General features: G+C 40.7%; 4 protein-coding genes across 6 annotated transcripts; 3 read left to right on the top strand and 1 right to left on the bottom strand.

Annotated features, from left to right (window-relative positions):
• The first annotated feature begins 13,333 nt into the window (after positions 1–13,333).
• Positions 13,334–24,013, top strand: ptgs1 (prostaglandin-endoperoxide synthase 1). The gene is made up of 11 exons (XM_069682518.1): positions 13,334–13,419; positions 13,510–13,590; positions 14,624–14,740; positions 15,965–16,105; positions 16,965–17,108; positions 17,185–17,369; positions 17,543–17,626; positions 18,837–19,083; positions 20,217–20,503; positions 21,660–21,807; positions 23,259–24,013. The coding sequence occupies exons 1-11, from the start codon at positions 13,413–13,415 to the stop codon at positions 23,606–23,608; spliced, it is 1,791 nt and encodes a 596-aa protein (XP_069538619.1). The 5' UTR covers positions 13,334–13,412; the 3' UTR covers positions 23,609–24,013.
• A 22,192-nt stretch (positions 24,014–46,205) lies between these two features.
• On the top strand, positions 46,206–52,133 carry pmpca (peptidase, mitochondrial processing subunit alpha). The gene is made up of 13 exons (XM_069683086.1): positions 46,206–46,252; positions 47,555–47,757; positions 47,854–47,933; positions 48,023–48,105; positions 48,210–48,304; positions 48,387–48,487; positions 48,884–49,147; positions 49,394–49,486; positions 49,599–49,717; positions 49,817–49,907; positions 50,027–50,089; positions 50,197–50,341; positions 50,719–52,133. Exons 1-13 carry the CDS (start codon positions 46,206–46,208, stop codon positions 50,886–50,888), a joined length of 1,554 nt encoding a protein of 517 aa, XP_069539187.1. The 3' UTR covers positions 50,889–52,133.
• Positions 52,134–52,786: 653 nt separating this feature from the next.
• inpp5e (inositol polyphosphate-5-phosphatase E) lies at positions 52,787–59,091 on the bottom strand. The gene is made up of 11 exons (XM_069682698.1): positions 59,074–59,091; positions 57,802–58,673; positions 57,038–57,161; positions 56,837–56,934; positions 56,629–56,753; positions 56,374–56,493; positions 55,933–56,040; positions 55,620–55,781; positions 55,381–55,496; positions 55,083–55,219; positions 52,787–53,926 (listed from the first exon to the last, which is right to left on the bottom strand). The coding sequence occupies exons 2-11, from the start codon at positions 58,602–58,604 to the stop codon at positions 53,794–53,796; spliced, it is 1,926 nt and encodes a 641-aa protein (XP_069538799.1). The 5' UTR covers positions 58,605–58,673; positions 59,074–59,091; the 3' UTR covers positions 52,787–53,793.
• LOC138610002 (gamma-crystallin M2-like) lies at positions 54,805–62,476 on the top strand. 3 transcript variants are annotated; one of them, XM_069682701.1, is made up of 3 exons: positions 54,805–54,822; positions 61,858–62,100; positions 62,198–62,476. In XM_069682701.1, exons 1-3 carry the CDS (start codon positions 54,805–54,807, stop codon positions 62,474–62,476), a joined length of 540 nt encoding a protein of 179 aa, XP_069538802.1. The 3 variants fall into 3 exon arrangements, with proteins under 3 accessions (XP_069538802.1, XP_069538801.1, XP_069538800.1); XM_069682700.1 differs by lacking the exon at positions 54,805–54,822 and adding an exon at positions 58,703–58,720; XM_069682699.1 differs by lacking the exon at positions 54,805–54,822 and adding an exon at positions 60,879–60,911.
• Positions 62,477–109,276: the final 46,800 nt, after the last annotated feature.

Genomic DNA, 109,276 nt, shown 5'->3' with positions numbered 1-109,276 from the left:
GCTGTGAGGCGACAGAGCTAACCACCGCACAGCCCTCTAATCATCCAAAACAAGCAAAGATCTTGACAATTAACGTCCACTAAAAGCTTACTTACTCACTTTTTGTGCTTTCGATCATCCCACATGTTTGTCACAACAAGATGTGTAATCAGAAATGTTCTTTAATTATCACGATCAAAGAGTTCAATCTGCTGATGAACATGATCAAAAGCTTCAGTGCAATCGAGTAAGTGGACTTTGAGTGGAGATTATTTCATCGAGTGCTGTGTCCAAGGTCACAGCACATATCTGATGATTTGCATATTCATTTGTTTAATTATCCTGAGTTTTACCAGTGATGCATGATGGGATACAGCATGTTTTTACAGAAAAAGACCTGTACATTGTACAACTGTGTGACTTTTTCACTTCTGTTTCCTGAACCTCACCCTCACATAATTTCCTCCTTGAAGATCTGGCAGCAGGAGAGGCACAACAACCTCCTGACAAAGGTAATATCTGAGGATGGATCACCTGTTGCATCCTGTTCAGCTCGGCAGAAGTGTGGGTGTCAAAACATACTACTCTGCTTGTGTGTGTGTGTGTGTGTGTGTGTGTGTGTGTGTGTGTGTGTGTGTGTGTGTGCGTGCTCTGTCCTGCAGCCCCGCCCTTCATTCAGCTGCTCTCCACACAAACAATGAGCGCCCAGCACACTGACACAATAAAAACAAAGTGTGCCACATGCTAAAGCTATTAGACTCATCCAATTGGCCCCAGTGGACAGTTTGACGGCTGATGTATGACGTGCAGAGAGGTTCACATGAGGCCGAAATCTTATTCAAGCAGCGTCAAGGTGGAGTCCTTTTGTCATAACTGAACAACAATGCTTGCATAACACACCGGCCTTTACGCAAGTGTAATATAAGCTGCTTCTGTGCCTAATTTCCTTTACATTCATTTGGAGTATCGTGTGATGTTGAGAAGCCAAAAGACAATCTGAGGGTTTTCTGAGCTCCGTATCGACAGAAGTGACGGCTACTTCTGATTGTCAGTGTTTTACTTTTATTTCTAAAGTACTTTTGACAGATTTAGGTCAGGATTGATGTCTTAGTAGAAATCTGCAAATCAAACAAGAAAAAAACAGGCAATTTTCAGCTAGCTTTGGCAGTATCATCACTACTTTACTGCAGCATTACTCATGAGGAGTTTAACAGCCACTAGCTGCTGTGGTGTCTCTGAATAATACAATAATTATCCTGTTATCTTGAAATATCAGACCTTGTTTGTTCATGTTTTAAGGCCATTAAAACCTTTTTATTTGTCCGAATCAGCTTCTAAATCTGAGCGACTTGGTCCTACATTGATTTTCTTTGATTTTCTCTCACTCTTACACCAGTTTTGTTTTTTTGTTGGTCTTTCACCGGTTTGATTACGGTGGACTCTGTGCAACTTCAGGACTAACCGACAGAATCCCTTAGGTCCCATAAACCCTTCCTACATATCTTGATGCTGCAGATAAGCTGAGATTTTTAGGGTTAAACTCTGAAAACATCATACCTAAAAACACAAAATTCCATTAAAACTTTAACTTCGGTAAATTCTGTTTGTACATTGACTCATTATAAGTCCTTGTTATGCTTGTGCCAGATATTTAGAACATTAAATATGATGCATTACAGTCAATCAAACATCTTTCTGACTTGGTCAAATCAACGTTAATCTTTCCAAAGCACTCACAGCTTCACACACAAAAAGCATATTTGTCACAAAAAAACAAGCTTGTGTCTTTGTTACACAGAGCTTCACTTTATAGTTGAATTTCGTATAATTTTATTAGCCACTATAAAATAATTAATTGTCTTGAGAAAACCAGAAAAAAATAGTTAACAATGACGAAGATGAAGAATGAAATGAAAACAAATGTAACAAACCACATCAAAGACACACATACATGCACACACACACACACACACACACACAGTGTGATTTTATCTGTTGTGTTGTGTTTGTCCCGGATCAGTTTAATCCATTTGTTTGTTACGTTGTTTAACCTCATTTAAAACCCTGAGCAGAAACAGAGACTGCAGATTAGCATCAGACTGATGCTTTATATTACATCCAAATGTATTCTTCTTCAACCATCTTTTCTTGAGACAATGTAAGGTTACATTGATTATGAACAACGACGTCTCCTGCCTTCAGTTGCTGGTTTTCTCCAATTCATGATTTTCTGTAGTTTTTCATGGGCGAGACAAATGTGAACAATTCGTACCTCTCTGTTTCAATGGTTCCATGTTAACCAGCACAAATCAGCGTCACAGGGATGACTGATGGTCGGCTTGGCATGTTGGCTGAAAGAAAATGTTTGTAGAAGGGTGGAGCGAGCCCTAAACTCAACACCAAGGTCTTATCTTGTTTCTGTAGAACTTCTGCTCCTGTAGAGCATGTGAATCATGTTAGGTGTTTGACTTGGATCTAAAGCCAGTCTGTGTGGGAACAGGGCTTGAGGATATTAATCTCCGCCGCTTACCTTATCTGTCGTTTACCTGCTTTGTAAACGTGCATTCCCAACCAGTCCTAACCAGGGTGACCCCAAGGTGTAGGCTACTTCTTTCAGGGAAATCCTGAATTTAAAAAAAGAATAGAAATTGTGCTTAAATGGAATTCTTGATTTTGTTGGAATTTGTGCGTCTTAACTGAAGTGAATACCCAGGAGCAACCAATCACGTTAGCGGTAACACATGAAAACCAGGGGTTGGCCATGAGAGTGCATGAACACGGGTTAGCAAATAAGAAAAGAAGTTTAAATGTTTTTCCAAAAGGAATAGATGGTTATAGTAGTGAATAAAACGTTGTTAGAGTTAGCAACATGCAAACAATTTATGTAGTCAAAAGATACAGATCAAAGTTTAAAAGCAGGGTAATAGAGAGCATATATGGATAAACACTTGAATTAGTTAGCTAAAAATACAAGATAAATAGTTGGAAAATTAGCTAAAGTAACAGATAAAAAGTTAAAATAATTATCTAAATGTAATTATTGGACAGTTGAAATAGTTAGAAGTTATAAAATAACTGCTGAAATAGTTAGCTAAACTAGATAAATAGTTGAAATAGTTAGCTAGAAGTAGGCTAACAAACAGCTTAAAGTAATGACTAAACTGTGTATACAGTTAGCTTAAATTCTGAATAAACAGTTGAAATACTCAGACAAAAGTATTAAAGTAACAGAAATACTTTCCTAAACTTAAGAAACCGTTGAACCAGTTAGCTAAAATCAACTGATAAAAGGTTCAAAGTTAGCTGAAAGTAACTAAAAACTATTAGTTGAAACCATAGACTGTATAAAAAGATGGACGACGTGACAGCTCCCTAAAAGTGAAGCCAAACCCTCTCTATCGCCCCCTGCTGACTGGCTGCAGTATAGCTCATAAAGCCCGCCTCCTCCATGTTAACAGGTGGGACATGAGTCAAACTATAAAATCAAAATACACGCCCGATAAATTTTTCTCAAACATGGTTTCTGTCATTATAGTTAGTTCTTATCATGCTGATTTACGTCCAAGTGTTCATTTTTCTGACAAGTTTATTTTTAATTAGTTATTTGATGCTGTCAAAATGATGATTGACAGCTCTGTTGACAAATTAGGCTCCTGCTGCCAATCAGTTCCGGGTGAGCAGAGCGGAGGACGATCCGCGAGTGGAAACGTAACTAAAACAATCACTGCAGTCATTGAGGTTTCCATACCTGTGAACGCTAACCTCAGACCAACACAGAGAAGCTGTTCTGCTGTTAAACACGCTGGTGTGCGGGACCCTTGCTGTTTTTTCGGTAAGTTAAGTGTGTGTTTGGGTTGGCGGAAGTGGCTACAGCCGCTTCACTCTGCGATCTCCACTGCGCAGACTCTGGCTCCATATGATGTCACCATCGCAAGATGGCAGCGCCTATCACAGGGCTATTTTGGCAAGTTCGTACAATGGAAGCAGATGGAGACGCGTTTTCCATCTATATATACAGTCATTGGTTGAAACAGGTAGCCAACAGCATGGTCTTCAGTTGTAATAGTTCAATGTATAATAAATAAACGCTCATTGAAAAATGTGAAAGATAATGTAATTAATAATAACTTGAAACAGCTTAATGTGATGGATAAATAGGTGAGACGTTTAGCTTCTGCCTCTGTAGTGGTGGAAATAGGCCATCAAACGCTGACAATTAAGTTGTATGACATTTTTTTTTTTTTTTTTTCTCGATGATTTTGAATGGAAATAATTAAGTGTAAAAATACTTATAGCTTTATATTTCATTATAAGTGCAAATCTGGAACATGATGGATGGTGCCGATAAAAGTAACGTACCAGCTTGGGGTCATCTGAGAGGGCTGTGGAGGGTATGTCGGCAGGGTTCACTTATGTATGCTTGAACCCTTCTTTGTGATGTGTGCAAGATTTTTCATAGGTATTAACCTCTGAGGCTGGGAAGAAGCACATGAATAATACAAGTAAACCTCAGGCAGGCTCCGTCCAGTGGATGGTGAATGCCCATGGGACGTTGTTGTTGAATCACTATAAGACTCACCATCCACCAGAGTCCAAGATTCAACAGGCTGCATGTACTCTGACATCAAACCCGTCTAGATTACGATCCTGCAGCCAAGCTTTCAACAAACAAAGGAAATGGCACATTACACCATCCCTTTCTCTGAAAAACTCTCCAGTTATTTAACAAATACGAGTTTATTTGAAGTACAGACAAGGAAAAATGAAGGGCTTTTTTCAGTGCTTGCACTCCATATGACAGCAATTTGGGGGTATTGTGTATTTTGGCCCGAGCATGTGGTCTATGATAGATGACAGGAGAGAAAATCACGCGCCGCTGGCTCAAGCACAGACATGCAAATTGCTTTCAGCTGATTGCAGTATTCTGCTTGATATTTATCAAGTGGATTACAGTATGCGTCTTTATTTACAGCCAGGAAGCAGCTGATCAATTCCACTGAAGGAGGGAAGAAAGAGGGCTGATGTTTTTCCTCTGCTGGGTGAAAGTAGAAACCCCTGAAGTGGCCAGTGAGCTGTGTGATATTAAGTGTATACTCAAATGCTTTTGTTTTACCGCACCAACAGAGACGCCACATCCAGAGTTACAGATATCTCTAGATTATCTTAAACCCACACTGATGTTGGTTTGAAATTGAATTTACCAAAAACCCATCTTACAGGAGCTTACAAGTGACTAAGCATTTAAACCTACAGCTGATTTTAGTCCACTAGAGGGCAGTGGAAGTCGTGTATCATCTAAGCTAACGGTTTCTTATTTAAGCAGCTACAGAGCGACATTATTATTCTTTGGAAGAAATTCTCTGTCCATGTAGTGAATGTTAGTTTGGCATTTACTCTCTATTAGCTTTTTTTAGGGTCTCCAACAACTTCTGATGGAAACATCTGGCTCTTTAGCTGCTAAATGCTTTACTAGCATGTAGGCTATTCATCACTTGTAGCTAACTGTAGCTAACTGGCTGTTTGTTGCTGAGTCGACAGTGTACAGTGTTTTTTTTTTTTTTTTTTTAGAATTTTTCCACCATCAGAGTGGTTTTTTTACCATTATTATTTTGTCGTTTTGCTTTATTTGATAGGACAGTGAAGGGTGATAGAAAATGTGGGGAGGAGAGAGTGGAGCATCAAATGGTCACAGACTGGGAGTCGAGACTGCGACTAGTGCCTCAAGGACCGTACCCTCTGTATATGGGGCGCCCTCTCTACCAACTGAGGTAAACCAGCACCCCCACTATTTAAGTGTTGAAACTAGATTAAAACCGTAAAGTTGTGGGCGGGACAGCAAAACAATGAGCTTAAAATTGCTACAGAGACTTTGTAAAGCTAAAGGGAACTACTGATTCAGGTGAGACTCTTCTGTAAGTTCATGGGAAACTAAATGTTTACCCCATATGCTAAAAAGGCAGGGCTTTTCCTACGGGTGGGTTCAAAATCCAAAAATTACTGCAACTTATTTGTTTTTTTTTTTTTTTAAACAAAGAAGTAAATTATACCACACCATAGTTACGTCAGCTTTAGGGCCATTTTTGATTTTTAACGTTTCTGAACTGTGCTGGAAGTACATTGAAGAACATTGTCCTTCCAAAAGTAATCCCTCACTTGGTCTTTTGATGAGGGTTGTATAAGCACTTCTCAGCCTGTTACAATGGTAAAATAATCTCTTCTATGTCTCCAGAGGAGCTTTATAACTCTGAGAAAATAACCGTATTGATACTATCAGAGTTATCTTAGCTTTGGCTTCAAATTTAAAAACCAGGAAGTCAGCATCACAGGTATGGAATTTGGGGCTAATAGTTGGGATATCTCAGCTTCTGCTGCTTTGATTTTGATCATTTGTTCTTCATCTTATTTTCCAACAACTTCATGGAAGTCCAATACTGAATTATTGAATTATCCACAACCAAGGTGCTGCATCTATACAAGCATTAGGACCTTTTATCTGTTGCTGAATCTGACCTCTCCATAGGCTAATAAGCGTAATAGGCTCCATAAGCGTATTTGACCCTCAGACTTAATAGACGAGAATTCTTTGATCAGCACATTTTTGTTCATTGACATCTACATTGGAGATGACAAACATACGTATCCTTGGAAAGGAAGTTAAGCTGGATGTTAGTTCTCCTCATAGGAATCAGTTGCAACAGAAAAAGATGTAAAAAGTTATATCGTTCAATCTGGTTCCTGTGAGCAAATTAAATCCCCAGCACTCTCTGTAACAAAGTATGAAAACAATACACACAAGGTTCAGTTTAATGAGCTGTACACATTGTTAGAGCTCCATGTGATCTCCTCTGATCAGGATCCAGCTCTGCGCTTCAGCTCCAGATATGTTTGAGGACTCAGATCGTACTAACGAGCTCCAGGAGGAAAATTACCTCCTTCCGACCACTTGCACTCACCTGCAGTGACCCGGAGCAATCAGAGGTGAGCGGGGCTCCTAATCATGGAAAACCCTTTAGGTCAGTGCACGCACACCCTGTTTTGGCCCACCCAACCTCCTCTGACACCACCTCCCCCGACAGGCCAGCTCTGAGTTCAAGTGTTTAAACTGTCACATCAAATAGAGTCAGCGTTGAGATTACTCGTGCAGGAAGCATTGAGTGTTTAGTTCGATGCCGACTGCAATATCCTGCCACTCTGTTGATCCCAGCAGCTCCGGGTGGAGAGCGGCGGAGGGGAGCTGTGTCAAGTAGAGGTGGATGATGTCGGGCACGCTCACAGTAGGGAAAGTGTGTTTTAAGCAAAAAAGTGCTGAAAAGGCTCTACAACCTGGAGCACAACCAGGACTCCCTCACTGTTTGTTTGGATAAGAGAAGCTCAGGAGTGTGCAGAGAGTGCAACGAGGTAAAAACACTAGTGGCACATTATGAATATATCAATTTTAAGACATGGATTGATAGTCAGCTGCCACTGCATCCAAGTGTTTGCATTTCATGCAACCTTAACTTTGTAAGGCCGGACCATATGCTCTTAAAGATGTGAAGTGTATTTAAAACCTACATTACAGTGAGGGGACTCTGTGTTTTTCTACGATGAACTGTGCCAGCCCTCTGACAGCTGATGAATGAGCCCGAATCTCGCTCCTCCTCCCACAGATCTCTGATCATTTGCAGCATGCAGTCTCGTGTAAAGGGCTGAGGACTGTAAGCCCGTCTCACAGTTCATTAAATGCACTCAGTGACTTATAATCTGCAGGAAAATTAAACTATTAACCCCAGCCAACTTCAAAATACACTTTAACTCATACAAAAAGAAAATTAGGTTAGTATTTTAAGAAAGGAAGATTTGTTCTAGTTTTGTATGATTATATGTTTTATATGTAAATTTGTAATCTACCAAGTAAATAGGAAAAAAGTACAATACATCAGTCATCAGTGTAAATGAAAACACAAGTATGTCCAACTTTTAATTGAAGCTGCAGTAATATTTCGTGCCACTTGGTGACATTCAACACATCAATAAGCAGAAAACACTCATATATGCTAATTGTTAGCATGTTAGCTAGCATGGCTTTTAACACATATAGTGCACACGGAGCAACACTATCATGATTTTGAGGGATTTGTCTGACCACCTGGTGAATGTAAGTATAGTACAGTATTTATTCTTCATACAACACTCTTTCGTCTCCAGCAACTCCTGCGAAAAATATCTTTAGGAAGTTTGGTTTAGTTTGTCGTCGATATGTCGGTTGGTCGGTCCATCACTTCAGAGTTAAACTATTGAATGGATTGTTCTGAAATAATATTACCATGCTAACAAGTTGTCTATATGGTAAATATGGAAGCATTATACCAAAATGTGTTAGTAGCATGTTAGCACTTTTATTTAGAGCGTATTAGCATGTAGCTCAAAGCACCGCTGTGCCTTAGCACAGGTTTTCTTACACTTTCTGGGTGTCCTAACTCTTCCAACAAAGTAAATAGTCCACCTTATTTATTGTCCGCCATTTTTTAAGTGTCCAGATGGTGTAGGTGAAAAAATGCATCCACTTTGATGAGCCACAAAAACTACCACAAAGGGGGAAAAAAATAGAGGCCATTGCATGTACATTACTTTTCACTTAAAATCCCACAATACAATGCTAAAATATTCTAGATAAGAAATTACATTTGTAAACTCAGCTGTCGAATGATGATGATTATGTTGACAATGATGAAGTAGTGAAGGAGGGAGGGTTTCGGATGCAGTGATGGCTGCTAAATATTTAAACACGCTTACTAGCTTAAGCTAACGTATACCTGGACAACAAAACAAGGAGCTAAGTGTTGCTAGAAAGATGGATACCGTCATGATGTTGTTCTGTGGGTTTGTCACTGTGTGAGACACCTTTCAAATGATTTCTAATCCATTGTTCATATACAAAGAATTGACCAGTCTAACTTTAAGTACAGTTGGGCTGCTTGAGTAAATGTAACTTTCCTATAAGCGGACCACCAGCTGACTCTAGAGGAGGTCAGTCCTCCTTTCCAACCAGCTGCTTCTTCTAACAGGTTTAACAAATGATAAGGACCCTCTGCTGTGTCAGAAACCCACCCATGATGCCCCTTTTCTGTACGCCTATCGCCGCTCCGTCAGTTGGATCAGCTTGTTCCACAACTGGACAGGAAGTGTGCTAATCTGAAACCCGATCCCGGGGAAGGAAGAAGTCAGGAACCAGCCTTCAGTGCTTTCACCAATCGTATTCATCACTGAGCCGGGCCCAGGCTCATTTAGAGCGGGAGCACGGCTTAACTAAACATCTTTTCCATAAAATAAATGCTTCCAGGTTACTCCCAGTCCAGGTTCCTCTCACAGGAGCATCTGATCTCAATTACTAGGAATGCTAAAGGAAGCAGCGAGCCTCGGCCTACAGCCCGCGCCAACAGCACCATGGCAGCCAGCGGCACGTCTACGAGCAGATAGGAGTCCTTTTCAGGCACTTGTAAGGCGGGAAATGATGATTTGATAATTAGTTCCTGATGCTCCTCATTCTCTTTCATATCAATCATGTGTAGGAAACAGAATGTGGTTCAAATACAGTTTGCTGTTTGAAGCTGCAGAGGGTGGAGGAGTGATGCATGGATGTATGGATGCCCACATCAACAAAACAACCTCCAAGACTAAACACAAAAAACTGCAAAGTACTGAAAAGAAAGGAAAAAACATCACTGACTGATAGTTATAAGCATGTTTCAAAATGAATTCAGAGTGAAAACATCACAATCGAGGACTGCTGCAGCAGTTTCGAAGAAGGATTGGTTTCAGAAGTGAGTTTTCTTTACTCTTGAAAACTCTTAGTGTGGGATAAGCAGAAGGAGGGGTGAAATCAGTGTGCTGCATTCAAGTGCTCCTCATTTAGGCAAACGTCTAAGGCCTGTTTCCTTTACTTTAGGGAGGAGACTGTAGTGGGAATTAACCTCAGCAAAAACATTTTAAAATCTGTTGTTTTATCATAGAATTATGCTAAATGTAATCTAAAACACAGAAAAGAAGAAGAATACCCCGGAGTGTTTGTCTTAAAAAACATTATTTTACAAAGACAGTACACACATGATCAACATCACAGTAATTGTCCCGGTGTTAACCAAAAGGAGAATTTCCAACTGTTGTCACAAAGCCGGGAGTTTTTCTGTTGTGTTACTTTATACGTTCAATCAATAACATTGATGATATTTTTCTTTCCAATCCACTCCAGGTATTTGATAAGCCTTATTTTCTAGTTACTTTTTAGGCACCAAAGTTGAATTTGGGTTGAAACGGTGAAATCAGGTCTGAACATCTAAGACCGTTTTCAACTGGCTAAAATATGGTTACAATATCAACGTGTTTTTTTTTATTTTACAATTTCACTTTTGAAATGTCTTTTCAACAGAAAATGTCACTGGTAAATTTCAAGTTTGACTGTAGTCTTGTTTTCCTAAATCGTCTTGTGAGTTGTTGATGGGACCTTATAGACGCTTTTACTTAAAATAACTGTTCAAATCTCAAAAAGAACAATTATCAAATATTTCCCCTTTTTTTTTTATTTACTAAAGTACAACTATAAATAACAGTTTCTGTATGTCATCTCATGACCACTCAGATTTATCCTGTGACACTTTTGAGGGGACCCCACACCTACAGTCATTATCAGTATTAAACCTTTATAGTATTAACGTAGACCACATTAAAATACAATTTGCAGAACAAGCACTTTTACTGATACTGTCTGCTCACGTTGATTATGATACATCTGAACTTTTACTTAAGTGGGTTTTTTTAACGTCTTGTGATGAAGTATTAATACATTGTGGTAGTTTTACTTTTAAGTTAAAACATTAGTATTTTTTCCACATCAGAGTGACACATGCACAAACACACTTTCAATAATTTAACTACATTTTCTATCAAAAATAAATCAAAATCTAAAACATGTGGAACAAGTGTTTCAAACAGACATGCTTAAGATGTATTAGAAGTATCTCTAAGAGGAAAACTGTAAGATTCAATTTACTCTTTGCAGCAAACACCGATAAGAAGAGCTGCAGTTCTGGAGATGTAATTTGGCCCTTGTCAGAGTCGCTCACATCCTTACGCTTACCCATTTTTCCTGCTTCCAACTCATCAACTTCGAGGACAAAATGTTCACTTGCTGCCTAACATACCACACCAACTGACAGGTGCCATTGTAACATTTTAATCAATGTTATTCACTTCACCTGTCAGTGGTCATAATGTTATGGCTGATCAGTGTATAAGACCGGCCGGATCATCTCTTTGTCCCAAAGCCTCGGGGCTGCACACAAACACACCCTTTAACACACACTGACCGAACTTGGCAGACGATACAGCGTGGACTCAAAGTGACAGCAGGCTGAGCTCATGCAGTGTGCTGAGGTGGTTTGTGAACCTCGACCACACGTACTGAATCCTCCCTGAAGATGACAGGATGTAGAAGAGAAGCCTTATCAATGCCGTCGTGTTTTTTTTGCTTCTAAGACGAATCAGCTGCTGATGAATTATCTGGATATGTTACTGCCTAGATTTTACTTATCTCCATGTGAACAGCTTTCGTCCTAAAATTGCTACAGGATGCAGGAAATTACAGCGAGAGTTACTTCAACACTCAAACATCTCACATAGGTTTGGCTCGGATGATGTCTCTGTGGGAAGGTATCAAAGATCACAATCTGGCAACTCAGCTACATTGTTTGCTTCATTTTATATAAGAAGAAAGCCCCTTTGTTAATTTACTCCACATATTCCAAAAAAAGCATAATTATCTGATACAATAGGATCTCCAAATTCCCATCAGTGTCTCAGGGTTCCTCCTATGATGGACTGCTGGCAGCTGCAGCATGTTCCCGAGCCTCAGTGGGAATAATCAAAAAACTACAGACGATTTGATACCAATTCCAGTGTTGGAAACGCAACTAATAGAGCCTCTAATGTGGGACCAGGTATCAGCCGCTACAGTACAGTACATTCTGTGCACCGCAGACGGTGGTTAACGCTGTTACCTCATGGTTAGAAGGTTCCTGGTTGAAATCCTGGTTCGCTTGTAGGGATCCTCTCTGTGTGGAGCTTGCATGTTCTCCCCATTCATACGTGCATTCTCTTCAGGCACTACGGCCTACAGTCCAAAGACGTGCTCGTTGGTGACTCTAAATTGCCCGTAGGTGTCAGTGTGACCATGAAAGATTGTCTGTCTCTGTGTGTCAACCCTGTGATTGACTGGCGATCAGTCCAGGGTGTACCCCGCCTCTCGCCCAATGACAGCTGGGATAGACTCCAGCCCCCTCGCCCCTGAACAGGATAAGTAGTATAGAAAAGGGATGGATGTAAGAAGTAGACGTATGTGATATGTATGTGTGAGACAAAAAACTCAATAGGAAAATGTTTACTGATGTAAAAGTCAACTTAGAAGCAGGCTCATTTTCCCGTCTGGTTTCATACATTCAGAACTATTTTAAACATATGAAGTCGCCCCCTGCTGGTCAATGGGGAGAATGCAGGCACTTCAACATTGGCTTCACTTCTTGTATACGGCCTGTATGTTTCTGAAGGGTTTGACCTCAGCCAGGCCACGTCCATTAGGGGGTTATTAGTATATCAGTATATGTGCATGTTTGTATACTACATACTAATATACTACATCGATATACGGTATCTCAGTCTGTGGGGCTTGGCTTGGGAACCGGTTGAAGTCCCGGTATGGACCAGGCGTGGAATTGGGGCTGTTAGCTGGAGAGGTGCCAGCTTCTTTCCTGGGCTCTGTTGAGGTGCCCTTGAGCGAGGCACCCAATCCCCCGCCACTTGGGGCGCATGTCCATATGCAGCCCCCTCACTCTGACATCTCTCCATTAGTGCATGTCCATAGAGTCCTGTTTGTGCATGTGTGTATTCGATTGAAAACATTGAATTACCTCTCGGGGATTAATAAAGTATCGCTTCTTCTTCTTCTTCTTCTTCTTTAATTATTAAACCAAAGACCTGATGTTATAGGAATTTGCCAGCAGGTGGAGATAGAGGACTTTGAATTCTCCTTCAGCATCACCCTGTCTGTGTTTCCTTTCACTGTTATCATTTGAGTGACACATAAAAAACAATCATGTTGTCACTCTTTTTCTCTGAATAAAAGGTACACACATTCATGCAAACATTATCCAAAGAACAAATTGCAAACTGATTGATTAATAATGATCAGATCATAATAATTTGGTTCTAAATGCAGCATGCTTTCTATAAAATCTGCTGAAGATCAAATGGAGGAAGTAGGAAACTGTGTTACCGCCCATTCACTACAGCTGCTGTCAGACCATATAAATAGGCCTAGTGGTTGCCAAAGCCTGTCTCTTGAATTACTTTCTGGAAACAAATAAACTACACTGACACAGATCAATCTTCATGTTGGAATCATGAAAGGTGAGTCCTGAAATGATTCATTAAAAAACTTCCTAATTGAGGTCGATGTTTTCACACAAGATGATATTTTTCTATTGATGATTTTTATAGAGTTCAGCATCCTCTCCATCTGGGTGTTCTTCAACCTGGTGCTGCTGCAGAGCTCATCATGTGCTGCTGACTCAAGCGTTGGTGAGCAGGTCTTTCTTCTTGTTTTTCATAATGTGATCATTGTAATAACAGTGTATTTGTTGTTGTCATCTGTTAGTCTCAGATGAATAAGAGAGCTCCTATAGACCAGCTTGACTCATATCACTGATTAAACTAATGATGGCTCTGTCAGGGGCATTTGGTCTACTTTGCTGAAGTACCGGTCACTTCTGTTAGGAGTAATTATGAATTATATTTTATAACCTGCTTTGTGACAGGTCCAGGGTGTTTCCTCTTCTCCCTTTTGCAGAGTGCATGCTGGGTTACGCTCTTTCCCTTGTTGCATGCATGGATAAATACACGTATATTTCAGATTAAGCCCCAATTGATAGGCCTTTGGTGCAGTGCAGTCTAAAGAGGGTGATGCAGATAATGCATTGGGACATAATATGAAAAGGTGGGAGTGTAATTTAGTATTTCTTACTTGTGGAATACATTTAAATAATGCTGAAGTAACTAAATCTAAATATTTATGACTTGGATAGACACGTCTTTAGTTATACATCTGTCTTTAGCTATACATCTACATCCCTTGTAGAAACCTGAATAGCATGAACACATAGGTACAATGTAATTGTTATTCCTGTAACATGGCCAAGCTTATCTGTCCTCTCATACACAGCTGGCAAGGAAGAAAAAGCTGCAGTGTTTTATTATCTCATTGGACTTCTGTAAGTGTGAAGAGGGACAGGAAGCTGTTTTCTAACTGCAGAGAGAGTGTGAGATATGGGGAGGTGGGTGGGGTGGGTGGGGTGGGTGTGAGGCAGCAACAACTCTCTTGTCAGAGTTGAGTCTGAATTAAAATAGTTTTCTATGTTCTATTAAAGAGACTGAACTCCCCTTTATTCATAGAGAGTAGTTTCACTGTTCAGAACATCCACAGTCTGACAAACAAATACACACAATTCATTTCAATTCAAGTCATTACTCTATTTTTAACATCAGCCATGTGGTACAGAAGGGGCTTCATTATAACTGTTCAAATAAGTCAACATGATCCTTTCCTCGTTTGCAGTGAACCCCTGCTGTTACTACCCCTGTCAGAACTCAGGAGTGTGCGTGAGATTTGGTACAGACCGATATGAATGTGACTGCACACGCACTGGCTTCAGTGGAGACAACTGCACCGCCCGTGAGTACAGAAAACTTTAGATTACAACATAAACCAAAATATGGATGTGGGTTCATTTCAAAGTCTCAGCCTAAGTGCCCTCTCATTCAATGTCTACTCAAGTTCCCCTGTTGGCTCAAGTGCTACTTTAACGTAGCACTATGCTAACCCCTATAATGTTGTCTCCAATAGGCTTCCTATTTATTCTACATCTGACCTTTACACTGCCGTAGCTGAACCTAAAAGTTTTAAAGCATGGACTTGATTTCAGCTTGTGGTAATAAAATTCAGGCACTTTCCACAAAAGAAAAAGAGGAAGTAAAAATGAAGATAAAATCATTGGCAGTTTCAGGAGCTTCAGCATCAAGCTATGGGCTATAAATTCAACTAGTTTGTAGCCAGGTTATGAAGACTTCCACTGGTGATGATTGTTTAACACATTAGAAATGGCCTTGCATTTATTGTTTTACTTATAAATTATGTAATATGGAGTTATAAGCTCTTAATGAATAAGTTGTGCTCCAGATGCCTTGCAGCTCTTTCCCAGAAGGTCAGAGGTCAAATAGTCCATTGGAGGCCAAACGATGGACTATAGATCTAAAAACATGAAGCAGGTTTCATATTGGTTAGGTTACTTTATTTGTACCCGTAGGTAGTTTTGGTTTACAGTGAGTGAGTCGGCCTCCTTCTTTACACACACACAATCAACAGCACAAGACAGACTTGGCGAACTTGCTACACAAAGTGATGACAGTGCACAAGACTCAATAAAATGTGCATAAATAGTGGATCAATAATGCAGAATTTTGCTGTATAACTTGTTGATCTTACTGATGGCTGCTGGGACAAAGCTATTTTTGTTCCTCTTAGTTTTACAGGCTGGTACCATACTGTATACTTTCGTCCAGACGATGGAGGCTAAACACTAGCCAAAGGGAAGTTTCACAACCGGAATACACAGTGTTATTTCCTATTGATGGCTTGTATGTGATCTGAAACTGTTTATTAATATAAGTAACAACTTACTAACCCCTTACGTAGAGTTAGAGGTGGCACAAATAATATCTATACTTGATGTTGGACAGTGGATTCTGGTGGATTCATGTTGGGCCTCGCTCTAAATCATATAAAAATAGTACAGAAATACTTTACTTTTTGTAGTGTCTTGAGATAACTTTGGTTATGATTTGGCGCTATATAAATAAAAATGTATTAAATGATTGATTGATTGATGTTTGTGTGTAGCGGAGTTCTGGACTAGAGTTCGTCTCCTGCTGAAGCCCAGTCCTTCAGTGGTTCACTTCATCCTCACTCACTTCCAGTGGTTCTGGGACCTCGTCAACAACTCTTTCTTGAGAGACACGATCATGAGATTAGTGCTGACAGGTAGGTGAAACAGTTAAAGTGTATGAATAAAAAAAACACCAAACAAGTCACTCTTTCAGCAGAATTACAGACCAAAGAAAATCAATCAACTTTTGTTCGGTTATTCTCTAAAATCTAAAAAGTTTGTTTAAGAGAAACTGAAGAAGTTTTTGTTTTTATCACTCTTGATTTATTTAGACATTTAAGACACATTGATGCAGAACCAGTTCTTAGAGTTTGCAAGACCAGATTTGAGACTGCTAAAGATAGTTTGAGTACATAAAAGGAAGGGAGTAATTGGACTTAAATGAGCATCAAGATTTCCTTTGCTAGATTGCATGCTTTCAAATTGGGCTGCTGTATATCTTGGGCTTGTGTGTTCTTACAAAATAGTTTCATCTTTCAAAAGAAGCAACAAATAAACCATTACATTAACAAAAAAGCTTAATGACTTCCTTAAACATTTAGGAACTGAAACAGTAGTAATTCTTAAGGACTAATTGCAGCTAAGGGTTACTAGTACACTACATCCGAAGGGTTAGCAAGTATGTACAGTTGCAGGACAGTGTATGTGGACTAACAAGTAAACTGAAGTGGCAATTTTAATTTTAATGAAGATTAATGTCACACGGTAAAAATATTTGATGAACTGATGTGTTTTTAATAGATTTAAAATTAAAGATGGATTAACTTTATTGACAAAAGAGAATAAAAATCGGCAAACGTAAAATACATCCATCTTTTCATCCATTACTTAAATTGCTTTTCCTGTTAAGGATCGCGGGGGTGAGGGGTGGAGCCCATCCTAGCTGTAATTGGGCGAGAGACGGGATGTAAAATATATTTAGTCATGTGTAGTAAACTGAACCTTCTCCCAAAGTCAGAAGCGACCTTATTCCAAGCCCTCCGACCTACAACACCAAATATGGATACCTCAACTGGGAGTCCTTCTACAACATCTCCTACTACACCCGCCTCCTCCCTCCTGTACCTGAGGACTGCCCCTTGCCCATGGGAACTAAAGGTGATACCCACATAAGCTGTACGTAGACTACCGTGAGGCTAAGGAAATGTTTCCTGACTTGTTTCTTTCTCTACAGGCAAACCCGTTCTTCCTGATATTAAAGTTTTGGCTGAGAAGTTTTTCAGGAGAAAGAAATTTAGGCCCGACCCTCAGGGAACCAATCTGATGTTTGCCTTCATGGCCCAACACTTCACCCACCAGTTCTTCAAGACAAACCATGAAGTACCGGGGCTTGGCTTCACCAAGGCTTTAGGACATGGGGTGAGCCATTGGATACAACTAGACTGATCATATTTAAAAAACATACCAATAAAAAACAATAAAACATGTCAAGAATGAAAGAAATGCATGTCTCTCTTTCCTTATTTGGTTTTTGTTATTGTGTTTGACTTTTAAATGTATCACTAAACTCAGGCTATGTGTTTTTCTTTTAGGTAGATGCGAGTAATATCTACGGAGATGACCTCATGCGACAGTTTCATCTCCGGCTTCACAAAGATGGAAAGCTTAAATACCAGGTAATAAAGAAATATGCTCTACTTGTTTTGTTGCCAAGAGTTAGACAAGAAGATCAATATCACTCACATCTCATGTCTTTACTTGTAGCAAGACTCATTAGCTGGTTAACTTAGCCTAGCATAAAGACTGCAAAAAGAGGGAAATCATTTGCCAGGCTCTTTCTGCTACTTAGGTACCACAAGCAGAAAACTCACAAATAAGCATTTTGTATCACACTTGTTCAAACTGAACAGAAAACAGTGCGATAAAAGATTATATTTTAGCGTGAGAGTTAATTAAGAATATTACTTGAAGAGGCTAAGCTAATGCTTGGCAAGAATAGTGGAATAAAGTGTAAGTACAACTACTTCTACTTTTCTTGTGTATTTTCATTCAATGCTATTTTACACTTACAGTCCCAAACATATCAATAACTGTGTACTTCCATGTAATGTATACCAGTAAATTTATCTGTAACTAGAGCTAGCAGGCAGCTAGCATAGTAGGCTAGCTTAAAAGTGTTTAGTTTAGGCTAAAAACTTTTTGTATGAGCAACAAATACGTGTTAATAGCAGCTTTAGAGGTTGTGATATCCTGTTTTTGTTGTTGTTGTTTTAATTTGAAAGAGACAGGTTAACTATTTCCCCTGTTTGCGGTCTCTATTATGTTTATATTGGCTGTAGCTAATTAAGCTAATTTTACTTACTTTTCCTACTTAGTAATAAGCTTTATTAATCTTTGAAATATAATTTATTTTGACAGGAAAATGTAATTAATATTGTTTTAAATGGAAACTAATACTGTTAGATGATGTGTTTTGTGTATCTGAAAACCTTAAATAACCCTCACTTACTTCCTGTGTCACACTAACTTCTGAGAAAGTCATAGTATACTTTTGCATATAGCAGAGATAGTGATTATGTGGCTAAAGAGAGACAAACCTCTCGCTAACTTCCGGCATTACTTCTAACTGTTATCTTGCATTTGACATGCTAGTGATCAGGGCTAGGGCAGGAAGTTCCTCAAACCATCTTTATCTCAAAGCCACAATGCTTGAGGATGTTACCTCTTAAAGAAGACGTGTCCGTTCTGTCTGCTACTTACAAGTCTGCAATGTCCGTCCTGTGCACAACAAAGCCAAATTAAGGTGGTTTTAAAACGGGTAAATTGCTTTTTAGATAGCTCACAATCAAACCTTGACAAGACTTTTCTGTTTTTGTTTGTTCACAGATAGTTAAAGGTGAGATGTACCCTCCTACAGTATCTGAGGTCCCTGTGCACATGGTGTATCCTGAAGGTTTCCCTCCAGAGCAGCGTCTGGTCATCGGTCAGGAGTTGTTTGGCATCCTGCCGGGCCTCACCATGTATGCCACCATATGGCTGAGGGAGCATAACAGAGTCTGTGACATCCTGAAGGCAGAGCATCCCACCTGGGACGATGAGCAGCTCTTCCAGACCACCAGACTTATCATCATTGGTGAGGGGCTGAGGGGCCAGCAAGTTTGAATTCCCTAGCTGTCAAATACCAATGCTTTGTCATGCCCTTTGGCGTCTAGATATGCACAAGGTACCCTTTACTATCTGACACAGACTGGGATTTCACCTCACTCCAATGTTAAACAAATTCACTTCAATATTAGATGCACAGAGCAACTACTCCACTTTCAGCAAGTGGGAAGTCAGATGAAGTGGTAAAATAAGCAATATCCACTCTAGGTTGTGTTCAGGGGCGAGTGACGGGAGACGAGGGTTGAGTCCTGTGGGATACCAGAGTCAATGTTGAGTATTTCAACCATGCACCATATTTCTTACCATGTGTTAGAAAGGAAGAACAACAGAGATGAAAGGTTAGCTAAAAACACCTAAGCATGTGTAAGAAGTGAAGAAAACAGATAATTAAGGTTGCCTAACATAAAGATCACAACATGTATTAGAAAGGAACTGAAGGGTACCTTATAAACAGACCCAACCATGTGATAAAAATTAGCAAAAGAGATGCTAAAGGGTAGCTTAAATCAGACTTAACTATGTTTTATGAAGGGAAAAACAGATGCTATGAAAGAAAACAGCTGCTAAAGCATACCTCAAAACCTAAAAGAAACAATACAGAAGCTAAATGGCACCTTAAAACAGATGTATCTGTGTGTAAGAAATAAAGAACAAAGTCTAAGGGGACCTTATACGGGCCTAAACATGTGTTACAAAGGGAGGAAATATAGATGCTAAAGGTTACCTTACAACAGATATAACCATGTGTTAGAAAAGGAAGAAAATAGACACTAAAGAGTACCTAAAAAGAAGTGTAACTGTGTTTTTAAGCAGGAAAAGAGTTACATTAAAACAGAAAAAAACATTTGTCATAAGGGAAGCATAAAGAAGCTAATGGTAGCTCAAAACAGAGCTAAACATGTTTTAAAGGAAGAAAACAGCTGCAAAGGGTACCTTGTATATCTGCATAAGACACCAAAGAGGGCATGACAAATGATCAGTGTTTGACGACCTGGGATGAGAACATGTTAGAGAAGCGTATATGTACACAGTTTAAGCCTCTGTAGAAATTGGACCAGATTTAGTACTGCTCTGAGTGTGCTCAACTTTTTTGTCCTTCAGGGGAGATCATCAACATCATAATTGAAGAGTACGTGCAGCAGCTGAGCGGTTACATGCTGAGTATGAAGTTCGATCCCACCCTGCTGTTCAACACACGTTTCCAGTACAGCAACCGCATCGCTCTGGAGTTCTGCCACCTCTACCACTGGCACCCGCTGATGCCTGACAGCTTCCTTATTGACGGAGAGGAAATCCCTTACTCACAGTTTATTTACAACACCTCCCTCCTCATGCACTACGGGGTGGAGAAACTGGTGGATGCTTTCTCTCGACAGCCTGCAGGACAGGTAGATTCCAAAATCTGCTGCTCCAATGTAGTACAAATGCAGCTCACACTTTTTATGCATAGTCCTTTAGATGTGCTCTTGAAAAGAAGGTGGAAGTAATGCATTTACTCAGGTACTGTATGTAACAACAATCATGAGGTACTTGTATTTTACTTGGGCTGCACAGTGGTGCAGTGCTGTTGCCTCACAGCTAGAAGGATCCTGGTTCAAATCCCGGTTTGGACAATGTAGGCCTTTCTTAGTGGAGTTCTCCCTGTGCATGCTTGGGAGAACCTTTGCGTACTCTAGAGAACGACACTGAGATCTCTGAGGTTAATGCTTTAAAGTAACATTATAAATGTAGCTCTGTTGAGTATCTATACATTGTTGAATCATCAAAATTATAATGACGTGCAGTCCTTAAAACACCCCAGTGGTATTTAGCAGATAGATGAATCATATATACCGGTATCTGCAAAACAGATAAGATTTTATTTTCTGACTCAGCAAGCTGACATTTAACGCAGTAAAGACACAAATGTTATTGACAGGAAATGCTGAGAAGGAAGTTGATTTTGTTCTTTGATTTCTGTCTGACATAGTAGTTTCTTTATTTAAAAACTTTATTTAAGGCCTTTAACCCTGTAGATGCAAATATTTAGCAGTAAAAGGCTGCTACAAACAAGTGTAATACTGTTCACATGCAAAGACTTTACAAACAAGCTTAACTTGTCCATACAGAAATGTTGTGACTTCACCCTAAACCTAGACAGACAGAGAGGCAAATTATACCCGGAAATACTTTTGCATGTCATTAATAATCTGCTTTCTGCTCTTTGGTATCTGATAGTTACAAAAAACTGAGAAAGGATATATCATACAGACCACAGAGATGTTGCAACGTTCGACTCAACACGTATTTATAGCCAGACAACCACCATGTGTTTTAAGTCCTCCACATTAAAGCAGTCTTCCCCTCACAATCACTTCCTCAAATCAAGTGACAGATAATATTCTCACAGCGTCATTTGCATGCACGGTGGTTTTTCTGTTTGCTCAGAATTAAGATGTTGATCTCTGACTGTTGTTGCAAGCCAAGCAACAGACAAGACTGTGAGAGTGTATTACTAAACAGTTATTTAACATGACATGAAAGTAGTCTTTGTGTGCGTTTCAGATCGGTGGAGGTCACAACTCTCATGAAGTCGTGCTCAAAGTGGCAGAAATGGTCATCAGGGAGTCGAGAGCCGCTCGTGTGCAGCCCTTCAATGAATACAGGAAGAAGTTTAACCTGAAGCCGTACACCTCTTTTTATGAATTTACTGGTGAGCCAAATTATATTGTAATCATAACTTCTGACACTTTCTTGCATGCCCCCTTTTTGAATCTCTTTTACATTCGGGTATACATTGTGTAATAGGCTTACAGCATTTGCACTAACAGGATTAACATTATAGCTGTTATTGTTTTGAGTCCTGCAACAGCCATTTGCTCTTTCCTCAGTGCAAATGAAGACTGAGGAGGAAAAGTACTGACGTTATTGCTCAATGTTAAGTAATTGTTTTACTTTTACTGCAGGAACTGGGTTTACTGGGTATAGCTAAAACAAACACTCTAAGACACAACTCTGGAAATATCTCATAAAATGACTTATTTTAGAATTTAGTAAACCCTGACATGTGTTTATATCTGATTTAAGCAGCATTAAAAGACTATTACTTCATAAAGTTTTTTTGTATTTAACCACTTCTCTCCTCAAAGCTAACCCCACTAAGGGGAACTAAAGTAAGAGTTCATTGTGGTCCAATTTAGCAACTATTTCACAATATTTCAAGGAAAAAAAGAAGCATAAATAAGTAACTGATTCTACAGTCAAGCTAGCAGCTCTACATGGTTGACTTTGACATTGAGATGTTTGGGCTAAATGCCAACATTGACAACTAACTGGGAGGTAGCCTATAATGTTTCCCATGTACACCATCTTTGCTAGCTTGATGGTGCGCTAACATTTGGTAATTAGCTCTTAAGACAGACAAGTTTTAAGTTTTGCAGGAACAGACAAAAACTTAAGATAACTTACCTCATAGTGGTATAAGAAGGGTTTCTTACTCTCTGCACCATTAATGACTTTACAACATTTAAAGGCATCGTGTTCAGTAGTTGTTGAGTTATTTCAGTAAAGTACTGTCTGATGTTTCCGGCTCTACGAGCTATGTGGTTAGCGTTATTAGAACTTATTACACGACTAAATTCTGAGCATTCTGAGGCCTGCTATTTCTCTATAGCAGACTGTTGCTATGAAGAGCAGACAGTTGCTAGGGATGCGGCTCTACTCACAAAATCTGGAGCTTTAAAATGTTTCCACTTAATGTGAGTAAAAACAGCTTGGTTAGCTCATATTGAGAGGGCTAGAGTTAACCTCCACATCTTACCGTGAGTTTAACTGACTATTTTCAAATGGAAAACGGGAGGATAATCTTTAATTTTTTTAATTTTTGAAATAATAAAATAATTTCCAAATCAATATTTTGTGTCAAATTATTGATTTCTTAAGTAAGTAGCCGTGTAATAAGCTGGAAAATATACAGAGAGCAGGATGTTAAAGCGGAGGAACCACCCTCACCCTGAAGGAGTTCCATTCTGCTATAACAACCTGCTCATTATACATGATCTCTTACGTAAAGGATATGATTAAGACTGATTTGATGTTTTCACTAACCCTTAACATAAAATAATAACAAAGGTTTCCTTTCTTTTCTTCTTGTTTTCCAAACAGGTGAAATAGAAATGGCCAGAGCTTTAGAGGAGCTCTACGGTGACATCGATGCTCTGGAGCTCTACATGGGTGTCCTGCTGGAGAAAACGCGTCCTAGCAGCATATTTGGTGAGAGTATGGTGGAGATGGGCGCTCCCTTCTCCCTGAAAGGCCTGATGGGAAACCCAATCTGCTCCCCCGTGTACTGGAAGCCCAGCACCTTTGGGGGAGAGACGGGCTTTGATATCGTCAAAACAGCTACTTTGAAGAAGCTGGTGTGTCTCAACACCAAGTGGTGTCCGTATGTGGACTTTCATGTTCCACGCAATGAGGAGGAGGCAAAACCAAGGAAACCGTCTACTGAGCTTTAATGAATATTAGAGTTAACAACTATTCAGCCTTTTACTACTATATGAGCTAGTTCAGTGGTTTAAATCCAGCCGGTTGTAAAACACATACATTACATTCAAGCAGGTCTACCTCCTCGTAATATAGCTGACAAATCATATAGTTTATAGGGATCTGATCTGATCTGATCAATTTACTAATTTGACAAGAACATTTCTGTGAATGGCTGAAATTTATTTTCATTTGCTAACTGGTATGTCTCAGTGTAACTCTGTTAATCTGCTTTCTTTTCAGAATGGAGGTATAACATGACTGTATGTTTTTGAATACCAGAAAATAAAAACGCTGTAAAAATGACTCATTAAAAGGAAAAAAGTGAATTCATTGTATTTTAATTTGCCGAAAAGCAGAAGTGAGAAACAGCTGCTAAAATATAAGGAAGGATGTCGGGAGTCTTTACGAACTCTACAAAAGAAAATGTTGCAATTTAAGAATGAAAGTAACAAATTATTGAGCAACATCAGAGAAATTCAGGGGTGAAGTGCTTTGTTTAAGGGCACCTCTGCATCAGGGAGGGGCCTGATTCTCTGTTGCAACAATGATTAGATCCCTCCGTGGCTTCCTTTGCAGTTAAATTAGTTTACAATGATGAGTCACATCGGACATTCCTTTGTTTGGATTTGAACCCTGGTTTTTGCAGGGGCGGGTTGTTTTTCTGTCTTGCGTTTTAAACAGTATAAATTCTTTTGGAAATATTGATGGGAACGTGAAAATCTGGTTTTGTATCACAACATGTGTAAACCTACACTACCGGTCAAAAGTTTTAGAACACCCCAATTTTTCCAGTTTTTTATTGAAAGTTATTCAGTTTAATGTCTCATTGCACTCTGAAATGAAAGCATAGTACAAATAAGCAATTGGAGTTAAAAAAGAAATCATGGAATCAATTTATATACCAAAATGTATTCTAAACTTTTGACTCATCAAAGTAGCCACCTTTGGCAGATATAACAGCTGAACACACTCGGGGAATTCTTTCTACAATAGAAATCAAATATTCTTCATCCCAAACCAGCTTGATGGGGTTTAAGTCTGGAGACTGTGCTGGCCACTCCATGTTTTCAAGCTTACCATCTTGTTCTTTTTTCCCGAGGTAGTTCTGGCGTAGCTTGGACTTATGTTTTGGGTCATTATCTTGCTGTAGGATGAACCCCTGACCAACTAGGCGCATACCAGAGGGTATTGCATGGCGCTGCAGAATGCTGTGGTAGCCATTTTGGTTCGGGGTGCCTCTCACTCTGTACAAGTCACCGACCATGGATCCAGCAAAACAGCCCCAGACCATCACACTTCATCCTCCATGTTTGACAGTTGATGTCACACACTGTGGAACCATCCTTTCGCCTACTCGATGGCGTACAAAGATCCTGCGTGATGAACCGAAGATTTAAAATTTTGATTCCTCAGTCCATAATACCTTCTTCCAGTCTTCAGTAGTCCAATGGTGGTGTTTCATGGCCCAGGCAAGCCTCTTTGTCTTATTCTGACGTCTTAGCAATGGCTTTCTTGCTGCAACTTGTCCTATCAAACCTGCATCTCGAAGTCTTCTCTTCACAGTTGAAACTGAGACTTGCTTACTACGACCACGATTAAGCTGTGCTTGTAGCTGTTGTCCTGTGAGCCGCCTATCACGCAAGCTGTTAACTCTCAGAAACTTGTCCTATGATTTAGTTGTGGCTTTGGGTCTGCCAGACCTCTTCCTGTCAGAGTTTCCCCCAGTTCTGAGTGCCTTTTGATGGTGAAGGAAACTGTACTCACTGACACCTTGACTTTTTTTGCAATTTCTCTGTAGGAAAGACCTACATTTTTAAGTGTTACGATGGTCTGTCTCTCTCCCATTGTTAATTGCCTTTTTCTTACCATTTTTGTAGCAACACACTACTTTCTGCAGTACAATACTGTTCAACTGATGCTCACGAGGGTATGGTACCACAGTGTGTTCCAACACTGCTTTTATGCAGACAGAGGGGGTTGTAAGTAATCAAGAAAAGTTGGAACACCTGTAGGAATTAGTAGCACCAGCTTTCAAGGCTTGATCAACCTCCATTGCTGCAGAACAGCTTTAAATTGTTAACCCATTCGTGTTGCCTTTATGTATAATTCTGAAATGTACTTTATTTTTCAGTTTTGGGTAAGCTTACCTTTTTTTTTTTTAACCTCTGGCAGTTCACCACTTACCTTTGTACCATTTCAAGATATTCATTGGACTTCAACGACTTGAATTGCAATACAAACTGGAAAAATTGTGGTGTTCTAAAACTTTTGAGCGGCAGTGTAATTATGCCACAAATAAGAATAGCCTATATAAAACAGTAATAACACTTTACATCGCTAACAAACATCAATGGGGGCAAGGGGAATATTACTAAAGATTGATTTGATCCTTGACATTTCTCCTAACCTGAGACCTTGTTTTTCCACCAGCACCACCATTAGGTTAATATTTTAGGGTTACGTTGCCATGGAAACTGTTCCAGACAGTCACGTTCCCATGAGGATGCTTCTCCTAAATTTAAATACAATTTTAACATGTCCAACATTTAGGTTTATGGAGAAATATGTACCAAAGTGTCATCAGCCTCAGTTGTGCCTTGTGTTTAGTACAATGTTACTCTCCAACATGTTAAATTCAGCATGTTAGCATTGCCATTGTGAGCACGCTAGCATGCTGGCTTTTGTAAATTGTTCATAGCAGAGCAGGGCCTGAGTACAGCTGCTAGCATGACTGCAAACTATGTGCAGTTTTTTCTACCCAGTTTCAGTTGAAAAAAAACAACCATTGTTCTAAATGTGTTGCATGTGTTTGAGTTTTCACACTTTGTGATTATCAGGATGCAGAGGGACATGTATCATGTTTTATGTGAGAAAAATGTTCACACAAACACTGTGGTTTTCTAAGTGTCTCGAAATGTTAGACTACAGATCATGTTACTTCCGTGTTTCGTGGTTAAATTTAGAGGTTAAAAGGTTTGATTTGCCCTGTTGTGTTCTCAGCATGGAGTGAGCGCCAAAACTGCTGTTTCATCATGCTGAAAACACAGTGCTGTACTGCTGATACAGCAAGAAACCAAAGGTAAAACCAGTCAGTAGAAACATCTGTGATTTTAGTTTCAATTCATTGTTGCAAAAAGAACACATTATATACTGATTTATTGACTACCATCCCTTTGTTTTTGAAAGGTAACATCTTAAATTCACATTTTGCGTTACACTCTGCTTACTTTATGGTAAACTTTCAAGTGCAGGAATAATTACAAAACAAATGTCTGAAACAGCAGTAAAGTACAGTTTTACTGACCTCTGTAGGTGAGATCGTTGCATGACTAGCAGTGTGCTTGCTGCATTTCTGCTCAAAGCAGTGATAAAGCAGTTCATTACTTGGGGTACTTTCAGCTGCTAGATGTAGCCTGTGTTTATGCCTTTTTTCAGGAATAACATTTTTTAAAAAGATGGCTGAAGTCCATTTTGATAAAGGATCTGGAGCTCTTGGGTTATGAGCACATGGTTATAGTTAAATAATTAATAAGACACAGTTTCTTAGTATTATAAAATAGTATTTTCAACATAAAGCATGACTCCATCTTCAGGCATGAAGACGTGCTTTATGTTGAAACTATGGTTCGCAGGTATTACATGCAAAATTACCACTTGAGTCTTCAGTTGTCTAAATGTTTATTTTTACAGCCCCTCGTACCCTCCTTTGGTTTAAAAAAAAAGGTGTTAACAGTCAGGTAGCATGAAATAAGACAATGAGCAGGTCACTGATGCACAAAAAATGCAATATTTTGTGACAGAAAAATATCCTTGGCTGTTTCACTAAACAAGTCAGTACTGTACAACACATTTAAGTCTTCATGTACTTGAACTAACTGATAAAACAATATGAATCAGGATGATTTCGTTACAAGTAAATTCAATTAATAAGTATAAATTAATACTAGACATATATTTTCTCTCTCCTATTTCAGCAGTAAAATAAAGAAATCTAAAAAGTGAAATAATATATTGAAAGCAAGACCAGCAGTTATGTACAGAAGTAGCTTGTACCCACGGGGAGTAGCTCAAAAAGTGCTGTGCTAAAGCTATGACAAACACATTTACAGAAACAGGTGGGGGCTATGGCAGACTCTCAGCCCCACTGACTCTTTTTAATGGAAAGGTTCAACATTTTGGCAAACATGCTGTTGTTAGGTACCTTGCTGAAACTAGGAGCTTATTAGCCTAGCTTAGCATAAAGACTGAATACATCTACGGCTAGCCCAGCTGTGTTAAAAGTTAAAACATATCCTTGTTAGCACTGCGCTAAAACTCTGTAATTATATTATGGCATTATAATTATTAAAATATTGAATCTTGTTTATTCAATCTGTACAAAACCAGAGTGTTTTTCACAGTGAAATCTCTTGATGAAACAGCCTGCTCAGATGCGCTAGGTGAGCAGATAAGCTGATAAGCTTTGCTTCAGAAAGTCCAACCCCCTCTGAAAGCACAAATCGTCACTGTTTCATTTCTGTTTGTGTACAGATTTAACAAATAAGATGTTTATTAAAACAAGTTTGTACGAACACTTTGAATGCTGACAAAGCCAGTTGTTTCCAGATGCTTCCAGTCTTTATGCTAAGCTCAGCTAATCACCTCCAGGCTTAGATTTCATACTAACAAAACAGCAAAAGCACATAAAAACATTTCTAATCCTGCTTCCCCTATAGTTTAGTCATTTTATACAAAATATATAAATTTAAAAATCATTTAAAAGTTTTTATTTTACTCTAGTGTGTATACATTTTTTTAAGCTTGTCGACTGCAGAAGTTTATATCAAGTATTTTCCCTTGTTCTCCTCCTTCTTCTCAAAGGTGGTTTGTGTTTTGACTAACAGTCCTCTACATCTCATCACTCTGTATTCACTAAACCATGCTTGAGTGGTCCAATCAAATGACAAACATTTGATTTAATAAAATAATAAATGTTGATTTGAGGCACATTATCAGTATCAGTATGGCTAAAGTTGTATATTTACAGTTTACATATTGTCTTAATCTGTTGCTACTTATGAAATCTGGCAGTCGACTGGTCATTCTCCTGACTGTTCGCTAAAGGGGGACCAAACAGAGGTGCAGCCACTGAAGTAGAATTAGAGACTGAACTGATATGAGTGCTAGTGCCTACTGCCATCGAAGCAGTGGCTGCTGGGTAAAAATGGACATCCACTGCAACCGTAGTGAGGCCCAAGGAGACGTGGTGAGAGAGGAGCAGGGGAGGGTTTCCATGTGAGATGCTGAGGCTGTGGTGGATCGGTGCTCCACATGTCTCAGAGCTTTGCAGGGTCAACGAGGAGCGCAGGCCCGCTTCAGGTCTGGACGGTGGAGAGGGGGAAGGTGATCTGGAGGGTAAAGATGATGGAGGAGGTAAGGCATCCTGACATGGGCTGTGGTTGTCTCCTCTGTTGCTGGTCCAGTCCTCAGCACACTGCAGCTGGATGCTGGGCTGGGACAAGCTGCAGCCCTTCTCCTCGTCCAGACAGGGATCAATCTGAAATAGAAAGAAAAGCAGTTGCCATTAGAAGACATGTTGCTGAGATGCGTTTTCTTTGATTCAGCATTACATTACGGCTCTCATAGTGGAAAATTATAACAAAAAAACAGTGGTATTTCAGTGTTATCAAACCTTTGTGTCGAGTATGGGCTCAGGATAAGTCTCTACAGTGACTGAGTGATTGTCCAGAGCCGGTTGCATGTCCTCCACAATATCCTCAAATGTGGGCTCCATCTGCACTGTGACCAGGCTGGGTCCTGGAGGTCGGGCTCGCGTGTCTGACGTGTTGGGGCTCTGCTCAATCACAGCCACACAGTCGTCGTCTTCAAAAGCTCTGTGCGAGGAACACAACGATCAATTACATCAATCTCAAGGTCCCTTCTCATTTATATTTTCTTCCTGAATGAAAGAGTATTAACCTGTTTTCGTATGTTCGTCCTGCAGCTCGACGTTCAGCGTGTCGTACGGGGACACCTAGATTCCTCTGAGCTGTCAAGGACATGTTAATTGGCTCTAAAGGAATAGTTTGACATTTTAGTAAATATGCTTTTTTTAAATTTTTATTTCTGTTGGAGAAAAGTTTGACACCACTCTCATATCTCTTAATGAAGAGCTGGTTAGCATAGCTTAGCACACAGACTAGACGCAAGGCAATTGGGAAACATGACAAACAACATTATGGTTACATAATAAGTGAGCTGTAGAGGTCTTGGTAGACAGATTTTGTTTTCTTTTAGAAAGAGCCAGGTTAGCTTTTTCCTCCCGTTTTCCACCATTGTGTCTTTGTGCTGAGCTAAGCTAAACAGCTGCTGGCTGTAGCCTTATAATTAAAGATAACTAAACCAATTTAGAAGTGATACAAGAGATTGACTATTTCTTTTCTCCAGGTTTTCTTCTTTCTTGTTAAAACCTGGCCCTACAACATTTCAGAGAGTCTGTAGAGTTAGCCTTTGCTATTTACTGGCTACTTGGAGCTGCTAGCCAAATCAGTAATGATGATTGGGCAAAAAAGGCCCGGTAAGCTAGCTACTTTCTAACTCCAGAAACCCAGATTTTCTATTTTCCTTCTTTTATTGTTATTAATCTATCTAGAGATGTCATACGTTTTTCACATATGCAGTAGTAACCACACAATTTGATATGCTAAATCACTGAGGTTCCACTTTACCCAACAGACATGAGAGTGGTATCAATTTTCTGATTCTCCGCAGTATAAAAGCATATTTCCCCAAATGTCAAACTATTCCTTGTAGTATAAGTCAGAATGTGAAATAGTTTTGCTGTCATTTGATGTGACTGAGGCTCTCTGACCTGCTCGGCTCGTCGGTGCCGGTTCGTTCTTCTGGACGACTGAATAGAAGGTAACGGTGATGAAGATGAAGGCCAAAGAGACCCCCACTCCCACCACGATGGGGATGTCATGCTTCTCCAGGACAGGCAGCCATGATGGAGACTGTTGTGTAACTCTGGAGTTTAAAACACAAACTAAAGTAAAACTTTGATGCTTTTCTGCAGAAACTCCACCCGTAAAATAGGCATCACCCCACCACCATGTTACCTATTTTACCCACCTTGGATCATTGCTGGTCATTGGTGATTGGGAGGTGTTCCTCTTCAGCCCTTCTGTGAGCTTTGTCTCATTCTCTGATTTAGCTGACCGTACTGGGTCACCTTGCTGGCTAGTATTTAGTTGAACCTGATCGGACATGTTGACCTGATGGACAACAGGAATCTCAGGGTCCAATGTTAAAGATTTGGAGGTCTGATCAGGAGGGTAAGTGATTGAGATCGAAGGCTGGGTTAGAAGAGTGTTCCTGGGTTGGATTGGAGAAGTTTCAGTCTGTGGTTGAGGAGCTTGTGAGTAGAGGAGTGGATGTTGCGTTGGAAATGATTGAGGTTTGGTTTGAGGAAGTGTTGATACGGTTGACGTTGATTTATTTAGTGTTGGGGAAGATGGACTATAAATTGGAGATTGTTGGGGCTTTGTGACTGGACTTTGTGTGGAAGTAAATAGTTGTTGACGGTCAGACTGAGATATTTGAGAGATAGTTGGTGAAGACTGCAAATGTGTTTTCTGATGTAGAGGTTGACTCGGTAGCTCCGTTGAAGTTGGTTGGTTGGATTGGTTGTACTGGTCAAATTGGTGTAATTGACTTTTTGTAACCAGCTGGAAAGATTGAGTCTCAGATTGGTGCAAATCAGCGTGTGAAGAAGAAGAATTGGCGACTAAACCAGAGTGGGTCGTCACAGTTTGGGTTACAGTACTTGGAAACAGAGTCGGTGAATTCAAGTCCGATTTCAGAAAGCCAATGGGTCCGACCACAGGAAGCTTGGATGGTGAATGAGGCTTGGATGTTTTAGTGAAAGGCTTTTCACTTGCTAGAGACACAACATGGATGTTTGAGCCTTGAGAATCAGACTCTTTTAACAATTTATCGCTGACTTGATGCTGATATTGTGCATTTAATGGTGTTAAAGTCAAATGGGATTGACTTTCTGTGCGTAGATACCGAAGGGTTGTACCCAAAGCTTCACTGGTGACTTCTGATGTCTGGCTGTATGTTATCGGTGGTCCAGTATTTGAAATAAAAAGAGGATTATGAGTCACTGACAGTTGGGAATAGGGGTCTACTGATTGGAAGTTTGGATGTGGAGGAGGCGGTAGCATAGGAGGCTGCATCTGAGTGACTAACGGCTGGGTTGGATAGGTTGTTGGCTGATGCCGTTGTTGCTGTAAAAGACGACCAAATGACCTCGGAGGCATCTTAAGCTCAGCCACTGCTCCCCTTGAAAGTGTCATAGCTTTATTTCTTGTAGCATCACAGTCTGATGACGAACCTGGAAAGAAACAAATGAACACCTTGTTTTCTTCTGTATACCCAATACAATTGTTATTTGAGTAGTTTTGCTTTTTTTTTTCCAATCTCTCCAACCATCAGTTGTATTAGTTAACATTGGAGTCAACTGTCACATCTCCAGCTTCTTGTATTCATTCTTCTGTCAGCATTGTTTACCCACCACATTATTCTTACCCTGCACTATGGCCAGACTCGGACTACAAGTGGATTGGGCTCTGAGTAACCCAGCACAGCCAACAGGCAGATAGGGTAGTCCAATCCACAATTCAATCTGGTTGGTGCCCTTGGTCTGTACCGATGTATGGCCCAGATTAACTGGTAATGTGAGGGATACAATCTCTCTGGAACGGCTCACAGATTCATTGGGGCCATTCAGATTATAAATACCATGTTTGATATTTATCTTTTAAAATTTTAATCATTACATCCATACTTAAATAACGTGAGATACAAGATCACCTCATGAGGTACTTTGATTCTGTGCTCCCTGACGATTTCTATTTGTGTTCTTGTTGAATAAAACCGGGCTAACCAGAGCATTTATTTTTCAACTGTATGATTGTCTGACTTTGTGTTGCTGTTGTTGTTGTAGAACCTGTAGCCCCTTTTTAGGTTCAGCACTGTGGCGGATTGCAATATAATAAGGGCTTATATTTCTAGTACTTAAATTTCTATCAAAACATATAGAACTCATGGTTGAAGCGATGAAAATCAAAGTATTTCTTTAAGTATGTACATGCTGCCTCTTCATGATCTGCTTGTACATGTGGATGATGTGTTGTCTCAAGGTGTTGCTCAGCCACAGAGTCCCTGGATTTGGAGACTGCTGGTTCTTTGCTATCGTTGGTGCTCTAGAAGAATGAAAACAAGGACTTAGTTTCCTTCAAACACAACTTTTGAAACAAACAGAAATAAAGCCACAAAACAAGTAAGGCAGGTAAAAGGCCACAAATCTCAGAACAATTCCCAGTGACGTAAAGTTGCAAAGAGTACGCACAATCAACACCAATTCACAGCGTCTGGACAGAATCCATACATAAAAAATGAATATCCTACAGAGTCTGCACACTGATCTGTCACCACATAAACTCAGCAGAGATTTAAACAATTAAATTACTCACAGCAGAAAAAAACAGTCGTGTCTGCTTGCCTTCAGCTGGACGATGTTCAGCTTTGGACAGAGGACAACATGAAAGACAATCAGCAAGAAAAGAAACTTGTACATTTTGGTTTGAAGAAGCATCTTGTAACTATATCCTCTAATGGTACATGTGTAGAAAAAAACCTTACATTGCTGTTGAGGCAGACAATTACAAATGATGTGGAGTGGATGTTGAGGTACCTGTGACACTGAGGATGTAGCGTCTCTGATGTCGCCCTGCTCGGTTCTCAGCTGTACAGTAATATTCTCCTGCATCAGAATACTGCACGCTGGAAATATGCAGAGCTCCATCGTCTACAGGAGGCAGAGAGGAGGGATAAGTCATGAATTAAAGAGATCTGAACTATATACACGTTCAGTTAAGATATACGTTTTCATGTGGGTTTCTACTACTTTCAATAATGTGTTTCATGTTAAGAAACTCCAATGAGAACCAGGTGTAAAATTACTCCAGTCACAGTTTGGACTCACCATCAATGTGTCGATCTTTAGTGGGGCTGATGGGTGACTGTGTCTCTGCTCTTCCTCTGGTCCAGGTATACACGATGGGCAGGATCCCTACAGCCCTGCAGGGCAGGACCGCTGAAGCTCCGATCCTGCAGCTCACCTGTGCTACAAAGGTCACTATGATGGGACTCACTGGGAGGAGGAAAGAGGGAAATGGAGTCAAATTGTGCATTTAAGGCAAAAAGACAATTCTTAGGAACAGAATACATTATGTTACACATGGACAGCATTTTGTGCAAGGCCATGCACTCCCACTTTTGTGCACGTAAAGGCACAAAAGATGTTTTTAAGCCCAAAAAGCTTGTATTATATAACGTGTAGGAATGCAATGTATTTAACTTGAACAGATGTCTAAATATCTAAAGTGCTCCATGCTGCTTTACATATATTTCAAACCCTTTGTAATTATTGGCCCAGTTCTCACTCTCATGAAGACTCTTAGTCAGTACACCAATCAGCCGTAACATTATGACCACTGACAGGTTAAGTGAATAACATTGATTATCTTGTTACAGTTGCACCTGACAGTGGGTGGGGTATGTTAGGCAGCAAGTGAACCCTTTGTCCTCAAAGTTGCGTCGCTTACCTGGGGAAGACATGGCACTAGGATGCACTACGGGAAGAAGGCAAGCCTACTGAGGCAGTGTGAAGCTTTGGGCAATGTTCTGCTGGGAAACCTTGGGTCCTGCCGTTCATACGGATGTTACTTTGACACTTACGCCTACCTAAACATTGTTGCAGACCAAGTGCACCCCTTCATGTAAACAATATTCCCCAATGGCAGTGGCCTCTGTCAGCAGGATAATGCGCCTTGCCACTCTGCAAACATGGTTCAGGATTTGAGGAACTGGATCTGGATCTGGTTTGAGGAACACGACGAGTTCAAGGTGTTGACTTGGCCTCCAAATTCTCCAGATCTCCATCCAATCGAGCATCTGTGGGATGTGCTGGACAAACAAGTCCGATCCATGGAGGCCCCCCTTGCAACTTACAGGACTTACAGGATCTCCTACTAACGTCTTGGTGCCAGATACCTCAGCACACCTTCAGAGGTCTAGTGGAGTCCATGCCTCGACGGGTCAGGGCTGTTTTGGTGGCAAAAGGGGGACCTACGCAATATTGGGCAGGTGGTCATAATGTTATGGCTGATTGGTGTATGTACTACAGATAAGCATATGGATTATTGACTATTGTCTTGTAAGTGACTATTGTGGAAGTTCTTTCTATCCCAGACATCACATCATAATAAAACTTCATGAGCTGCAAACTGAAGCTAATATATGTACGTGCGCAGAATATGCACGTATACACAGACTGAATTGAGCAGCAATTAATGTTATTTTAGGTATTGCATGACTCGTCTTGACTTGTACATACTTTACAAGGCAGTTAAGTTTGTATAAATATTACCAGCAACTCGCAGCGTTGCTGTGCTGCTGCTTTGGCCCTGTGAGTTAGAGGCCTCACACACGTACGCGCCCTCATCGTAGCTCCTGGCTGACTGGATGTAGAGAGTGGCGTTTCTCAACCTGTGTAAGACAGATGTAAGTGTCCACAGACGTCTTGGTACTTAATGTGGGTTAAACAGCAGAATATAATCTTAACTTTTCTTCAAAGTCAAAACACATAAACTCACCCTAAAGCAATCCTGCCTCCCGTCTGCTTGGAGTGGCCTCTCTTCACCCAGCTGATGGTGGGGAGAGGGTGACCCCACACCTGACACTCCAGCACCACCCGAGCACCCACAGGCACCGTCAACACCTGGGGCCACACTTTCACTGATGGAGGGGCTGCCAGGAGGAGACAAGAATATGAATGACACAAACACAAACATAGGACAGTATGGTAGGTGTATTTTAATGTCATACCCTGCACAGTCAGGGCGGCTCTGCTGGAGGTGAGAAATCTTTGAAGGTGGATGTTGGAGGCTCTGCAGAAGTAGCTCCCACTGTCGTGCTCCTCAACGCTGCAGAGAATAAAGTCAAAGACACACAACAAGCTTCCTGAAACGTTGAAAGCCTGAAATGTAGTCACTGGCTCACATAATTGAAGTGACTGAAGGGTTTACAGAGCACTGAGTTCTCTTAAACTGTTAATTTATCCAACAAAATGACCACAAGTGTACACAGAAAAAAAATGTACATCCTGATTGCATCTTGTCCTCTTAAAAACTAGTGAACACAAATGTACATAAACAAACAAAACTATGCGCTTTCACTGGAGCACACACTAATACCTACAAACACACACTCACCTGTGGAAGAAGAGGTCTCCACTGGGCAGCACAGTCACATGATTTGTTGGAGTGAGAAGCTTGTTGTTTTTGAACCAGGACACCTGAGCGGCCGGTCTGCTGAACGGTGGCCTGCAGGTGACTGTAATATTTTCTCCTTTCTTTACTGTCAGGTTTGTCGGCTGCTGCATGAAAGTCCAGTCCATCTCTGGAAACACAACGTGTGTCACTGAAAGTATGTGTGTTGTTGTGTTTACCTCTCATAAAATACGGATTTGCAAGAGTCAAGAGTCATGTTTTGTGAATTATAAATAAAAGAGCTTCAGCCAAAGAGGGATTTAAGAGCAATCACTAGTTGATTCTTTAAAGAGGGGGTATTATGCTGTGTCACATTTTAAGACACATATAGAATGTTACAATATTGGAAGTCCACACTAAACATGGGTGAAGTTTCAAATCTGTAGGTAAAAGTATGTTGCAGTAATCCCCAGGCTTCTCAGTTCGGTCTTCAGGCTGCTGTGAACGCCAGGTTTCACACAGTTTTTTCTACACGTTGCACTTTGTGATATCACAAAGTGCAGCCTCAGCAGGCTTCGGAGAACTGGTTAATCAGAAGGAAGTGGGCTTGTAGGAGCGGGGTTACTTAAAGGGACAGAGCTGACTGAGTCGTTTCAGGCAGAGGCTGTATGAGGGCCTGCACAGAGCACCAGTGTGAGAGACATGAGGAGTTTTTTTTAACTGTAAATTATGCTAAACTTCTCCACGTATCACAGAGTGAAATATGAAGCTCAAAATTAGCATAATTAACCCCTTTAAGAGCCAAAAACCAAAACTATCAATAAAATGTTAATTAAAACTGAAATAAAGAATACATAGTTATGTTTCTAAATCCATTTAACATTGTCGGTTTAACCTTGTCATTCCAACCCAAATTGAAACTCTTATAACAAAAGAAATGTGAGACCAAAATGCATGTATGAGGTCTAGTTTTAAGGCTAACACCTTCTACTTTCTAAATCGCATGTGGCTTAAAAACCAAGGGAAGTATGTGGGTGTTTTTGGCATTTGGCATGTCTGAGGCAGAAGGCAAGAGAGGAAATGTTTACAGGTAGTAAATGCTGTCTGGGTTAGAAACTGTCAAATTAAACAGGCTTTGATCTTATTGTTGTAACTGATGGTAAAAATGCTACATCAAAAGAACTGTAGATCTTTGCACAGATTACCTGCTGGAAGAAGGAAGGCTGGCTGCGACTTGATTGACTCTTTCTGGTTGGATGCTTCACAGTGGTACGAGCCCTCGTCCTCTTTGGTCACGTTTCTGAAAACACAGCAAGAAAGGAGACTTTAAACTCTGTCTACCAGGAGTGAAGAGTCACTTCATCACAGGTTCAGAAAGTGTAAATCACAACGTGTTACCAACTATATTTATATATATTTAAAAGATATTCCTAATCAAACCCAATGGCAAATAACCACCATTTTTGGGTGCAGAATTCTTGTTTCATCATTACAATTTGTCAAAAAACAAAACAAAGACTGAATATTCCTCTCGTCCCCTGCAGTGCAGCACCTGAATGTGAGCAGCTGTCCATTGTTCTGGAGGTTGAACGAGGACGAGCAGTTCGTCAGGAGGAAGCCGTCTTTGAACCAGTGCACCATGGGAACAGGGAAGCCACGGACAGCGCAGTGCATGGAGACCTCTGTTCCCAAAGCAACAGTGATGTTGTCAGGGCCCTGGACGATGTGCAGCCTGCGAGGGACGCCTGCAAGAAAGAGAGCCAACACTGTAAGACATTACGGCCACTGCAAAAAATCAATGTAGATACGCCAAGAGGAAAAAGGTAGAATAAACATCTATTTATGCGAATAGATCATTTTACTTGCTTGAAGTTGTTAGTGTGTATTTTTTATTGGATGAATTAGATATAAAATAACTGAGAAGTGTAACAGAATAAATCAAAATGCACATGTACTCACCCAGCACAGTTAGTTTAGCCGGTTTGCTCTTCTTGCTGATGTTCAGTGAAGGATTGAGGGTGACACAGACGTATATCCCGTCATCCCCTAATGTTACGTTGAAGAGATGCAGAGTGCCTGAGGTCTTCCTCGTGTTACCACCTCCGTACTCACCCTGAACAGGAAGAACACAGTTTGAAGCATCCAGTGGTACACAAACCGATGGATGTCTATGGTTTGAGTGCTATTAAGATGGTTGCCAATGATGTGGCACGTTATAGATTCACAATTGAGTCAGTGATAAATAAACAGGAAGAAGTTTAGATTACATTTAAATGGTAAGTGCCGTTATGAAGCCATATCATGCCAAATATCTGTGTATTATCTTGACATTAAAGCCTTATGAATTGGCTGTAGAAACTAGCTGCTATGATTGGTTGTAAAGTCCAGAGGTATTTTAATGATTTAATGATTTCCCATTAAACCAAAAACTGTATTTTCAGATGGTTCCCTGGTTCCTACACATGAGATGCACACAGAGATACCAGGCTAAGTCTGGACCCATGACGTCAACACACCCTGATGACAGCATCTTGTAACCAAGTAAGGTCTATTGACTGGGCCTCCGAATCCAAAAAGGTCCTCCTAGGAAATTAGCCTCTAATGTTCACATAGGCATCTTTTGTGGACCCCGAATGATGAGAGCGGCACAGTGGCCGTGCAAGCTCAGTCACAGTACAGCTAATGCAAAGTCTAAATCAGTGGTTCTCAACAGGTCTTGTCTCAGGACCAGCTCAGGACCAGCCGCCTCCTTAATGACCCATCAAGACCCACATTTTTTACCCAATTAAATGTATTGAATTAAAATCTGTGCAGTTTGCATAAGAACATATTCCCTCTAATTCATTCAATTAAAAGCCTTTTTTTCAACAGAAATAAACTTAAAAAGTGCAACATTAATGCATTTACTGTCAGGCTAATCAAGTTTCAAGAACGTGAATGTAACTGTAGTTGGGATTAGCCAATCAGTGAAGACACGGAATGTGAATAAACTACACTACTACTGCACTCACATCATAGGAAACCCATGTTCTTCAAAATAAAAGCGCAGCATAGTCTTTCAGGCTCACCTGAATCTGTCGTCCTCTTGTGACCAGCGTCTCATCTTTGAGCCAGGCGATGCTAGCGGGAGCTGAACTCTCCCCTGACACACACTGCAAGAAAACTCCCTCTCCTTCTGCGACTGTCTGGTCCTGAGGACTGAAGAAAACCTCCTCCAAACCTAAAACACACGGTATAAAGAGGAACGGATCTACTTCATGAATATTACAGTGGATTACGGGGGCCGTTTGGGAGATTTGGGCTCTGAAATTAGGAAACAAGAAGAAAATTCATTGCAGTTTAGAGCATGGATCTTTAGGGACAGCAAACATCTGGAACAACGTAAGAGTAACGTAGGCTTACCCAGGTGTGATGAGACTGCCAGGCTGGACAGGATGAGTAAGCAGAGGTGGGAAGTCATCTGTGGGAGCGTCCAGAGTGAAACCCAAACATGCATCCTACTGCAGAGCTCCCTGTGAGCCGAGAGGAAACCTCCACACAGCTTCATCCATGGTGTCAGCTGGGAGAGTGAGCACACATAAAAGACAGAAGGCAGAATTTAAACGGATGTGTGAGCAATTTTAACCTTCACTCGCTGCTCAGGTCTACTCTTGACAAATCTCTAGATCTCTAGACAAATAACTAATTGTCTTGGGTGCCTGGTCCGATGATTTTACTGGTGCAGGATGATGCAAAAGGCGGAAATGTTTCAAATGTAACTGAACATAAACTGCACCATGACTGCATCCTATAAAACAGCTGTCACATCCACAAAAACTGGACCTCCTGTTTGCAGATTCACTTTATATCAATTTCGACAGAATGCATTCAGCTGTAATATCACCATCACTCTGTCTTGCTCTTAGTACCTTCCCCTCCCTTTCCTCTTTGCTTCAGTCCTATTTTGGTTGTGAGTCTGTGGCACCGCAGCGAGCTCTGCTTTGTCCTTTTTAGTCCCTTGAATGGGCTCGACCACTTTATAGAGCTCGCACTGTGGCCCTCCACTCAATGAAAGTGACATGAAACGAGGCTGCGGAGCTTTGTACTGTGAAGATCAGTTATTGGTCCTCCGCAAGGAAAGCTGCCCGTCTGATCACACAGGCTTTCATGATCCTCAATATGTCCATGTAAGGCCCGGTCCTTTATTGTTTCAGCACATTTCGCTTATGCAATGCTGAATTTGCACAAATATTAGGGCATGTTGAAGGGAAACATGCCAAAGACATAGTTTTGATCTCAAGAGGCTCATTTATGATTAAAGGGTTAAAGCTGAATGTGTAATGAGGCTCGGTGTGCTTTGCAAGAATGTGGACGCTACATAGAGACCGGAGAGAAACATGAAGACATTTTCTAAATCAAATGCACCTAGCATAACTTTAGGGAAAAACTGTATCATCAGAGGAAGACATCAGTAAGAGTTTCACCCCAATGTTGCCCAAATTTAAAGACCCCCTCCAGAGAAAAACAAGTTTTTCACCTTGTAAACCTCTCCATGTGGTTCTCTGTGGCAGAGGCTTATATTTCTAGCTCCGCCAATCCGGTTAATGGATGATGCTGTCCATATCATTATGTGCAACCTATGCCGACCACTTCGGCGATGCGGCAGCCAGTTGTAGCCGTCATCGTAATTGTAATAAAAAAGATAAAACCATCATACAGTAATTTCCTTGCCTGGGACGCCTAAATACAGTTAGATGTTACAGTTTTTGTAATTTAAAAGAGTCATAAACTTAGAAAACTATATCATCAACCCATAAATTAGATTATAATAGTTACAGTCATACCTGAAATACCATCTTATTATCAATGTGTAACAAGGATATGCTATGTGGAATGACTTAAGACGACACAACAGATAAAAAGATTTTTTAAAAATGTGTTAAAAAAGGATGGCAGATGAAAGCAAACGCCCAGCACTGTGGCGTGACTCAACGAAGAAACAAACAAAATCCAAACCCTTGATTTTCGACATTAATAATCAGCGTTCATGAGTCAATGAATTGCTTAAACGGGTAAAGAGGCCTTGTGGCTGGTTATACTCACATAATGCTGAGAGCCTGTGGGTGTGAATTTGTGTGACTCACATCATTTACACTGTTTAGCATTTCATTAAGAGCTTTTTAGCCCACACACTGACTTGTATCCTCTGTCTTTTAATACAGATAGTCAAAGGTTAAATTATCATTATTTGATTTGGTGATAAAAATTAAAGTAAAATAAGATGGTTAGAGCTCCATGAATGAGCTGCATGTGTCTCTGATCAGATCAAGAAGAGTTACAATTATAAACCTGAACCACGCCCACAGAATATTGTTTGACACTGATTCCCTCTCATCTTCATCTGATTAATCTTCATCATGGAAAACTGAAGTTAGAGAGACGCAGCCAGGTGAAATTCTTCTTCTTTTAATTCTTGAAGGTCAAACGTCTGCATTTTATTTCATTTTTATACTTTTATACCATATACTTGTGAGTATTTTTACACTGTCCTACTACTACTTTACTAAAGTTTGGCTTCCTTTTCTGAGTACTTTTTCTACAACTGTAAATCTGTAAATTCAACTCTTATTGTCTTGTTAGGACCTTAGCTAGCTTTTGAATTACTCTATCTTTTGTTACCTGATCACCTCATCTTGTAATATGTTCAGTTTACTTCCTGAAGTGCACCCAGAAAAATAATTTCTTCATTTTGTTCCAATCCATCTCTTCATCATCCTCACTACTACATCCTCACCACTATTACGATTAATAGTAATAGTGCCAGATGCAACTATAAGGACACTATACATATTGTGCAAAGCAAATATGAATTCAGTGCATGGTTTCTGGTGTATATTGTGCAGCGCAGCAGACAGTTTGGTCCCCGTTAGTAGCATGATGAGGGACATTTGCATATGAATAAATACACCTTACACTGAATGATGACTACAGTAAAATATGAAGATGAAGTGGTTTTTAAAAAAAAAGCATTTTACACTTGTACAACTTAATACAAGATGTTCTTAATGCAACACATTTTTTATCAATTTCAGCACCATGGAAAGATAATTGAGAGTCGTGGTGGTACTTACTGTGCACGGGTCCAAAGGTTTGTTTCTGTTGGTTTTTAAATTCAGCCCATTCAGCCAGTTTCTGTCCGTCTGTAGTCGGAGCAGAATCTCAGGTTCTTCTGATGCATTCACCGAGCCTCCAGCTGCGAGAGAACAACACGCATCAGCTGCACGCATGTGCTGGACAACCCCCCCAACCTACACACACACACACACACACACACACAGTGCATTCTCATTCAAAGGCAACAGCTGTAATGAAGCACAAAACCCTTAATTGTGTTCCCTTTATTTACACAGTAAACAGATGCAAAATTGGTAACACACTCTAATACACTCTACTCACAGAAAAGAAGCTAAGTGTTTCTGATTGTAGCGAGTGAAAAAGAAGCATGAAAGATTGTCTTTGGACGTACAAGATTTTACACCCATATTATATGTCACGTATACTGCACAGGGCACATATAGATCTATATTCAAGAATGCATATTTGTGCATCTGCATAGAAATGTGAAAATAAGAATATTGACACCTTTGCACCTGCAAAGTGTGCATTTTATATGCCTTACCTTTACTTGTGTTGTAATGCAAAGACTGCAGAGCTCTGTGAATATTTCACTGTTTATAGCCAATAGAAGTCAAAATACGGACATCCATCTGAATATAATCATTTTTTAGTTTTTGTTCATAATATTAAGTCTAGTGCATCACAGTAGAAGCAGCTGAGAAATGTGTCAACCTGGTATAAAACATTTCTTTACTTCTTTCTTTCTCATTGTTCTGAATTAACACGACTTTTCTTCCCTCGTATGCAAGGTGAGCAGGAGCAAAAGTACTCAAACCACTTCACTCTTTGCTCAATAGCTCAATATTGCGTTAGCGAACATCCAGCAGCACCAAATAATGCTAGTTAGTGATTGATGAACTGCCATGTCAGCACTCAATTAGCTACAACTTTGCAAAACTGGTCAATTTAATGAGTAAGTGCTGGTTGAAAGTGCTTCCCTTTTAAATGGAGGTTAATGGAGGTTAATAATGACTGCTGCACAAACGCTCAATCAATGTATTTGAGGGTGAGCATTTAGAAAGATGACTCTTGAGTGTAACCGTAAAGATTTCACTGCAATAAAGATATCTGCTCTCACAACCCACATATTAAACATATTATTGTCATTATTTTATTAAAATAAGTGTAAAAACTGCCAGTATAAGTAAAATGATTTACTTTACCTACAAAGCTTTCAACAAGAAAAAAAACAGCCAAGTCCACTAGCTTGTTCTTGAGATTTGATGCTATTAGACAGACCTTATCTTTGCCATTAAATAATTAAATTCACAATATGTTGTTGGACAACTAGTGGCCTCTAAAACTAACAATGTTCTCTTTAACCAAGGTAAAACTTTGTGTTTACTTCTGATTAGCAAACTTCAGCATGCTAACAGCTAGTCTAAGACTGTGAACATGGTAATCAAAGCTATACCTGCAAAACATCATGTTTGCCACTGTGAACATGCTAGCGTGCTAACGCTAGCATGTTCACACATTTAGTTTTAATTATCTTATATTATATTAGTATAATTACCTAAGTTCTCACAGCTGTTTGCATGTCTACACACTCCATGAAGTGACCTCTTTTTATGTTAAAACAGGAGAAAAATGCATAAAAAACGGAGCAGTCTCACTTTTCTAAACTCATGGCAGCAGCTAACATACTGTAGTCTCTCCACATGTCTACTGGGGCCAGTGGAGTCCTTGCAAATGTAAATTGACCGTCCATTCAGCATAATCAAATGGAAATTAAAGTACAAATGCACCGATTTATAATCTATGCAGGAGGGGTCATTTTAATTAAAGAGACAAAGACTGGTTTAGCAGGCGAAATGTAACATTGTTGGATTCAGGACATCAAACACAGAAATCTACCAAAGAGGGGAGCATCCAATACTCCATAATAATCTGTGAGAGAGCACGGTTTAATGAAGATATCTACAGTTATCTTTGTGGTAAAGACTTTTTTCAATGCAAAGGAAATGCGAAGTATAGAAGCAACAGGTATGAATAGTAATCATATATCTTTGTATATTATTTTTTCAGGACATACGTAGGCTGAACTTTGTCCTCTGACCTCGTACATCCTCTGCGATGGCTGTTACACTCTATTTAGGATTGACTCTGCACTTGTGACAAATGTGCATTTTACTCTTTCATCATTTTCTCCTTTATATTTCTTTTTTTTAACAGCGTTATTCAAACTTGTACATTTTAGTGGTCATTGTCCATTCAGTGTAAATTGTGTGTACAGAAAATTTGAATTTCAAAGAGTTTTTTTTTGTTCAAAAAGTTTGAGAGATTTTTTGTTCCTTGTCAAAAAATCATACTCACAACCTCAGGAGCGTATTTTTTTTAAATCCTGTTTAAGAATTAAGATAAGATAAGAAAAAAAAAATTTAATCCCGAAGGAAATTACAGTACCAGATAGCTCCAAAAAAATACAGTACAATACAAATAATACAGAATGCAAACAACAACTCAAATATACGTGAAAATATAAAATATAAAATGTATGGGTTAATGCAAAAGAAACAGAAAAAACAATATTACAATAGTCATCTAAAAAAGTAGGCAGGAAGTAATAGTGGCAGTTATTACAAAGTAAGAGCTTCTTTTGCACAAGATTAGAATAACATTTATATTTACAAACCCTACCAATGTAGGTCAAAGTTTTTATGAGTTGAAGGATGTTTTGGAGCTGGTTCACAACAGCATCAAGAGAGTCATGGAGACGAGAGGCGAGAGCAGAAGGAAGCCCGGTGTAATAAAGATGGGCTGGGCAGCTCCGTGGAGCTCTGTCAAACAGAGGGCCTGCTCCAACATTTGGTGAGTCTCAGCACTGATGCCTGTAAAACATAAGACAAAGACTCGTGTCCACAAACAGAATTTGATTTGTAATGTCCAACTTGATCAGGAGGCCTTACCGTGTTGGGACCAGTCCTTCCAGGCGTTCAGAAACTCAGTGTCATGTTCCGTCCCAGAAACTGTTCAATGTGAAACAAATTCAGAACTTCCATTCAGATAATATTTATAATCCAATAATGACACGACTCTGCTCTTACCTTTGGAGTGCTCTATCAGCAGGTGTTTCAAATCTCTGAGAGCCTGGGTGAGGTTCTCCAGTTGGTGCTGCAGGTGGAGGTTTTCTTCTTTCAGAGTGTGGATGGTGTCGTGGAGCTCATAGGCCGAGCTGCTGTGTAAAGGCAGAAAAATCAACAACAAAGCTGTGGTCACTCGCCAAGTGCAGAACATTGTGTCTTTAATTACATTCAGTCTAGTCTGCTGCTGGTCACAGTCCGGTTAAATCCTTCTGCAGCTCCAGCATGTTTCAGACTGAGGTGGAAGTGATGATGTTATTTAAGAGCTGGCCTACTTCTGTTCCCAAATTGATTCGCTGATGGGTAACTAAATGCTCTTGGCCTGCTGACTACTCCAAAGGATCAATTGTTCTGTTTTGCATTCCAAAGCCCAAATTAGAAAAACAGACATAAGTTTGTTTTGCAGTTAATAAATCTTTATTCTTGCACACAGCTTCTAATGTGCAAACAGTTTTCGCCAGACTATTAGGCCAATAATGTATGAGGCAAAGCTCCTCCAGACTGTGATCAATGCATAGGGCAAAAATGGGATTAATATACATAAGATAATAATATATGGTTAATATACAAGTAAGGGGGCCAATAGAAAAGATCTAGGTTTAATGTCAAACAGGCATTGTCATTATTAACACACCTAATAATAATTCCAAGCAGCATACTTTAAGAAGGAGAAAGAAGAAAAAAATAAACTATGAAATAAATTTAATCAACTTTACCTTAAGAGGATTATAACTCAAATATGTCAGTGTCTTAAGCACAAATCTAATTCAGTTTGTTAAGAATTGAAAGATTTCACAAAACCAGGAGCAAATTTTGAAATATGTTTAGGTTCATAAAATGTAGCTTTAATAAAGATATATCTACAAAAAAAATCCAACATAATTACATCACAAAAAAAAAAAAACTTTTTAAAAATGTTTTAAAGTTGGGGTGCGTACCTCTGCAGCGGAAGTGCTTCGGTTAACTTTCATCTTCTTCCGGGTTGTTTTCCTGGTCACAGAGGATCCAAGATGGCGACTCACATGTCGAGGTGCCGAACCTGGAGTCGTGTTCAAAGGTAGTACTTTTCTTTTAAATATTTGCTCTTAACTTGTTGCTAGACTGGACTTAAATAAAAAAAGCATATCTTACGGTATGTTGAGTATATTCCATGTCATGTATTTGCTTGTCATCTGTAACTTTGGTAGTTTTCACGTCCTCAACACCCAAGATTAGCGTCCTCAGTTAGCATGATGCTAACTGTTAGCCTTCAAACAAGGTGTAGTTCTGCTGTCAGAATGGCTTTGCCAATGTTGCATCATGAGTAATTGTAGTAAATATTTCAAAGTAACCAGTCGTTTCGATGTTAATAAGAGTAATTTGGAGTGTTGATGTTGCGACGAATACGGAAGTTAGAATCGTTGGTGGGTTTACTGATGATTTTTAAACTTTGGTTGATACGCTAAACTCTTTCATCCCGTATCTTGCTTAAGTTACAAATTTGTAAATAGGTTCGAGAATTTGTAGCTATAATAATTACTTGATACATGAGCTCTGTCTCTACCTTGTAGAGTTGTAAACACACTTTCTAGTTTATTATGAACACATTGCTAAGAGTAAGACCATTGCAGACTTTATTCAGGACTGCAACAAACCCTGCCTTCATGAAGATTTTAAGCATTACTTTGTGTTGTATTGTCTTTCCTAAAGAGGTGTTTGATTTAACTTGTTAATGCATAGTTTAGAAATGACCGACTGCTGGAGGAAAAAATCTAATTAAAGGAGAGGAGAAACATAACAAGCTAACAAGGAGTGACTGATTTGTTTGGTGAGCATGCAAGTGGTGTGTATTTTAAAGTATGGCATGCTATGGCCTTTGCAGTAAGCAGGTCTTCATCTATTTTGGATCTATTTGGAGATTTTTGAGTAAAATGTTGGACATCATTTTCTATCAGCATCACTTAAACATGACATTACAGAATTAAAGTGAATGTCTGTTAGAGTAGTAGTGATACATCGATCCAGTACAGAGACTGGAATTATCCTTTTTCTGAGAAATGACGTGTATCCGTTCAATCCAAACGGATGCAAACAATGCTTTTACGAAATACAATGTTTGGAAAACTCAATAAGCCTGGCAGGGCGCCTGTCAGAGAAACATGAGAACTGAGAAGTATGGCACTTTATAGTGACTGACAAAAGGTCTAGCCCTTTTCTTATTAAAAAAAAACAAACTGGAAGACTTAAATATGGGCCTATGAAAAAGTTATAAATTATAACAGTATTATGGCAGACTTCTTGATAACATTTTAAACCAGTTTTCACTACAGGCCTAATGTTGCTGAGAAGAAGTTAAAGAGACATGGCTTTGTTTCCAAAGGTTTGGGATCGCAGCTTACAGAAAGTACAGCAGTGGTGGCGGATACCCAAATATCTCCCTCTCGTCACCACTGCCCGGGATCCCCAAGCCAGTGTTTGCATCTGTGGATGGTCAAGAAAAATATGAGACCAGGATCACTACTCTAGAAAACGGCCTCAAAGTCGCTTCTCAAAACAAGTTTGGTCAATTCTGCACAGTTGGAGGTAAGTTTCCAGAACTGAGATGTAAACTATTATAAGCCGATTGTCTTCAGGAATCTTGACAAAGTGGATTAAACTTGTTTTCTTTCTTATTTATAGTTTTAGTAAATTCTGGATCCAGACATGAAGCAAAGTATCCAAGTGGAATAGCACACTTTGTAGAGAAACTCGCCTTTTCTGTAAGTAAAATAAACACAATTAAATCGTAATATCAAGGAAGTTGAGTTGTGTAAAGTAATGTTAACAGCAGTCTTTTTTAAATTTTTAGTCCACAGCACAGTACGGGAGTCGAGATGAAATTCTCCTCACGTTGGAAAAACATGGAGGGATATGTGACTGCCAAACATCCAGGTATGTCGCCTTCTGCACAGTGCCTGTCTGTGTTATTAAATGTGAAGTTTGTGTGTTCCTGCCGTCCATATTTGAACACGGCCTTTGTTCTTTTTGCTGTGCAGAGACACCACCATGTACGCGGTGTCTGCTGAGGTGAAGGGTCTGGACACAGTGGTCAGTCTTCTCTCTGATGCTGTTCTCCAGCCTCGCCTGCTGGGTGAGTCTGGTTTTATATAACATGACAGTTTCAGGGTGAATGTGTGTCTCCGCTGCCTGTCTGAAATTGTCCCTGTTTGCAGATGAAGAGATCGAGATGACCAGAATGGCGGTGCGCTTTGAGTTAGAAGATCTGAACATGAGGCCTGACCCTGAGCCGCTTCTCACTGAGATGATCCATGCTGTGAGTTGCTTCATTTGTTTAAACCCCTAACCCAAGCTCTCTGTGATTATCAATCAATTAATCCAATCTTTAAGTATATAATGTAAAATAATGATAATAATGACGACACCCATCAGACGATAGCAGAATCCCAGAATTTGGTCTGGAAGCAAGGAAAATGAACAATACATTTTCCACCCCCTTTTTTTACCCCCTGTCGTTATGAAAAGCATATTGTTGATTCTATTTGAAATAGGAAAACATTGTGAAATAAGTTATGTTTATGGCAAATGGGGAGTCATGCCAGGCAGGGAAGGAGCCATATTGACTGAGACTGAGTCATGTTATCGGTCCTCAGGCTTCACAGAAAGAATGTGTCGCTTCCTTCTTTCTACAACAGATATGTTTTGTTTTCAGGCCGCATATCGGGGCAACACAGTTGGACTGCCTCGCTTCTGTCCTGTATACAATGTGGACAAGATTGACAAGAAAGTGCTCCACAGCTACCTGCGTAACTACTACAGTCCTGAGCGGATGGTGCTGGCTGGAGTTGGCATCGAACACGAGCAGCTGGTTGAATGTGCAAGGAAATACCTGCTGAATGCAAAGCCAGTGTGGGGAACAAACACAGTGGCCAATGTAGACCTCTCTGTGGCACAGTACACCGGTGGTATTGTCAAGGTGATTTTTTGCCTTCATTGTTTACAAATCATCTTTTTAGCCCTAGAAGTTTCTTCAGGTGGTATTTATGTGGCAGATATCACAGTTGTGAAGTGATAAGGAAGATAAAGATTGCATCCCGAACACATAAAAATGGAGCACTCTTACACAGGACAACAATGCATTGATTTAATCTTGTTTGGAAAAGGGAAAATGCAGCAGTGAGTCTTTAATGTAGGATAATAACATCCTCTTTTGCTCTGTTAGATGGAGAAGGATATGTCTGATGTGAGCCTTGGCCCCACCCCGATCCCAGAGCTCACCCACATCATGATCGGCCTGGAGAGCTGCTCCTTTCTGGTGGGTCTTTGTGTTGCTTTATCTCCAGTCAGTTGCCGATCAGGCGTCTGATGTTTTATTGTGCAAGTTACAACAAGCTTCAAAATAAAATAAGTATGTCTTGTCTTCACAGGAGGACGACTTTATCCCATTTGCAGTGCTCAACATGATGATGGGCGGGGGTGGATCCTTTTCTGCAGGAGGACCAGGAAAAGGCATGTTCACCCGTCTGTACCTGAATGTGCTCAACAGGTGAACATCTCACATATCTTCATCTGAAATTGTTCTGACTTGAGATCTAACAGGTTTTATTACTTTCATTAACTGTCTCATGGTTTTCTTTGTCTCTAGGCATCATTGGATGTACAATGCCACCTCATACCATCATAGCTATGAGGACAGTGGCCTGCTGTGTATCCATGCCAGTGCAGATCCCAGACAGGTTAGTACAGGCTCCGTACAGCAGGGTTTCAAATATCTTATTATACTTCTTCATTTAAATAGCAATTTCTTATCTATCAATGTTTATGAGTTCTTTACTGAACTTACATTTTTCTCCAGGTGCGAGAAATGGTGGAAATAATAACCAGAGAGTTCATTCAGATGGCTGGCAACGCAGGAGAGGTAAGCAATGTTGCACTATTAGAGCAATCCACCACTTCTTTAGCAATGTTGATTTAAAGAACCAAAGGTCATGTATCATTCTTTGAACATTTTCCCTGTATATCCAGATGGAGCTGGAGAGAGCAAAGACTCAGCTCAAGTCCATGTTGATGATGAACCTCGAGTCACGGCCGGTGATTTTTGAAGATGTCGGTCGCCAGGTTCTCTCCACAGGAAAGAGAAAGCTGCCTCATGAACTGTGTGATCTTATAAGTGAGTATTGAACAAAAAATGTGTGCTGTTTCTTAGTTATTCATCATAACTTGTGGGGAAAATGGCTTAAAAAATGTCATAAAATACCTGTGAAAGTAAAAATGAGTACTGTTGTGCTTGATATCAACACAGCTGTAAATCATTCATAGGCACAAGGCCAAAGAAAGTGTTTAATATAATTACAGCCGTGCTGATATTCAGTATAACAGCATGACATCAAGTGTGATACTGCCCTTATATTTGTTTATGTGATTATTATTTTAGCTTCCCCAACACAACTTAACGTCATAGTTTTTGTTAAAACGTTGTGCATAAATAGTTTTAATTTCAGCCTGATTTTCTATTTATTGTTTGACTCGTCCATGAATACTTTCCAGGCAACGTGACAGCCAGTGACATTAAGAGAGTAACCACCAAGATGCTGCGCAGTAAGCCTGCAGTGGCAGCTCTGGGAGATCTGACGGAGCTGCCCTCATATGAACACATCCAGGCCGCCCTGTCCAGCAAGGACGGACGTCTTCCCCGCATGTATCGCCTCTTCCGATAGACCCTCGTGGCCATCAAGCAATACATCTCTGGCAAACACCAGTGTAAATAAGCTGGACTGAAAGATTACACTGGTGTTCCCTCCCAAACCCACAGGACTCGACACAGCTCGCTCTGGGAGGGCACTTACCCCTGAGCTCTTGACTGAACCTCAGAGAGTGGAGATTTTAAAGAAAAGATACATTTTACTCTACAGTTACCTTAGTATGCATACAGCTGGAGTACCTGTATTTATTGTTCATGGGCAGGAAGCCATATTTCATTTTCTGCAGGTGTTTGGTTTAAAATGGAGAATTCTCCCCAAAGCCAAAATGTAAATGTTAATCTCCCATTTAAATACTCCCAATACCAACATGTCATGTTAAAGTTTATAAATGACGTATAACGTTTTATTGTCTAATTATCCCTGACATGTAGGCAAGAGAAGGAGGTGGCCACCATCCCCAGCAGTGTCTACACTGTTCCCACTGAGCCCCACCTCCAGCCTTCAGTTATTCCACGGTGTATCGATCAAAAAAATCGTACTATTTATACAACAGCACTTCATCAATTCAATTCTATAGAAGAGTATGGGTGCCAAGTATAACGAAAAATAATGAGAGGAGTAATCATTTTTTAATTTTGCACTTTGAGAATAAAATTAAATGTATAGAATAAAGTCAAGATTTGTTGGGAGCTTAGTCGAAACATTAAGAATAAAGTCTAAATGTTCAAAAATCTTCCCCTTCTGATTTTTTTTTCTTAACCTGGCACAAACTCTGAAAGTTTGACTTTATTCTCAATATTTTGACTTTATTTCCAACAAACTTTATTCTCGAAAATGCAAAATACAAATAATCTTTCTCGTCTTTTGTTTTTCTTACACTGGGCCCACATGCTGTTTGCTACAATTCAAAAGCACTGGAGACACTGTACACAGCGATAATTAAAAGAACTGAAACGAAACCTTTAGAAGTTGTGGATTAAAATGAAACATCACCTCAAGCTGTAGCAAATGTGTCCATAAGACTTAAGTCATGGTTTTAATAAGTGTCTCAGATGTTCTGAAAAAGAAATAGAAAGCTAAAGTTAAACCTGTTATTTTTTCTTTGTATTTTTGTGCTTGTCTTGCTTCCCTTGTAAATTACACTGAAATATAACGGGAAAATTAAAGAAATAATGCGACTTTGGAAAATGCTCATATTTGCTTTCTGGAAGGGAGTAAACTTCAAAAGGTGGGACTCATGTATGTTAAATAGGATGCTACCTTACATAAAGACTAAAATAGCTTACAAAGTTCGCTCACCAGCACCTCTAAAACTGAAATAAACCTATTATTACATTTATTTTATCTGTACAAAAAACACGGTATTAAAAAAAGAAAACCGCCATTTTTCGTCGGCTTGAAGAGTTGCCAGGCAACAAGCGAAGACTCCAGGAAGTAGCGGCCTGGTCCCGACCAAGAAATAGTCCGGTTTATAATCCGTCATAAATCGGTAAAAAAATCGTTTTTGTTTTTGTGCAGATAAAACAAACGACCTACTCATGTGTTCATAAGTTAGCAGTAGATGTTTTGCCAGCCGGACTTAATAAACATTGGACATTGTAAGGCTAGCTATAAATGCTATAAATGTTACTTTACAGTAACTCTGCACCCGAAAGCAAAATGTTTCCAAGATGTCACACTATTCCTTTAAGAGACTCGTTCAAGTGAAATAGAGACTTGGCGTTTGCCAGATAAGACATCCAAATACACCTGTATTACTACTACAGTGAATATGGCTGTTAACATCTGTATAACAACAGGTAAATGTAATTAATTCCATTAATAAAATTATATATTTTAAGGATCTTGCTTTGCAATTCATTGGACACACTTTAACCAACAAAAAAGTGATTTTTAGAACATTTATTACAGGATGTAAGTCGACATATAAAAAGACTCCGATAGAGAGGCCCTGAAGAAATGAAAAAAGACCCACAGGCACTTTGTTTTTGGAGAGGACTACTCTTCATGCTGGGAATGCAACTTCTATTACTGTGGTACATACAGTACATAGTTTACAGTTTTAGTATATATGAGGTTACACAGCAATGAAATGAGAGAGGTAAGGCATTGAGTTTCAGTCTGTAGGAAAGGATAACTTGGCCTAATATGAGGAAAAGTAGTCACAGGTGTTAACAGTATAACTTCTATTTTATAGGAAAGTTAGTTCAAAAATACATTTGATCTCCCTGAAATTTAACAGTAGCATGTAACAGTAACAACCCCCTGACGGTACCGTTTTTGACCGTAGGCTGCCTTCTTCAGTCTTGTTGTATCTCTCCTTAAAAACATTCACCTTTTAACAAATTCAAGTTAAAATCATAAAATGGCATAAATAACGTCTAAAAGTGCAACTAAGACTAATGATGCTTGTTAGCTGTTTGATGTGAATTTCAAAAGGCATTTAAACACTGATGTAGCATTCAGATAAAAACATTACAAACACATACAAAAAATTAGAAAACAAACGCATTGACACATAGGCCTTTAAGGTTAGATCAGTTCACACTGGATCACGTTACTGAAGAGTAAGCCACAACGGCAGCCCCCCCCTCCCACTCCTGTTTAAGTAGAGGGGGCTGAATAAATAAAGACCAGACTGCTGTGTCTGCAAACCTGTAGTCTGTCTGACCTTAAGGTCCCTGCCCTCAAGTACAGCCAGCCACTTCCACCAGGACGCTCACACACATACAACATCCCCAATAATGCCCAACAGAGGGCGCACTCTACTCAGTTATCGCAACAAGCACCAGGCTCCATGTACTGTAGATAAGACAACTCTGGTTCCCTGTAGTCCTTTGCCGCCCGCCTGCTTTTACATTCCAGTCTCTGGCACAGTTCAAACCAGTGCAGTCTGAGTTCTGAGTTCATTTTAACGGTTTCAGGAGATGGTGCAGATGGTGCTGCTACTTTGGTTCTTCATGGCCTCTCTTCTCTTCAGCTCTCTGGTGATCCTCCTCCTGATGCCCTCCAGGTACAAACCTCGATCAAACTGCCCAGCACCCAGGGGAATACTAAAAAACACAAACACACAAAAATGGTACACCAGACTTAAAATTAGTCTAAATAAAGAGACAATTAAATTACGGATTTAATCATACATTACAATAATCCAATGTACTGTAAAATGACTGCTCCCCTGCCACTCAAAAATGACCACATATTAGCAGAAGTTAAAGAGTACCTGCACACTTAGACACGTTTTTTGAGCTGTAATCGAAATTATATTGCTGTACTGTGATGAAACACATCAATGCTGGTGTTAAATATTGACAATTCTTACCAAATTTTTAAAAATTGGTATTTCATGGGTTGGAAATGGCTCAACACGCTATCTACTGTTTTAAATCAGCCCCGGACCTTGCCAGCCGATGGGGACGTAGACACGACCGTTTGGGACAAAATTACATCAAGTTCATGAAATTAATTTTTAAGGAACGTTAACACCTGTCAATGAACGCGCAGTCGGCGCATGTGCACTGGCATTGCCTCTGCTCCGAAAGCTCCAGCTTCAGGTATTAGTGGGGCTGGAGCCAACAGCTCGAACTGATAGGGCTCAGGACCACCACGGTCCTCCACCACACTAAAGTGCTCTTCAGGGGATTCTGGAGGGGAGAAGCCCTGCACCTCAAAAGAGCCCTCTGTGGAATTGTGCCCTGTGACTCTGTGTCACTCTCTATTTTTCTCTGGCCAGGGGAGGGGACGTCATTGAGCTGCCGGACACACCCTTCCCCCTCTCAGCCCCTTGCCCACTTTGAGCATTTTTCAAAATTGTGCAGTGGGTGGAGTTATGGTCAGACCTGCAGGTGCTCCGTTACACTTTAAGCAAAGGCACCAACATACAGTATATTTCAGAAGAATCAAGACATTGTTTTTAAAAAAAGAGAAATTAATGACACCAAGTGGTCAGGTTGCAGATTGCAAATGATAACCACTCCTTTAACCCTCCATGTCAAGTGTGTAGGAGAACCTATGGAGGACCTTTTAGAGCCAGTGTTTGCTTTGTCCTTTCTGGGCTGCTCATTTTAAAGTAACAAACACAGAAATTCAGGTGATCATACACTGATAAAAACAACCCTGAAATGTTATAGTCCGTTTCTGCCATTAGATCTCCCTTAATCTTACACAATGTTCCTTTACGATATGTTTTTGAATTTCAGCCGGACTCACTTGTCTCTGCCCGGCCTGAGTTTGACCTGGAAGACGCCGATGACGGGCCGATGGTCTGAGGTCTTGATGCTGGAGCAGCTGGTGTACTTGACAACCTTTATGTCATCGGTCTGCCTGTTCCTGAATAAGATCCTGTCCTGTGAACACAAACAGAGAGGTTTAAACCTGCAGGAGAGACAGGAGTTTAACTGCCCTGGCCAGTTTAGACTATAATCATTTGCCTTATTTCAGTAGTTAAGTTGATAGAGCATCTAATTATCTTTAGCCCCTTGAAGCTTGATTTTCTTTCTCTTCTTACTGTGTATGAGGGAGTTCTCTGTTTAGAAGTAGTGTCGTAGATATCACAGCCGATGTCAAATTTATAGGTGGGGCGGAAGTGTATTGGCGCCTCCTGGAAGCCTTTAAAGATCGAGCCTGGAGGAGAAAAGCAGAGCATTCGCAGGGTGAGAATCAATCAAACTCAACAACCTACTTTTATAAAAACTTCTTTAGATGTCAAAACTTCACAGAGATTCAGCCTCCTGCATGCAAGCATACCCTCTTTAAGTTCCTTGGAGAGCTGGTCGTGTTCCAGCAGAGCGCCCATATCTCCGCCTACTGTGCGGTTGATGATGGTCTCCACATCAACCCGATCTTTACTCAGCCGGAAGTTAAAATCTCCAAACCAGAAGACCTGGTCGAATCTTGTAGTGACGTCAGCTAAAATGAATAATACAGCCTTTGATAATAAAGCCACTTTTCTTAACCCCAGCCTTAACATCAAGGCTTTAATCGGGGCTAAGTAGATGAATAACAATACATTTATTTTGTATGCAGTAGCAGGTCCAAAGGTAACTAAAAAGAGTCTTACATGGTGTGGAGCGGTACGGGTTGGTGTCTGGAAGGCCTTTTGGAAGAGCTAGAGCCTCGACGATCTTGTTGTAGTCCAATATTCTCTCGTAAACTTTGGCATCTCCAGCTTCAAGGAGAACAGCAGAAACAAGAGACATAAGAAACATGTGAGACTGCCTAGTTGGCAATGCTACAACAACTGCAATAACAATATTAGTTCAAAGGGCAGATTTAAACGCTGTTTGGTGAGTGTTTCTACTGAGATATTTATACAGCCTAAAAATTATAACAACACTGTATTTCTTCATACTTTTCCGAGACCAATTTCCCTTCTGTAGCCACATTTCACCTAAACAAAAGTACAAAACTCCAGCCAGTCTCATCTACAATCCTGAAACAAATCCCTCTCCTATATAATATCACTACTTTAGTCACTGACTTTGGGGAGACTCCTACTCACAGGTAAAATGGGATGTGATGAATAGAAAGGAAGTGCCAAAAAAGGTAAAGGCGATTCCCACAGCCCCTTTGGTCTTAATCTGAGAGATGATCCTGGTTGTGACCGTGGCATGCTCCACCTCTGCTCAGGCAAACAGATCAGATGTTGTGGTTAATGTCAGAGATTCAAACCAACATGCATGTGAAACACATCGATCAAAAGCAGCTTTGACCAATAATGATGATGACGTGATGTGTATTTCCTGTGAGTACTGACCTGAGCAGAACCAGATGAGGTCTCTTCTGACAAAAACGTTGAGATACAAAACCCCATGTGATGCTGCATACAGCATGACGTAGTAAGGTCCCAAGGTCTCCTGAAGACGGGTCTCCCACTCCCTCCTGCACACACAAAGTCACATACACATTAGCATAACGAAGTGATCATTTAAATTAAATGTATTTTTGGTTAAGATCAAACAAACCTGTCAGGACAGCCCTCCTGGACCCCAATAATATAAAAGTCTTGTGCAAATTCAGAGTCTGTTGGAAGGAGGAGATCATCTAAGTTCCCTGGAAGGCCCTGAAAATGATGATGAGACCTGGTTACGACTCAGTTGGAGCCTGAACTTGGGCATGGATTGATAAAACTCAATAGTTTGAGTTGGGTCTTTGTATCCTCCTACCTTTTCTCCCTGCATGTTCCAAGTGGCTATGTAGATCCCCAATCTCCTGTCCGGAAAGTAGCGGTCCAGCTCCTCTGCCCCGAGCAGAGCACCGTTTCCCAGCACGCTGCCCTCCAGAAAGCTCCTGGTAAACACACATTGGAAAGGAAAATTAGCACATCTTTAAGCAGGTGGAGTAAATGACTTCTTCTCATCTACAAATCTCTCAGTGGTCAGGAACTAAGATATCTTAAGCTAGCTCATTTAGCCTACTACCACTCTACAACATTGCAGGCCTATTTGTGGTACCAGAAGTCTCCGACAGTAGTATGGGAGGCAGAGCCTTTGGTAATCAGGCGCCTATTCTTTGTGAACATCCATTAGTCTTGGTCCAAGAGGTGGACGCACACAAACATAAAAATGTCTAAAAATAAACGGTCGCGCCTGATGGTGAACGCAGCTCCAGATGTATTTAGCTACTCAGCTCCAAGCAGAGAGCACTATCAATGCTGAAAAGCTTGTAGTGGATTGTCAAAAAAAACACATCTGCTATAACAAGACTGTATTATTGTTGCCAAGGACAGTACACATCTGGTTCTACATTTGGCTAATTGATTTTGTCAGTGGCCTCTATCCAAATTAGAATATAGGCCATTGATTTCCATTTCTAAAAGCTTTCTGACATCGTAAAGAGTAACTAAGCCTTTAACAGAGCCTTCACATCCAGCCTGAGGGTGACTACGGTCCAGATGCATCATCTTTATAGTCTGCTATGCTTACTGTACCTGTTCCTAACATCCTGGGGTCTGATAGGGCTGAGCACGCTGTAGGTGGACCTCATGGAGTTGACAGAGGCACTATCCGACCCCATGTTCTCCAGAAGCCGGCTGTCGCTCAGGTTCCTGTGGAGTCTCTCCGCGTGCTTCTCTCTGGCCAGCACGGCATAATCCAAACAATCCCTGTCAATCCTATTAGCCGCCCTTAAAGTGGCCGACGCAAAGCTCTTCTCCAAAGCAGGCAGTGCCCCCGTGGGTTGCACCGGAGACAGTCGCACCTTGGCACACCTCATTCGGTGGTCTGTGGGGTCGCTCTGCTGGCTGGTCGGCCTCCTTTCATACTCAGAGAGACTGCCTCCTCTGTCCCGGAAGACTGGGGATCCTCTTGTAATAGCAGAGACAGGTCTAACATTGGACTCTGGGTTATTCCTGATGGTGGCAGCACCGCTGAGAACAAACCCACCTGGAGCAGAAACTGTATGGTCCTCTTTTAGTGAGTCTGTGGAGGAGCCGGTCTCAGTGGGGTCACTCAGACTCTCCTGGCTGTTTTTTAGCCTCCTGGCTCTCACTGTCTCCTCAACGGAGCCACTTTTGCTGGACAGCCTGGGTCGTGAAGGTGGCCGGGGTTGGTATGGACTGATCTCTCCCTCCATGTTTGTAGCAGTGAGTTTAAGGGCATCCTTGTGTTCCCTGCAGGATTTGGCGTTTACTAAGGGGGTCTTGAGTGCCCGGCTGTCACTGACAACTGAATCTCCTTTACAGGAAGCCTCACAGGGCTGATGGAGGGGGCTGTCCTCTCCATTCTCAGCCATCCTCTCCTCATGTCTCAGACCAGCTGTGGTCAGGTGGATAGAGATTTCTCATAGCAAACTGACATACACCTGTACATACCGGGTAGAAAAAGAGTGAAATGTTGGCCTCAAAACAAGTTAGTACAAACACGTTAGCCATATATGGAAATGTATGTATGTATGGACAATTGTATAGCCTGTTTAGTTTGTCTTTTACCATTAACAGGTGAATACAGAGTTAACTTAGTTATTAACAACAATCTTAAAACGTAAAACATTTCTTAGTGACAGCACTGTAACCTCTAAACACCACAAGGCAAGATCAGTAAATACCAACACAGTGCGCATATTAATGTCAGCTAACGGTCTAAGCTTGAATCCATAAATAAAGTCATTTTGTTTTCTAATGTTATCGCTTAACAATAGTGCCGTGATTTCTGCTCTCATCATGCCATCAACTTTTTAATACACAGTGCTGTCATTAACTTACCTTCTACGCTGACTTGTCTGCAGTAGTTAGCAAATCTCTAAAATATAGCTAAACAGTTAGCGACACACAAGCAAGCTGAGCTAACGTCCAAGGCAAACGTTTTGATATGCTTATCAATAAACAGGTGATATTGTTAGAGTTCGTCTTATGTAGTTATGTCATTGTTATCACGTTGACGTAAGGTTACCTCTCGTTTACTGTGTTTTGGTGTCTAAAGTGGCTAATTTAAAGTAACGTTAGCTACTTCCTTAGCAACGTTTGACAACAGGTTCTGTTACCAAGACAAGAGAGTCATTACAGAGAGCAGAGCGTGGGTCACAGCGCCCCCCTGTGCTGAGAAGTGAAAGTACAACATGCAATCAATGCCCCTCAAAGTGTTATAATGTATCTGTATGTTGGACCCAATGACTGTATATGGTTGGACCATACATAAGCATTCTGTAATAAATTGTACTATTTATGTGTTGGACTATCTTGTGTTGTCCTTATGAGGCATTATTACTTATACTGCTATATGTAGGCCTATTGTATTTTAATTAATAAGTACCATTTGGCCTCCTTAATGTGTTTTTGGTTCGTTGCTTTGTGACTAACTATCCTCTTTATTGTTATATCGTTTTTTTTAATGGTTTAAAGATTTTTCTGTGTGTTAATGGAAGAGGGAAACCATTTTCAAATTACATTTACCTTAAAACTGATATTAATAGCCTTAAATTCAAAGAAGACATTGTTTTAAGAGTGTGTAATATCTATAATTATTTTTAAGACTACACATTTCATTCCCCTTCGCGAATAAATCTTCTTTGCAGCTTAATATCAAACCTTACTTATATGTTTTGCCACAATTTAAACCCTGACTCCATATTTATGTGAGTGGCAGGGTCCAACAAAATATTGTGAGTGTGTGTTATTAACTGTTGAGAAATAATGTAACCATACAACAAACCTCCACCCACACACTCATCCATTCAAACCAATGGTCAACTGATCAAGTCTCCTACATCACAGTTTGAATAAATGTAATAAGAGGTCAGGTTTATTTATAGATTAATATACAATCAAAAATATTTAACCTAACTTATGTAATCTTATCAAAATGCCATGACATAAAGAGACATAAAAAACCAACACACTCAGTCATGTGGATTCCTACAACAGGCATAATACACATAAAACGTTATTCTTAATTCTAAAGTAAGATTTTTATTTCCACAAAAAATAAAGAAATATTTTCTCAACATCACTTAATCCTCATATTTATGTTCTCATAACATGAGACAGTTAAATGTTTGGCCAGGCACTGTGTTATGGTCAAGTGCTCAATACAAAGGATACTTTTGATTAAAACAATTAGAAGAATTATATTAAATAGAATGAGAAAATAACCTCATAAAAAAAATTCTCATAATCACACTGAAATCCTAATAATAAATGTTGACACATGCTAAAGTGGCTTCACAAATGACACACACAACAGGAAAAATGTTTCTGTGGACAAAAGAGTGAGCGTCACACAGGAAAAACAATGCCAAGGTGTGACCTCTGAATGTTAACCCTTTCAGCCGTTCTATGACCCCCACGCAGGGAAAGAAAGAGTCTGTGAGCCCACCGGCCCCTGAAAAAGTGGACAATCCTTCCATATTCTGTGCATTTCTATGACTTTGTTGCTGGCTCAGGGGGTTTAGACAAAAGGTCTGGACTTTGGGGCAGGTATAAAAGGAAAGGGTTAAAGCAGGAAGGGTACAGTTCGGTGCAAGAACAGCAGCAGCAGCAGCAACAGCAGCAACAACCCACTGACCAGCAAGATGACTTCCACTGGAATGAACATGATGAGCAAGGTAAGCTCTCTCTGATTATCATAATGTTCAAGATTCAATAGTTTAGTTTCATACCTGAACACAAATTAAAGGACCGACTAGATTAAACATCTTTCCTGTTCTACAAGTGATTAACCCTCTGAGTGACCAACAGCTTAATGGGATAAATTAGAGGCCTTTAAATGTTTTCAGACCATATCATATTTTTTTCTGAAATATTTTAAAGCTGCTATAATTTATATCTTTTAAATAATAATGGTTGAAATTGCTATTTGTGATGTAAAAATCCAAATAGCACTCATGGTGACATACCCATTGAGAATTATCGCTCAAGGCTGCAGTTCCCCTCCGCTTTAAAAAGCGTTGTACATTTTTTTAACTCATCGTGGGCTGGCATCTGGGTTTTTTTCACTCTCACGGCTTATATAGTACATATATAATACATAGTGTTGTGCTTACCACAGAAAGTAGCTTTTTTTGCTAACAGAACTCCAATACCTCCTGCCTTACTCCTAAGAGCTGACAGAAAAAGTTAGCGACTAGCCTCATGTGCCTTTATTTAGAGGGAAAAGACAGTGGATCGTGTTGGTTTAGACCAAAAACACAGTTGCAAGAAGAGTAAACATAAACATTATACTTTAATTCCAACATAGCATTTCAAATAAATGTTACCCCAAGAAATTTGATAATATTTCATTGTTGTGTTTACAGCTTGTTTCTGCTGCCCCCAAGTGGCCAGAAACAGCAGTTAGTTCATTTAAAGTGCAGCTTTAAATCTGTATGAGTCAAAAAAAACCCAAAAAAGCTTTGCTCATATATCCAAAGAAAGCTGCATTCCCAACATTAAACATTGTTTCTGTTTCCCCCTTAAAAACAAATAGGCCTATGTGCAGCTTTAAACTTTAGACACCTGTGCTTCTCATACGCCTCGCATATGCTAACCAAAGTCTTTCCATCCCTCTACTAGATCGTCTTCTACGAGGAGAAGAACTTCCAGGGTCGCTCCTATGAGTGCATGAGCGACTGCCCGGACATGTCCTCCTACATGAACAGGTGCCACTCCTGCAGGGTGGAGAGAGGCTGCTTCATGGTGTACGACCGCACCAACTTCATGGGCAACCAGTTCTTCATGAGGAGGGGCGAGTACTCCGACTACATGAGCATGATGGGCATGAGCGACTGCATCAGGTCCTGCCGTATGATCCCCATGGTAAGATCTCACACCCGGTTAGATTTAGGCCCATTTTTCCTTTAGAAGACGTACTAAAACTGTAAAATACTGACTTGATTATTCGTCTACAAAGCAGCACAGGGGATCCTTCAGGATGAAGATCTACGAGAGGGAGAACTTCGGCGGTCAGAGTCACGAGCTGATGGAGGACTGCGACAACATCATGGACCGCTACCGCATGTCCCACTGCCAGTCCTGCAACGTGATGGACGGCCACTGGCTGATGTACGAGCAGGCCCACTTCAGAGGCAGGATGATGTACATGAGGCCCGGCGAGTACAGGAACTTCATGAACATGGGCGGAAGCGGCATGAGGTTCATGAGCATCAAGCGCATCACCGACTCCTGCTATTAGGCTCTTTAGACTGAATAAAACTGTCAAAACTTAAACTGCTGCTGTGTTTGTGTCGTTTTTAAAGTCTTTCCTCACCTTTACCCAGAGCTGCTCAGTCTTCTACCTCTGGCTGTAACTCAGGGAAATCACAAAGAGAAAGGTTGTAGAAAAAAGTGAAAAAGTTTCCAATGTTCAATCAAATATTTGCTTTTTAAATAATAATCTGGAAGATTTTCTGTTAAGTCTCTATCTATCGACGAATGATGAAAGCCTTTGCATTTGCAGTATTACAGACTGGGTGTCTGTGGCGGCATTCCCGGAAAAAATCACAAGCTCAGTTAGTGACGCGTTTTCCATCGCCCAGCAGTGGTTGGTCTGCCAGAGAGGGTAGGCGGAGCTTAGCGGCTGCTTTTCTGGTCTCTGCTAGTGTTGTGAGTAAACAGTAATCTACTATGGCTGAGCAAACAAAGAAAAGATGGATGACTACAGATACAACTTCAAAAATAAGTAAAAATCCAAAGAAAAATAAGTTAATTCTACACTCAGATGAAGGCAAACAGTCTGAAAAGGAAAGCGACAGTCAGCGAGGAAAATCAAGAGTTACATCCGGAGCCAACACATGCGACACCGTCTGGATATTTGGGAAGTGTGCTCCCGCAATTACTGTTTATCGCCATAGGGGCAGCCAAAGAGAACGAAACTGAGATCTTCCAGACTATAACTTCAAGGTTATTTTTGTTCCCTCAAGAAAGAGGCCGGCAAGCTGCTTGCCTCTGTTTCTAGCATTTGTGTTAAGCTATGCTAACCAGCTGCAATACAATAAAATAGGCAATGTTTTGGTGGTGCTGGCACATGATTTTAGCACACTGTGTACCTTCACCATGTCACAGCTTTCAGGTCATCATGTGGTGGATTTCTGGACTGTACATTTAAATCTGGTGAATCTGGTTTTAGCTACTAAAAACTACTGTGGAGCTTCTTACAAAGGTGGTTTGAGACACACAAACAGATTGAGAGCAATGTGATTTTTTACATGCAGTAAGTAAGGACTGTACTTTTAAAGATAGGCATATTTCCATTGTTTGTTGCAATGGGGCTGTTCACCATCTGTGCAGCCTTTTATTTTTATCTGAGAAATAGTGAGTCATACTGCTGGAGCGGCCATCTTCTGATTCTTAAATAAGGCCTGTGCAAGCTGAAAGTGTTGCACCGAGCCGGAGGAAGTTTAGTCTCATTCTGTGAGGAATTCAATGCGTTGTGTCCGCTGTCTTACATAATAAACCGGACATTGTCACATAAATATTGGAATAACGGAGATTTTCTGATTATATTTCTACTTGTCCAATTTGGCTTCGGTCTCGTCAGGGTTGTTAAGAGATGTAAATATTGTCTCTGGAGCATCTGGGTTTGTTTCTGCTCGTCTGCATGTTCCCTTCAGCTTTTCCTTCTCAGCAGGAACACAATAACAGAGCAGTCACAGGTAAATACACAACCAGAGTCCAGTCATTTTTCATTAAAATGTATTTGTCCAATACTTCGGTTATGACCTGCAACACTAATAAAATCAGCCTCAGCTTTCATTTGTGTTTTCAAGATTTAGATCGATATTTAGGCTATGTTGTGGAAATGTGTTTTTGTCTGCGCTTCCACTTTAAGCTACATAGCATGTTAGCATGGTTAAATGTTACACTCACTGGATGAACTTTGTATAGGCTACATCAAACCTACTAGAGAAGAATAGCTTTTAGTGTTGTCTGCACGTTGTGTTGTGAGCATGTTAGCATGCTTGCGTAGCCTACATTTAGCTTACGCAATCATGCTAACATGTGTGTCGTTTAAGTCATGAAACTATTAAACTAAACATAAATACTTGTTTTAGGTTTCATTATGATACTTCTTCTGTATTCAGTAGCTTCTACCACGTGTTTAACACACTTTGGCTTTTACTGCTTGCGTTTGTTTTCCTCTACGGCTCCATGATCAGAAAGAGGAGTTAAAGCGCCTATGATTGAGATTTTTATAATAACACAACTTAGCTGTTTTACTTCATTCTTACTGCGCTCACAGCCTCATTTTCAGCTGCAACAAAAATCTTGGAAGAGATGGACGACATGACAGCTCCCTAAAAATGAAGCCAAACCCTCTCTAGCGCGCCCTTCTGACTGGCTGCAGTATAGGTCATAAAGCCGCCTCCTTCATGTTAACAGGTGGGACATGAGTCAAACTATAAAATCAAAATACGCGCCCGATAATTTTTTCTCAAACATGTTTTCTGTCATTATAGTTAGTTCTTATCATGCTGATTTATGTCCAAGTGTTCATTTTTCTGACAAGTTTATTTTTAATTAGTTATTTGATGCTGCCAAAATGATGATTGACAGCTCTGTTGACAAATACGGCTCCTGCAGCCGATCAGTTCCAGGTGAGCAGAGTAGAGGATGATCCGCGCGTGGAAACGTAACTAAAACAATCACTACAGTCATTGAAGTTTCCATACCTGTGAACGTTAACCTCAGACCAACACAGAGAAGCTGTTCTGCTGTTAAACACGCTGGTGTGCGGGATCCTTGCTGTTTTTTCGGTAAGTTAAGTGTGTGTTTGGATTAGCGGAAGTGGCTACGGCCGCTTCACTCGCCGATCTCTACTGCGCAGACTCTGACTCCGTATGACGTCACCATCGCAAGATGGCAGCGTCTATCGCACGGGCTATTTTGGCATCAATTTCGTACAATGGGAGCAGATGGAGACGTGTTGTCCATCTATATATACAGTCATTGCTCGGCACCAAATGGCAGTAAGACATACTTAGCAACAAGCTAGCAGATGAACACGCTTGAGCATTTAGCAGCTAAAGAGAGAGATATTTCCCTCAGGAGCTGGTAGAGGCCAAAACCAGAGCAAGAAGAGCGTAAATGTTGGACACACATTCAATGTCCTGGATTATTGATAAGGACGCTGTGTGTACGTACTGCACGTGTTAATAGGCAACAGTTTGCTAATGTGTTCGCTACATCAACTTAAAAAATTATACTTCAAGTCTTCAATTATCAGGTTTATATGGAAATTAAAATAAATACACTTTGAAAAGATAAATGTATAAAATAACTGCCAGTCTCCAACAAGATAGGAATTTATTCATATAGCCTACTTTTTTGTTAAATGCCTCAAAGGAGGATTACTGAAGCACATGTCTCTCTATCTTTCCTCTTCACTCTTTCTCTTTCCTCTCTTCTTCCTCCAGAGATCGGCCAATCCAGCGAGTGAGCGGGGAATCGATGCCCTGATACGAGATTCAGCCTAATGAGGATCAGAAACATCTTAATAAAGACCCTTAATCCACCACTTAATCCCTCATTACAGAATCATCTGCATTCACTGGTCCTGCTCCATACCGCCGCAGTGACGGCACATTCAGGTCCATTGTTCTGCCTCGCCTCATCTCTCACCCTGGGCTACGTCTCCCTTTGTCTCCCCTCGGTGTCAGTTATATTTGATCCGCTCTCATTAGACTTTCAGACGAGATCAGCGGAAGGGCCAGAAAAATAGTGCTTTTGTGTGCACTTCTATGCTATCTCCTGTCTGAAATGGAAAATGAGACATATGCTTAATGAGCATGGAGGTGGACTGGGACCTGGCGTCCGACACAGAGATAGGGAGTGTATTGTGCGGAGGAAGTGCTGTGACCGATACTGTTAAAGGACACACTTCCAAGTGAACATCTGTGTCAGTGATTATGACTTCTGAGAGCGTGAAAATTACTCTGAAGTGGGACAGAAGGATTAAAGTTTAATGCTGAGCCCTGGAGAGTCTGCGTTTTAGTTTAGTGCAGCATTAACACAAAAGTTTGGCAAGTTTTACCCACGTTTTTAAAAAGTACTAAGTTTCAGTTTAATCTTGATTGTCCAAAGATTACTACCAATCTTCTCGTCATGATATTCGAGCCATCACTACAAAATACAGTCTTGAGATAAAATTTTATCACATCACAAAATTGAAAACTTCGTGGGTTGAAAAAAGTGTGTGAAATACTGTTTGGGGACATGTCTTGGGTTTGTTTTGGTACTTCACCTTGAGGGCCCTTTGGACAGGTAATATAGAAAACAGCACCTACATTGAGGCATGTAAAATGGCTGCACAACAGCTAAAAACATTAAATTCTCCTTGTATAAAGAAGTGTTGCTCTTTCTGTTGATCCTACTAAGAAACATCTTAGTCTCTGGGCTATTTCTAACTTCTCCCAGGTCCAAACATTTCCTAGGTTGGGTTTGACTTACATGAGTTTTGGGCAGTGTGTACGTGATTCACCCCTCCCAGCTGAAGGCAAATCTGGTCTTGGTCAGTATCGGTGTTCGGCAGAGGTTATCTGGTGATATGAGGTATTTAGAGGTCTTGTCTTTAACCTCCAAAGTGACTCATTGGGGCTGACCAAATGCTTTCAAACAATGTTTTTTTTTTTTTTTAGGACGTAAAATCTAGATGACAGTTCTGTCCGACCACAAGAGCCAATGAGAAAGACAAGCCTTTATGGAGACTGAGCTGATTCTAGCCCAGGAGCTAACATTAGCTAGCATATTTTGCGGTTACAAGTACAATCTACAATTCTCACCGAATAATCGACAACCTGTGTAAATCTCATCCAGACCTGTTCAACCTTTTGCTTATTCTTTTCATACTGCAAAACTTTACTAGAGTGGACTTGTCATGAGTTATTATTGTTTAGTTTTGTATTTGATTTATTCCGTTTTCTTCTTAGGCTGTGTTCGAAATGCCGTAATATGCTACATGCTACATACTGCATACTGCAGTCGCGGTAGTATGTAGTATGCAAATTCATTTTGCAGTATGCTACACCAGGCGGAAGTAAACAATAACCACCGCTTCTTTAGCTACAGCGCTCAATTCTGCTGGAATGCTGCTGCTGTCCGTCATTTCAACTGCCGCTGTGACGTTCCAGCGCTTTGCATTGTGGGATACAGTAGGCGAGGTAGACTGGTCCGATGCATACTGGAGATTTTCTCCAAATCAGTAAAACATCCGGGTATTTTTGGCACACTGGACATTTTGCTTTTGTTTGCATACTGCATACTACATTTTGGCCGAATCAGTACGTACTGCTAGTATAGTATGGCATTTAGAACACAGCATTGGTCTTGTTTAGTTGTGTATTTCTTTGTTTAGATCATTTCCTGTTTTACTTTGTCACCCCTCTGGTGCTGACCCACTTCCTGCCCTTGTGTGTTTTTCCACTTGTTTGATTATTTGCCCTGCCGTGATTGTTTTCACCTGCGCCTTGATTGTCTCACCTGTGTCTGATTAGCCTCACCTGCCAAGTGTTCAGTTTGTCTAACCCTTGCTCCTCGTGCAGATGTTGCTTGTAGGATTTCTCGTTTTTCTGAGTGATCTGGACTCTTTTTTTGGATTCTGCTGTTCACCCATGGACTTTGTAAGTGTTTTTGTTCTACCTTTTTTTGTGTTTAGTTTTTAAAAAAATGTATATCCACTATACGTACCTTTTTGTTTAAATCTTAAAATCTGACAGGATTGTAGCCAGTCTCTGTTTTGTTCAAATCTGCTCACCCCTGAGATCAAACAAGATCATGTGAAGGGGCTCATGCTTACTCTAGCAAATGATAATATTGAATATACATCTGTTTGTGTGTGCATGACATTAGAGAGAGATATCTGCAAAGTTTTTCTTTACATGTGCGATGCAGCATGATTTTTGAAACCCGTGTAGTCTGAGCCTAAAGACTTCCCTATTCATCCGCTGGATTCCTGCAGATTTTCCTACTGCTCCCAGTCACCTGACTCCTACATCCGCCTACTCACCTGTTCCTCGTTCCCCAATTATCCCCCCACAGTTTTTATACCAGCCCAAGTCCACCTGCTACAGACCAGATCATCGGTGTTGCTTCATGCCTCCTGAGTTAAAATCTGGGATAGTTAGTATGAAAATGCCAAGTCAAATGAGCCCTGTCCAGAATCACTAACAAGGGATGTTAATATAAAATAATGTGTTGAAAGGGAAGGAGAAATCTCTTCTCCTTAAGCTGAGAGATGATCCACATGAGGCTTGGATAATTAGCCCCATGTAGATATGAAGAAAGCTTATTGTTAACCCACTCCCCCCCTCCCTCTCCATTACTCTGTGTGCTGAGGTGAGTAGGAGGTGGAGGGGGATAAAACAAAACAAATAAAACTCATTAAAGGTACCCATGTGGCTTCAAATCCCCCCTCTGCAGTATGCTAACGCTCCACAGACATCATTAGCTCCGGTCAAAGGAGCTATCGTTATTCTGCCTGGATATGAATGCAGATCAAAGCCAGCTATAGTTCATTGTCTCTTAACCTGAGGCAGGATTCTTAAAATCAGAGCTCCTTTTTTTTTGGCAGGTTTCCCTTTTTTCCTCCCTCTGCGAGGGGAGACCCAGAAAATCAGTCTACAACCTACAAACCAAGAGCAAATCTTAGGATGAAAAATGTTAATGATTTCCACGACGATGCACCCATGGCATTTTCTTTTTATGAAGAACGGAGATGATTGTTGATGCTACAAACCAGATATGGTTCTTCTGTAGTTATAAGTCTGCAAAATCCAAAAGTAAAACTGTCTTTGTTCAAATACGCTGCTCCAGTACACTTGGCATTTTGTCCTAAATACCAAATGTTAGCATGCTAACACCTCTAACTAACATGGAAAACACGGTAAACCTTATACTTGCTAAACAACACCATGCTAACATGATAATTGTGATCATGTTAGCATGCTAATGTGAGCATTTAGCTCAATACAGCTTCACATTCAAGCTAGCATGAATGTAGACTTGTTAAGACATGCTGTTAGAAACATATTACCGGTTGGATTGATTACCATTACATTTGGTACTGACATTCAGTATAAATTGCTAACATTTGTATCTGGTTATTGACCCACCACCTGCAAATGTCATGACATTCCTGTAAGCCTTCGCTGTACTTTGTGTTATGTGCTAATATAAATGTGCATCCCAACACACCTAACTGAGGTGGTGAACATGGTAAACATACCTGCTGCTAAGCATTAGCATGTTAGCGCTGTCATTGTGAGCATGTTAGCATTCTGCTGTTAGCGTTTAGCATAACAGCCTCAGAGCTGTACTTTGATCTAATCGGCTAGCACAGATTGTGTCTTTTGTTCCATCTCACATAGTGTAAATTAACTACCTCTGCAATTAGCTTTTCCACAATATTAATGCTCAAATACTGCAGACCTCATTCTATATATCATGAAAAAATGTTTGCAAACAGTTTGTCAGTTAAAACAAGCGAAACAATAGGTCACAGAGGCTGAATCCTCTCCAGAGGTCATGTTTTGCTCAAACATGGGATCTAATCCACACCGATCTCCTGCCTCATTTCACACACATTTGCATCAGTGATCCTCAGGGTCCCATCCCCATGACCTCCCTGCTCTTACATGTCTAATAGGGGTAGTTCAATTTGTCTTCTCAGGTATGACGGCCTCATTGCACCCTGACAACTTGATCTCATGTGTGCAAATTACTCCATTTACATCCCACAGCTCCGTCCTGCTCAAACACAGTTGCAGATGTTTCCTCTGTTTACATTTGGCAGAAGCAGAGGCAGGTGCAGGAGTTTTCTCCTCGGGGCAGCTCACAGCTACGATGAGAGTAACTGCTATCAGACGGGGAGAGAGAGAGAGAGAGAGAGAGGCATGTGCCAACAAACACGCTGCGCTAATCACAGATGATAGCATCTGCAGCCGACAGACAGCAGGCACACGTTACAGGCCTGAGGCACGCCAGCAGCTGGCTGGATGCATGACTGCAGTCGGCCACATCAGGCACACACACAGATCAGTTAAAGAGTGAGTATAAACAATAATAGTGATAAACACAGAGACACACCGCATACTCCTGTCCACTGCTTGGATTAAGTTGGATCCATTTCTCATCTTTTCCACCTTAAATTAACACAAAGGAGGCTGATAACGGAGGAAGAACTCAACATCCATCTGGAGTTTTGCTGTTTTTGTCTGGCTTGTCTGTCCATCCTGAAAGGGGGATCCTTCTTCTGTTACACCTCCTGAAATGTATTGTATCGCCCTAGAATAAGTGTGCTGGAGAATACTCAAGTAAATCTGGCACAGTACTAGAGTAAAAGTTCTTAGTTGCTTACCATCTCTGGAGTTTGGATAACTTTTTAAAACTCTTTTCTTGCCGTCCGTCTGCAGTAACTTTAGTTTTATTAAAATCACACCCCAAACATCCACACCAAACTTAAGCTCTCCCTCCTGCTGCTTCCTGTGTTTCATTTAATTACCTCCTCCTCTCATTCCAGCCCTCTTTTGATAATAACTCTGCTCTTTCTGTGGGAGGAATCTGGCGCTCTGGCACTGTGTGTATTTCTTTTCCCTGGCTTTTTCCCTCATGTTTGTTGCAGTTGGAAGCTTTGGGAATGAAACAAACATTGGAATTCAGCCGGCTCATAACACCAGATACCCAGGAAGTAGATGTGGTAGTAATGGGAGAGAGCTGAGCCTATTGTCCCCTATTGTGTGCAACCCCCCCCCCCCCCCCCCCCCCCAACATACACAGACACCCATGCACTCTCTGACCTTGTAGGCAGGTCGAATGTGGTTATCAGCTGGATAACGTAACTCTTCAGACAATGACAATGTATGAGAGAGTTTTTATTGACATACAAGCTGCTGTCACTCATGTCACTCACCAGCCACGCTAGCTGCAGACTGAAATATATCGCAACAACTAGCCACCAATGTAATTCCCGAATTTCCCCCCCTGGGGATCAATATAGGATTATCTTATCTTAGGTAGTGTTGTTGTTGTTTTTTTAAGTCAAGTGCTTTCAAAATCAAAGTTTCTCATATTTGACCTGTAAATGTTTGCTCTGAAATGCTCAAATTAAGATCTTCAGAAGTCGAGATATGACCTGGGAATCGGCTTCATTGAACTAACCTTTGACCTTTGGTACATACACTTAGCGAGTTCAGATAAACAAGCAGGGCAACAGAAGCTGAGATCACCTGCAGATAACGTTTCTCTACTTAAGCAATCATTTTTGAAATTGGCACCATAGCTGCCATAGCAGCTCATGGTATCGTCCACATTCCTACAACATTGCGCCCCTCCCTCTGAAAGAAACGGCCCAGAGACAGATGCTGGAGTGTAAATACTACCGTTTTCCAGTCAAGGACATTGATCGCTGCAGGCAATGGCTCAGAGCGGTACAGAATCCGAAATACGATGAGAATATACCCACGGATCATCTAAAAAAACTTCAGGTCTGCAGTCTACATTTCAAACCTGATGATTTTGAACGAGACATGACATCGGAGAGTGTAGTTTAGCGAGCGCCCTGGCCTCCGCCAGATGATGTGTTTTACATAGTCTGACGGAGGTTTTCCAGGGCCCACTGGAGAAGCGGATAGCGTCCTCCAAAGGCACAGAGTGAAATTGCATTTGTTTTCATCATAACGGCATTAGCTCCCCATAATAGCATGATAGCACTGAGGTTGAAAATCGGCCAGTTGGCCCTTTTAATTCTTAAATATTCAATTTAAAAGAATCAATCATCTCTGTAGCGCCACCTGATTAATACATCTGGATATAGGAGGCTTGAATGTTGTCTGGCTTGTAATTTATATGTGAACAGATCCGCCTTAACCAATAAATTCACAGCAAAGCTGTTTGTCAAAGGCTGCTGATTCGACCTCAGGCAGTTGTGGTGTGAAGAGGCTGTTGAGGCCCTGGTGACCCGCAGTGACCTCTGACCTCTGTCCTGAGCCCAGACCTTTTAATAAAACACTCAGCAGTTCAGTTCCATATGGTGGTTTTGAGAGGAGAGCCTGGTAGAGGCCACTTTAGAGTAATTTAATTATAGTTCCACCTCCGTCTGGATCAGAGGAACATACCGAACTTTATGAGGAAGATGATGATCAAAGGAGTTCGTAACTTTAATGTAGATTACACAGTTAATTTGACTTTGAAGCTTTTTAGAGTCACTTTTTCATTTTAATATTAATCAGTAATTTGGGAAAGAATGCTTTCACTGTTCTAATACTGCAGATATTAAGATAATAACCCTGCAGACAACAGGTACAGCTAAAATCTGAAGAGTCTTTGCCCATTAAACTGTTATCCACGTTATCTGTGCCCTCAGTAACACCCTGACAGATTATCAGTGTCTGCAGGGCCTGTGGCGTGGGCTGTGTTGTTGACACAGCTGCAGTCTGGGTGTAAACGAACGTGCTCAGGATGCTCCTCGCCACTGCCTGCCAGCGCAGCAGCTTCACGAAAACACAAAGGCTGGAAAGAGTTTCTCCCACCCAGTAATGTGTGAAACCAGTCTGAGGAATGTCCTTCGACCTGGGCCGGAAAATGTCAGTGTGATGGGTAAAAGTGACACTGAAAAACACGGTGATAAATCATTGCATTCTCACACTTTCTTGGTAGGATAACAATTTATTAAGCTTTTTACAATGAATACAACAGCTGTCAACAGCACAGAGGTGGAAATTGCTGAATAAGATATTGTTGTACTTAAAGAGAGACTTTTCATTTCTACTCCACAATATTTCAGAGTGAGTTATTGCACTTTTTATTCTATTACTTGAAAAATAACTCTTTAAAAGTTTCCCATTGTGGTTCAGTAAAGCGATAAAGCAATACTCAGAATAGCTAATCAGTAGATTTACACATACAAGGATTTTTTCTGCTTCTTTTGGTGCATTACAGTAAACAGAAATAGAATATGAAACAAAGTCAACAGCAGTTTTATTCAAGTATTATATATTATATATAATATGTTTCTTTTCGGTTTATTAAAACTATGGAAGCCCTAAGCGGACATTCATCCATACATTATATTTACTTCGTTTCCTGCGATAATGAGTTATTCCCGCTTGTTTTCTCGAGATCTCGACTCATTTAACTCAAGATAACAAAGCTGGTTTTCTGCTGTTCTAGAAAACAAAACAACACATAGGTCACTGTGATATTACAGACTAGGACATGTCATGCAGCCATTGCGTACAACAAGGTTTCTATGTTTGTTTTGTGTTTTTTCTACTCTGGGGATATGAGTTATGATCATCTGACGTTAAGGTGAATCAAAAAATAATTAAATAAGTCGAGATCTTGAGAAAACAATCGGAAATTACTCGTCATCACAGGAAAACAGAGTAAATAAAATGTATGGATGCATGTCCGCTCAGGGCTTCCATAGAAAACAGCTGTACAGTTTGTACCTTAATGTGCAAGTTGTTGTTAAAGGGTTGACCTCTGTGCTTCTCACTAGTGTTTTAGATGCATATGTTTTTCCTTGTCTTTAACAGTCTTTAACATTGTAGTATTAGTCCTGTAACTTAAAGCATCTGATTACTTCTTCCACCACTTAAGCAGCTGATGCAACTCTTAAAGCATGCGAGAATTCAAGAAAGCATCAAGTTCATTCCTGTTTAATGCATTACCTGTCATTGCCAGAAGGGGGCAATGGTGCTACAACTCTCTGTCTCTACATGGATGTTGGCCTCTCGACCTCTACAGAGCACACTCTCCAAATCTCTTTTACAAAGCGAAACATGTGAAACAAAACCTGACAAGGAAGTCAAACTCCGGCCTTTTGTCGCCGACAGATCTGAGAGGCCGCTGATCTTTCTCTCGGGTCTGATATCAGAGTTTCAGTGACAGGGAAGCCCTGCCCTGTAGGCAGACAGTTCGTCCTCGAACTGTGCTCAAAGTTTCAGCTTTGTGTGAGTGTGGGTGTTAATGCACCAGAGGACAATGGTATCAGATGGGCGCTCCACAGGGACAAGTGTTCAGAGATCTATATTTAACACTGTATCTCCCTGTGTTTTGTTTCAGAGCAGGGTAGGTTTTCTGTATTGTTGTGTGCAGGTCGGGGGGCTGCTGGGTGAGGGGACATCCTCTCTGTAAGGTGAAACAGGTGCTGCAGGGACGGGGCCTCCCCAAGGACCAATATGGACGAGCTCTCTCTGTATGGTGCACGGTTTACACGCCTGTGAATAGAAACCTTGAAAAGATGCAGCGAGGTGGTGCAGCAGAAAATAGGTTATTGTGTGTTAACGGCTCCCTGATGTGTTTCAACCAGAGATGCTCTGTAGGTACATCTATTTTCTGCTGCGTGCAAACTGTTTAAAGTAACCTTGCACACTATTGTCAAATCTTTACACATTTATTGCTATGAAATAGTGAATTGATTGATAATCAGTTCATAGAAAATTATTTCCCAACTACTTTCATAATAGTTTAGACTTTTATTGAACAGTAACAAAGTACTCGCACACCATAAAGAGTTAAGCCGCTTTCCCACTGGTCAAAAAACCCGCTTACAGCTGGCTTTTTTGCTGAATGGGAAAGGCTTTAGCATTCAGACCCGGGTCAAATGACTCCGCAGTAACCCAGGTATTTACCACCTCGGCTCCGATTGGCATTGATGGAAACACAAAACCTGTGTTGACACGCTAATCTCCGCCCCCTCTCCGGCGCGATGCTATGCTCCATCGGTAACTTCTGCGACAGCGTTCCTAATTTGTCGGCGCTGAGTTTGATACACAGACTGAATGAGTAATAGATACAATAAAGACCTAACCACCGTAACATCTTCACTGTTTACTAACCCTGTCTCCAGCGTGTTTGTGACGTCAGACGGTGACGCAGCAGAAAAGAGACTTACAGGAGTATACTTCACTGGCAATGGGAAAAGAGACAATCGGCATTTATAAGTGGGCCTTCACGGGTCTGAAAAACCTGCGTCAACACGTTAATTTTGCTGGGAAAAGAATATTTGTGACACAACTTTTGATCAGAAACTGTAGAAGAAATAAAATAAGCCACTCTTTTGACAAGCTTTTGGTCTTCAGAATTGTCAGATTTTGATCTGTTGGGAAATGTAACATTTGAGGAACAAAAAAGTTGCAGGACTCTTTGTGTCCGTTTCCTATTCTATTTAATTTCAGAATAGCTACCTTTTGGTTTTGCAATGTTGGTTGAACAAAACAAGGAATTTCAAGACACCTAAATTGGGGTTCTGGCCATTTATCACAATTTTTGTCTGACATTTTACAGACCAAATTATAGAATGAATAACCGTTTATTGAAACTACTGTAACTGTAAGTTGTAGCTCTATTTTAAAACCTTTGGTGTAATGTGAAGTCTTTCAAGGCTATTTGTGTTCTTTTCTACTTTACCTGACCTTATCAGATCAGATTTACTATCCTGTGTGCTGGTTCAGCTCAGTGGGTAGAGCAGGTGCCCCTTATATAGAGACTACAGTCCTCAACACAGGAGCCGCCATTCAACTCCCGCTGCATGTCATCTCCCTCTCTCTTCTCCCCATATGTCCTGTTTCTCATCAGCTGTTCTGGCAAAATGGCAAAAAAATTATCTTAAAAACAAAAACTATTTGCTGATTTCAAAAAGTGTAAAATAGTGCAACATAAATGCAACTCCTGTCGGGCTCATCAAGTGTGAGTACATGGAGCATGAATATACTGCACTTCTACTGCACGCACGTCATAGGAAACCCTTTCCTTCCCTGTCCTTCAAAATAAAGGCGCAGCATAGACTTTGCAAACATCCACGACCCAGTGAAAACGCCTCCGCGACCCACTTTTGGGTCCCGGCCCACCAGTTGAGAACCACAGGCCAAAACACCATAATTTCAAAAGCCTTTATTTGACAATTTAGTAGAGTTTAGTAGAGTTTACACACTAAAGTGGATTAATACAACAAGTACATTTCGGGGAGTTAAGGGACCAGAAGACTCTTGCTTCATTTGTGTCCTGATTTAGTCCTTTATCACTTTTTTGGCCTTTATGCCTTTATTGATTGCACTTATAAAAACGTCTTCACAGAGAGATATTTATTGAAGTTTATGTTCGCAAAGTGGCGCAAGCAGTTATTCCCTCTTCCCTCTTTTTTGCTATATTTCAAAGAGGTTTTAAACCATACATTGATTTATTTATCCCGTTGTAGATCAACCTCCCTCCAGAACTCTAACCTGTCGGTCGTTAATTGAAGTTTAAGTCTATTGCTTGAACCTGAGGTATCACAAATGTATCAGTCTCCGTGAGCAGACGATGTGTACTCAATTACACAGATTTTTGGGGGATTTCTTTGGATGTTTCTGACCTGATGAAGACACTTTAATGTGGTAAAAAAACCTCCAGATCAAGTGAGTAAATTGACCTTGAAATGGAGATTGTATTGCATTATTAAATGCAGACTGCTATGTCAGAAGTCAAGAGTGACTTGTTGAGCTAAATCCTCCTGTTTCATTAATGCAGTGATAATTATTGTTTGAATGTTTAAATCTCAGATCTGTGTAAAGAAAAATCTCATCTCTTAACTCTAACTCTGTTACAGTAGAAATGGGGTAAATATCAATAACAATCTGAGCCCAGAGCTGTTTTTATCTATGAATAGAATAAATGTCCTAAAATAATCCGTATCCTAGAAGCAGGACATCTCTTAGGACGTGAACGTGTCTCCTGTATTGTAACTCGTCTGGCGTTCTTCACAGAGGATCTGAGGTCACTTCCTGTTTGTCATCCTCGATGCTATCATCCTGAATGCCTCAGCAGCTGTTTCCAAACATTCAGGAAGTCCTTTCTTAATTTGTTATGCCCCCATCACCTCCTCTCTCCTTGTGTCTAATTCCCACAGAAGAGCGAGTGGGCACTTATCAGTCGGGGACTTTAAACGTGTTTATTTACAGATCATCAGGGAGCTTGGGAAGAGGCCTCAAAGAAAGCTGCCCGCTGCTCTTCAAACCCGCAGATTTGGTCCCTCGGTGCGGCGTCAGAGGCCGCGCTCTTGTAACCAAGTTTGATGGCGTCGACAGACACTCTCAGGGCTTCAAAGAGCGATGTGTCGGCTGCAGATGTGTGACTGCTCACAGGGTCCTAATCTGTTCAGAGGAGGGGGGGATCCAATCCGGATCTTTTTCATCCCACCGCACAGAGACGGGGATTTTTTCCAAGAGGCCTGCTGTAATACAGTGCATTAGGGAGATAAAGGCCGCTCCTCACAGCTGCCTCATGCTGACAGCCTCTTGGAAAAACCAGCTCGGGGTGGATCTGGGAGGATCCTTTCCTGTATCTCTTCCACAGGTTTCTTTCTTTGCAGCTTCACACCCTCCTTCAAACCCTTGAGCTTGGCCTTCTTTCTACCCACAAATCTCTTTTATCACTGTAATGATAAGGTCTCCTCGTGGTTCAACACACTGTGCACTTCACTGCAAAGCCTCAGACATTTTTCCAATTTTTCTCAGACAAGAGAATTACCAAACACCATGAAACCTCACCCCTTTAAACACGCCAAACACCTTAACCTAAAATACGGCGTTTGGCGCTGCAGACGGAGGTTTCTTATCGTGTCATTTGATCAATTAATGGTGAGTTTTACAATCGAACTGAATTGTTAAGTGTGAGTGGCCTAAGGGTGTGTAAGAGGTAGAACTCAAATCCTTTTAAAGGGATAGCTCGGGTTTTTTGAAGTGGGGTTGTTTGAGGTGCTTGTCAATAGTAAGTGTACAAAGGAAGTAGATAATTTTAGGCTGAACGGCACTTTGTCATTTCCATAATATTGTATTTTCTTTTATTTGTCGTCTCTTCTACCAACGGCTGACCCATACTGTGCGCTGCATGTATACCTACAGAGTGAGACATAGTGCCGAGGGAAAGGGCTGTCAGACGTCAGTGTGAAGTGCTAAAAAGCTCAAATCCAGCGTGCATGTAAACTGAACTGTTTGTTTATAAGTCGGACTCTTAAGTGGCTAAAATATGTGGTGTACTCGTGACCTCCTCTGCAGCGGTGCTTAGCTTGGTGTAGGAACTCCAGCTGGCTTCTCCTAATGACTGTTATCTACTGTACATACACTTACTGTTAAGTACCTCAAACAACCCCATTCAAAAACCCAAACTATCCCTTTAAAAATGCCATCATTTCAAAAGCCTTCAACTGACATATTAAAGTTTTTTTGCTGATTATGAAACAGACTGAAATGAATTCTGATGACTCTATATGACCAACAAAAGTAAACAGACCATCAGCGACAAGATTGATTATTTATTCTTTTTATTAGTTAAATTATTATGATTATTAGTTATCTTTGGCTGAATGCCGGGGTCAGCCCTACACATGGGTCTGTATGTGACTGTCTGACTGACTGACTGAGTGAGTGACGGTACTTTCAGAGCCAAATAAAGTTTAAAAAATAACAACAGCCCGGGAAACACTTCAAAATAAAAGCATTGTGTACAAACGAGGGGAGTCAGTCAGAATTCCAGATCGGGCTTTTACTTTGAAAAAGCATACCGGAAGTGTTGACCTAACTTTACTCTCTATGCCTGTGACTTTTACTACAGGAAGAGATGTTAATATTGCTGTCAGAGATCAATAGGACTCATCACAATTCATTTTCACCGTGTATTTTGGCCGAGAACAGCTCACGACTTGCGGTAAAAATAGGCGGGCCGCCTACATTTTCGGCGCGCGAGTCGCGTGAGATACACGCCTGTCACGCCAGTATTGTGCCACTTTGTGCCACTAGGTTTTCCCCTAGTTGCCTGAAACAGATGGCGGGGGGTAGGTGTCAGACAAAGCAATTAACTTCACGCTGCCTTTGTTTACATTTTCCAGGGCCAAAATTTAGTGAGTGATACATGTGATTGTAAAAGAAAGCAGGATGAGATTTTTTGTTAAAAACCACCACATAAGCATGTACAGGACAAAATCAGCAAAGAGATAAGAGGTACAGCTTTGTCCAACGGGGGGCGCCAAAATCAACACAAACTGAAAGTTCATCACAGGAGCTTTAAGGAAATTTTCCAGGGTTAAGACATCTTCCTCAATTTACCCCCTCAAGTGGAGGGACAGTAACACAACAAGAGAATTTTTGGGACTAAAGGGACGGGAAGATGCTTGCTTGTTTCGTGTAACTTATAAACTTTGTCATGCTATTTTACACAAATTTAGTTCCTCATCGCTTACATTGGAAATTGTATCAGCCTAAGATTTTATTTGGGAACACAAGAAATCCCAGAAACCTTTTATTTTTAGAGGCTTTAACAGATGTATAAAGTAGATTTTAAGTCGATGACATCCCACTTCTTTTATTGTAAATGTGTAAGACTGTAAAGGTGTATAGGTAAGACTCATTACATGTGTTATTAGGGTATACAACAGCCTCTCAAAAGGTCAAAGCTGTATAAAGCACCTTGATTTTAAAAGCCCTTTATTAACTAAGTAAGTACATTTAAGGGTTACATGACTTCCTCCTTCATTATTAATCTATGCTTTGATATAGTAGAGAATTAATGGCATTCCTCAGAGACAAAGAGACAAAGTCTACTCTGATAGGACTCGAGGGAAACAGTTGCTCCTGTCCAATGAGAATCAGGCTAGGCTCTGTTTGTATTTATAGAAAAAGGAAGGCAGAGTGATGGATTTGAGTCAGTAGACAGTCAGCAGACAGGCACAGACACGGCGAGGACGACATCAGACCGGGGAGGAAGGGAAGTGGAGCAGAGATGAAGGGAGGGAAGGAGGCCCGGCCCCAGACGTCACATCTGCCACCACAACTCCCCAGAGGCCTCCAGGGCATGGGAACCTCGCTCGTCTCCACCCAAACCCCCCCTCCTCCTCAGAGCTCCGACCAGTCCCTCCACCGGCCTGGGCCCTGCTCTGCATGGCTGGGACCCCAGATCTCCCACTCGTTTCCCTCACCCTGTCACACTACTGCTACTGTAGATTGTCTCTAAGTCTATTCTTTTTCTTTCTTCCTTTTAGTCTCTTTACCCCACACTTCTGTACATACTTATGAAAATATGGAGCCGTCAATAACTATTAGAACAGTTTTGACCTTTCTTTCTACTCCAATGTAAGATTCAGCAAAAAAAAAAAGAAGCCAAAATACATTCTGGCTTTAATTTGAGGGTGTTGCATGAACTCTCCGATGGTCAAAAAGCCTGCTACAGTGGTTTGCCAAAACCTCTCAACTGAGGTAGAGCTAGTCCATTACTGGATCAGTTAATGGACAGAAAATACATTAATAATATTAATTGTGAACTTTTAAAAGTAAATTGGAACATTCAGTGTTTTCTTACAGGAAACAGACACAGATTTCTTCTGCCCAGCTAGAAATGTTCTGTCCGAACGTTCTGAGAATGTTACGTGCAACATTTTTAATAGCAGGAGAACGTTCTCTGAAAACATTTTCAGAAAGTTGCGGGGAGAATGTTCAAATCACATTTCAGGAACATTTTCACGTCCTGATAGTTCAGGCCAAACTAACACCCTGAAAAGATCCTCACAATGCTGCAGTGAGCATGTTCTACCTTTGTTTTTATGTAACATTGATCAATTGTTTGATAAAAGGCGTTCTGACATCCCAGGCCTCAATAACATCCTGAAAATATCTTCACATTGTTGCAGTTAAAACGTTTCGTCTTGGTTTAAGTTTTAACGCTACAAGAACTTTATTTGAAATGATAAACATCCTTAAAACGTTCTTTGAGATTAAAACGTTTTCTATCAAACGTAATTAGAACGTGTAGGTAATGTTAGCCAATGGTTTGAGAATGTGATATATAACTTGATATAATAAGCAGTTAAAGGTGTCACTGTCATTTCTTGGACATTGCGCCTTTTTCACTAGAAAATAATCAGAAATGTTCATAAAAAAAACAGCCTTCTTTTAATGTCAGCCCTCCCTTTAAGATCAGAGTCAGTGATTCGAAAATCTATTTTGACAACTAAATAATCATTGAGTAGAGCCAAGACTACACGAACAAAGGTTTCTTCAGACAGTCAGTAATGTTGTGCACCTTTGAGGCTGAATTCGCCCTAATGCTTAGTTTCTTTGGTCAAAACCAGAGCGGAAAAAAATGTCTCGCTTTTTTACATCCTGGAAGACAAAATATTTCAGTGGAAGGGAGTAAAAAAAAAAAAGTTCCTACAACTCTTCTCGGCATTAGAGAGTTGAATGCAATCTTTCTTGTTTTTTACAGTACATTATTCTACACAGTTAAAACAGTCAAATGTAACCTGACAGCTGCCTCACTTTGTTTATGGCTGTCATGGCAAGTTTTCCCTCGCTTTATTTTGCTTTCTTAACTGTTTTTTTTCTGCTATCGTAGCTATCAGATGCCTGCACTGTGCCATTGTCCTTAGAAATTCTTTTCTTACCTGTAATTGTTGTATAATGTTCACACCATCTACAAACTGGAACGTACATCTTTAGTGCCTCATATTTTCAAGCCACTACTTCATGTTCAACTTCATCTGTCTGAATTAACCAAATAAAACAGAGAAAACATGAGATTACAAACATGCTTGGGATGAATGTGCTCTTACACTCCTTTACAGTTACACAGGGATTACACGGTTACACAAGATTTATATATCACTTGCAAACAAAAAGGCTATTTGTGTCACATTGTTGCACTTACATCCCAGTTTTGACAGTCAAGGTTACCACGCTACATTATCTCCTCTCCCTGTGCGTGTCTAGAGTAACACAGCAGTTAAACCCCTGCCAGCTGTTAACAATGGCATGCTGTGTGCGTAAAGACCTCTGGGAAGGCTGTGTGTAAGCGTGTGCGCACATGTATGTGCAGCAGCTGTCGGCAGCATGTTCGTCTTCCAGCCAGTGTCCAAAACACGGCGGCCGGCTGCTCCCAAAGCTCAAAGCAGCACAGCCGTTTTCACGCATTTACAGCCAACTGTTGCCATTCTTTAAACCGTGTTAATATTATTACAACAATACACGCTGCAGACTTCACACTTCTGCCAAAAATATCTCTGAATTTAATGAGGGCGGCATTCATGTAAGTTTTCTAAAACAGACATCTTTTATCATCATGAAGAGGAATGGATATTAGAGTTATGAGAGAGAATAAGTAGACATGAAGTAGACTTTCTGCACAGTGTTTAAATGTATGAATCAATTATGAAACAGAAAACTCTGAGTCTACACTCATGCTAGCAACCGTATGAGGCTGTACTTAAGCAGATCTGTTGGCTAAATTCAAATAATAAGATGCCAACATGCTCAACACTATCTTGCTAATGTTTAACAGCTATGCTAAATAGTTTTTACCCTGTTCAGCATCTTAGTCAAGCCTGTTAGCATGCTAACATTTTCTGATTAGCATTAAACAGTATAGCACAGGATGAAGGGGACTTTTTCATGATGGTGGCATTACATCATCTGACCGTTATACCCCTTTCCTACCTACATTTAACGTGTTGACACGTGTTTTTCAGACCCAGGAAGACCTGCTTATAGATACTGATTGTCCCATTGCCAGTGAAGTATACACCTTTCAGTCTCTTTTCTGCTGCGTCACCGTTGCAGGTCTTTATTGTCTCTATTACTCATTTAGTCTATCTATCAAACTCGGAGCAGACAAATTTGGAACGAGCGCCGCTTGGATGGAGACGGGCAGAATTTGTCGCTGAGATGACAAGGAGTCGCAGAAGTTACTGACGGAGCATAGCATTGTGCTGGAGAGGGGTAGGAGATTAGCGTGTTGACACAGGTTTGGTGTTCCCTGCAATGCTGATCAGAGCCGAGGCAATAATTACCCAGGTCTACTGCAGAGTCATTTGACCCGGGTCTGAATGCCAATTGTAGCCTTTCCCATTAAGCAAAAAAGGCGGGTGTTAGTGGGTTTTTTGACCAGTGGGAAAGCGGCTATAAGCTAGTTCTTGGGATTCAGGCATGCTAGCAGCCTGACCATAGCTGCTAGCATGGCTAGAAACAAAACTCCATGTCAATAGGAATCAATAGAAGAAAAGAAACACTAATGAATACAACAACAAAACCTTACTTTTCTTTAAAATAATCTTAAAGTTGTTATATTTGTTTTCTGTTGAGCTGTGTGAACGATCTCAGCTGCACACGTTTGACCTGTTACACCATCTTCCTCCTCTGCACTGCTAGCTTGGCAACAGCAGCTGACATTTCATAAGAGTATAATGTTACATCTTGGACCCACAATAAATTAACATCAAACAGAAGTCACATACTTGTCTCTGATCAGGTTTCATAGAGAAGCCCTGTGTTGCTGTCAAGGGAATAAACAAGCAGCGCCTGACATGCCAAAGTGTGGTTTGTCACATTAAGTCAACACATGCGAGAGCTGTGGTCAAACTTAAGTCAGTTGCAAATCGAGCTTAGTGTTTGTTTTGAAATGTGTGCAGTTCCAGATTCATATAGCTCAAACATTTTTCTGTTTTGTCTGAAAATATTGGCTCATGTCAGCCTGTCCCATTCATCTGACAGATAAGTAGGATAAGATCAGAATCAAGTTTTTCACCTAGAAATTCATATTTTTATATTTAATACCTTTTTATGGAGGGGAATAAGAAGAATGGACACTATTTAAGGCACCAAATGTTCAATTTTTTGTTTTTAAGTTCATATTTAAATCTGTTACGCACCTAAAAACCTTCAAAAGAAGTTAAAACTATTAAGGAATATCCTATAAATTAAAAAGGTGAACTTTTGTTACTATAACCACAGTTTTATAAGTGCTTACATTCATGTTTGTGTAGCTTTGTGAACTTGTACATTTATGGGTGTGTCTGTGAACCTAGTTTTACAAACTTGTGCCATTAGGTTGTATTTTTAAACTTAAGTTTTGAAAATCTGTATATGTTCTTTGTAGTTGTGTAAACTTGCACAAACCTAGCTTATGGGTAAAGTGTGCAAGTTTTCAAAACTACAGTTGGAACCATGAAATATATCATATATTTCATAGACAATTGTGAATGGTGAAGAAAAAGCAGGGGGTAGTGTCAGTGGACTGACGTGTGTTGAGGAAGATATTAAGCTGCGTCTTAATGCTTCTGATGGATCCAACGCATCTGATCCGACATCAGTTATCAAGGGTTGGTGTGTTACAAACCATATTACCATAGTGCACACTGTAGATGGAGGGCTATCGCCAACATTGAACACACTAGGATCATGTTAGCTGATTTTCTGTGTTGTTTCTCAAATCAACTATAACTTCCTCCTGAAAGGCAGGAGCTGAATGGAGGGAACAAGTTACATACTATCTGGAGATTCTTACTCTCCTACACAATAAAGCCGGAGTTACACCATATCACCACAGGAACAATGTTCTCATTCAGGTCCTCGACATACAAGGAACTGGTCCAGAAACAACAAGCAGGCACGCACACACACAAAAATATGTTCTAATATACTTGTGAGGACGTTGGATTGACTTTAATGAATTGTTACGGGTAACCCCGACTATTACAATGACCTAAACTCTTAAAAATGTTTTCATCCTAAACTTAAATAGTAAACATTGTGGGGACCTTACTCTTCGTCCCCATAAGGCAGGATGATGATGATGATGATTAGATGATTACATATGACCGATTACACTGACGCACACGTTTCATTATTTCTAATCTGACCACAAAGCGACAAATTTTAAGTCCAGGTGGTTAGGTTTAGGCAATAAAAGTCCCATGATAAGGTAAGAAAGATTGTGGTGTCAGTTAACAAAATTAACATGGCATACCTTTTACTGTACGTAATGTTTGAAATTTGCAATATCATTTCAAGACATTGATCTTTCCCCAACTTTCCCCATATGCTGTGATACCATCAACATAACCATACAAAACTTAAATGCTTTATTTTAACCAAGCAGCAAATGTAATGCAAGACCATTTTTTGCCAGGAAAACAAATGATACATGTCAGATATGTTCAGTATCAACATTTTGCAACTTGGCAGAACATTTAATCCATCCGTCCATTAGCACTACCCACTTATCATTAAGGATCACTGGGAGAGGGGTTAACGTAAAACAACATTTTAAAGAGCTGAGTTTCTATTCTTATTATATAAAACAAGGCTGTTCTGACTGTAGTTTGAAGCTTTATAAAATCCTTACCCACTGTTTCTCTCCGTCTGTCACCGCCCATCCTCTGGGGATCTGTGGCTTTTATAAACTTAAGAAATAAACGGTAACAGACCTCCCATTTGTCACAAAATGTATCCGACACCTTGTTAAAGTTGGGTACTTTCCTGAGCTTTCGTTGCAGAGAGAGCAGCTGAGCGACATTTCCCATGCTGGCCCGTCCAACCTGCTGGGAGTCAATGACGACCACAGGGAGATAAAGATTGACCGACTGTCCCTTTAATGACACAGCCAGGCTAATTGGCGTGATGCCGCAGATGGGCCTCATGTTGATCTCAGTGATGGCTGTTAGAGGAGATGGTGTTGATCTCAGTCACGTGCACGCTGCTGCTCTTTGACCTCACACACATAGAAGGGTGATACTAATTGATAAAGGGGATCGAAGGCAAAGAAATCAAAAGACTGTAGTAGAGACTGAAAGAGGAATCAGAGACAAGAGAGGCAAAAAAACAAAGGCAAAGAATTCACCATATTCACATGGTGGCCATTGTCCATACTGTTGTGTTCACGACTACAAGTTGTATAACGGTAGGGTATTATGAATTTCCAATCCATATAACCATATTTCTAGTATAAACAACATTTGATACCCAATTTGACAAGCTAATGACAAGCAAACAGCTAGTGTTAGCATTCAACCATGTTCAAGCTAACATAACCGCTAGGTAGGAATTTATACCTTTCCTATGGTATCATGTAACACTATCAAAAAGTTATATTAGCATTCAGCCACTTCTTGGCTAACATTACTGTTAGCTAGGAATTAATACCTCACCTAATGTAACGTGTGATACTATCAAATAGTAATGTTAGCATTTGGCCATTTCTTGGCAAACAAAACCCAGGCTAGGAATTTATGCCTCTACTAATGTAACGTGTAACACGATCAGATATTAATGTTGGCATTCATTCACTTCCTAGCTAACAAAAATTAGGTAGTTAGGGAGTGGCAAAATGCTTAAACGTTATCTGATGTCTCATGGTAGGTATAGTGGTATCAAATATGTTGTTTTGATGAGAAATATGCCACATTATTCTCAGTTTTTTTCACACTGCATTGTCTTTTCAGTTGCAGATCACTGTGGAAGGTGTGAATTGATAATGATTTGTAAGACTCCCTATGTTTATGGGACTTTGAACCTGGAACACAGCAGTGCAATATAAGAGCATATAAGCCTCAAACCATGAGTGGGACGAAAAATGGTCCCTGTGTAAATATGGTCAATAAGACAACTATAAAGATGAGGAAAAGGAAAAGAAGATAAGGTAAGGATGGTGCATGTTCTCTGTTCTCCTCAGTAGTAATCCTCATGTTGAGCAGAAGCAGCTGGAAGATTGGCAGCTCTTAAGTCCCTAATGAGCGACCATCTCCCTGACCCTGCCCTGTCCCTCTCTTCCTCTCTCGGTTCAATAAACCCCCTCAGTCCGGACCTCCAGCCTCTCCTCACGTCACCTCACTCCAGCCAGCTCTCAGCAATTAGTAGAAGGACCAAACATAATTGTGATGAAAGGACGAGAGCCTGTGTGGTCCGCGTCGCCGTCGGCTTGACTGTATCATAGCCAGGCGACTCGTTGTTCTCAACGTTGTCCATCCGCACAGTAAGAGCCTTTGTTCCCAGAGGACAGCGGATAGGGAGAGGCGATGACCAGAGCAAGCAGACAAGAGGAGGTCTGCCCTGCACAAGTCTGTATTCAAAGCCTGCTCATGTGGACATCGAAGAGTTTCACAGTACGACATTATGTTGGTCTAAACTTTCATTTTACATTTTCAGCTACTACCAAAAAAGCAAAACATTACGTATAGAAGTTAAAGAATTTGGTTCAACAAGAAGAAACCTTTAACTTTAACAAACTTCAACAATCTACAAAACCCTTTTAATTTTCCGTTTCGAAATAGTTGGAGTTTGCATGTTCTCCCTGTGCATGGTGGGTTCTCTCGAGCTTCCTCCCACAGTCCAAAGACATGCTTGTTAGGTTCATTGGTGTCTCTAAAAATTGCCTGTAAGTGTCAAAGTGAGCAGCTGTCTCTGTGATTGACAGAGAGTCAATAACCTGTCACCTGGATGGATGGATGATCTTTACAAAGCAGTTGTTTTATTTACCTAAACCCAAGCGCACACTGGAAACTGGACACAAACCCTAGACTCTGGTGTGACAGTTCTGTACGTTGTTGCCATAATCCACAACCACCTCCTTACAACTTCAGTGCAGTACGTAAATATGGTTTCATTCAGTTTATTTACATACAAAAGTAATTTCTAGAAAACTGTGGTGCAACAAGTATCTTGATGAATGCAACTGCTGAAAAACAGCTTTTGCTTTCCTTAATGAAGTAGAAGTGATGAATTAGATTTTTCTTAAACACAGCAGACTAGTTTCTAGATGGTTAGCTGCATGTTATTAGAAGAAGACACATTGATCAGTATGATCAGTATTAAAAATGAAATCAGCTTTAATGTGATAATCTCAAAGATTTTCATTTAAATAAATGTCTGTTAAGTCACTATCTATCACCGAATGAGGTAACACAATGGTGATTGAGCCTATGGCCCACTGATGAAAGCCAGTAAGTGACGTTTTCCATCAGCCAGCAGTGGTTGGTCTGCCAGAAAGCGTAGGCGGAGCTAAGCGGCTGCTTTTCCGGTCTCTACAAGTGTTCTGCAAATCCAAAGAAAAAGAAACAAACTTGACGCTCAGATGAAGCAAACAGTCTAAAAAGGAAAGCGACTGTCAGCGAGGAAAATCAAGAGTTACAACCGGAGCCAACCGTGGACGTCACACATGCAACACTGTCTGGATATCTGGGAAGTGTGCTCCTGCAATTACTGTTTATCGCCATAGGTGCCGCTAAAGAGAACGAAACTGAGATCGAGATTACAACGTGGTGAATACGATCATATTAACACAGAGCTATTCGGCCCAAAGTATATGCTCTTGGCAGGTGAGAACTATACATCTCCATATTGGTGTCAACCTTCAACAACCCATAAAGCCTTTGGGGATGATCTGCCCTTGTTGGACATTTCAGCTGCAGCTCAGTGACTCTGAAAGGACGGACGGACTGAGGCCACACTCAGCAGTTCGGTCATTACAAGTAAAAATAGCTCTCTTTGTTTATGAATTTGGCTGACTTACTGTAAATCTGATAAGGAGAGATATGACAGAGTGCATAGGACTGACACTTAACAACCAAAACATTTACACAGCTGAACATTTTTTATAAAAGTCTGTTATGCAAAGTTTAACTGGATAATTACAGGATAAACATGTTGATGCACAATGACAGCTGCTTGATTTAATCTACAACTGTCTCTTCTTCTCACCTCCATCAAATGCAAACAACATGTCAAAGCCTTGATATAATCTTTCTTGTGCCTTCGAGGGAGATAACTGCTTGATGTGTTTGTTGTTAAGCACATTATTAAGAAAATGCAAATTATTTTAGAAGACGACCAGTTTGACTCAAACACAGAAACCACACCTCTGTAAGAAGGCAGGAAAACCAGTGTTTGAATACAAGCAGCCATACTATTTCCTTATTCAGGACTTTTTCCCAGGCTCTAAAGAAATGTTGTTCCTGCTTTAAAAAGGAAAATCTCACCAATGATTGTTTGCAGGCAGAGAAACAGATATGAGGTTGGTGGTTAAACAATAGCCAGTAACCCTCAGGCCTTTTCCTTTGTGCTGCAGGAACGGAGAGGGGAAACAAACCGTTGACTGAGGTGAAACAGGATGGCAGGTGTCATATGATCGAAACAGGAGTCTGATGGTCTCGGAGATATTCCATGGCGGTGGGATACCTGGTTCAGGAGAAAGTTACCAGAACTTCAACCCCCATGCAGCCTGCAGAAAAACTCCAGCGTCAGGATTTGGAAAACAATCACAAACAGAGAGAGCGGAGTCAGTGTGGGAAACTGATGAAAGGTTTGATAAGAGTTTGTGAGGCTGCTGTAGGTGTGAATCTCACGATGCCGTCTTCCTGGACCTGAGTGTCTGGGTTCTGACGTAAGAAGACAGCACGTTGTTTCCACCAGGGTTTAGAAACGTTTGGATTAGAGGCGAGGAATCAAAGAAGAGCACATTTGAGAGTAAGAATGTTTTGAGTCCTGGTTCATGGCAATAAGAACATCTACATTATTAGTAGTTACATTGTCCATTCACTGTCATAAATTAATGCCAAATAAGTGACTTTTGAGGCCATTTTGCATCATCTTATTGTGTCTCTTAATTGTTTTGCAGCTTTGTGGACATTTAACGAAATGTAATGGTGATTTTGTTGTCACTTTGCAACCCTTTGTTAATATTTGTATTTCTTTTTGGATGTTTTGCATCACTTTGTGGTCATTTTGGGTCTTTGGAAGCCAGTTGTGTCTCTTTGTGGTAATTTTCCATCTCTTTAAGGTTCTCATTGTAAACAAGCCTACTACCTATCACCCTCTTCCTTTGCCAGTCATACAGTATAATGGTCACATGTACAGGACATGTTCAGCAAATAGATCAGCAAACTGCTTTGTCCTCTGTGGCCCGACCGTAGACTGTATAAAAAGATGGACGACTTGACAGCGCCCTAAAAGTGAAGCCAAACCCTCTCTATCGCCCCCTGCTGACTGGCTGCAGTATAGGTCATAAAGCCCGCCTCCTCCATGTTACTCTTCCAAAATACACACCAAATACATTTTTCTCAAACATGGTTTCTGTCATTATAGTGAGTTCTTATCATGCTGATTTATGTCCAAGTGTTCAAGTTTATTTTTAATTAGTTATTTGATGCTGTAGAAAACATGATTGACAGCTCTGTTGACAAATTCGGCTCCTGCAGCCGATCTGTTCTGGATTAGCAGAGTAGAGGAGGAACGACGAGAGGAGACGTAACTAAAACAATCACTACAGTCATTATAGTTCCCATAACGTCTGCATCAGACCAACACAAAGAAGCTGCAGGATCTTTGCTGTTTCTTTCGGTAATTTGGTTAGCGGAAGTGGCTACGATGGCTCCACCCGCAGATCTCTTCTGCGCAACTCTGACTCCAAATTACATCACCATCGCAAGATGGCAGCGCCCGTCACGGGAGTTATTTTGGCTTCAGTTTCGTACAATGAGAGCAGATGGAGACATGTCGTCCATCTATATATACAGTCATTGGGCCTGACACAGTACAACATGAAAGTTCCTCACAGCACAAGTTAAGTATGTAAGTTAAGTACTAATGGGACCGGAGAGTCTTCAGGATACAGGCTGATGCTTGGTGTTGTCATTTGTAACTGCAATGTGCTGCCAGGTGGTCTGACTGTCAGGTGAGCTCCAAGCGTCTGCACATGTTTACCCAGTTTGTGCATTTTGTGTCAAAGCATTACAAGTCTTATTTATTGCATCTTTGAGTACACTCTGACCTTTTTTAAGGTGTGAACTCTTCCACTATCTCTTCAGTAAAAACAGTGAATAGTGAATAATAATCTGAACGCCTGTCAGTCAACCTTTGATTCAGTGTTGGGGAAATACTCATTCCTTTTCAATGAGGCTTTGTTTTGTTTGAATGTGATCAGCTCTTCACAGTTATTATCAGTCTAAAGGTGCAATCAACCTTTAACTTTCTCACAGCTCCTGTTTAGGGATTAATGCTGCTCAATTGTGTGGCCCAGCTGCGTTATAAATTTCCCACCGTTGTAAGATTGTCTTGTCATGAGAGCGAGTCTGGGACAAACAGGTCTATTTATGCAGACTACTGTATTTGTCTCTGTTTAGATGGAGGGGATATTCAAGTACCCTGTGAACTACATAAGAGCCAGAGCCTCAAATAGCTGTTTTTCTTTAAAGAGCAGGATTAAGCACATAATCAAACCGTTACCAGGTCTATAATTCATGTAAGGTCTCCTAAATGTTTGGAAGAGAAAGGGGAATTCTGAAGAGAAGTCAGGGATATCTGAGATCCTGCAGACCTGGAGGTAAAGAAGCTAAGGAGCTTAATAGCAGAAATCAAAACATTTGCTTCCTCTGGACTGTGTACGTGCAGCTGGGAAACGCAGCACAGTAGGTGATTCTGTCGGCCGAGTACTACTGAGGAGGAAGTTTGCACTTTATGTTTGAGCACGGTGCTCCTTATCGTTGTGTCACAAGAGCCATTGTTGTGATTTTTGGTTCTCATGCTGTGTCAGCAGCACTCAGGACACTGAGCGGGGCATGTTCAATTTTAACATGCTATATATCTGAAATACTGTATGTGTTGTTGTCCTGGTCCTGTGCATGCTGGCTCACTGCTACACCATCATGGCTTTCTGGGACACTTGAATAGATCAGAGCAATCAGTTACGTAATAAGCAACCTTTTCCTGCAATCACAAGTCAAAATGCTCTGAGAAAGGCCTCATGGGAGCGCCTTGGTAGCCAAAACTTTTTAATGTTACGTAGCTGCAACATTGTAACTTGTAACGTGGCTGGTGTAGTTTGTAGAGGGCTAGTGGCATTTAGCAGATAGCAGAAGCCCCGGGATAGCTGGTTAGCTCAGAGAGTTGATGGACAACAGAGTGGGGATTTCCACACGGCACATTATTTTGCTGTACTTTAAATGCCAGGTTACATACTCTTATCATACATGAGCGTTAGAATAAAGACAAATAACCTGCACTAACTCGTTACTGAGGAGAGTCTTAACTTGATCGGAGCATGCAACACTAGTGTGACAACACAACGCTAGTCAGGTATAGATACCCGAGGACATGGTGCACATCATATGGCTCCCCTGTCAGAAAACATGGGAGAAACCAGCCATTGTGTCAGAGAGCGAGGAAGGAAGTTAGCTAACTGGTTTCATTAGCTAATGTAAGTTTCACCTATTTCATTGAGGACAGAAAGGGGAGTAAACGTAAAGCTTTGAGGGCCTGGAGTTCTTGAAAGGATTTTATTAATTGGCCTTAATTGATCTTCTAAGTTTGCACACTTGTAACTTTCTACTGCAACTGCTGCAGTAAAATGTGTCTTCTCTTGTTTAAGGAAAGTCAAAGAGTTGTAATACTCTATTGGTCCATGGTTGCTTTTACTATAACTAAGTCTGGACTGTTTATTTTTTACTTACCACAAAGGCATCAACCCTCCTGTTGCGTTCGGGTCAAATCTGACCGATTTCCATCAATCATAAATATTGTGTTTTACATTTGATTGCCTCAAGGTCTTATGATCCTCCACACGAGGCATTTGAACATATAAAATTGCAGCTCACTTTCATTAAATTTTGTGTGGTTTAGTCTACTATGTAACAGCTTTGGTGTTCCCGGTCAAAAATGCTGTATAGGAAATGAAAGGGTAACACTAGATTATGTTCATGCCTCAGATGTAAAACTTCCCCATTCACACCCGCACATCCCCCCACATGAACAACACATTTCAGACTGAACAACTCTAGCGATTTTTTGAACCAGGTGAAGAGGAGACTGAAGTTGAACCAGAGATAGAGGAGGATGTCTCAGAAATGGAAGACAACGTCGATTGGTTTTGAAATACATTTTCAATGTCTATTCTTTGTTTATTCACTGCAGTTATTCATGTCAACCACTCGTCGAAGACATTGTGTACAGCTTAAAAAGGTGTTTAGTGATGATTAATGGTTTTTGTGTTAATGTAAGAGCAGTTAAACAGACCATTTGACCGGGAACAACAAATTAAGGGGGGAGAAACGAACACGACAGGAGGGTTAAGGGAAGTTTCCTTGGTTGGATGGATGCATGGATGGAAGCCTGTAAGAAAACAAAAATAAAGGTTATAAAAACTACAACTAAACTTTAGTAGTGGCTGCATTGAGGCGGTGCAAATTTAAACCTGATGATTGGTGCAAAAATGGAATGTTGCATAAATAATTGAGTGTTAAAGTGTCATAATGTCATAAATGTCATTAGTCCTGCCGTGAATTTTCTTTTGTATTGACCCACATAAACAGAATATAATGATACTTTTGAATCATGGGAATGCAACAACATAAAGAACAAGTCTTAAGTTAAATTGAATCATACATCCTCAAGCTGTCATGTGTTTTATAGACAATCCTACAACAAAGCCCCCCACTCAGCCAAAAAGTGAAGTCTCATTGTTATAAATAAGACAGGCGTGTGAATTTTCTCTCTCCATCACTTCCTCTGCAGCGTCCAGCGTCAAAAGTCGACCCCTCAGGTGCTTCATTGTCCCACAAAACTGGCGGCTTCCTCGCTCTTTGTGCGGCACCGTGTCAGGAGCTCCCACGCTGCTCTCGTTCAGACGCTACACAGCGGCACACACAAGAACACTAATCCTCACCCTTCCTTCCCTCGCCCAAACTACAATTATGAGATTATTCTCACAAACAAGCCACACACACGCACATTACAGAAGCTTACAGTCATATTGTCCAAACTCAAATCATTAAATCTTAGAGTAATGAACCGGAGAGCATCAAAGACTCCAGTAAACAGTTATTTTCCAGAGGAGATTTTCCTTACAAAGATGTTGAGTGGGAAAAAGAGGAAAAGCAGCACATGAGAGTGTTTGTGTGTTTTTCAGAGACAGAAAAAGGAAAGTCCCTGTCGGAGAGAGGCAGAAAGTCATTCGTGACCTTGCAGCGGTTAGGTCCATATCAGTAACCTCCGGCTCACAGACTTGACACAGAGCTATTTCATTCCCATGACTGGGCTGCAGATATTTACCCACAATCTAATAGGATCATGGAGCCAGTCTGTCCCAGCTGCACACTGAAACTTTGGCCTTTCACATCATGTCTTCCTGATCAGTGCAACGTCAGAGGAGAGTAGCATCACATCAGACGTCTTTCAGGATGTTGGGACTGCAAGTGCTGGGTTTCACCTTCAGCAAAAGACTGCATGGAGTGTGTTGGGCTGGACTGTAACGAAAAAATCCAGCAGTTGAGGATATTTTTGCATTTTTCAAAAGAGTTTAAAGTTTTTTAGAAATGCCACGTAAAATTTGCAATGTATCATGAGCAGTTAAAGACCATAAGAAGTGGATATGGCCACCATGATGTCACACACTGCTTTTCTGGACTACCGTTTTAGAGCCTCTGGTGTGGCGCTTTTGCTGACGCTGTACCAAGCGTCATTGTTTATTTTACTCTGAATGGGACCATAATTTACTAAATCAACATCATGCTGTTTTGAAGACGACTGAAAACCATAATGTTTACTGAGGTAGTAAATCAAGTGATGAGAAGGGTTATTAAATCAATCAAACTTCATTTTACTCAGTGGTAGAGTCGGCCGTCTTTCAATCGGAAGGTTTGCGGTTTCGATCCCCAGCTCCCTCAGTCTACAAGTGTCCTTGGACAAGACACTGAACCCCAAATTGCAAATGTGATAGGTGATTGACAGTTGGGCACTTTAGGCAGCCTCTGCCATCAGTGTGTGTCAATGGGTGAATGTGACATGTAGTGTAAAAGCAGCTTTGAGTGGTCGCAAAGACTAGAAAAGCGCAACATAAGTGCAGTCCATTCACCTTTTAACCAGTGGAGTTGCCCCCTGCTGGCCATGAGAGGGAATGCAGGTTCCACATTGGTTGTCATTTCTGACCGTCCACTTCTGTCTTACAATCTTGCTGTAGGATGTGTGTCCCTTCACAACATCTAAAGTGATGATTATTTGATGCTAGCAGGCTATGCTAACCAATTTCAACATGGAAAGTTGAAACTAGTTATTGATTCATTTATTTTTTGTCTATATTAAAATTGACCTAGTAAGTAATCTTCTTAACTTCCTTTGTGGGCTGTCCGGTGGCACAGCTAGAAGGTTCCTGGTTTGAGTCCTGGTTTGGACGTAGTGGGCCTTTCTGTGTGGAGTTTGCATGTTCTCCCCGTACATGCGTGGGTTCCCTTCCGGGTACTTCGGCTTCCTCCAACAGTCCAAAGACATGCTCGTTGGGTTCATTGGTGAGTCTAGATTGCCCGTAGGTGTGAACGTGAGCGTGAAGGGTTGTCTGTCTCTCTGTGTCAGCCCTGTGGTTGGCCGGCAATCAGTCCAGGGTGTACCCGGCCTCTCGCCAGTGACAGCTGGGATAGGCTCCAGGATGTATTGTGGTCTGGTGCATAGCAGTGACTGCAGATAGACAAAATGATAGTAATCTTTCTTTTGCAAATGTTTCTGAGAGAGCATAATTACTGCCTCATTTATAGTGGCAACATTATTTTAAAATGTGCATAATTCGTGGGGGAGCATTTGTGGTACATGCTGTACACAGTAGAAGACACTACAGAGCTGGTTTTGCACCAGAGTCCGACTTATGGTTTCGTTACATTTCAAGTTATTGTTGACTTTCTAAATGTCTTTGACTCAGAGCATCATCTTTCCAAACCTTAACCTGTGCTCTGAATGCCTCAACATAACCGTAAAAATACTAATCATGCTATGGTTGGCCGTTACATTCAGATCAGATGTGTCCTCACAGTAATGCACCACACCCTCACTTTGGAACTGACAGGTTTCAGCTCATGTTTTACTTTCACCTCTCTTTGCTGTTTCGTGTCTCTGTAATGTCTCACAACATGTGAGCACACGAGCTGGGCTCTGGGAGTACATTAAAAGAAAGTGGAGATGCCAAAACTGGAGCAAAACGGGCTGTGACTGGGAAAAGGTGACGCACCTAGCTGTAATGTTAGGTGGTGGCTCAGGAAGTGATTTAATGTTGCAGAATTTGGTGCCCTATACGGTGACATCATGTGCAAAAACTGGCATCAAACAATGTGTTTCTGTGTGGCACATGTAGCAGACTTTAAGTCTCTTTGTTTTATGACTTTAATCAAGAACTCATGCTTCAGATGGTCTATAAACAAACCTTGGGAATCTTTTCAGCTTCACAACAGGCCTTTCATAACATGTGAATTGAGCCTATTTTTATATTTCAGAGAAAGTTTCCTGTGTACGTTTAAAACTCTCGGTAAAAGTGGACTAAAGTTGCTCAAGCTGCCCCTGGGAAATATAACAAGCCTGGACCTCTGACACATGGCACAACCTCTGGCTGTGTGGGAGGGAAATACTCGGGACTGGCAGCTGAGATATTACAGAGAAAAATGGAGTGACAGATTGAAAGAGAGGAGAGGGTGTACGGCAGCACAGAGTGAATGACATCAGGAGGGTAGAAACAGAAATAAAAGTAGATTATAAGTGAGCACAGGAAACCCGGTATGAGGGATGGAACAAGCTCTGGACGGAGGAGAAGTTGTCCCACGGGAAATCCTAATAAGGGAAAGGCTGCATAGTTCCCAAACTCATTCGCACACAACCTTTTTTTTTTCCTGGCTGCGCCTCAGGCAAACAGCCTCAGTGTAACGTTGGGAAGCTAACATTTTAAGTAACACATAATCCCCTGGAGGAGCTTTAGCATCCTTACAAAACAGCCACTAATATTAACTTTTTCCATTAAGCTACATGTTCTTTAAAAATAGCATATAGGAGACTTCACACACTGCAAGGAGAGAGATGTTTTCACAGTAGACGGAGCACATAAAGGGTGGTATGCAGAGGGTGTAAGAGCTTTCTCTGCAGCAATTATCAAATATTTAAGGAACAAAGGAATGGTGTTCTCAGGCTGCATGGGAACTGTGGCTCAGAGGTGTGTCACACCACGTCTTAAGCCACAACAAGCTAAATGCATTCCTGTGAAAGGGAAATCTGCTCTGTGAACTGCATTGTGTCTCATTATGTGTCTGAAGTTTCTGCAGTGAGAGAACCATCTTTTATCCTATAGAGTTTAAAGTTAGTTTATGTAATTTCAGCTACAGAGGCAACTCAATCCCGTTCCCGTTTTTATAAATGATGCATTCGATGCAAGATACGTGATATGCACGTAAAGAACTGCAAAGAACAGCGGACTAAATCACATTTTCTACTTCAATGGAAAACCTCCAGTGATATTCTACAAAATATGTGGTGAACCCCTCCGAAACAAACTTCACCAAACCCCCATTCTATCTATCTATCTATCCATCATCACTCTATCTATCTATCTATCCATTTTCTTTCGCTCATCCAGGGTCTTTCCGCGATGGCAGCAGGCTAAGCAAGTTAGCCCTAACGACCCTCTCCCTAGCAACATTTCCACCTCCACCTCCTCCTCCTCCTCCCAAGGGCAGGTAGGATATATAATCCCTCCAGCGGGCTCTGGGTCAACCCCAGGGTCTCCTCCCAGTTGGACGTACCTGGAAAACCACAGGGAGGTGCCCCGGACCACCTCAACTGGCTCCTTTAGATGCAAAGGAGTAGCGGTTCTACTCCGAGCTCCCTCCGGATGTCTGAGCAACTAACCCTAAGGCTGTGGAGTGAAACTCATTTCAGTCGCTTGTAGCTTGTCACTACCCAAAGCTTATAGTCATGGTCATAGAACACCCAAACACAATTGATTCACACGATCACTGTCTTGGATTTATTTCTCTGCTCCTGATAGACAGCAGTCCTAACTTCTACGGCACTCAAGGAAACAACTGATTGTTTTTTCTCCGGGGGACGTGTTCTCGTTTGACGGCATATACAGCATTGACCTGAGGTGGAATGTGTGTCCAACTTGCACCAACTTTAGGACTGTAGGAAAAGTTAACTTCCTGTGCATCTCTTCATTTTCAAAGTCACAGAACTATATTCTCCAAAACTGTCTCAAACTCATGTGTCGCGTGTAGTGTCATACTTAGCTACTTAATTCAATCGACCCAGCAAAATACTTTAATCATTTGTGGTGTTAAATTCAGATTTTGTAATTCCAAAGTTTAATCACTTTGGGAACTTAAAAACAGATTAGTTTGTCCAGTCAAATCCTCTCTGAAACATACTGTAGGTGAAGTGAAGTGGCACAGATTGATGCTGGAGCAGCAAACATTGACACAACTCTGTCTTTGGGAGTTTAATTCAACCCCCCCCCCCTGTAAACAAAAGGAGGAAGTGGCCCTGTGTGACTGGCTAGCTGGGACTTCCTGTTTGTGATTATGTGTCCAAAAACAGAACCAGGGTCTCTGGACCTCCCACGACTCTGTTCCACTCTAAGTTGGAGAACCAAAGACCTGCTGCGTCTGGCTGTCCGCACATTGTGCTAACGTGGCCGGGGAGCCACAATACTGGGAAGCAGCTGCAGTGGACATAAAAGTGACAAATGTATGTTGTTAACAGCATAAAACACACCAGCTATCATTAGCGTAATTAGCTTAATGGGTAGTGGCACAGGAAACAGAGCTAATGGCTCTTTAAGTTGCTGGGTCAGAGGATCTGATAAGGCTGACAGGTTGACCTCATTCGCATTAGGTGGAAAAAGATTAGACTGATACTGCATGAGGGTTAAAAGACAGTGTGTGGGAACCATTAAAAACATTTAAATTTCAGCGAATGATGATGATTTTTTTTTGGCACCTGTAACTTTCCGTATAATTAAATGCAAAATCAGATAAACCAGAGCTGTACCAGGCCAAAGACCACGTGGATGTTGATTTAAGCTATTCAAAAGCTGGGAACTCTGATCAACAATCACCTTAAATAGCTTAATTGGTTTGAGTCTGTATTTTTACACCGACTGGTTCCAAATGAAACAGCCACAAGCTTTCAAAATAATTGAGACCTTACTTCAGAGCCCAATTTACAAACTTTTCCAACATCTCGTTTGCCAGTAAGACTCCCAGCAGCCGCCTCCTTCCCTTCTCCCAGCTACTGCAGGAAAGCAGGAGCCAGTGACCCTCGCCTGCATTTCCTCACATTGGCCAACATAACCTACAATTCACAATAAAGTCAGTAAACCCTCCTCCCTGATAAGAACAATACAGCTACACCAGGATACATTAATCCAAGTTTGAAACACTAAGGAAATAATAGGGCTGCAATACAATGGCCTATGTTACTTCCCTCAGGTATGCTTTGTGTATCGTGGTGGACACCACGCTTTGTCTCAGAGGTGGATGTGATGTAGATTTTGACAATAAATCAAACATTTGGTGTTAAAGGTACACCCCTGAAAAGACCAGTTTTGTTTAGGAGGAAAAGGAAATAGAGACAAAAGAGCTGAACAAGCTTCTGTGCATCATTCCTCTGCAATAATGTGATTCATCAATCGGAGACGGACTTCCAGCAAGGCCAAACGTCTCCTCTTTTATAATACACAAATGCTGTTGGAAGAATTTCACATACTTCTTACATATTTCTGAAAGGTTCACAAGGAAGAAATTGTTTTGTAGTTTGGTCTTCACCAGCTTTAATAAAAATCAGATAAATGAAGCTCAGTGTAAGTGCAAGGAGGGAGACGGTTTCATATCATTCATGTCACTCTCTATCTCTCCCCGCTCTGATCAGCTGATCACGGGCTTCTCTTTTAGGTATTAAACCAACCAGATGTTGCCATGACCTTAACCAGCCAATCATAAAAAGTCTTACTTTCAATCTGTTCTCCTCCCTGCTGCTGTCACTTTGTCATTTCAGTGTGGATCATCCCGTCCTCCTCAACCCCAGTCACCTCAAATCCATTCTTTGAGGGTGCAGGTTCAGCTCTTTAGAAGTCCTCTCCTCATCACATGCATCCATCCCATCGTCAACACCAACATAGTGTCTAGACTCACTACAATGTTACAGTGTTACAATTTCATTGAGCAGACGCTTTTATCCAAAGCGACATACATCTGAGAGTTAATACAACACAAACAACGATCAAGACAGGAGGGAACAAAGTCAGTAAGTGCCAACAAACAGCTTCGAGTGCGATCAGACACTTGTGCCAACAGGCAGTGTATAGGCCTTTTTCTTTTAATAATAATAATCATCATCAGCAACATCAACAAGATCAGTATAGTCATCATCATCACCTAGTCAGCATAAACTACATCCTCGGTGTCATCATCATCAATAGCATTAATATCATTGAGGTGTTCATGAAAGAGCTGGGTCTTTAGCTTCTTCTTAAAGGTGGGAAATCACAAGTCATTACCTCACTACCCCTTTCGAATTCATGAAGACGTCACGATGGGGTGTAATCCCCAAAGACATTGCACCTTTTTATTGTTTTCTGAACTTGTAAAACAGACTCGAAAACTAGTTTGGATCAGCTACTATTTAGACACCACTGTTACAATTTGATAAATGTGTTCGCTTAGTTTGGATCCAAAATCTAAATGGATCTTCCTTGACTCGTGATTTGTCCTTCCACCAAGGTTTTTTGAAAAATTTTTCCTCCATAATCCTTCTGACAACTTGACAAAGAAAGGGCACCAGCAATCATGTAGCTTGATTCAATAACATTTACTACTGGAGGCTCCCTTCTCCATATATGTTGAATGTTCGACAACATGCATTGACTAAGATGCTTTTAAATACATAGAATCGATAGACTGATACTTTATTGATCTGGACGGAAATTCAGGTATCCAGTAGCTTACAAGCCCCGCTTGAGATGCTGAGCGAAGTTAGTGCAAACAGTAAGGTGCAAATGAGTTAGCGTTCTAGTGTCAGAGAAAAAGAGCTGTTTTGTAATCAATAATCAAGAGCTGTGATCCATATGTGCAATGGATGCTTTTAATCCAGGATTAAAGCCATTAGGAAACAATTAGTTTAAAATATGTCATAGAAAATTTGTCTTTTTTTTTCCTATAACAACTACTTTTTTATCAGCAAGAAACTTTTAGGTCATGACATGGACATCATTAAGAGATGATGGATCCAATAAAGTGTTACCCTTGGTGTTTGCACAGTTAAACTTTAAAAAACATTAATATGTGCAGACGAGGAAGAGAAATAAGGACCTCAATAAAGATTTAATGCAGGACAGAAACTTGACCTGATCATTTTGATCACATGCTGTAAACCAAACTGTTCCCTGTCTTTTACAGACTTTTAGCTCAACCCGGCCCAGGCAATCTTGTCCAGCTAATGAGAGTCCCTCAGGGGTTTGGGGGTCACTTCTTTCCCCAACATGCGGCTCGTTACAGCCTGTGAAATTTGTAAGTAGTAAACAAGAGCGTATAATTAGAAATGACTTGGTTGTAGTTACTCCCTGGAAAAGAAACACGACTGCAGGGTCCCTGAAGAGGCTACAAACGACTTGTCTGGGCCCCCCCCGAGATGCTCAGTGAACATCTGCGGGAGAGTTTCACACATTCGAAGACGTCACCACAGCAGTTGTAGTGAATGAATCAGCACTCGGGGGTAAACAGAGGAAGCTTGTGCGCTGAGGGTGAGAGGATTAGAGCAGCTCAGTTTTCAGGGGTCATTTATCGTAAGTGTCGGCGGGGAAACTGTCACGCTCTCTCAGGATGAAGTGTATAGACAATAAACACATCTCACCGAGCGTGCGATGTCAAGCATGACTGTGAAGAAGACAGAGGTAAAGAGGCTGACGGTTGTTCACACGTGTGGTAATGGGTTTACTGTAAAACCCATTACCACTGTGCACTGTTAAAGTGTAAAGTTTAAAACGCTTGAGGTTCAAAACTGCCTAGAGATTTACTGGTACTTAGTTGTGTTGTGGTTTCTTTTTGTAGCCACACCAAGTAGACACAATGTAATCCCAAAATGTCTTTAGTGTATATGTACCGTTATCTGTACCGGTTTTAGTGCCTAAAGGACCCCTGAAAATAAAGCTACTCAAGAGCCCTTTTCACAGGTTAGTGTTGACATGTGATTTCTAATGTTGGCCAGAGGAGGCCTTTCTGATTCCTTCAATCATCTTGTGACCTCTCACATTAGGAGGGTCCTGACCTCCAACAACTGACTAAAAAGATAAGATTGAGAATTTGTATCTCATTTGTTGTTAAAAAACAACATTAAGACAAACTACGATTTCTCCTACAAGCCTAATAAGAAGTATGATACAACTGAATCCTCTGAAACATAGAGCTCCACTGATGTCTGAGTTGTCTCTTGTCAGGGTTTATCCAATTACAATAGTTTATATTGACTTTGTTACATACAATGCTGGGCTATACGGTGGGGCAGGGGTTAGCGCTGTCGCCTCACAGCTAGAAGGTTTCTAGTTCAAATCCCCGTTCGGACGAAGTGGGCCTTTCTGTGTGGAGTTTGCATGTTCTCCCCATGCATGCGTAGGTTCCCACCGGTTACTCCAACTTCTTCCCACAGTCCACAGCTCGCTAGATTCATTCATTCATCCCAGCCAAGCACCTGAATATATTCACCAACAATAACACATGTAAAATGTTGTGTTGTGTAAAATGTCAACGATCAAAAACCAAAGTTGACAGGAAAACACTGCTTAAAGTGTAAACATTGAAACCCCATGAAAGGGGTAATGTTTTCCAACATTGAGATATTGCATTACTTCATACAAACTATAAACAATCTTTGAAATCACGATTATCTTTTTATCTTTAACCGTCGCCTGAGTCCTATCACAGTTGATGCACAGATACCAGCCCAGTACATGAACACGTCCAGACTTGTCCCTTACACACACACCACATCTGTCGCTGCAGGCCGCCCGGCGCCCACCCACACTCGCTCTCAGAGGAGCAAACAGAGGATCTTTTATGCAAAGTGATATTAACATCGTACATTCTTGGCAGGAAGCTCATTCATGAAACACAGTGAGTGCAGCAGTTCAGCTAGTTTATCTTATGTCACCAACAGGAGGAGCAGCCAAGAGTCAGGCATTTAACTGTCAAAGGATCAGAAACATGATTCGTTATAGATAACTATGTGCACGTTTAATTTATGACATCACAGAGATTAGATAATTATTTTACAGACATATTTTATACACAGATATGGGAAGTGTTAAAGTACCTGTGTCATGTGCTTGCCTCCCATTGGCTGCTTCCACTATGAAGACGAGGGCAAACCCGTGTTCGTTATACTGTTTATGCTGTTCAGGCTCCAATGTGGACCTGAAGTGGTCGAAACATAGTTGCTTTTTTAGTCAATTTCCACTCAAATAGAGGCTTCAACAAGCTCTTTTCTCAATGTCAAATTTTCATATTTGGACTGCATAGATTGTCTATTTGTTTGTAGCCTCTTTCCCCTCGTTTACCATGAGCACAAACGACCTTTTGAATTGTTTTTGCTTTAGAGTAACCAATCACTTGTCTTTTTCCTTGTTTAGTACATCTGTTTGTTTGTACGGAAGCCTAAAGCGGACATGCAGCCATACATTTTATTTACTCCATTTCCCTGTGATTTCTGGTTGTTCTCTCGAGATCTCGACTTATTTATCTTTAGATAACAACGCCGGTTTTCTCATGATAACAGGGTGATTTTCTGGTGATCTATAAAACAAAATAGGCTGGTCACTGTGATATTACAGATCAGGACATGCCATGCTGCCATTGCACTAATGAGGTATGTTAAAGACCAGCTCCAGTCATGTCGTAAGGCATATAAAATTATCTGCTTGAAATAATAAATGGTGTCTGATATATATATATATTTGTAGAATACATTTATTTACCTGGCAAATATCCTCCCAAGGCATCTCCTCTTCTCCCTCATTAAAAATTCCCCAATCTGCATAGGCCCCGCCCACAATGTTCTACATTTTTTCTTTCATAAAATTACAGCCAAAAACAAAACACGTCTCTAGCTAGCTTGAATTGTAGTAATTAGCAGTAGTAACGTTAACGTAAGTAGTCAGTCATGAGTTTGCAAAAATTACGATGACGGTTACAGCTGGCTCGCTCGTCGCCTTAGTGGTTGCCATAGGTTACACATAATGATATGCACAGCATCACCCCGTCCATTAACGGGATTGGCTCCTTAGGTTTGTGACGTCTCAAACCTGCCAATCTGAAAACGTGTTGTTCAGCCTGTCCTTGGTGCACTGCAGTTTAAAAGCAGACAGGCCCAGCCATGGAGATGACTGCTGATGTTGTCCCTGATATGTCTTGTAGCACATGAAGAACACCACATGGAGATGTTTACAAGGTTAAACACCTCATTTTCACATCAACCGGAAATTTCTCATTATCACAGGAAAACTGAGTAAATAAAATGTATGGATGCATGTCGGCTTAGGCCTCTGTACATCTGTATATTTATTCTACCAGAAATGTAATAACATAATGCCTTTTCTTTGTCGATGTATTTCACTCCCTGATTAGATATAATCATGTCTTTAAACCACTGTGTTAGACTATAATATCAGAGTAATTATACCTATCGCTGAGGATGAGGGTGAGTGGATTCAGACAGATTTGAGTGTACTTTCTGATCTGATCCGTCCCTGAGCAGCTGTCTGTGTTTTTCGAGGCTCATAAAGTAGAACAGGTCTCTCCATCTGTGCCGCACCAGTCGAGAGGACAGACCCCAACCCCCAGGTCACACAATGAGAAGGAAATCAACACAAATCCTGTTTACCCGCCACCTCACAATGTGATACAATAAACACATTTCCCCCTTTCCCAACACTGAACAACAGCACAATAGGGAGGTATTAAATGAAATACAGCTTTTGTAGGCATATGTTTGATAATCTCTTGCAGGAGGTGGGAAGTACTGTGATCTTTGTGGCGCGGCAGCACGACAGTCCTGCTCACCTGGGAGATGACCGACTTTGTGAACGAGTCAATTAGTGTAAACTGATATGGCAGAATGACCTCAATAAAGATCAGGGTTGAGATGGAGGTCAAAATGTAACCCCGTCCGCGTCAAAGCCGACCGTTTAAGATGTCAGTGAAGCCAAACACCATCTGTTAAACTGCCCAGCAGGAAATGGAAAGTCGGTATTGAAAAAGTCTAAATATTAGTCTCATGTTTAAATGTTTGCATCGTTCACAGTAACCAAAATTCAAATATGGAGGGATGATAAGTGTTGCAGGGGTTAGTGCTGTTGCCTTGGACTTAGGGGGCCTTCTGTGCATGTTCTCCCCGAGCATGCGTGGGTTCCTCCGGGTTCTCTGGCTTCCTCTCACAGTCCAAAGACATGCTCCTTAATTTAATTGGTGACTATATTGCCCGTAGGTGTGAGGATGAAAAGTTCTCTGTCTTGTGTCAGCCCTGTGATTGACTGGCGATCAGTCCAGGGTGTACCAATGACAGCTGGGATAGGCTCCAGCCCTCCCTCGCGACCCTGATAAGCGGTATAGATAAGGGATGCATCGATGGATTTAGTTTCATTTGGTTGACACAGAAATCTTACCTCAAGCTCTATTAGCTGTTTCACGTTCCAATAGGACTTTTGATCAATTTTGTCTTGTCTTAAAACTCGTGACCTTTTAAAGAGCACAGCTGACATAAATATTCTGGGGCTTTTAATCATATGACATGCTTAATTTTAGGTTTAATCTAATTTCCCACCACTATTAGCCCTACTTCTGTTTAGTTATTATATATAATAAGTATTTGTGAGATCATGTGTGGATTTAAAACACCACTAGATACAGGGCTATCCTTTTAAACGAATGGACTGATTGAGCTTAAATGTAGGTGGGTTAATAAACAGCCAAAGCTGATTATAAGATAATCAGACTGGGACATTAACATGACAATACCCATATAGTATTACCTTAATCAGACAACAATCATGTCATTTGTGTGCATGCAAACAGACAGATTCACATGTAGGTTAAACACCACCTTTTCAGCGTTACCTCCACCTCCTCCTTTAACATTTCCTCTCCATCGTCGCCTCTCACAGCACTCCTACGCTCCGTCTGCCCTCAGGCTTTAAACGTCTGCTTCATGGTTTCTCTCCCCTCGCTCTGGCAGCTGTTCTACCTGTAACGTTTTTGGTGGAGTTCCTATGTGTCAGTCTGTGGTTTCTTAAAATAATGAGCGCCTGACAGTGTTGAGACAGACAGTTACCACCTACGGATGTTTCACATGACAGCATCATTTGTTTGGCAGTTATCCTACACTATAATCTTTATGAAGCAGCGGTTTTAAAAGCAGCTCAGTCAGCGCTGCAGTGGTCCGACAAGTCTTTACCACTTTAATCCTACGTGCCAACGAAAAGTATTCAATCCTATTTGAAAGTAGATTTAATTTAGCTTTATCAACAGAAAAAGTGTAAGGTAAAGAGAGTGTAAACAAGACTCTACAAAGTGGATTAAATGGATCACAAATATATTATACTAAAAGCATGATACTAGAAGTACTCAATACCTTTAATTGGACAAAAATAAATTATCACTGGTGTAGACAACTGTCATATAATTGATTTGATGGAGATAACCTGCATAGAGTCAAGGGGTTTCAAATGATTAATACAACTGTACTGTGTCTGTAGGGTCTGTTTATCAACTTAAAAAGGCAATGAAAAGTCTTTCATGTTGTTAGATAGATGCGACAGAAAACTGTAATGTTTGTGGCCATATCTCATGCTCTTCACAGCAGATAAAGTTTTTTTCAGTTGTAGTGTTGTAGATGTTAAAACTTAGCATTAATGTGAGTGTAAGTCTTGTAATAATTGGCTCAAAAAGTGCTCAAAAGAGCTCAGAAACACCCTTCCAAATTAACTCGGGTGGTTCTTTGTTGTCTGCAGTTATGTGATTTTCCATTATATAACCTCTTCAAACAAGATTTTGTGGCGATGGCATGAAATCGTTCACTCTTTCTCTTCTACTCAGGAGACGGCTGTTCATGTCTCGTGTGAATAAAAGAGTTGATTTTGTTTTATTTTAGCCCATGAAACCAGGTTTCTTTCCTAAATACAAACTTTGGTCGTCTGACAACATTAATCACATGAGAGAAACCGTTGTTAAACACATGTGAGAAACATTGTAAAACTGTTACACTTTGGTTCCGTTTAGAAAAAGACTTCAGTAGTTTCAATTGAAAACATTACCTTAATATAACTATGGTAGAAGGAAGTAAAGTTAAGTTACATAGGTGATGTAGCTTCGGTGTATCTTAAAATAACTCTACTTAGATCACGTTTTATAGGGGTTACGAGCCCTGTGTCCTTGTTACACTTTGTTAAAACCACTGTGCACGTTTGACCAATCCATCCGACCCCTGCTGTAAACTTTCTCAATCTGTCTGCTACATTAGCTGAGTTCCTTAAGGCTTAAGGCTAAACTGCTAATACGTTGGTTTGCAAGTCATGTTGACTGTCACGAAAAATTACCAATATTTTGTGACTATCTCAGGAACTGCATTAAGGGATACCTGGGTTATTTAAGGGGTAACTCTTCTACATACACTTCAGTCCTTTACAGACAAACTTGCATCCTAAAATATAGATAATTTATTTTCTCTGACTTGACAAACCTCCCCCAAGCCACAGAAGACATTACACTATAGTTTTGTTGTGACTAAACTACACTTTTTTGGTATGAATTCGAAGAAGTCCCCTTTGAATTCAAGAGCAGTTTGGATCAGTTTAACATTCACACAACACGCTAAGAGTGTACCACAGGTGAGCCGACTTGGTATTCACAGCTAACAGGAAGGTTAAACTCTACTGAAGACCTAAACTGCTGACACCAGTTAGAAAATGTAAAGGTACACACACACGTTATCTTTTGTTACCTGCATGACAGCAGTTAGCTATGTGAAGGTGCTAAGCCTCTGTTCACAAACCACCTGATGGGAATCTGCTGACTCAGCTGAGTAAAAACATACGAGATTCAATGTCAGCATTTATTTATCACTGTAGAAAATCTTCCCAGGCTTCCTAAGGTTGTCATGTCCTAATAGGCGCACAGGACAGGGTTTGGCTTTTGAACTATTCAAACCTACACTTAAGTTTGGTCTTGTCATTAAAGATGAAGAAATTGTTAATTAATATGCATACAACGAACCACAGGCTTATAATTATGAGCCTGTTAGGCGTCAAAGACACCAGGAACCTGCCAGCATTAGGAGAAATAACAGGCACAGGAGAGACATTGAGTTGTAGTGCGACGAGAACCAGTGGAAAACTGGGCAGGTGTCGTGATGAGTGACCGGCATTAGCTAGCGATATCTAAGGCTGTGCTCACATCACAACATTGTAAAGTTTATCACATTACCTTCTATACCGGTAAATCCGTACTATGTTTTATGGTGCCACAGCAGTGTGTGTGAGCAAGAGAGACAGAGAGGGAGAGAGTGTGTGTGTCCTGTCCCAAAGTCCCGTCTCTTCACCTGCTCAAAATGCACCCAGGCTCGAAAGCTAGCTCCGTTCCTCCTCCTGTCAGGAAAATGGTGGGCTCGATGTCCTGTCAAGCTCGAATTTGTGCAACCGTCAAATGCTCGTCGTATTCAAACTCTACTGGCACAAACACAAAAATTAACCATCATCAGAACTGGTGAAATGCATGTTAGACTACCCAAATAATATCTACATAATACAATACGACCGCTCAGACTCACTGCCACCTACTTCTGCACGTTGAGCTAAGGCAGGGTCAGACACGTGATCTTACGTAATATGAAAAAAAAAAGGCATTTTTACTTTAAACAGCCACCCTCTAAATTTGTGCCCTTATATCTTGTAAATAAAATGAAGTCAAGGATGAACCTTTTCCACAGCCATTCAGCCATGATTGAGTTATAATGTAGAAAAAAAATGTAACCTGCAAATTGCTCTTTAAGTGTTAACCTCAAACTCGTTGTATTCAAACTCTACTTAATTGTTGGTACACTTACTAACTTATAAACTGTTTTAATATATTCTTTACAAGTTAAAGTCTCAACAAACTGTCTGTTTCTGTCCATTTTTAAAAGCTGAGATAGTTGCTTAAGACTAGCTTAAATGAGCATAATGTTAAACTAGCTTAATGTGAAATTAGCATAAAAATCCAACCAAAGTTAACCAAATAACCAATCAAAGACAAAGCAAACGGTTTGTTTACTGTGTTAATAAGGTTGTTTTGGACTGAACTAACATGCTCAAATGACTTTAATGACTTCTTGTTTTATGTTTAAACTAACACTTAAAAAATTACATTACAAGTATGATGGCACAGACT

The sequence above is a fragment of the Semicossyphus pulcher genome, unplaced genomic scaffold (assembly GCF_022749685.1).
Source record: "Semicossyphus pulcher isolate SPU_LCO1_2020_fin unplaced genomic scaffold, fSemPul1.0.p SCAF_6, whole genome shotgun sequence".
In the NCBI taxonomy this organism is placed as follows: Eukaryota; Metazoa; Chordata; class Actinopteri; order Labriformes; family Labridae; genus Semicossyphus; species Semicossyphus pulcher.
The sequence above is the reverse complement of the archived record's forward strand: the minus strand, read 5'-3'. Positions and strand labels throughout refer to the sequence as shown.

Excerpts from the sequence above, each read along its gene's own strand:
- ptgs1 (XM_069682518.1), top strand. Across the intron at positions 17,109-17,184 it reads CTTGCCCATGGGAACTAAAG|GCAAACCCGTTCTTCCTGAT; the intron begins GTGATACCCACA and ends CTTTCTCTACAG. Across the intron at positions 21,808-23,258 it reads CTCTTTTTATGAATTTACTG|GTGAAATAGAAATGGCCAGA; the intron begins GTGAGCCAAATT and ends TTTTCCAAACAG.
- pmpca (XM_069683086.1), top strand. The coding sequence starts at position 46,206 with ATGGCGACTCACATGTCGAGGTGCCGAACCTGGAGTCGTGTTCAAAG. Across the intron at positions 47,758-47,853 it reads TCAATTCTGCACAGTTGGAG|TTTTAGTAAATTCTGGATCC; the intron begins GTAAGTTTCCAG and ends TCTTATTTATAG. Across the intron at positions 48,305-48,386 it reads TCTCCAGCCTCGCCTGCTGG|ATGAAGAGATCGAGATGACC; the intron begins GTGAGTCTGGTT and ends CCCTGTTTGCAG.
- inpp5e (XM_069682698.1), bottom strand. The coding sequence starts at position 58,604 with ATGGCTGAGAATGGAGAGGACAGCCCCCTCCATCAGCCCTGTGAGGCT. Across the intron at positions 56,041-56,373 it reads CATCACATCCCATTTTACCT|CTGGAGATGCCAAAGTTTAC; the intron begins GTGAGTAGGAGT and ends TTCTCCTTGAAG. Across the intron at positions 53,927-55,082 it reads CTCAGGCCGGGCAGAGACAA|TATTCCCCTGGGTGCTGGGC; the intron begins GTGAGTCCGGCT and ends TGTGTTTTTTAG.
- LOC138610002 (XM_069682699.1), top strand. The coding sequence starts at position 60,879 with ATGACTTCCACTGGAATGAACATGATGAGCAAG. Across the intron at positions 60,912-61,857 it reads GAATGAACATGATGAGCAAG|ATCGTCTTCTACGAGGAGAA; the intron begins GTAAGCTCTCTC and ends TCCCTCTACTAG. Across the intron at positions 62,101-62,197 it reads CCTGCCGTATGATCCCCATG|CACAGGGGATCCTTCAGGAT; the intron begins GTAAGATCTCAC and ends TCTACAAAGCAG.